The sequence below is a fragment of the Manis javanica genome, chromosome 10 (assembly GCF_040802235.1).
Source record: "Manis javanica isolate MJ-LG chromosome 10, MJ_LKY, whole genome shotgun sequence".
In the NCBI taxonomy this organism is placed as follows: domain Eukaryota; kingdom Metazoa; phylum Chordata; class Mammalia; order Pholidota; family Manidae; genus Manis; species Manis javanica.
This window is the reverse complement of record NC_133165.1, coordinates 46439771-46578503: the sequence shown is the minus strand read 5'-3', so window position 1 is coordinate 46578503 and position 138733 is coordinate 46439771. Positions and strand designations below refer to the sequence as shown.

General features: G+C 46.5%; 7 protein-coding genes and 2 long non-coding RNA genes across 65 annotated transcripts in view; 3 read left to right on the top strand and 6 right to left on the bottom strand.

The window, feature by feature from the left end:
• Nucleotides 1-6668, bottom strand: part of NFATC2IP (nuclear factor of activated T cells 2 interacting protein) — a 10688-nt gene extending 4020 nt beyond the window's left edge. The window contains exons 1-5 of one of the 2 annotated variants that reach the window (XM_073215360.1): nucleotides 6206-6668; nucleotides 5456-5528; nucleotides 1551-1668; nucleotides 822-902; nucleotides 546-732 (exon numbers count right to left, since the gene is read on the bottom strand). In XM_073215360.1, the coding sequence (XP_073071461.1) occupies nucleotides 546-732; nucleotides 822-902; nucleotides 1551-1668; nucleotides 5456-5528; nucleotides 6206-6601 (855 nt within the window). In that variant the 5' untranslated portion in view covers nucleotides 6602-6668. The remainder of the gene's footprint in view (nucleotides 1-545; nucleotides 733-821; nucleotides 903-1550; nucleotides 1669-5455; nucleotides 5529-6205) is intronic. The other variant, XM_017642978.3, reaches the window with a different exon arrangement.
• A 648-nt stretch (nucleotides 6669-7316) lies between these two features.
• Nucleotides 7317-13161, top strand: LOC140844075 (uncharacterized). Of its 2 annotated transcripts, none has more exons than XR_012122250.1 (2): nucleotides 7317-8199; nucleotides 10866-13161. It is a non-coding gene; the product is annotated as an uncharacterized lncRNA (long non-coding RNA). The 2 variants fall into 2 exon arrangements; XR_012122249.1 differs by having other exon boundaries at nucleotides 9414-13161.
• A 24598-nt stretch (nucleotides 13162-37759) lies between these two features.
• CD19 (CD19 molecule) lies at nucleotides 37760-44066 on the bottom strand. 5 transcript variants are annotated; one of them, XR_012122247.1, is made up of 16 exons: nucleotides 43683-44066; nucleotides 43371-43546; nucleotides 42898-43128; nucleotides 42387-42557; nucleotides 41965-42258; nucleotides 40880-40990; nucleotides 40550-40598; nucleotides 40144-40232; nucleotides 39651-39764; nucleotides 39424-39528; nucleotides 39279-39347; nucleotides 39117-39176; nucleotides 38960-39016; nucleotides 38286-38467; nucleotides 38087-38188; nucleotides 37760-37931 (listed from the first exon to the last, which is right to left on the bottom strand). XR_012122247.1 is itself a non-coding variant. In XM_017642956.3 (16 exons), exons 2-15 carry the CDS (start codon nucleotides 43483-43485, stop codon nucleotides 38097-38099), a joined length of 1647 nt encoding a protein of 548 aa, XP_017498445.1. In that variant the 5' UTR covers nucleotides 43486-43546; nucleotides 43683-43938; the 3' UTR covers nucleotides 37760-37931; nucleotides 38087-38096. The 5 variants fall into 5 exon arrangements, 4 of the variants coding, with proteins under 4 accessions (XP_017498445.1, XP_017498446.1, XP_017498443.1 ...); XM_017642956.3 differs by having other exon boundaries at nucleotides 38286-38378; nucleotides 39117-39173; nucleotides 43683-43938; XM_017642957.3 differs by having other exon boundaries at nucleotides 38286-38378; nucleotides 39117-39173; nucleotides 40880-40987; nucleotides 43683-43938.
• A 1943-nt stretch (nucleotides 44067-46009) lies between these two features.
• On the top strand, nucleotides 46010-57488 carry RABEP2 (rabaptin, RAB GTPase binding effector protein 2). Of its 6 annotated transcripts, XM_017642949.3 has the most exons (14): nucleotides 46408-46574; nucleotides 47006-47215; nucleotides 49675-49823; nucleotides 51867-51977; nucleotides 52065-52415; nucleotides 53308-53403; nucleotides 53494-53592; nucleotides 54404-54559; nucleotides 55365-55542; nucleotides 55685-55696; nucleotides 55784-55839; nucleotides 55934-55987; nucleotides 56099-56215; nucleotides 56838-57488. In XM_017642949.3, the coding sequence occupies exons 1-14, from the start codon at nucleotides 46514-46516 to the stop codon at nucleotides 56937-56939; spliced, it is 1752 nt and encodes a 583-aa protein (XP_017498438.1). In that variant the 5' UTR covers nucleotides 46408-46513; the 3' UTR covers nucleotides 56940-57488. The 6 variants fall into 6 exon arrangements, with proteins under 6 accessions (XP_017498440.1, XP_073071457.1, XP_073071458.1 ...); XM_017642951.3 differs by having other exon boundaries at nucleotides 46010-46574; nucleotides 55685-55839; XM_073215356.1 differs by having other exon boundaries at nucleotides 46406-46574; nucleotides 53314-53403; nucleotides 55685-55839.
• On the bottom strand, nucleotides 57442-72689 carry ATP2A1 (ATPase sarcoplasmic/endoplasmic reticulum Ca2+ transporting 1). 2 transcript variants are annotated; one of them, XM_036992267.2, is made up of 23 exons: nucleotides 72384-72689; nucleotides 72005-72022; nucleotides 71535-71617; nucleotides 70057-70161; nucleotides 69209-69347; nucleotides 67208-67288; nucleotides 66276-66361; nucleotides 65824-66121; nucleotides 65483-65649; nucleotides 63703-63791; nucleotides 63361-63463; nucleotides 62981-63112; nucleotides 61625-61747; nucleotides 61278-61496; nucleotides 60226-60561; nucleotides 59792-60012; nucleotides 59491-59693; nucleotides 59231-59316; nucleotides 59005-59138; nucleotides 58766-58883; nucleotides 58466-58583; nucleotides 58141-58184; nucleotides 57442-57738 (listed from the first exon to the last, which is right to left on the bottom strand). In XM_036992267.2, the coding sequence occupies exons 1-22, from the start codon at nucleotides 72499-72501 to the stop codon at nucleotides 58180-58182; spliced, it is 2982 nt and encodes a 993-aa protein (XP_036848162.1). In that variant the 5' UTR covers nucleotides 72502-72689; the 3' UTR covers nucleotides 57442-57738; nucleotides 58141-58179. The 2 variants fall into 2 exon arrangements, with proteins under 2 accessions (XP_036848162.1, XP_017498429.1); XM_017642940.3 differs by lacking the exon at nucleotides 58141-58184.
• Nucleotides 72690-76677: 3988 nt separating this feature from the next.
• On the bottom strand, nucleotides 76678-84726 carry SH2B1 (SH2B adaptor protein 1). Of its 6 annotated transcripts, none has more exons than XM_017642943.3 (9): nucleotides 84611-84726; nucleotides 81674-82701; nucleotides 81306-81407; nucleotides 80971-81062; nucleotides 80697-80860; nucleotides 78892-79104; nucleotides 78511-78722; nucleotides 78206-78377; nucleotides 76678-77463 (listed from the first exon to the last, which is right to left on the bottom strand). In XM_017642943.3, exons 2-9 carry the CDS (start codon nucleotides 82610-82612, stop codon nucleotides 77087-77089), a joined length of 2271 nt encoding a protein of 756 aa, XP_017498432.2. In that variant the 5' UTR covers nucleotides 82613-82701; nucleotides 84611-84726; the 3' UTR covers nucleotides 76678-77086. The 6 variants fall into 6 exon arrangements, with proteins under 6 accessions (XP_017498432.2, XP_017498431.2, XP_017498433.2 ...); XM_017642942.3 differs by lacking the exon at nucleotides 84611-84726 and adding an exon at nucleotides 84226-84604; XM_017642944.3 differs by lacking the exon at nucleotides 84611-84726 and adding an exon at nucleotides 84302-84604.
• A 5743-nt stretch (nucleotides 84727-90469) lies between these two features.
• LOC140844074 (uncharacterized) lies at nucleotides 90470-93520 on the bottom strand. Its single transcript, XR_012122248.1, has 2 exons — nucleotides 93217-93520; nucleotides 90470-91486 (listed from the first exon to the last, which is right to left on the bottom strand). It is a non-coding gene; the product is annotated as an uncharacterized lncRNA (long non-coding RNA).
• A 129-nt stretch (nucleotides 93521-93649) lies between these two features.
• Nucleotides 93650-97149, top strand: TUFM (Tu translation elongation factor, mitochondrial). Of its 2 annotated transcripts, XM_017642979.2 has the most exons (10): nucleotides 93650-93799; nucleotides 93903-94094; nucleotides 94547-94713; nucleotides 94970-95074; nucleotides 95164-95328; nucleotides 95458-95590; nucleotides 95674-95778; nucleotides 95891-96042; nucleotides 96152-96271; nucleotides 96805-97149. In XM_017642979.2, the coding sequence occupies exons 1-10, from the start codon at nucleotides 93757-93759 to the stop codon at nucleotides 96976-96978; spliced, it is 1356 nt and encodes a 451-aa protein (XP_017498468.1). In that variant the 5' UTR covers nucleotides 93650-93756; the 3' UTR covers nucleotides 96979-97149. The 2 variants fall into 2 exon arrangements, with proteins under 2 accessions (XP_017498468.1, XP_017498469.1); XM_017642980.3 differs by lacking the exon at nucleotides 95674-95778.
• Nucleotides 97150-99170: 2021 nt separating this feature from the next.
• On the bottom strand, nucleotides 99171-110796 carry ATXN2L (ataxin 2 like). Of its 39 annotated transcripts, none has more exons than XM_017642961.3 (24): nucleotides 110353-110796; nucleotides 108810-108846; nucleotides 108582-108638; nucleotides 108422-108493; nucleotides 107940-108090; nucleotides 107490-107614; nucleotides 106312-106403; nucleotides 105643-105843; nucleotides 104918-105093; nucleotides 104644-104754; nucleotides 103906-104118; nucleotides 103748-103819; nucleotides 103445-103515; nucleotides 102987-103276; nucleotides 102837-102906; nucleotides 102155-102301; nucleotides 101975-102047; nucleotides 101689-101879; nucleotides 101206-101335; nucleotides 100996-101117; nucleotides 100621-100833; nucleotides 100244-100487; nucleotides 99935-100094; nucleotides 99171-99690 (listed from the first exon to the last, which is right to left on the bottom strand). In XM_017642961.3, the coding sequence occupies exons 1-23, from the start codon at nucleotides 110652-110654 to the stop codon at nucleotides 99940-99942; spliced, it is 3315 nt and encodes a 1104-aa protein (XP_017498450.1). In that variant the 5' UTR covers nucleotides 110655-110796; the 3' UTR covers nucleotides 99171-99690; nucleotides 99935-99939. The 39 variants fall into 39 exon arrangements, with proteins under 39 accessions (XP_017498450.1, XP_017498451.1, XP_017498456.1 ...); XM_017642962.3 differs by having other exon boundaries at nucleotides 99171-99667; XM_017642967.3 differs by having other exon boundaries at nucleotides 99935-99971.
• Between the last annotated feature and the right edge of the window lie 27937 nt (nucleotides 110797-138733).

Genomic DNA, 138733 nt, shown 5'->3' with positions numbered 1-138733 from the left:
TCAAAAGCATGGCAAAAAAAAGCTGTACTGTTGTTTCTAAAGCCGTGAACTGCCAGTTTGCAACCTCAGGCTTAGCTGCTTGCCCAAGCATGGTTATAGCTCAATAAATGGTAATTGGTTATGAGTCTTGTTTTGGAATCGGGGTCATCCCCACAAAAACAGTAGTCTTCACCAGGAAGCTGGGGGAGCTAGGAACAACTGAGTGACATCTTTGTGTCTAAGGCGGTAAGAGCAAGCACAGGAGGGAAGCACAGGGTCTAAAAGAAGGGAAGAGGGAGGGGCTGCACCCCGGGGAGAGGGCCACTAGGTAAAGCTTCCTAGGATGCTTAAGAGGAGCCTTGAAAAATGGGTGGGAAGTTTTCCAGAAAGAGAAGAGAGAGTGAGGAAAAGACAATCCAGACAAAAACACCAGCAAATGCAAAGGTATGGCAGGCAGTCCCAGAGAACAGAGGGCAGAGAAGGCAGAGTCCCTTCCACCCCGACGCCACAGTCCCCCAACAGGCAGTTCCTGGGACCCGTCTCCCATAGGCCCTGCAGGCACTTACCATTCTGACGGGCAATCTGACCAGGTCAGCCCGGCACCGGATTTTGAGCTGGAAGAGTCGGGAGCTCTGTGGGAAGGTAGGCCCCTCCACCAAGACCACCTCATCCTCTTGTCTCAGGTGGTCCTGGTCCTGGTGCTGCTTGGGACTCAGGCAAGAACGGAGATCTTGGAGGCGCTTGTTCACCTCCCTGGAGTGCAGAAAGGACTTCAGGTCAGCCAGGGTTAGGCCACCCCAGCTGCCCCTCTCCATTCCAACCAGAGCCCCCACCCTTGGCACCTTAACTTCTGCAGTGCCCGGGTATGTTTTCTGCTTTTGGTCCTTCGCAGAGGTGGGGGCAAAGGAGAAGTATCCTGAGCCCTGCAGAGAGAAGAGAGGAGCAGGACGGAGGAAAAGGAGGGGCCCCAGCCCCACACCTGTCCTTGTGAGGGGAATTGGAGAAGCAAGATGGAGCAGCTTTCAGTCATCCATCTTATTAGAAGATGGGGAGTAAAGACAGGGAAACCTATGTCATCTTTTTATATTTACAGAACCCAAATATTAGGAAGGAAAATGCCTAACTTTTAATATAAGTCACTTCCTAGTGAATGTCTAACAACATCCAACAGACACCCAGCACCTACTAGATGCCACATTAACTCAACCTACTCACAAATTCTCCGACACTCTGTTCCCCATTTACGGAAGAGGAAGTGAGGCACAGAAAGAATAGTTAAGAGACAGCTGGCCAGATCTGAACCACAAGGGTGATCTCCAGAGTCGCACACCTGCACTACTACTGCCTCAAACACAGACAAAACACTCCACTTCCATAGGTGGGCACAAAGAGTCTGCTGTCATCCTCCGATGTGAGCCATCTCTTCTCCCATCATTCCTCACCTGAGCCTCAAGATCCTTCCATCCCTTCTCCTTAGCCTTTCAGGAGCCCCTCAAGGGTGGCACCTGCCTCAGCCTACCCCTCCAACTCCCTTTCTGCTCCTCGGGTCCCAGTGCCCTGCCCTCACTCACAGAAACACCTCTTTCTTCTCTTCTTCTGCTTCCTTACTCCTCAGCTTCTTCTTCCAGGGAGAATCTGGGCATGGGGGATCTTCAGCCTGGGGACTGCTAGAATCGGCCATATCCACCTCTGGGGAAGTGTTAGCCAAGAGAGGGCAGTGAGAGGCCAAGGAGAGACAAGGCAAGGGCTTCACAAGGTCCTGAGAAAGGAGACTACAGGGCCCTGACACACACACAACCAACAGTAATACTGGGGAAGTGCTCACTGGTGTGAGTCAGTAGGGAAGTGCCTAACACAGAGAAAAGGATGGGCTGGAGTGTGGCAGAACGGGAGAGTGACTGAGCCAAATGCCAAGACTCAAGACAGGGCAACCGGAAAATATGTTTACTTAATACACATATACTACTTACTAATGATGTACATACTATTATGTATGTTATAAAATGTACATTAAAACAGATGTTGTCAAAGGATAATTTTTTTTTTTAATGTTTCTCTTATTTTATTTCTGTACTTAAGTTGGTTGGCACAGAGAGACTTGAGAGTCTGGGATGGAATAGGTGGGGAAGGGAGGGGAATGAGGTAAAGATATAAAAGATCATCATTAGGAGGTCCTAGCCACGGCAATTAGACAAAACAAAGAAATACAAGGAATCCAGATTGGTAAAGAAGAAGTCAAACTGTGACTATTTGCAGATGACATGATTTTGTACATAAATAGCCCTAAAGGCTCCACTTCAAAACTCCTAGAACTGATATGGGAATACAAAGTTGCAGGATACAAAATTAACACACAGAAATCTGTGGCTTTCCTATACACTAACAATGAACTAATAGAAAGAGAAATCAGGAAAACAATTCCATTCACAATTTCATCAAATTTTAAAATACTTAGGAATAAACCTTACCAAGGAAGTGAAAGACCTATACCCTGAAAATTATAAGACACTCTTAAGAGAAATTAAAGAGGACACAACCAAATGGAAACTCATCCCATGCTCTTGGCTAAGAAGAATTAATATAGTCAAAACAGCCATCCTGCCCAAAGCAATATACAGATTTGATGCAATCCCTATCAAATTACCAACAACATTCTTCAACGAACTAGAAAAAATAGTTCAAAAATTCATATGGAAACACCAAAGACCCCGAATAGCCAAAGCAATCCTGAGAAGGAAAAATAAAGTTGGGGGGATCTCACTCCCCAACTTCAAGCTCTACTACAAAGCCACAGTAATCAAGACAATTTGGTACTGGCACAAGAACAGAGTCACAGAACAGCGAAGAGAATAGAGACCCCAGATATCAACCCAAACATATATGGTCAATTAATATATGATATAGGAGCCATGGACATACAATGGGGAAATGACAGTCTCTTCAACAGATGGTGCTGGCAAAACTGGACAGCTACATGTAAGAGAATGAAACTGGATCACTATCTAATCCCATACACAAAAGTAAATTCGAAGTGGATCAAAGACGTGAATGTAAGTCATGAAACCATAAAACTCTTAGAAAAAAACATAGGCAAAAATCTCTTGGACATAAACATGAGCAACTTCTTCATGAACATATCTCCCCCGGCAAGGGAAACAAGAGCAAAAATGAACAAGTGGGACTATATCAAGCTGAAAAGCTTCTGTACAGCAAAGGACACCATCAATAGAACAAAAAGGTATCCTACAGTATGGGAGAATATATTCATAAATGACAGATCCGATAAAGGGTTGACATCCAAAATACATAAAGAGCTCACGCATCTCAACAAACAAAAAGTGAACAATCTAATTAAAAAATGGGCAGAGGAGCTGAATAGACAGTTCTCCGAAGAAGAAATCCAGATGGCCAACAGGCACATGAAAAGATGCTCCACATCGCTTGTCGTCAGAGAAATGCAAATTAAGACCACAATGAGATATCACCTCACACCAGTAAGGATCACCACCATCCAAAAGACAAACAACAACAAATGTTGGTGAGGTTGCGGAGAAAGGGGAACCCTCCTACACTGCTGGTGGGAATATAAATTAGTTCAACCATTGTGGAAAGCAGTATGGAGGTTCCTCTAAAAGCTCAAAATAGAAATACCATTTGACCCAGGAATTCCACTCCCAGGAATTTACCCTAAGAATGCAGCACTCCAGTTTGAAAAAGATAGATGCACCCCTATGTTTATCGCAGCATTATTTACAATAGCCAAGAAATGGAAGCAACCTAAGTGTCCATCAATAGATGAATGGATAAAGATGTGGTACATATACATAATGGAATATTATTCAGCCATAAGAAAACAAATCCTACCATTTGCAACAACATGGATGTAGCTAGAGGGTATTATGCTCAGTGAAATAAGCCCGGTGGAGAGAGACAAGTACCAAATGATTTCACTCATATGTGGAGTATAAGAACAAAGAAAAACTGAAGGAACAAAACAGCAGCAGAATCACAGAACCCAAGAATGGACTAATGGTTACCAAAGGGAAAGGGACTGGACAGGAGGGGTGGGAAGTGAGGGATAAGGGCAGGGAAAAAGAAAGGGGGCCTTACAATTAGCATGTATAATGTGGGGGGGTATAGGGAGGGCTGTGCAACACAGAGAAGACAAGTAGTGAGTCTACAGCATCTTACTATGCTGATGGACAGTGACTGTAATGGGGTTTGTGGGGAGGGACTTGGTGAAGGGGGTAGTCTAGTAACCATAATGTTCTTCATGTAATTGTAGATTAATGATAATAAAATGAATTTTTAAAAAAATTTTTTTAAAAAGATCATCATTAACCACCAAAATTGAAAACAAAACAATGATAATAAATGCTAGATCAGTGCCTCTCCACTAGAGGCAATTTTGCCTCCCAGGGGGCAATATCTGGAGATAATTTCTGTTGCCACAGTGATGGAGAGAGGGGTTTGGGGGCTGATACTGGCATCTGGTTGGTAGAGATCAGGATGCTGCTAAACATCTCACAATGCACAGGACCAGTCCAAATGTCAGTAGTGCTGAGGTTGAGAAACCCTGTCCTGGCTAAATAAGGCAGTTGCAAGAGGCCTATGATTCTGTCCTTCAGATAAGTTCCCAGGGGATGACCAACGCCACTGGGCCATTTGTAGTAGTAAGGTCAGAGGTACCTTCACATTTTACATTCCAGGTACTGTACTAACACATATCCCGAGAGTGGGCTCTCTATATAGTCTCTTTAATTAATTCTCACCAAAATCCTTTGACATAGGTCCACTATGATCCCCATTTTCCTGATGAGGAACCTGAAGCATTGAGAGATTAACTTGTCCAAGGTCATACAGTTACCAACGGATAAAGCTAGGATTCAAGCCTAGGCCAGTTGTTTCCTAAATCAGCTCTTAATCACTCAGCTGCACCCTATCATGGTACAGACGTTTTGGTCCAAGGTCTGAACTTGCCCATTGTATCACTTCCTTATTAGACTTGATTCCTATTCACTGCCCTTTGGTGTTTTGCAAAAATCATATCACTTGGGAAGACAAAGGCTGGGCAGCCCTGGTAAGATTCAAAGAACACCCTACTGGCTCCAAAGTGTTTCCAACGAACTTGTTGTAAATATTAACAAGATGTTACAGATCTCAATGCCTTCCCCTCCCCTGTTTCCAAGATTACAGAATCAGAATCTCTGGGATGGCCTGGAAATCTGCAGATTAGCACACTCTGATGCCTATTATTAGAGTGGGGGACATATGGTTTGACAACAACACTTCCTGTACCTTCTGATTAACAATCCAGCTCTTTTCAGTGTGGAAGCTTTTTTCTAAGGATGCAGGAGTCACTCTTCCCATGCCCTGCCTCTGAGCTTGGGAAACAACCAACTACAGGGTTGCAAATTCCAAGGAGCCTCCTCAGAGACTCCAGCACTGGGCACCTTTCCCTGAATGCCTCCCTTACCTTCCTCAGCTCCTGGGGGACAGAGTTTCAAGAGGGACAGGTGATCCGGGATAAGGTGGAGGCTGTTCTTCACCTGCAAGGACAAAAGTGGGTCAGTCCGAAGTCCTCCTTCCACTGAAAGGGAAAACGGAATGATTCCTCCCTCATATCCAGGCCTCCTCCACCTCCGAAGTGTTCCCCAAGGATGTACACACCACTGCCCTCTCCTGGGGATTCAGAAGCCCAGCTTCCCCAGGATCCAAAATCGGAGTACCCTTCCTCCTACACCCCCAGCTCTCCTTTAGGCACTCTGAGGATGCAGGTTTAGTTTTCTTTTACTAGCCATCCTACTTAGAACCCTAGGAAATACTAGCTCCCTAGGTCCCACCACCACCACCCGGAGCTCCCCAGTCCTCCCTGGACTTTCATGCTCCTGCTTCATATGCCCTAGCTTCCTGGATCCTTAGCAATGAACCTCATCCTCAAAACCCAATATGCACCAAATCCCAGTCCCAGGTGCTGCCAGCCCCTCAGCTTCTCTATGGTGCCAACACTCCAGCTCCTTGGAATCCCAAACTCCCAACTCACTCCAAACCCCTGCAGAAACCCAATCTGCAGAAACCCAATCTGCAGAAACCCAACCGGCATCTCTCCTCCTCCAATGCCCTAGTACCTGCTTCTGTTTAGTACCCCAAGACTAACACAACCCTAACCTCAGCCCTCCCTAAACCCAGCGCTTCCGTGCTAGCCCCCCCGGGGACCTGGCTGCACCTTCCCGGAATACACAGGAACAACCGGCGCCTCCCCTGGATCCAACAGCAGCCGCCGCCGCCGCCTGACGAGGGCCCGCGGGGCTCCAGCAGGCTGTGCGCCCGCCCCTTCGCTCTCACTGTCGCTGTCGTCCTGGGGCGCGGCCAGCAGCGGCGTTACCGAGGGCCCCGAGAGCGGGACCTCGACAGGACCCACAGCTCCGCACTCAGTTGGGACCTCCAGGATATCCTCATCGCTGTCGCTGACCAAGTCCACAAGCACCGAGTCCGGGGTGCAACGGGCTGGAGACCGTTGGGCGCGAGAACGCCGGCCCCGGGCGCCCCGGGACCCCTGAGCCCCTCGGCCGACAGAGCCTCTTCCGGACGGCCTAGCCGGGTTCCTCACCGGCTCAGCCATGGCACACTCTGCACCTACAGTCGCCCGCCTCTTATCGACTCGGTCGACAGCTCCAGAGACTTCCACCCGTTATTGGGCAAACCGCCTGCTACTCAGCATCTCTCCCCGCCCACACTCTCTGGCGCCACCTTCCCGCCTCCTCACTGGCCATTCGATCCGCCTATCAAGGTCTCCGCCACTGAAACCAAGGCGCCAAAGATTCCAGTCAGCATCGGCGCAAACAGCGTCCGTTTCGATTGGGCTGGGGTCACACATTGGCCGGGCTGCCTCTCATCCTGACCAGCCTTGTCCCAGGCCAGCCTGTTGAAGAGATCCCTTTTCTTAGTTGGTGGGGGAGCGGGGCATCCTGGGAATTGTAGTCCTCCTGCCACAGAGACGAGGAAGGATGGCTGCAAACCGGATTTTCGAAATCGTGGAATTAGGCCTCATCGAAATCGTGGAATTAGGCCTCATCTCTTGGGCATCCCTTTTGTTGTTTTCCCCAACCAAGCTATGGGGCTGAGTCCGCTCAACGCCACTCCCTCGCACGCGGCGCTCCTCATCTGCACAATCCGAACAACACACACACACAGGACCAACGCTTCAAAGCCACTCAACTGCCCAAATAACCTCCAACAGCATAAACTCCCTCACACCCGGCATCTCGGACAGACCCATTTCACAAACAATGTCAATACAACACACAACCATGCAACACCCTCCCTCCCACTGTAAGAATAGAAATAGGTTAGCATAAGCATAGCCATCTTAAAAGACTAGAAGCCATTTTCTGAGTATGTGACTTAGAAAGAAAAACTGGAACTGGGTAAGGCCTTGAAAAACAAGCTAATCATGAACACCAGATGGTGGGCAGCTGTGGCCTTTAGTCAGCTAACCTTGGTCAGCTAATCCTACATACCAAGCTTATCGTGCAGAACCTCCCTGACAATTGAGGAGTGGTCTTATCTTGCTCCTGCCTAACCCCAGGATGTATGTCTTGCAAGAATAATGTGCAGCTGTGGAAAATTACCATGAGTTAAGTGTTTTGAAATTGCTATATAAACCCTTGGCTTTGAGTGCTCAGGGTCCTTGTTGAGACCGCTAGGGCTGACATTGGACCCCAGCTAGCTGGCTGAATAAAGACTTTGCTTGAATTTACATCTCTATGCCTGTGTAGTTTGTTCTCTGGAGAAGCCTCGGAAGCCTGGACCCTAACATTTGGGGGCTCGTCCAGGATACGAGCGGCTTCCCTGAGAACAAAGGACAGCTGGAGGCAAGGTCTAATTGTCCGGTCGGGGCAGTGTAATTCGAGGGTCGCCCCCTCGTGTCTGCATAAATCCATTATAAAGCAGGAGTCGCCATCCCGTGTATGGTCTCGGGTTAGTGGTCCCGAGTGAGGAAGTCCGGGCTGGTAGTCCCGGCCCCCAGGTTAGCGACCCTGGGTAAAAGCCCAGGTAACCAATCCCGGCCCTAGGGTCCAAGTGACTCGGCCTTAGGAAGGCAAATCCGATTGGCAGAAAACTGGCGCCCGAGGAGGAAAAGATCGAGCTCGTCACCCTGCGGCAGTCCGAGTGGACGCCCTTCAGGAGAATTGCGAGTTTCTGAGGACCCTGAAAGTGGTGAGTGTGGTGCGCACCAGAGTGAGAGAAGGACCGGTCCGAACGAGTGCGATCAGATGTGGTGTGTGTGCTTGGTGTTATTGTTTTACTGTGTTTTGGTTTCGGTTTATATTTTTTTTGCGCTTCTCATTTTAAGTTTCCTTGTTCTAAGGTTCTCCTGCTCTCTCCATTCCTCCTTTCTGCCACTACATCATTCACCGCGGGCACGGGTCGGGCAATTAAGAGCCATTAGGGCGCCCGCCGCTAAAAGACTCCCGTGACAGGATAAGGGGGTCACAGCCGCGAATCCCAGATAAATTCGCGTCCCCCGTGGAAGGAAAACTGTGCAACGACAGGCACTCGTTCACAAGCACATACAACTGTCATCTTGTTTGAAGTGGCATCTTCATCCTTCGCCTTTGTCTACCTCATATTCTTTTTCCTTCTTTCTCACCATGGGACAGACTCAGACGACCCCCTAAGTGTGTAAATGAACATATCTTTTTACCTCCGGATGGTATTAATGAAATTGATTTAAAGACAAGCGCTTGTGAAAATTAGGTATTCTAAAACTTCCAGAAAACCTGATAAAAAGTGTTAAGCGTTAATGCTAATTTGAGTTTGCCTGAGGTGGGTATGTCCTTGTGGATATCAGCTGCCTAAATTTACCTGAGGTCATTTAAGTCATGTTATCTGCTAAATCTTTTAAGAATAAAATGCTTAAAAGCTTGGCTTTGTCTAATATTCAGTAAAGGTCTTGTAAGTAATCTAGAATAGTTGTTACGAATGAGTGAACTAAATAAGTGTGGCAAGTGAACACCTTTTTAATTGTGTGTTACAGTGTGTTACCTACCTACTGCCTGAGAATCTTTGTAGTAACCTAAAACCTTAAAGTTTTGCTACGTTAAGAAGATATACTCTATGAGAGATTGTGCTGTAAAGCTCATGGTTACAGAAATTATAAAATGTGTTCATAAATTTGTCAATCTAAAGAATGTTAGTTTAACAATTTACTATGGCCTGCTTCTCAGTGTTCACTGGAAATTAAAGTTTCTAATGGTTTTAAGTTTTAATTAAAACTACTTAAAGTAATAAAGAAAACATTTCTCTATGCTAAAAGATGTATGTTTTAATAAGAAAAAGTATAAAGAATGAAAAGTCTTCTGCATGCTAAAGAATGTGTTTTGTGATAAAGGGAAGTAACTTTGTTCTAAAGTACAGCTATTTATTTAAAGAGAGAAAACAGCGTGTGGTGCCTTTTGTTGTGGAGGACCCGCTCAGCCTGTTGCTTTGGGGGGAAGGTCAGAATGTTTAGAGATAAGGTGAGATAAACCCAGTCAAGCCGCAGGCAAGCCCAGGCATAATTCTCACCGGCTTATGTGCTTGAGACCATGAGGCAAATAAAGAATAAAATTACTATATTCTTACAGATATAGTCGTGCCTAGTGAAATTAAAGCAAGTGAGTCTTGATATCAAGTGCACAGCAAAATTAGAATCTCGTTTCCAGTTAAACAGTTTTCTTTAACTGTTGGTCTGCTCTTAATGTTGAACGATCAAAGCGGTTTCTCATGCTTAAAGTCTCAGTGAGTTGCCAGAATATTAAAAAAAAAAAAAAATGAAATCGTAATGTTAAAGGGACTAAAAGCTAAAGTTTGTTAACAACTGTATAACCTTTATTTGCCTTTGAAATATTTTGTTATTGAAAATGATTGCATGGCCTGAGAAATTGAATTATTTATTCCATATATTTTTATAAGGGGAAAAATCTCTAACCAACAAATGATTAAAGTTGTTACTGATTATTTGTTTTCTTAATTTATCCTAAGCAGAATGGTAACAAAGCTTTTTTCAGCTGATTAAATGCACTTAGTTAACAAACCAAAATTTATTCTTAAAAATTAAACTTTGTAGAATCTGGACAAGATTATGTTTCTCCCAGAAAAACAGGTTTCACTGTAAAGGTTTAGATGGACGAACGTGTGACCACTTTTGAGAAAAGTTGTAATAGATTTTTTTTGAGAACCACCAGGTCTTCTTGTTTAATTTATATGCTGTGGATATGTTTGTATGTTTTAAAAAACATGGAGGACTCTCCATATTTTTTTAATGCAAATGATCTTATAAGCTGCTATGCAAATTCTATTAAAAGCTCTATCTACTATTAAAGAGTAAAACATTCTTGAAGCTTTCAGGGAAGACCTGTAGACTTAAGCACTTTCTCTGCTTTTTTGTATCTGGTCTTAGACACTTATGCTGAGTTATGTTCTTATTATTTTCACTGTTTGTAAGCTATTGATTGTATATAATCTTTAAACCATCCAAATATCCAGCATACATTTCCATGTCACCACCACCCACTATTGACGCCATGAATGAAATGGCTGGTTAGAAAGCCAAAGGTCATCATTTCTCAATCCCTAAATGAAGAGGTAAAATGCCTGATCTCTTTCATCTCAAAACATATTTCTGGTCAGATCTGAATATCAGTGTGAAGGAAAGAGACATTTAAATTTGAGATTCTGCTTAAACTTTTAAGTTGAATTTGACTATAGCCATATTCATTCTTTGTATGTATCTCTAACAGGTCTTTTGTATGCCTAGTGATATTATACTCTGTCTTGAGTTTAGACAGTTCTTCCAGCTAAATGTGAATTCTTATTGTAGCTTTTTTTTCCCCTTCCTGAAGATGAAAGCAGAGGAATCTACCATCTGCTACCATTCTCTCAAGAATGCTTGGTAACCTAGAATTATTTTGACTTTCTATATATTATCTTTTAAAACTGACAGCAGCAGTCTCCCCTGCTGCCCCATCTTTTTAAGGTATCTCGTTTACTGCGCTAGGTATATAGATAATAAATGTGTAATGATAGACAGTTCTAAAAGAATTAAATGCAAAAAAGTGCTTTTACCTCTAATTAACTCTGATATTTTCCAGAGGGCCCCTGGAACATGTCAGAAGATTTTTTTCTCATTAGAGAAAGTATTTGACTGATTTGGCTTATTATATATATATATATTTACCAGGAAAGCACTGTCAAAGAAAATGATGCTAAACTTTGTTACTGAATGTTTTGTATTACAGAAATATCAGAATTTCCTTATGTCAACTGTTTTACAGTAAGTTCTCATCAGATCTTTAACCATTGTCATTTGTAAGTCTTTTGTCATTTATAGTATTATCCCTAAACTGGTAAAGAACTAGATTTCAGCAGAACAGGTATTAGTTACATAAGATTACATAAACTAAAGAAAATGATTTTGTCTTTTTGTTTCAAATGTTGCTGATAAAGTGTTTTAACCTTGTTCCCTTAAACTGACAACAGTTTAGTAAATGACTATCTTTATGAGCAGAATTGAAACATCCTTCTCTCTACCTGATCCCTCCAGAGTTTAAAAACTTTCAGTGACTGTTTTTGTATTCCATGGCAGTATGTTTATTTGCACAAGTTCAATAAGAATCTGCTTTCCTTGTGAGAAGACTACTTAAGAACAGTGGTTATACTGCCAGGGCTTTGACTGGAATGTCATACCTGAGAGACATGTGCATGGACTCAGATGTGAACAACTTTAAGGAACTAAGATTGACTTTATAAAGCCAACAAAGCCCCTTGGAAGAACTGGCCTAGTACCTTGCTTACAGAGTTCCCAGCAGCCTTACCAGGTGAGTAAAGAAGGTCACTTCCTGGCAGGTGCAGAGACCTCGAGAAGAGAAGAATTCATCCAAATCTACAAGTACTGCAGGCAAAGCCTGATGGCAAGTCTAGCTTGGCTGTCTGGCCTCAAGAGGCCTTTAAAAGTTCAATCTGAAATTCCTTACAAAAAGTTCCAGCAAAGCATATTTAAAAGAGCCTGTGTAATCAATTGCTCTTCTTGCTGCACTTGTGCAAATGATCAAGCCAGCTATTAATTATTTTCTTAACCTGGTTACTTCTAATAAAAATGAGGGTGATTTTAGAGAAAAGTATTGTTTCAATAATGGCAGCCTCCTTCCCGAATAAAAAATCCAACTCCAGATGTTGCTACATAACCTAATAACACAATTTGTTTTATCTTGCCTAGAAGCCACAAAACTGCAAATAGTAATAGAAATGAAACCCAGAATAGAAGCGCCAGCCTTCTGAGGCCCTCTCAACTGACCAGTGATGGAGACCTAGCTGCACCCTTTACTGCGCCCCCTTCTCAGCACGAAGCAGCCAGAGCGGTCATCGCCCCTTTTCCCTAGCAGCAGCTAGAGTCCCTATCTGTAGAAGAGAGAATGAGACAAAGACCAAGACTCACTTTATCCTCTGTAAGTAGGCAAAGAACCTTCATTGAGAGAGTTCCTAAAACTTACACCTCCCTCTGCAACAGGACAGAAGTAATCAGCACCACCCCAGCTTATTCTAACAAGTAGTAAGCCCGCCAAACCAGAGTCACTCCATGTGTTACCTTTATCAAAGAACGCATTAGCACCATGTAAATCATAGTGTTAAGACAGAACTATCAGAGTGTTAACCAAACAGATGACCCCTAATTTCATGATTGAAATAGATACAAGAAGAAGAGGGGAATGTAAGAATAGAAATAGGTTAGCATAAGCATAGCCATCTTAAAAGACTAGAAGCCATTTTCTGAGTATGTGACTTAGAAAGAAAAACTGGAACTGGGTAAGGCCTTGAAAAACAAGCTAATCATGAACACCAGATGGTGGGCAGCTGTGGCCTTTAGTCAGCTAACCTTGGTCAGCTAATCCTACATACCAAGCTTATCGTGCAGAACCTCCCTGACAATTGAGGAGTGGTCTTATCTTGCTCCTGCCTAACCCCAGGATGTATGTCTTGCAAGAATAATGTGCAGCTGTGGAAAATTACTATGAGTTAAGTGTTTTGAAAATGCTATATAAACCCTTGGCTTTGAGTGCTCGGGGTCCTTGTTGAGACCGCTAGGGCTGACATTGGACCCCAGCTAGCTGGCTGAATAAAGACTGCTTGAATTTACATCTCTATGCCTGTGTAGTTTGTTCTCTGGAGAAGCCTCGGAAGCCCGGACCCTAACACCACAACACACACCTACGCCAACATGCCTCACAACACCTAGAAAGGCAAATGCAAATAAAAAGTACAAAGCTTAATTCCCCCAGTTGAAAATAAGGGACTTCCCCCACTCGCCTTTTATTTCCAGAATTTTTTCCGCAGGTCCTTTTGTATGTAAATCTTTTTTTTTTTAATCAAAATATATGTCACAGTGATTCAACAGTTCCCTTTCTCCCTACCTCACCCCCACACACATTCCCCTACCCCTTGGTAACCACTAGTCACTGCTCAGTGTCTGTGAGTCTGATGCTGTTTTGTTCCTTCTGTTTTGCTCTATTTTTGTATTCCACAAATGAGTGAAATCATATGGTATTTGTCTTTCTCTGCCTGGTTTATGTCAGTGAGCATAATACCCTCTAGATCCATTGCACATGACAGGATTTCTTTTATTTTTCTGGTTGAATAATACTCCATTATGTATGTACCACAACTTCTTTATCCAATCATCTATTGTTGGACACTTAGGTTGTTTCCTTATCTTGCCTATTGAAAACAGTGAGGCTATGAACATAGGGGTGAATGTATCTTTTTGAATCAGGGATCTTGTTTTCTTTGGGTAAATTCCTAGAAACAGAATTACTGAATCAAATGATATATTTATTTTTAGTTTTATTGAGGAGCCTCCATACTGCTTTTCACAGGGTTTGTACCAATTTGCAGTTCCACCAACAGTGTAGGAGGGCTCCTGTTTCCCCAGACCCTCACCGGCATTTGTTATTTCTTGTGTTTTGGATAGTGGCCATCCTAATTGGTGTGAGGTGATACCCCATTGTGGTTTTAATTTGCATTTCTCTGATGATTAGCAATGTGGAGCAACTTTTCATATGCCTGTTGGCCATTTGTATTTCTTCTTTGGAGAAGTGTCTGTTCAGGTCCTCCGCCCATTTTTTGATGGGGTTATTTATTTGTTCTTTGGGTGTTGAGACATATGAGTTCTTTATATACTTTGGATGTTAATCCTTTATCAGATGAGTCATTTATGAATATATTTTCTCACACTGTAGGATGCCTTTTTGTTCTGATGGTGTCCTTTGCTATACAGAAGTATTTTAGCTTGATGTAGTCACATTTATTCATTGTTTATTTTGTTTCCCTAGCCCGAGGACACAGGTTCAGGAAAAGTTGCTAATGTTCATATTCAAGATATTTTTGCCTATATTTTCTTTGCAGAGATTTATGGTTTCATGACTTACATTTAGGTCTTCAATCCATTTCAAATTTACTTTCACAAAATTCACGTTATAAGGGTGCCAGCAGAAGAGGAGAGAGAAAAGGGGATAGAAAGTGTCTTTGAAGAAATAAATTGTTGAAAACTTCCCCAATCTGGAGAAGGAATTAAGTCTCTCAGGCCATGGAAATACACAGATCTCCAAACACAAGGGACCCAAGGAAGACAACACCAAAACATATAATAATTAAAATAGCAAAGATCAAGGACAAAGACAGAGTATTAAAAGCAGCCAGAGAGAGGAAAAAAGATCACCTACAAAGGAAAACACATCAAGCTATCATCAGACTTCTCAGCAGAAATCTTACAGGCCAGAAGGGAGTGATATGATATATTCAATGCAATGAAACAGTAGGGCCTCAAACCAAGAACACTCTACCCAGCAAGATTATCATACAAATTTGAAGGAGGGATTAAACAATTTCCAGATAAGCAAAAGGTGAGGGAATTTACCTTCTACAAAACATATTTACAGTGCATTTTAAAGGGAATGCTCTAGATGGAAGTGCTCCTAAGGCTAAATAGGAGCCACCAGAGAAAATAAAACCACAGTAAAGGAAGTAAACCAATAAATTACTAACCAAATGCAAAATTAAATCAGCTACCCATAAAGTCAGTCAAGGAATACACAAAGAGTACACCTAACATATAAAGAGTGGAGGAGGAAGAAAAAGAAGGGAGAAAAAAGAATCTCTAGATTGTCTTTATAACAGCATAATAAGAAGTTAAGTTAGATGCTTAGATAATAAAGAAGCTGCCCTTGAACCTTTGGTAACCATGAACTCAAAGCCTGCAATGGCAATAAGCACATATCTTTCAATAATCACCAAATGTAAATGGACTGAATGCACTAATCAAAAGACATAGAGGTACAGAATGGACAAAAAAGCAAGACCCATCTATATGCTGCCTTCAAGAGACTCCCTTCAAACCCAAAGACATACACAGACTAAAAGTGAAGGGATGGAAAAAGATATTTCATGCAACTAATAGGGAGAAAAAAGCAGGAGTTGCAGTACTCGTTTCAGACAAAATAGACTTCAAAACAAAAAAACTAACAAGAGACAAAGAAGGACATTACATAATGATAAACTTGTCAGTCCAACAAGAGGATATAACCACTATATCTATGGACCCACCACAGGAGCACCTACATATGTCAAACAAATACTACTAGAATTAAAAGGGGAAATAGAATGCAATGCACTCATTTTAGGAGACTTCAACACACCACTCACTCCAAAGGACAGATCCACCAGACAGAAAATAAGTAAGGACACAGAGGCACTGAACAACACACTAGAACAGATGGACCTAACATACATCTACAGAACTCTACACCCAAAAGCAACAGGATACACATTCTGCTCAAGTGCACATGGAACATTTTCAAGAACAGATCTTATACTAGGCTACAAAAAGAACCTCAGTAAATTCAAAAAGATTGAAATTGTACCAACCAGCTTCTCAGATCACAAAGGAATGAAGGTAGAAATAAACTGTGCAAAGAAAACTAAAAGGCCCACAAACACGTGGAGGCTTAACAACATGCTCCTAAATAATCAATGGATCAATGACCAAATTAAAACAGAGATCAAGCAATATAAGGAGACAAATGAAAAAACAGCCCCAACTTTTGTGGGGTGCAGCAAAGGCGGTTCTAAGAGGAACATATATAGCAACTCAGGACTATCTCAAAGAAGAAGAAAAATCCCAAATGAACAGTCTAAATTTACAGTTAATGAAACTAGAAAAAGAAGAACAAAGGAGGCCCAAATTCAGAAGGAGGACATAATAAAGATCAGAGAAGAAAAAAATAAAATTGAGAATAATAAAACAATATAAAGAATTAATGAAACCAATAGCTGGCTCTTTGAGAAAATAAACTAAATAGATAAACCTCTAGCCAGACTTTTCAAGGAAAAAAGAGAGTCTGCACACATAAACAGAATCATAAATGAGAAAGGAAAAATCACTATGGGCACCACAGAAATACATAGAATTATTAGAGAATACTATGAAAAATTATATACTAACAAACTGGATAATCTAGAAGAAATGGACAACTTTCTAGAAAAATGCAATCTTCCAAGGCTGACTCAGGAAGAAACAGAAAATCTAAAAAGACCAATTACCAGCAATGAAATTGAATTTGTAATTTAAAAAACTATCCAAGAACAAAATCCCCAACCAGATGACTTCACCACTGAATTTTATCAGACATTTACAGAAGATGTAATACCCATCCTTCTTAAAGTTTTCCAAAAAGTAGAAGAGGAGGGAATACTTCCAAACTCATTCTACGAAGCCAGCATCATTCTAATGCCAAAACCAGGCAACGACCCAACAACAAAAAAAATTACATACCAATATCCCTGATGAATATACATGCAAAAATACTCAAAAAAATATTAGCAAACCAAATTGAAGACTACATCAAAAAGATCATACATCATGATCAAGAGGATTTATTCCAGGGATGCAAGGATGGTACAATATTTAAAAATCCATTAACATCATCCACTACATCAACAAAAAGAACAAAAACTACATGATGATCTCCATGAATGCTGAAAAAGCATTTAACAAAAATCAACATCCATTCATGATAATACCTTTCAACAAAATGGGCATAGAAGGTAACTACCTCAACACAATACACACCATATATAACAAACACACAGCCAACATCATACTTAACAGCAAAAAGCTGAAAGATTTGCCTCTAATATGGGGGACAAGACAAAGATGCCCATTCTCCCGACTTTTATTCAATATTTCACTAGAGGTCCTAGCCACAGGAGTCAGACAACACAAAGAAATAAAAAGCATCCAGATTAGCAAAGAAGAAGTTAAATTGTCACTGTTTGCATATGACATGATATTGTACATAAAAAAACCTAAAGAATCCACCCAAAACAACTAGAATAACTGAATTCAGCAAAGCTGCAGGATACAAAGGCAATACAACAGAAATCTGTTGCATTCCTATATACTAACAATGAACTAGAAGAAAGAGAAATCAGGAAAATTCCATTCACAACTGCATCAAAAATAGTGAAACACCTAGGAATAAACCTAACCAAGGAAGTGAAAGACCTATACCCTGAAAACAAGACACTCATGAGAGAAATTAAAGAAAATACCAATAAATGGAAACACATCCCATGCTTATGGATAGGAAAAATTAATATTGTCAAACGGCCATCCTGCCTAAAGCAATCTACAGATTCAGTGCAATCCCTACCAAAATACCAACAGCATTCTTCAATGAACTAGAGCAAACAGTTGTAAAATTCATATGGAACCACAAAAGACCATGAAGAGCCAAAGCAATCCTGAGAAGGAAGAATAAAGCAGGGGTGGAGGGGGATTAAGCTTCCTGACTTCAAGCTTTACTACAAAGTCACAGTAATCAAGACAGTTTGGTACTGGCACAAGAACAGACCCACAGACCAATGGAACAGACTAGAAAGCCCAGATATAAACACAAGCATACTTGGTCAATTAATATATTATAAAGGAGCCATGAATATACAGTGGGGAAATGACAGCCTCTTCAACAACTCGTGTTGGCAAAACTGGACAGCTACATGCATGAGAATGAAACTGGACTCATTTGTAATTAAATGAATTTTACCTGGGTCTTTACCTGGTTTTGGTATTAGGGTGATGTTGGCTTCATAGAATGAGTGGGAGTATTCCCTCCTCTTCTATTTTTTGGAAAACTTTAAGAAGAATGGGTATTATGTCTTCTCTGCATGTCTGATAAAATTCCGAGGTAAATCCATCTGGTCCAGGCATTTTGTTCTTGGGTAGCTTTTTGATTACCAATTCAATTTCTTTGCTGGTAATTGGTTTGTTTAGATTTTCTGTTTCTTCCTTGGTCAGTCTTGGAAGGTTGTATTTTTCTAGGAAGTTGTCCATTTATTCTAGGTTTTTCCAGCTTGTTAGCATATAGGTTTTCATAGTATTCTCTAATAATTCTTTGTATTTCTGTGGGGTCCTTTGTGATTTTTCCTTTCTCATTTCTGATTCTGTTGATGTGTGTTGATTCTCTTTTTCTCTTAATAAGTCTGGCCAGAGGTTTATCTATTTTGTTTATTTTCTCAAAGAACTAGCTCTTGGTTTCATTGATTTTTTCTATTGTTTTATTCTTCTCAATTTTATTTATTTCTTCTCTGATCTTTATTATGTCCCTCCTTATGCTGACTTTAGGCCTCATTTGTTTTTATTTTTCCAATTTTGATAATTGTGATGTTAGACTATTCATTTGGGATTGTTCTTCCTTCTTTAAATATGCCTGGATTGCTATATACTTTCCTTTTAAGACTGCTTTCACTGCATCCCACAGAAGTTGGGGCTTTGTGTTGTTGCTGTCATTTGTTTCCATATAATGCTGGATCTCCATTTTAATTTGGTCGTTGATCCATTGATTATTTAGGAGCATGTTGTTAAGCCTCCATGTGCTTGTGAGCCTTTTTGATTTCTTTGTAGAATTTATTTCTAGTTTTATACCTTTGTGGTCTGAAAAGTTGGTTGGTAGAATGTCTATCTTTTTTAATTTACTGAGGCTCTTTTTGTGGCCCAGTATGTGGTCTATTCTGGAGAATGTTCCATGTGCACTTGAGAAGAATGTGTATCCTGTTGCTTTTGGATATAGAGTTCTATAGATGTCTGTTAGGTCCATCTGTTCTAGTGTGTTGTTCAGTGCCTCTGTGTCCTTACTTATTTTCTGTCTAGTGGATCTGTCCTTTGGAGTGAGTGGTGTGTTGAAGTCTCCTAAAATGAGTGCATTGCATTCTATTTCCTCCTTTAATTCTGTTAGTATTTGTTTCACATATGCTGGTACTCCTGTGTTGGGTGCATATATATTTATAATGGTTATATCCTCTTGCTGGACTGACTCCCTTAGGATTATGTAATGTCCTTCTTCATCTCTTGTTACTTTCTTTGTTTTGAAGTTTATTTTCTCTGATACTAGTACTGCAACACCTGCTTTTTTCTTCCTGTTGTTTGCATGGAATATCTTTTTCCATTCCTTGAGTGTTAGTCTGTGCATGTCTTTGGGTTTGAGGTGAGTCTCTTGAAGGCAGCATATGGATGGGTCTTGCTTTTTTATCCATTCTATTACTCTGTGTCTTTTGATTGATGCATTCAGTCCATTTACATTTAGGATGATTATTGAAAGATATGTACTTATTGCCATTGCAGGCTTTAGATTTGTGGTTACCAAAGATTCAAGGTTAGCTTCTTTAATATCTTCCTGTCTAACTTAACTCACTTACTGAGCTATTATAAACACTGTCTGATGATTCTTTATTTCTCTCCCTTCTTATTCTTCCTCCTCCATTATTTATATGTTGGGTGTTTTATTCTGTGCTCTTTTGTGTTTTCTTTGACTGCTTTTGTGGGTAGTTGATTTGATTTTTTGTCTTTAGTTAGTATTTGGTTGGTCTGCTTTCTTTGCTGTGATTTTATTTTCTCTGGTGACATCTATTTAGCCTTAGGAGTACTCACATCTAGAGCAGTCCCTCTAACATATCCTATAGACGTGGTTTGTAGGAGGCAAATTCCCTCAACTTTTGCCTGTCTGGGAATTGTTTAATCCCTCCTTCATATTTAAATGATAATTGTGCTGGATACAGTATTCTTGGTTCAAGGCCCTTCTCTTTCATTGCATTAAATATATCATGTCATTCTCTTCTGGCCTGTAAGGTTTCTGTTGAGAAGTCTGATGATAGCCTGATGGGTTTTCCTTTGTAGGTGACCTTTTTCTTATCTCTAGCTGCCTTTAAAATTCTGTCCATGTCCTTGAGTTTTGCCATTTTAATTATTACGTGTCTTGGTGTTGTCCTCTTTGGGTCCCTTCTGTTGGAGGTTCTGCCTATTTCCGTGGTCTGAGTGACTATTTTCTCCCCCAGTTTAGGGAAGTTTTCAGCAATTATTTCTTCAAATACACTTTCTATCCCTTTTTCTCTCTCTTCTTCTTCTGGTATCCCTATTATGCAGATATTGCTCCTTTTGGATTGGTCACACAGTCCTCTTAATGCTGTTTCAATCCTGGAGATCCTTTTATCTCTGCATCAGCTTCTATCATTCCTGTTCTCTGGTTTCTAATCCATCAAAGGCCTCTTGCATCTCATCCATTCTGCTTTTAAATTCTTCCAGAGATTGTTTTATTTCTGTATTCTCCCTCCTTAGCTCTTGCATATTTCTCTGCAAGTCCATCAGCATTGTTATGACCTTGCTTTTAAATTCTTTTTCAGGAAGATTGGTTAGGTCTATCTCCCCAGATTCCTTTTCAGGGGAGACTGTCTGCATTAATCTGGTCTGTATCAAATTATTCCGCCTTTTCATGGCAATAGAGATAGTTGTGGGTAGTTGGCACGTGTCAGCTGGGAGAACATCCCTTATTGCTAGTTTGTGGCCTTCCTCTCCTGGAAGAACGGCGACTCTAGCGGCTTGTGCTGGGCAGCTGCACACAGATGGGGTCTCTGATTCTTGACTGGCCACTGTAAAGGAAGCTCCACGCATGGTTGCTGTGGGCTCCTCTATGGCAAGGTTGCCCTGGAGCGGGAATGGGCAGGAGGCTGTTTATCACCATGAGGGGCCTTGGAGCTGTGCTGCCACACAGGGGGTTAGGGCACCCGGAGTTCCCTGGGTTCCCAGCTGCTGAGCTGATTGTGCCGGGACACCTCCGTCCAGCTGTGGGGTCCCTGTCCCTTTAAGACTTTCAAAGGGCACTCACTTTTCTTTGTCCCAGGGGCACTGGCTGCAGGCACCCACTCACAGATTTTACTGCCCCATTTCCCTAGTATCCAGCACCCCACGCACTGTGTGTCTGCGCTCTGGTGCGGATGGCTAGGACTGAGTAGTAGTCCTGGGCTCCCTCTCCCTCCCCACTTCAACTCCTCTCCTCCTGCCAGGAGCTGGGGTGAGGGGTGCTCGGGTCCCGCTGGGCCGCGGCTTGTATCTTACCACCTTCAGAAGGCACTGAGTTCTCGCAGGTGTAGATGTAGTCTGGCTGTTGTCCTGTATCTTCTGGTCTCTCTTTCAGAATAGTTGTATTTGTTGTATTTTCAAAAATATGTATGTTTTTGGGAGGAAATTTCCTCTGCTCTATTCATGCCGCCATCTTGGCTCCACCTCTTGGCTAGAGTTTTATGTATTTTGTTTATTTCCTCAAAGAACCAGCTCCTGGTTTCATTGATTTTTTCCTGTTGTTTTATTCTCTATTTTATTTCTTCTCTGATCTTTATTATGTTCCTCCTTGTACTGACTTTGGGTTTCATTTGTTCTTCATTTTATAGTTTCTTTAATTTTGGTTTTAGACTGTTTATTTGGGATTTTTCTTGTCTTGAGGTAAGCCTATATTCTATGTACTTTCCTCTTAGAACTGCCTGTGCAGCATCCCACAGATTTGGGGCTGTTGTGTTTTTGTTTTTGTCTGCATATATTGCTTGATTTCTGTTTTAATTTGGTTATTGATCCACTGATTAGTTAAAAGCATGTTGTTTAACCTTCATGTGTTTGTAAGTCTTTTTGTTTTCTTTGTGTAGTTTATCTCTAGTTTCATACCATGTGGTCTGAGAGGCTGTTTGATACAATTTCAATCCTTTTTAATTTATTGAGGCTCTTCTTGTGTCCTAGAATGTGATCTATTCTGGAGAACGTTGCATATACACATAAGAAAAATGTGTATCCTGCTGCTTTTGGATGGAGTGTTCTGTAGATATCTGTTAAGTCAGCTTGATCTAATGTATTGTTCAGTGCCTCTGTTTCCTAATTTATTTTCTGCCTGATTGATCTGTCTATTGATGTGAGTGGTGTGTTAATGTCTCCTGAAATGAATGTGTTGCAATCTATTTCCTCATTTAATTTTGTTAGTATTTGTATTACATATTTAGGTACTCTTATTTTGGGTGGAGAAATATTTACAACGGTTATATCCTGTTGTTGAACTGATCCTTTTATCATTATCTAATGTCCTATGTCTCTTGTTACTCTCTTTGTTTTGAAATAAATTTTGTCTGATAAAAGTACCCCTACTTCTGTTTTTTTCTCCTTCCTTGTTATTTGCATCCAATATCTTTTTCCATCCCTTCAATTTTAGTCTGTGTATGTCTTTGGGTCTGAAATGAGTCTCTTGTAGGCAGCATATAGATGGGTCTTGTTTCCTTACCTATTCTACCACTCTATGTCTTTTTTTTTTATGACACATTCAGTCCACTTACATTTAAGGTGATTATTGATAGATATGTACTTATTGCCATTTTATTATGTTTTCTGCTGTTTTTATATCTCCTCTCTGATCTTTTCTTACTCTCTTATGTTCTTCTTTTGTTATTGATCATTTTCTTTAGTGTTGTAATTGGATTTCTCTCTCTTTTTAAAATGTGTGAGTGTGTGTGTATTTAGTGTAGGCTTTAGTTTTATGGTTACCAAAGATTCAAGGATTGCTCCTTAACTATATAATAGTCTATCTTAAATTGCTGATTATTCTATTTCAAACACAATCTAAAGGTACTTTTTCCCCTTTATTCTTCTTCCTCCACATTTTTTATATTAGATGTCGTAATCTGAGGCTTTTATGTATCCCTTGACTGATTTTGTATATAGTTGATTTTGCTTTGTTTTGTTTTAATTTCATACTTGCTTGGTAATTTGTTGACCTACTATCTTTACTGTGGGTTTATTTTCACCACTGAAATCTATTTAGCCTTAGGGTCATTTCCATCTAAAGCAATCCCTTTATCAGCCCCTATAATGTGAATATTGTTATGTAAAACTGGCTTAGTGGTGGCAAATTCCTTCAACTTTTATTTATCTGGAAAATGTTTAATGCCTACTTCAAATGTAAGTGATAATATCATCCACTAGAGGACTCTTGATTGGAGGCCCTTCTGTTTTAGTCCACTGAATATATTGTGCCACTCTCTTCTGGTCTAAAGAGTTTCTGTTGAGAACTCTGCTGATAACCTGATGGGATTTCCTTTATAAGCAATCGTTTTTTCTCTCTCTGGCTGCTTTCAACACTCTCTCCCTATCCTTGATTTTTGCCATTTTAGTTATTACATGTCTTGGTGTTGTCTTGCTGGCGTTCCTTTTGTCAGGGGATCTCTGAGCTTCCCTGGCCTAAGTGTCTATGTCCTTCCCTGGATTAGGGAAGTTTTCAATAATTATTTCCTTAAAGAGACTTTCTATCCTTTTGTCTTTCTCTTCTCCTTCTGGAGCCCCTATAATGTGAATATTGTTTTGTTTGGATTGGTCACATAGCTCTTTTATCATTCTTTCATTCCAAGAGATCCTTTTTTCTCTCTGTTCCTTAGCTTTTTTGTTTTCCACTTCTCCATTTGCTATTTCATTTGCCATCTCCTCTATGTAATTTAATCTGCTTTTATTTTTTATTTATTTTTATTTTTTTCAGATTCTAATACTATTCATCGTGTTTGAGGTTTTCTTTTCTTTTTTTTTGGTATCATTAATATACAATCACATGGGCAAAATTGTGGTTATTAGATTCCCCCCATTATCAAGTCCCCACCACATACCCCATTACAGTCACTGTCAATCAGCAAAGTAAGATGTTATGGAGTCACTACTTGTCTTCTCTGTGTTATACTGCCTTCCCGTGCCCCAACCCCTACATTATGTGTGCTGATCATCATGCCCCTTATTCCCCTTCTCCCTCCCTTCCTACCCACCCTCCCCAGTCCTTTTACCTTTGGCAACTGTTACTCCATTCTTGGATTCTGTGAGTCTGCTGCTGTTCTGTTCCTTCATATTTGCTTTGTTCTTACACTCCATGGATGAGTGAAATCATCTGATACTTTTCTTTCTCTTCCTGGCTATTACACTGAGCATAATACCCTCTAGCTCCATCAATGTTGTTACAAATGGTAGGATTTGTTTTCTTCTTATAGCTGAACAATATTCCATTGTGTATATGTACCACCTCTTCTTCATCCATACATCTACTGATGGACACTTAGGTTGCTTCCATTTCTTGGCTATTGTAAATAGTGCAGCGATAAACATAGGGGTGCATCTGTCTTTTGCAAACTGGGCTCCTGCATTCTTAGGGCAAATTCGTAGAAGTGGAATTCCTGGGTCAAATGTTATTTCTATTTTTAATTTTTTGAGGAACCTCCATACTCCTGTCAACAATGGTTGAACTATTTTACATTCCCACTAGCAGTGTAGGAGGGTTCCCCTTTCTCCACATCCTCACCACCATTTGTTGTTCCTAGTCTTTTCTATGTTGGCCATCCTACTGGGTCTAAGGTGATATCTCACTGTGGTTTTAATTTGCATTTCCCTGATAATTAGCAATGTGGAGCATTTTTTCATGTGCCTGTTGGCCATCTGAATTTCTTCTTTGGAGAAGTGTCTCTTCATATCCTCCAATCATCTTTTTTTTTTTTTTTTTGAGAGGGCATCTCTCATATTTATTGATCAAATGGTTGTTAACAACAATAAAATTCAGTATAGGGGGGTCAATGCTCAATGTACAATCATTAATCCATCTCAAGCCTAATTCTCGTCAGTCTCCAATCTTCTGAAGCATAACGAACAAGTTCTTACATGGTGAACGAATTCTTACAGAGTGAATAAATTCTTACATGGTGAACAGTACAAGGGCAGTCATCACAGAAACTTTCGGTTTGATCATGCAATATGACCTATAAACCATCAGGTCAAATATGAATATTCATTTGATTTTTGTACTTGATTTATATGTTGATCCCACATTTCTCCTATTATTATTATTATTTTTATTTTTAATAAAATGCTGAAGTGGTAGGTAGATGCAAGATAAAGGTAGAAAACATAGTTTAGTGCTGTAAGAAGGCAAATGTAGATGATCAGATGATCAGGTGTGTGCCTATGGACTAAGTATTAATCCAGGCTAGACAAGGGCAGCAAGACATCCACGGATGCAGAAGATTTCTCTCAAAGCAGGGGGGGTGAGGTTCTGAGCCTCACCTCTGTTGATCCCCAAATTCTCACCTGATGGCCCCCCTGCGACTGTGCCTGTCTTAGGTTGTTCCTCCCTTGAGGAATCTTACCCGTCTCTCGCTAACCAGTCATCTTCCGGGGCCATACAGGGAAATGTAAAGTTGGTAAGTGAGAGAGAAGCCATATTGTTTGCAAAGGTTAGCTTTTTACTTCTTTGCAGATTTATGCCCTGTGGCTTCTATGCCCAGCACTTGTCTCGAGGTATCTTTACCACCTGGAGGAATTATGATACTCGGTAAATTCTATATGAGGCACGAATTCTATTTAAGGTTTGTAATTAGGAAGGAAGAAGAAAAGCTATAGATGTAGCATATGAAGGAAACTTGGGAGGATTGATTATTTCTTTGACATATCTTCTTGTATAGTACCTTAAGTATGTATAGGTTTTAAACTACTAACTAATTTGCACACACATATTAACATAATAGGAATACGGTGACATAAACAAAGCAAATCTATAATTACCAGCCATCTCCAGTGAAGCCAAGAAAACCATTTAGGCACCCTAGGCATTTGTGAAAATTTATCTATGATATGATGGATATTTTCCAACTGTACTTGAACCATCAGACAAATTAAAGCAGCCCATTTCTGGGATCTGTTCACATCCCATATGTTCTTTTAACCATAGATAGTCTATAGTCATGAGATTTTGGGGTGCTACAACTTGCACCCCTCCCAACTCCTGGTTGAGTTCCAACAGTACAGATCCAGTCAAATTCGTTGTCTCACTGTATGCACATGCCAGCTTAGACATCTCCCTCCTCCTTCTTATGGCAAGTCCAGGAGACGGTGGGCTGGATGCAGCCACAACCGCAGCATCGTCCGGATCCCTGTGGAGGCTTTTTGATGATCATCCCCCGGCACGAGTCCTCCAGAGAGTGCTGATGCCGGAAGCTCCTCCTCATATCGTATCTTAGTTCATTTTCTGGGTATCCAAGCTAGGCCTTGATCTTCTGCGTAGAAACAAACAGACCCTTTGCCCACACTTTGACATGCCCTCTATACCACTGTGCAGAACTCATTGGAGGTCAGCACACAGTAACTGCTTTTTTTTTTTTTTTTAATTAAGAGAAAGGAATATTATCAGAAAAGAGTACCTCCATAGCTGATCATCTGACACCCTTTAAGTGATCAACATTAAGGATATTTAAAGCATGCGTTGATCTTTGATTTACCAATAGTTTTATCCTGTTAAGGAGTAATCCCCCTTTTCTTTCTTTCTTTCTTTTTTTTTTTAAATTTTTAATCTACACTTACCTGAAGAATACTATGTTTACTATGCTCTCCCCTATATCAGGACCCCCCTAACAACCACATTACGGTTACTGTCCATCAGCTTAGCAAAATGTGGTAGAGTCACTACTTGTCCTCTCTGTGTTGTGCAGCCCACCCTCCCCTTTCTCCCTCCCCCCCATGCATGCTAATCTTAATACCCCCCTTCTTCTTTCCCCCCCTTATCCCTCCCTGCCCACCCATCCTCCCCAGTTCCTTTCCCTTTGGTACCTGTTAGTCCATTTTTGGGTTCTGTAATTCTGCTGCTGTTTTGTTCCTTCAGTTTTTCCTTTGTTCCTATACTCCTCAGATGAGTGAAATCATTTGGTATTTCTCTTTCTCCGCTTGGCTTATTTCACTGAGCATAATACTCTCCAGCTCCATCCATGTTGCTGCAAATGGTTGGATTTTTCCACTTCTTATGGCTGAGTAGTATTCCATTGTGTATATGTACCACATCTTCTTTATCCATTCATCTACAGATGGACATTTAGGTTGCTTCCAATTCTTGGCTATTGTAAATAGTGCTGCGATAAACATAGGAGTGCATCTGTCTTTCTCAAACTTGATTGCTGCGTTCTTAGGGTAAATTCCTAGGAGTGGAATTCCTGGGTCAAATGGTAGGTCTGTTTTGAGCATTTTGATGCACCTCCATACTGCTTTCCACAATGGTTGAACTAATTTACATTCCAACCAGCAGTGTAGGAGGGTTCCCCTTTCTCCACAGCCTCGCCAACATTTGTTGTTGTTTGTCTTTTGGATGGCAGCTATCCTTACTGGTGTGAGGTGATACCTCATTGTAGTTTTAATTTGCATTTCTCTGATAATTAGCGATGCTCCAATCATCTTTTAATCAGGTTATTTGCTTTTGGGGTGTTGAGGCATGTGAGTTCTTTATATATTTTGTCAGATCTGTCATTTACAAATATATTCTCCCATACTGTAGGATGCCTTTTTGTTCTACTGATGGTGTCTTTTGCAGTAGAGAAACCCTTTAACTTGATGTAGTCCCATTTGTTAATTTTTTATTTTCTTTTCCTTGCCTGAGGAGAAGTGTTCAAGGAATAGTTGCTCATGCTTATAGTCAAGAGATTTTTGCCTATGTTTTCTTCTAAGAGCTTTATGGTTTCATAACTTACATTCATGTCTTTGATCCATTTGGAGTTTACTTTTGTGTGTGAGGTTAGACAATAATCCAGTTTCATTCTCTTGCATGTAGCTGTCCAGTTTTGCCAACACCAGTTGTTGAAGAGGCTGCCATTTCCCTATTGATATCCATGGCTCCTTTATCGTATATTAATTGACCACATTATGCTTGGATTTATATCTGGGCTCTCTAGTCTGCTCCATTGGTCTGTGGGTCTGCTCTTGTTCCAGTATCAAATTGTCATGATTACTGTGACTTTGTAATAGAGCTTGAAGTTGGGGAGCTTAATCCCCCTCCACCTCCACCCCCCCACCCCCTGCTTTATTCTTCCTTCTCAGGATTGCTTTGGCTGTCAGGGTCTTTTGTGGTTCCATATGAATTTTAGAACTATTTGCTCTGGTTTGTTGAAGAATGCTGTTGGCATTTTGATAGAGATTGCATTGAATCTATAGATTGCTTTAGGCAGGATGGTCATTTTGACAATATTAATTCTTCCTATCCATGAGCACAGGATGTGTGTCCATTTATTGGTATCTTCTTTAATTTCTCTTAAGAGTGTCTTATAGTTTTCAGGGTATAGGTCTTTCACTTCCTTGGTTAGGTTTATTTCCAGGTATTTTATTCTTTTTGATGCAATCGTGAATGGAATTGTTTTTCTGATTTCTATTTCTCCTAGTTCATCATTAGTGTATAGGAATGCTACAGATTTCTGTGTTTAGTTTTGTATCCTGCGACTTTGCTGAATTCAGATATTAGATCTAAGAGTTTTCAAGTGGATTCTTTGGGGTTTTTTTAATGTACAATATCATGTCACCTGCAAACAGGGACAGTTTAACTTCTTCCTTGCCAATCTGGATGCCTTTTATTTCTTTGTGCTGTCTGATTGCTGTGGCTAGGACCTCCAAAACTATGTTGAATAAAAGTGGGGAGAGTGGGCATCCTTGTCTTATATCCGATCTTAAAGGAAAAGCTTTTGGCTTTTCACTGTTAAGTATGATTTTGGCTGTTGTTTTGTCATATATGGCATTTATTATGTTGAGGTAGTTGCCATCTATACCCATCTTGTTGAGAGTTTTATCACGAATGGATGTGGATTTTGTCAAATGCTTTTTCAGCATCATTGGAGATGATCATGTGGTTTTTGTCCTTTTTGTTGATGTGGTATATGACCTTGATGGATTTTCGAATGTTGTACCCTCCTTGCATCACTGGAATAAATCCTACTTGATCATGGTTGATGATCTTTTTTATATATTTTTTATTCGATTTGCTAAGATTTTGTTGAGTATCTTTGCATCCATGTTTATCAGGGATGTTGGTCTTTAATTTTCTTTTTTTGTTGGGTCTTTGCTAGTTTTGGTATTAGAGTAATGCTGGCCTTGTAGAATGAGTTTGGGAGTAATCCGTCCTCTTCTGCTTTTTGGAAAACTTTAAGGAGGATGGGTATTAGGCCTTCACTAAATGTTTGATAAAATTCAGCAGTGAAACCATCTGGTCCAGGAGTTTTGTTCTTAGGTAGTTTTTTGATTACCAGTTCAATTTCCTTGCTGGTAATTGGTCCATTCAGATTTTCTGTTTCTTCCTGTGTCAGCCTTGGAAAGTTGTATTTTTCTAGAAAGTTGTCTATTTCTTCTACATTATCCAGTTTGTTAGCATATAATTTTTCATAGTATTCTCCAATAATTCTTTGTATTTGTGGTGTCCATAAGATTTTTCCTTTCTCATTTCTGATTCTGTTTATATGTGTAGACTCTCTTTTTTTCTTGATAAGTTTGGCTAGGGGGTTATCTATTTTGTTTATTTTCTCAAAGAACGAGCTTCTGCTTTCACTGATTCTTTCTGTTGTGTTATTCTCCTCAAGTTTATTTTTTCCTGCTCTAATTTGGGATTGTTCTTCTTTCCTGAGGTAGGCCTGTATTGCAATATACTTTTCTCTTAGAACAGCCTTTGCTGTGTCCCACAGCTTTTGCAGTATTGAATTATTGTTGTCATTAGTCTCCATGTATTGCTTGATCTCTGTTTTGAATTTGGTCATTGATCCATTGATTATTTAGGAGAATGTATTAAGCCTCCATGTGTTTGTGGGCTTTTTCATTTTTTTGTGTGTAGTTTATTTCTAGTTTCATACCTTTGTGGTCTGAGAGGCTGGTTGATACAGTTTCAATTTTTTTGAATTTACTGTGGCTCTTTTTGTGGCTTAGTATACAGTCCATTCTTGACAATGTTCCACGTGCACTTGAGAAGAATGTATACCCTGTTGCTTTTGGATGGAGTGTTCTGTAGATGTACATTAGGTACATCTGTTCTAATATGTTGTTCAGTGCCTCTGTATTCTTACTTATTTTCTGTCTGGTTGATCTGTCCTTTGGAGTGAGTGGTATGTTGAAGTCTCCCAAAATGAATACGTTGCAATCTAATCTACTTTTAAATCCCTCCATTGTATGTTTTATTTCGGATACTGTATTCTTCATCTCTTAGTGGCTCTTTTTCATGTTTTCTATATCTTTCTTGAAGTCCTCCCTGAGATCTTGAATACTTTTCTGCAAATCTGTGGGCATTACTACTTTTATTTTGAAATCTTTATCAAGAAAATTGGTGATGTTTTATTTATCCCTCTTTCTGTGGTTCTGTCTTATAATTTTGTTTGGATCAAATTCCTCTGCCTGCTCATTTTATCAGGGATTCTGTGTTCCTTCCTTTGTATTAGATATCTCTTCTATGCTTTCTGGTCTAAAGAGTAACAGCTTCATGAAGAATGTGTGCTATGGTGCCCAGAAGCTCTAGGTTTCTGTACTCTTTAGTGCCTGGTTCTATTTTGCAGGGACCCTAGTTGGTGGTGTGCTCTGGGTGGGGTGCCTTTCTATCTGTCTTCTGAGGCGGTCCAAGTCTGGGTCAGAAGTTTGCTTGAGCAGCTGCCTTTGTGATCAGCTCAGGAATTTCTGTTGAGTTTGCTGTGGGCAGGGAAGCCCTGTTCCTGGCCTGCATCAATGGTGAGGCTGCAAGGTTAATGTGGTGGGCAGACCAATGTGCTCCAATTGGACATACCAAACTGGGTTTGAACACCCACAGGGAGGAAGGAGCTCTTGTGACTGGCTCCTCCAGGCACCCCTCTGGTTGGGCTGAAATGGAGCCAAGCAAGCTGCCTCTACCTACCAGGCAGCAAAGTCTGATGCTGCTACTGGGCCAAGTGTGCTGTTTCCAGGAAGCATGCAGGGAAGTGGCTTGCGGCTGCATTGCCAGCAAGGGGGTGGAGCATCTGGAGCTCCCAAGAGTTCCCAATCTGTTGGGCTAAGGAAGGGCTAGGGAGGTGTCCTCCACCTGCCCTTTCTTCTGAGGAAAGAGTTCCATCCAACCGTCCTCACCTCTGGCACCCCTCCTACTGCTGGCAAGTCTTTCAAACTGCCATCTCTGCTTTGGGTCTCAGGACTGGTGGAGCATGCCTACCCTCCACACTAGCTGGAGTCTCAGCCTCCCAGAATGTTCTACCTTCCCCTGGTGTCCAGCCCCGATAATCACCAGAACCTAATGTAATATGGCCTCGTGCTCCTGGAGCAGATCTCCAGGGCTAGGTGTGCTGCACTTCTGGGCTCTTACCTCCTCCCTGCTGTTCCTCTTTCTCCTGTCTGTTCACTGGTGTGGGGGGAGGGCTTGGGTCCTGCTTGAAAATATGCCTCACCTTTTTCTGTGTAGTCCTCTCTTCTTCCTCAGATGTAGGAAGTCTGTTCTGGAGTCTTCAGGTTATTTTCAGGTTTAGTTCTCTGTATTTTCTTCTTTCATATGTTTTTGGGAGAAGATTTCATCTTGTCTTCCTATTCCACCATCTTTAATCCAATCTTTCCATAAATCTTTTTAATAGTCACATAAGCCTCATGCCAGTCTCTTAACTCCAGGAACTCCAGGAACTGGGGTCATCAATGCAGGCATCATGGGAGATAGCTTCCTATTTCCAAGTTCCTGGGGGAGAATAATAGCCTAACTTCAGTGGAGGCCTTGTTGCAATATATGAAGACAAGAGAAGTTTGTTTCTCCCCTGGATAAAAGCCAATTACCATGATAAAGTTAGGATAAAGCATGTGTTACTAAAGGTGTTGTCAAGTCTTCTTACTTGAGGTCTAGTTACTGTTTATCTTGAAAGATATTAGTTTTGAAATATTTTATTGAAAATAGGATAATTTGGCTTTACAAAAGAGTGAGATTTTTTCCTGCCTTTGCACCCTCTTAGCGGATTGTCTGTGTAAAACTGAATAAAAGAAATCTCATTTAAAATGGAATTGGGAGGCCAGAAGGGGGCCTCTCATACCCTAACACTCCTTGTAGCCCTTTGCACACCCAACAGGAAGAGGCATTCTTTGCATTCCTAGCAGGAAGAAGCCTACTTTACTATCCCAGCAGGAGAAGGGAAGATTTCTCTTTGCTCAGTGCAATGGGTGTTCTTAAGTCCTTTCAGGTTCCCAGACCCAATTCCATAGTGTGTGGAGGGCAGGGGGTGGAGGGGTCTTCACACACACACAGTACCGGGATTTGTTGGAGAATCCGGACAATTCTCTAACACCAGAAGGGTGTCCAAGAATCCAACTCAATTCTGATGCTGTCTGCCCAGAGACAGTACCAGATTTCCCAGGTTAAGGGTTCCATCGTGCAAGACTGCCCTCGACTATCCACTCCAGACACTGGTCACAAGCCCCAGGCTGTTCTGTGCTTCTGACCTATGCTTCTGACCTACCAGCTACAGATTGGAGGTTCCCACTGCCTCCCCCTTAGGTTCGGTTAATTTGCTGGAGAGGCTCACAGAACTCAGGACAACACTACTTTACCATTTCAATAAAGGATACAGTAAAGGATACAATTTAACAGCCAGGTTAAGAGATATATTGGGCAAGGTCCCAAATAAAGGAGCTTCTATCCTCGTAGAGCTTGGGGCCTGGCTTGGTTGCATGTGGAGGCATTCTGGTACCCCAAGAATTGAAGTTCTCTCTGACATAGAAGCAGGATCCAAGGGAGCAGATCATGATAAGCTCTTCTTAGGGATTTTTGTGAGGGTTTTATTGCATGGTCATGATTGACTAAATTATTGGCCATTGGCTGATTCAGCCTCCAGCCCCTGCCCTTGGGCAGGGGTCCAAAAATCTCTCATTAACATGACAAGACACCCATTTCAACTTTAAGAACCTGCAGTGTTTTCAGAAACTGTGGACAAAGACTAAACATACCTGAGAAATATATAATTGGTCATATGAATGACCAACTATGTATTTCTTATGACTCATTATATCACACCCAGGAATAGCCCAGCCAACGAGAGTGCCACAACTCAGCCAATTTAAAGCCATTACACTTTTGGCTCCCAGTTTACCCAATGGACTTCTTTGTTTATAACAGCCTCTCCCAACTGCCCCCATTCCTCTACATAGGAGTATTATTCTCATTTATTCTCCATATTTGCCTAAGGTTTTGCTATAGCTTGCATGTCCTGAATTGCAATTCTCTGCTATTCCTGAATAAACCCATTTTTGGTGCTAAAAAACTGACAGTTTTATTTTTAAGTTTAACATTACTTGGTGTCAGAAGTGGGATACAAGGACACCATCTCACACACACACACACACCTTCTCCTCCAACAAATTCAAGGCTGGTGAGCAAACAAGTGCTGATACACACAGAGTCAATTGAGCTCACTGCTTTCTTGCCAACTCTAGACAATGAGGGTAAGTTTTCTCCTGGATTTGAGCTCTGCTCTCATTGTGTTTTGAGCTCTCCAGGATTTATTCAAGATCTGTTTGAAGACTTTTCCCTTTCTGAGAGTACTCATTTGACCTTTGGTCCATATCCTTTCTTGCACTGGACTGTTCCTGTTGGAACTGTGCCTATTGGAACTCAGCTAGCCTTTGGTCCTACTACTGTTTGGAACTGGGCTGGTCCTACTATAACTGTCATGGCCTTTGGTCTGATTCCTTTTAGAAGGGGGTGCATTCCTGTTGAAACTGTACTGTTTATAAATTCTTTATTTTTCTCTAAGAAATTGGACCTCTGTCATCAGAATTTCTTGAGGGTGCCCCCCTTCTGGGACCCCAGCTAGTTCTATATTTAAAAATTGCACTACCTCCTGATGTGCACTTATATCTAAATGGACTGACTTAGCTAAAAGTAATTTAGAACTTCAGTGACCATTATTAGGAAATTTTGATCTCCCTAAACTTGTTTTACTCAAAATTAAATTATAAAGCCACACTCTAAAACAAAACAAAAAACAAACAAGCAAAAAACCTGAATGGGAAGCCAACTCCTGGAGTTTGGCCAAACTGTCAAATAAAATAACTGATAGTTTTATTTTTGAGGTTAACCCTTGTGATGTGAATCACATTCTGGTTTAATACTCATTCGATAATAAAACTGCTTGTCTCTACTCCCTCTGAGGAGAGAGTTCCTGTATTGGGAGAAGACCTTCCCTTTTCATTTTATCTCCCCAATACATTCACCAACATCACACACCTTATCCTCCACACCTCACAGCACCTGCACAACATGTACTTAACACAGCATAGACACGACCCTTCACACACCTCCCACATCACCTCCAGCTGCATGGCCCCTTATCCTACACACCATACCTCCCAACCTACACCTTCCACACAATACCCACACTGCATACACCCAATACCACCTGCCTCTCACACATCATGTTCACAAAACTTGCACTTCACACATTCATCAAGTAGAGTGTCTTTGACACCACTCACATCCCATTCCACCCCCCTCATCCACTAAACTGACATCCCCACACTTAGAATCCAACTCCATCAGCCCTCACCTGAAATCCTCCCTGCAGACTCAACCCAGGCCAAGACTGAAGGCGCACAACGCCAGCAGGTGGCGCTGTTTATCTTCAGGATCCTAGGCTCAGGCAGAGAGGATTTCACGTAACTTCCGGCTCTCGGAAACCTTCAGCTACTCCTTGTAGTCAGGCTGGAAGCAGAGTAATTGCACCAAAAGCTCTTCTGCCAGCCTTGGGACCTACGTGGAGGCCACTAGGGAAGCAGGGGGCAGCCTTGAGGGCCTGAAACTTGCCTCAAGCCTCCTCCTCTCTAAACCTTGTTCAAGAGCTCTAAGTGGTCTGCCAAAAAATTCGGTCATGGGTAGCAAGTTGAGAAGCTTCGGAGTGTAGCTTCTTCCTGGGCAGTGACCTTCTTCCTGGGGCAGAAGCCCTAATCCAGATGGTCTTGGTGCACTCTAGCTCCTGGCACACAGTAGGGCCTCATAAATGCCAAACAATAATAGTGACTTACGTTTGAGTGCTTACACCTCGTTTAAGACTCCCTAAAGTAACTGATTACTATCCCATCTTACTAGGAAGCTGAAGCCCAGAGAGCTTGAGTCACACAGCTAGAAAGGTGTGATCTGGCATTGAAACCCAGCTCATCTGATTCCAGAGCACTGGGCTGGAGTTACACACCTCTGTTCCTCTACTTCCTGAGACATCCCTCGATGGCAGAGCCCACAGGAGTGGCTCCAGCCTCTGCCCCACAAATTCCAGGACTTTTCCACAGCCCTTCATTCACTGCTCCTTCCCCTCCTATTTCCTGAGCTCCTGATCTTTGCCATTGCCTGACTGGGCATCAGGGCACAGAAAAGACCCAGACATGGATTTGCTCTCCAGAAAGCAGTATGTTTTCACCAGGAGTCACATGCTCAAATGCTGCAGCACAGGCAGGAAACCTGAATGAATAAAGCAAGCTGGGTGAAAGGTAATAGGAAATGGCTGGGATTATGGCAATATGGAGAGCTTATTTAGCTGAAGGATAATGTGTGGATGTGAATGCTGAACTAGATCTGGGATTTTAACTTTAATCTAATTTAATTTTTAATTTTTTGGCCACAGGGACTCTGCCCAAGATGAAAGCCCAAGGAAATGCTGGAGGTTCATAACCCACCTCTCACATACAAAAAGACACTATGCAAAATATAACAAGAAGTTACTGCTTGCTTTTTTTTTTTTAAATAGATACCTGAGCTCAAAAGCAACACAGAATCTTCCTAGTGCTAGAAATGAAAGAAATCAAAGCCACAATGGTGGGCTGAAGTCAAGCAGCCCACAGAAATGCTGTGATCCCTAGGATTGGAGTTTTAGCATCCACAGAGGGCAAGGCTGAGATCCCAGGAACAGCAGAGAGCTGAAACAGAGCACTATGCACAAAGCCAGAAGCTGAGAGAGGGCTGTCTCTTCTGGGCACGGGCCATCCACAGGTCCTGGGAAGCAAGCTACTCAACAGGCAGTGATGGAAAAAGTTGCCAAGGAAGTGAGAATCCCAAGGGTCACCAAAGTATATGGGCTTGGATTCAGGCCAAACTTCCGTTACAAACACCTGCTCTGAGAAACTCATGAATAAAATGGTCAGAAACCTGTGTAACCTGTAAGACTGTGGCAGAAACCCGAGCAAACTGGCCCCAGGGGGTGTCACTAGGGTCCAGGGAACTCATGGGACTTTTGCAGACAGAGAAACCCAAAGAAGCCACAGAAACCTTCCACAGTGACACCATCAGGGGGAGAACTCACCCCATTGTTCAGGTCATAATAACCACACCATGACTCCTTCTTTAATACTGTTTAATAATTGGGGAAACTGAGGCTTGCCTAAGGTCAGTAGCAATTGAAGTATTTCTGTGCCTCAGTCTTTTCAGCTATAAAATGGAAATAATTTTAGCATACCTTCTTTATAGGATTGCTGTAAAAATAAAATAGGAAAGTACCTGTTAAGTACTCTGTTAATACAGATAGAGTTAAAGGTTCAGAGATAAAGAAGGAATAGAGTCTCTAAAGCAAAAACAAGACATTATGAAGAGAGAACTGGTGCATTAAGAAAAGGAATTCTAGAAATAAAATTGTAGATATTGAAGAGGTCCAGTCAGTCTTCAGTGAGCACTGAGACTTCTGGAGCAGGAGAGGGACTGGGTTTCAGATGCTGGTCCTGGGATTCAGAAGAGCACTGGCACTCGCAGGACTGGCGGCAGGGAGACCAGGCAGAAGGCATCAGGAATATCAGTGACTGATTGCACCTTGGTCTCACACAAGAATTTTGGTGTGGTGGAGCCTGCTGGATAATGGTTTCCGGGTCTGGAGACTTCTGGCTCTGAAAGTCTTTGTATCATGGTTTTTATCAGAAGCAAGCAGTTTATCAGGTCATAGGCACAGTGGCTAGAACTGCAGATTTCTGGATTCACATCTGTGAAGTGCCAGCTGTGTGACCTTAGACATGTTACCTGGCCTCTCTGACACTCAGTGTCCTGTTTACAAAATTGTACCTACAAAGGGAGAGTGTCTAAATTGAGTCTAGACTCTAGAATTACACTGCCAGAGCTCAGGTCCTGACCCCAGCACTTACAAACTAGGCAAGCCTTGGGCATGTTATTTAGCTTCTCTGCCTCAGTCTTCTCATCTATGAAATACAGTTGTTGTTTGTGAAGACAAAATGGGCTAATATTCATAAATATACATATATACAATATATAGATAAAATACATAAAATACTTTGATATAATCCTGGCATATAAGTGCTCAATCACCTTGTGAGGTTACTTTAAGAATTCAATGAGGTAACTGATGTGAGAGCATAGAAGATGCTCACTCAGTAGCAGTGATGACTCAATTCCAGGGTTGCTTCCTCCTCACTGGGCACCCAGCTGGCGAGTGAACAATGACCAGCAAGTGAGGGAAATGGGTGTAGGCCAAGCCACAGGAGGGAAGAGGCCCTGTTGTACCCAGGGTACTGGATTCGAGAGGGGATGGGGGTGCACCCATCACCTTCCCTGCCCCTCCCACACAAAGGCACTAGTCACAGGACTGGAAGAGCTCATGAGTTTATTTGGAGATCACAAAGGGGGCCAGAGTTTCACTTCTGTACACACACACACATACACAAATCCTGTGCAACATCACTTCAGAGGTGGACACCATCTGCTGGGGGCCCCAGATTTCAGGGTTGGGTGTGGATCTCGGGCCTGAGGGGGCCCAGGCTATGTAGAAGAAATGGTGATGGGGAGGGGTCTGGGAGCCTACCCCCTGAGCACCAGGCCTTGGGGACCCTTTTTCCTCTCCCACCTGAGAGCCCCTGCCATCCCTACTCATCTCCCTCTTCCCCTCCTTCCTTAGAAGGCAGTTCCCAGCTTACCTGAAGGGAATCACCTAGGGCTCCAGGTCTCCATGTGGCCCCCTCCTCCCCATGCTGGTTCTGGCCCATCAGGATTATCCATGTTCTCATAAGAGTCTGCATCTGGTTAGGACAAGGAAGGAGTAAGATATAAGTAGTGCTGGAAGGAGGCTGGGAGGGGGTCAGCCTCAGAGAACAACAGAGCAGTAGAAACACGCACCTTCTTCATGACTGGGACCAGGCTGGCCCCGAAGGGAGCGGAGCTGGGGGGCTGCATACAGGATCCCTCTCATATCCTCATAGGACTGGGACCCTGCTTGGGCAGGGGATGGAAAGTTGGAGGCCTGGGAGCCATGCTGGGGGCTTGGAGAAGGAAAGTGCAGCCTAAGATACACAGGGAGTCTGAGGGGCAGAGAAAGGTGGAAGGCTTGACTCATGTTGTCCTCGGAAGGAACGATGAGGGTCAGCATCAGGTTCAGGGCCTGTGTTAGTTGTAGGGTCCAGGTAGGTGTGGGTTACATTATGATCATGTTAGAGAAAGGGTCAAGAACAGAACTAGAACAAATCAAAGTCAGAGTCATAAGGAGGTTGTAGAGGAGAGAGCTGGGGTCAAAGCTGAGGTCAGCACTGGGGCTGGGGTGAGGTGGAGGTCAAAGTCCAGGCTGGAATTAGACTGGGATCAGGGTTGATGTTCACAGTCAGGGATGGAGTAAATACTGGAGTTGTGATTGGGGGTGGGGTCTGTGTTGAAGTTAGGAGTTAGGAGTTAAATTAAAGATCAGGTTTGGGCTTGGGCTTGGGGTCAGAATCAAGGTCAAGGTTGGGCCTGGGGTCAGGGCTGAGGCCAAGTCAACCCAATCTGGGCAAAGCAAGCAGGTCCCAAGCACTTCTTACCAAGGGAGGTTGCTTCCCTGCTGGGGTCCCAGGCTGATCCATGAGGGCTCAGGAAGTCTGAAGAAGGAAGAGGGAAGTCACTATTCTTCCTGGCCTCCAGGTCACATGCACCACCCGCACCCCACCCCGACGGGAATGTGACCATCCTCACACACACCTCTTGTCCTGGTGACTGGCTGGGCCAGCTCTTCATCCTCATTCTCATAAGACTCAGCTGCTGCAGAAAAAGAAAACTCCAGAGACTGCTCCAGCCTCCACGGGGCTCCATAGCCCCGTGCGTCTCCCAAGTCTCTGAGGCCCCACAATGACCCCAAATTACCGTTGGAGAAGGAGTCTTCATCCTCAGGACCCAAGGCTTCATCCTCAGGGTTCTCATAGCCACTGCCATCTGGGGTAGAAGGAGGGTCCAGTGAGGGCCCACAGCCCCTGCGAAGGTAGGGGAACCATGCAGAGGATAGCCTTACCCAGAGACAATTGGTCCTGTCCAAGTTTGGAGTCATTCTCGTAGAATTCAGAGCCCTCCTCACTGTCTGGCTCCTCATAGGCCTCCCCTTCATCTTCTTCTGGGCCTGGATTTTGGAGATGGGAGTGGGAACTGAGTCACAGACCGCTCCTCCAGTCCCCAGTCCACGCTTCCTGCCACAAACTGCTTCAACACACCCCCATGTGAGTAACGACCCCGGCCAATCACCTGCTGTCGGCGGGCTCCGGGACCCCTCCGCTCTGGCCTCCTGGACGTTGCTGCGCGGGTTTCCGTAGGACGGGACAGCTGCCCCCAGGCCAGCAGCCCACCGCAGGGCGCGTCCTGGCGAGAGGGGCATTGTAGGGGATGGGTGAGAAGAGATGGGAGCGGTCAGATGTAAGGGTCTGTGCGGTGGCACAAGAGGAGAGGCTGCTGCAGGATCCGTGTGAGGCCAACTGGGAACACGGCCCAAAACCAAAGGGGCGGGATCTAAATCTAGGGGCGTGGCCTCAAGTCGGGCTAGGTTCTGCTCTTGCAACAGGACTTCAGGTTCTGAGTCTGGGGGAGGGGCTATGAGCCCTTGGTGGCGGGCTCAAGTCTGGGCTGGCTCTTTCCTGAAGGCGGAGCTCCGTACTCGGGAACGTCTGGCGTTCAGGGGATTGGAGAGGTAAGATGAATGGGGCTTTAGCGGTGGGTCAGAGACCTGGCCGGTGTATCCTACCCGTGCCAGCGGTGGGCGTGGAAAGGGAGAGCACGTTGCCGTACTGGTTCTGGGCTCCGCTTCCCGGGGCAGGTGTCACTTTGAAGAACCTGGCAGAGGAAGCGGAGTTGCACTGTGAGGAAAGGCCTGGAGGGGACTGGGAGACACATTTAACCAGGCCCTCAGAGGTTAAAATGTCACTTGTAATTAGCTCCGCTGTTCTGACACAGCCTACAGAGGAGTCTGGGGTCACTCCAAGGAGGTCTTCAAGGAGGAGGTAGCTTTAGAGCTGGGCTCTGAAGGTTGGGCAGTGTTTCAACCGTGCAGATGGAGAAATACACCCTGAGCAGTGGAAACAGTTAAGTGCAAAGCACAAAGTGAAAACGCGGGAATGGAAGACTGGGTTGGGAGGCACCCGCGTCATTACCTTCTGGTGGGATCAACCATTCGCTTTCTTTTCCTCCTCAGGATCAAGGCTGGTGGGAGTTAAGGGGAGTGGTCAGAGGAGGGCCTGTCTGGCAGAGTGAAGATCTGGGGGAGCTGGGGTGGTCATGTGGGTCAATGGAGGAGATAGGATTCCAAATTCCTAGGGACCTGGGAAGTTCGGAGGGTGCTTACAAGAGGAGTGGGGGCAGCATTCTGAGGTTTGTGGGGGAAGTATGGGAGGAGAGAAAGGGGGTTGTCAGTCTGGCCATTATGGGCTCTCCTGAAGAAGGTAGGGAGGGATTAGAGCAGACCAGTGGGGGCCATGACTCACCTCTTCGAAGATGAAGAAAGCCCACCACGGAACTCAGGCAGAAGATCAGATAAACTAAAGGCACAACAGGGACTTTCCAGCCACCGTTCTTCAGGAGCCAATACTTTACTGCTGAGGGAAGGAGCCATGAAATGAGGACCCTGGGCCGGCATCTTGCTTCCCAGCCTCAAGACCTCAAAGAGCCCTAAGTCTGGGAGAGAGGGACAAAACACAGATCCTGCAAGCCCCAGGCTACAGGGAGGGCTCTCTTCTCTCCCTCTCAGGTCAGGGACTATGCCACAGAGCCCAGTACAGGGCCTGGGGCAGCATCTATTGAACAAGCCATGAGTAAGCCATACTATAGTCAGGGGCAACGTTAGGATTAAACATGATGATCAGCTTCCTGCTGCAGTTAAGGATAGCCATGTTCAAAGTAAAGGGTGAGTCAAGTTCACAAGTTTAGGGGTGGGATGCGGCAATGTGCCAAGGTCAAACTCAGAATGAGTCGAGGTTGGAGTGAAAGTTGACAGAATGGGAAGAACATTGTGACCAATTTGATGGATCAGTGAAGAAAAGAAAGGCTGCCCAGGTTCCTGGCTTGGGCACATGGGCAGGTCAAAGTGTCATTTACACGGGGCCATCCAGAAGAGCATACTTCGGGAAGATGTGGAGTTTGATTTGGTATATATTGAGCCTATGGTGTCCATGGTACATCATATGGCAATTCCAGGGAATGACTGGGTGTGGGGAGAATGGAATCTGGAATCAATTCACCAAGGCATGGTGGCTCAAGGAGCCATGGGAGGAAAGGAGGTCAAACAGGAAAAGTGTGTAGACAAGGAGAGGGTGTAGACCGAGTCAGAAGAGGGCTCACGGGTTCCAACAGTGAGGGTGGGGAAGGGAGAAATACTCTATCAGAGCTGATGGGAAAGAACAAAAGACTCAGAAAAGTAGAGTCTTGGAAGCAAGGGGGAAAAGAGGTGGAGTCAGCGTTCAGTGTAGAGGTTGGGGTTTGGGATGGACTGGTAGTAGCCCTCAGGTTGGCTGCCTTCCAGTTTTTTCCCAGTAGCCCCACACAGATGCCCCACAATTAGGAGAAGCTCTACCTGACTGGGCAGTGACCTTCAGCCGCATCTTGATGGTTGTGTTGCCATGGTAACAGTGATAGGTTCCAGCATCATGAGCTGTGGCCTGGGGCAGCAACAGTACAGCCCCTCCCCTGAGGGTGCCCAGGACCCACATCTCTCTGACTGGGGCATCCTCCCTCAGGTTTAGGCCCAGCAATGAGATGTTAGACCTCTTGGGGTGCACATGGGTCCAGGAGATGGGGCCTCTGGCCACGGAGGCAGGGGGTACCGTACAGGGCAGCCAGAGTGTAGAGCCAGGGGCCACGGTGAGATCTGGGAGGAAGAGCCAAGGCTAGGAAAGCATAATCCTTGGAGTCTTCTCCCCCCAAACCCTCCAATTCCCCATCACCATCCCCTATCCCTCAGCCTCCCCACTTCTGGGTATCTTCCCAGCTCCTTACCTTCCTTGTGGCCCCTAGGTGGAGGACATGCAGGGTCTGTCTCCCAGATCTCAGGATGGTCTCTGCCCCACACATACAGCTGAGAGCTTAGGGGACGACCAGAAGAGGGCCTGTTTCCCAGGCCACAGTCTGGCTCACCTAGGTCTGAAGCATTCCACCGGAACAGCTCCCCTGGAAAAAGACCCAGAACCAGATACAGAGACATCCAGGAGAGGCAGAGAGATACAGAGACCCAGAAAGGCAAAGATAGAGGCAAAGATCCAGAAAGAAGCAGAGAAACGGCAACTTGGACCCAGAGAGAAGAAAGGGTAAGACAGAGAGACATGCAACAGCTCAGTGTTGAAGTCACAAAGACACAGAACTTTTTAGGACCCACCTAAAACTGGTTCCCTGCTTGTCCCTCAGACCTGCAGCCCGTCCCCCCAGACCCAGATTAGCTGCTGGACCTCTTCCATCCATGGTGGGCCTCCCTCTTCTCATCCAGCCCTCCTCGTCCCAGCCTGGACCTCACCACTGCCCTCCACGCTGACTGTCCAGCCAGACTGCCAGGCCTGCTCAGAAGGGGGCCCCAGTTCGCACAGGTAGAAGCCCCCCATCTGGTCAGTGACATTCAAGATGAGCAGCTGGATGCCCAGGTCTGGTAGCTCTCGGTCCAGCTTCGTGAAGGCTTCCGACTTGTTCTGAGACAAGGCCAGCACTTCACGGGTGACATCGGGGCACAGCAGCACTGCAGCGTCGCCTTCTGAGGATGGGGTGGAGATCGAGAGGAGCCCCTAGCCCCCTTCATTCGTCACACTGGGTTATAAACCCAGTGACCCCACCAGCAGGGAGTGGATGAGCCCTCAGAGTCCTTCCAACCCCTCCCTTATTTTACAAATAAGAAAATGGAGGCTCAGAGAGGATATGTTACTTGGCTAAGGGCACCCAGAGCCAGAACCCAGGTTTCCAGCCCCAATTCTTTCCATCTGTGCCCTTTGGACATACCTTTAACCTTCACCAGCAGCGGTTTCTGAGGCCTGACCCCCACAGGGGTAAGGAAGAGGAGGAAGAAGAGGAGGAGAGGCGGTGGCATGGTGGCCAGATTCCCTGGGGCACCCATCTTCGCCGCGCGGGGGATGCTGGGGCAGGCTGGAGCCTGGTGAGCACTGAACCATGGGCGTCTGCGGGGGCGGTTGGGCAGTCCCCCCAGGGAGGAAGGGGTGGTCACACCTCAGGCCCCTTCTCCATGCACCCCTTCAGACCCACAAAACTCATCTCCTCCCTGCTATGCTGTTTTATTTTCACCCCAATACTTACCACCATGTGAAATGATCTTATTTGTGAGTCTTCTTGTTCACCTCCTGTTTCTTCCCACTAGAACATAAGCCCCGTGAGGAAGACTTTGGCTTGCTCACCACTCTATGCATGGTGCCCTGAACAGTGCTTGACACATCGTAGGCACCCAATAAATATTTGCTGAGTGAGTGGCTCCAGGCTTAGGGGCCCCCTCCTTCCCCAAGCTTTCCTCTCCCCTCCCCTCCCCTCCCCTCCCCACCCTTCCCTTCCCCTCCCCTCCCCTCCCCTCCCCTCTTCTCTTCTCTCTTCCTCTTTCCAGCCCCAATGTGTGTCTTTCACTGCTGCAGTGAAAGGGTCCAGGGACCCAGGAGACCTGTTTTCTCAGTTGCCAGTTCCCAGGACTGTGTCACTGGGCTGTGGCTTCCTGTTTGCCTTGGGCAAACCCCAGGGGACCCTCCAGCTGGCAGGGCCCCCACTTCCCTTTGGTCAGGGTGGATGACTGGGAGGGGAGATGAGTGGGGGATCTGGGAATGGACAGGGGGAGGTGTCAGGACCCCATTTACCTTTCATTTAACAAAATCTCTCAAGTTCACCTCATTAGCATCCCAGCTGCCTCCCACAGTGTCTTTGCTAGAGCAATCGGTCCCCTGCTTAGCACATTTCGGTGGCTTTTCCTCTACCTAAAATAAACACTCCCAACCATGGCCTCCAAAGGACTGAGTGAGGCTGCCCCTTACCTATGTTCCCACCTCAACCCTCTACCACTCTGCCCCTCATGCGGGGCGGGGCCTTTGCTCTTGCTGCTCTTCTTCCTGGATCTGTATTCGGCTTTTCGCTCCACTGGCTCCTTTTCACATTCAGGTATCAGTTCCCATGTTAATTCTCTAGAGAGGCCTTCCCTGACCAGTAGCCCCCACCCCCCACCCTCCGCCCAGGTACTTTTGATCCCACACCCGTTTTATTTCCTTCCCACCGTTTGCCCCAATCCCCAAAAATACTTATGTTAGTCTTCTCATCATCTGCCTCCTGCTGCAGAATGTTCACTCTGTGACTGGGGGGATCTTTACTGTCTTGTTCACTGGCATCTATTAGGTGCTCAATAAATACTTGCTGTATGAAATGTGAAAACTAATAAAGGGAAACATCACTAAAAGGGAGCCAGGAAGCCAGAAAGGGGAGTTCTCACTTGTACCATGCCATGTCAATTATAGGAAGAATGGGGGAGAGATGTACATTTCATCTTCTACAAGAAATTGACTACCCCAACAACTCAGCCATTGAGAAATCTGAACTCTCTTCTCCAAAGAATTTTTGTTCAAAACAACCCCTCCCAACTATCACCTTCTCCATAAAATCATGTTCCTCTCCTGTGTTTGTTGGATTAGTCTTATGATTTTTGACATAGCTTAAATATCCTGAATGGTAATTCTCTGCTATTCCCAAATAAACCCATTTTTTTCTGGTGGAATAACTTTTATTTTTAAGGTCAACAAAAGGAGGTTAGGAAGAGTGGGCGAAACTTTCTTTTCTCTCCTCCCCTTGCACTCAAGTCACCAAGGCTGGTACATTTTCTATCCTAGCTATTTCTGGAGTCAACTTTCTCCTCTTTTCGGACTCTTCCTATACCAACCAGAACCATTTGGCATTTTCACTCTTTTATTTTAGCCATCCTGGTAGGTGTGCAGTGCTATCTCCCTGTGGCTTTCATTTGCATTTCCCTAACGGCTAATGGTGTTGAACATCTTTTCGTGCACATATTTGCCATGTGTGACATCAGTGAAATGACTATTTGTGTCCTTTGCCCATTTTCAAATTGGATTTAAGCAGGGATGAGACATTCTAGTTGCTTTGAGAATTAACTAAAGGCGCCCAAAGGCTGCATCGCCGGAAGTTAGGAGGTACTGTGAAAGTTGACGACAAACAAAGGGGACTGGGGCTGGGTCTTAGAGCTGGAGATGAAAAAGCGACTCATCCTGGAATTTCAGTCTTTTGGAGGTACTGCTTACAGGACTTGCAGGAGGACCCGAAACATCAAGGACTTCCAGGCTCCAAGAGTGTAATTCAGAGGGAGAAAAGGGTTTGGAAGAAGGGTTATTAAGGCTCTGGACTTGTTTCAGTTGCCGTCATTGTTCAAGGGGAAATGTCAGATGGCTGATGGAGGGAGAGGTCACGGATAATAAAGACTCGATTTAGATCAGTGGCCGGGGATTTATTTGATAGGCCCTGGGCGGTGTAGGGGTGTAGAAGCGGTGGTTGGTTGAATATCAAAGTGGAGGTGGGGAAATGGAAGTTTCTAACTTATACGACTGACTAGGGCGTCCAGAAAAGTGAAGCCGACCCAGCCCTCCCCAGAGAGACGCTCCACGAGGGTGGAGGTGCAAGGAGGCCGCCCACAATTCGCTGTAACGTGAGCCAGGCTTCTGCGGAAGGGCGGTCGGGGCTGATCAAAGAGCTGGCTCCGCGAGTCCGGGGAGACCTTGAGAGCTTCGCCCTCCTCAGGCTGAGGCCGGCGGACGTCCCGGAGGAGGTGTAATTTGAGCTGAGCTTCCAAGGTTACCCAGAGACGCCAAAAGACTTGATGAAAGAACTCGAGAGTCTGAGGGAAGGGCGTTCTAGAACGGCCCACCTCTGGAACGAAGGCAGAGAGGCGCGGGGTCTGGGGCGGTGGCCAGAAATAGATTCGGAAATCCTCGGCCGAGACTCCGAATTGGCAATTCCCCCAACTCCGGCCTTGGCCTCCAGCCCGGGGCCATCCGGAAAGAACCGAGCGGATCCGGAAACAGCCGAGAGGACCCGGAAGCGCTGAGCGCCGTCACCAGCGACTGCGGGGACCCGCCGTTTGCGCGGAGGCGATGGCAGCAGCTGCGCAGGCGGCCGCGGGCGAGAATGGCGGGCGACGGCGGACGGGGACCGGTACGTGAGGGTGCGTCCATGCACGCGAGGGGCGGTGAAGCCGAAGGCGGGGTTGAGCTCGGCAGCCGCGGGGATTAGGGGTCAAGAGGGGAGACTGGGGAAAGGGGTGTGGTCACGCCCCTGGGGGCCAGGGGGCGGGGCCTGGTGTTTCAAGGGGTAGATCAGTGGCAGGCGAGGGGCGGGGCCATTGGAAGGGAGGGGTAGTGGCAAAAGAAAGGGGATTGAGTGAACCCAGGGATTGGGAGGAGGCGGGACTATAGGCAACACGAGGCCGAGCTGGGGGGCGGGGCCATGTGGGCGGGGCGGGGCTAGGTGAGAGGGTCCGAGGACCTAGGCTGCAGTACTATGTTGCAGGAATTGTGGATTTGGTGTCTTGGTGTATTGGGGATCCGGGAGTAATGGGAAAGCAGGCTGATCCTTGTTCCCCCCAGCGCTGCACCCCCAGTCCCGGGAGGGTCAAAGGGTTGAGGCTGAGTCAGAGGAGCTCGGCCGGCTTCGAGCTGAGCTGGCAGGCGCCCTGGCAGAAATGGAGACCATGAAGGCTGTGGCGGAGGTGAGCGAGAGCACCAAGGCCGAGGCTGTGGCCGCAGTGCAGCGGCAATGCCAAGAGGAGGTAGCTTCGCTGCAGGCCATCCTGAAAGGTGAGGCAGGGACTTCTCCCAGACGACCCATTAGCCCCATAAGGGGAGTGCATAACAAGAAAGGGGTCAGGGGCACAGATAAGCTATGGGGTAGGTTAGCAGGGCTGCTTACCCCCAGGGTAGGTCTGTGGGCCCAGAGGAAGGGGCACCCTTTCTAATATGCATGGAGGCCTACAGCTCTGTCAGTTCCAGCTAAGTTTAGCTCTGAGCTTCTATTTGTTTCCTTGTCCCTTTTCATTTCTTGTCTCTCTCTGATGACTGATCCACCTTGAAATGAGCAACTTCTCAGTTCCCTCAACTACCCCTTTGAGCGTCTGAACTTCACAATCAGCCCTGGGCCCAGTTTCTGAGTCTAATCCTTTGGTTTCCTTTCTTCTGCAAGTGCCCCTACATCCACACACCTCCACACCAACTTTGCTCCCTCCCTCACATCCTCTGAATTTAGGAGGCACCAGCTCCCTTTGCCCCAGATCCCCCAGCTTGTTTTCCTCCAGTCAGGGGCCAGTCTCTGAAATAGCTTTCAGTCCTGCCCCACCCCTCTGCTTCCACTGCCACTGCTATAGTGAAGCTATCGTCAACTTTCTTGGACTCTTGCCCCAGCCTTCACCTAGGTCTCCCACTATTGGGTGTCCAGTCTTTACATTGAATTTCCAGAGTGAGCTTTCTGAAATTCCCTCCTGCCATGTCATTTCCCTTTCTAACAACCACTCTTGGCTCCACCCTCTGGGGCCATATTTCCCACATTTCAGGCATCCACATGCCACCTGTGCAACAGTGTTGTCTCCTTGTACAACTTACCCTGTTGTCTACTTAATATTTGTTCCTTAAATAAAGTTACTTTTGTAAAAACTTGTATACATTTATTTTAAAGGAAACTTCCTATCCCTATAGGAAGAACTAAGTGTGTCCTAAACAGTACTAATAATACAGTTTTCCCCCCACTATCCAAAAGTAGAGTGTTCTGTGAAAACTTTTGTAAGCTGAAATGCCATAAAGTAAAGAAGCAGTTATCAGTTCACATGGAAACATTTTTTTGAGCATTCCCAGACTGAAAAAATAACCTCACTTAGGTTTTCTGATAGCTTAGGACACCTCTTGCTATCAGATGGACAAAATAAATCGAGATAAAGCACAGATGGTTGCAGACACAGTTCACAGGTCTGGTGGCTTGATGCTGAGATGCTGAGCGTGGTTCCGGGGAAGGAGCTTGGCGGGGCTCACTGCCTGGGTTGCACGAGGCCTCTATAAGGCTTGCTGCAAATCAAATGCTGGATGTTGTTTCCACTTTTCGCCTTTTTTCATAAAAGTGAAAATCCTCTTCAGATTTCTTTTGGTTGACAAAAAGAGGTACCATTGTCCATCTTTTGTAAAAATGAAGTGCATGGTGCAAACTCAAAGAGCAAGGGCTACCTGCAGTAAAAATAATAATAGCTCACATTTATTTAGCACTTACTATATGCCAGGCACTGAGCTATGTGTTCTAGGAGTATTTGATGTTCATAAACTGTGAGGTAGCAATTACCCATCTTCATTTTATAGGGGAAGCTCTGAGGCCCAGAGAGGTTAGATAACTTGCCCAAGGTCAGCAGTGAAAAAGCAGCAGCAGATCTGAACCAGGCGGTCTGGCAACTGAACCTTTGCTTCTAATGTTAATACATGTTAAAATAAATAACTGTGCAGTTAAAAGATGACTGTTCCATCCATCATCACCTTCCCCTCCCACTGACCTGTAGGATAAATTATGGACTCTTGGCAGGCATCCAAGGCCTTAGGAGCCATCCACTGCCACCTTCCACCCTTTCCAGCATCTCTACTCATGCATCTTCATTTCAGCTCTTCAGCATGCCCTCCAGGCCCCTGACACAGCATCCTTTCCCACCTATGAGCTTTTTGCTCATGCTGGTCCTGGAACTTAATGTGTCCTTTCTTTCCTTCACCACTTGCTGGCAGGCAGAGTGAGGGGCTCCTTCCTCTGGGATCCACAAGCTAGCTCTTCTCACACTGCTTCTTAATTATTTCCATGGCTGCCTTCCCCATTGGACTGTGGGCTCCTGGTGTCAGGGTTTGTGTTTTGATTAATTTGTCTATTTCCAGAGCTTAGCTTGGAGTCTAGTGCTGAGTAAATATTTATTGCTATTATTAAATATTGTCATTGGCACATATTAATAGGCACACGTGTCATATCTTCAGCATTTGTTATATACCAGGAAGAGGACTGAGCACCTTCTAGATGTCATCTCATTTGATCCTGTAATGACCCAGTGGGGTAATCATTAGTGTCCCCATTTTGCAACTGAGGTCACTGATTGCCCAGGGCCAGCTCTCCACCAAGCCCGCTGTCTTAATCACAGTGGTAGATTGCCTGTCAGAGGGCATCAGTGGTGCAGAGCCCCCTGCTTGCCCACAGGTGAGGTCAGCACACTGACCCTCCCTCCCCTCTGCCCTTCCTGCCTTGCCAGACTCCATCAGCAGCTATGAGGCCCAGATCACTTCCCTGAAGCAGGAGCAACAGCAGGACTGCGAGGAGAAGGAGCGGGAGCTGGGGCGCCTGAAGCAGCTGCTGTCCCGGGCTCACCCCCTGGACTCCTTGGAGAAGCAGATGGAAAAGGTTGGGGTTGGGAGGGCCTCCCTTAGCCCCTGGGATTTGGAAACATGTTGAGGCAGCCAAAGGTGACCATGGGGCTGAGCAGTTGTTGGTGTCCCATTCCCACATCACTGGGAACAGGGCACCAGTAATGAGTCGAGCTACATACAGCACATACTAGCTCCATACTTGGCAAGGTCCTGGCTTGCTATTTGCTAGTAGGGCGGCAAGGCTCGTTGACCTCCAAAATTAGGGAAAGTTGTCATGGGGGAAGAGAGCTAACACTTCAGGCTGCCTCTCATGCACAAGGTGCTGTGGTAACTACTTGACAGATTCAGTCTCTCCAATCTGTCCCCTGAGATCCAGTTAGTTCATTTAGACCCACTTAACATGAGTAAGGTGAGGCTCAGAGAACTTCAGTAATTCTCCCTGGATTCTGGACACAGAAAGGAGCAAATTTGGGATCTAAAAATCTAGTCAGTCTGGTTCTAAAGTTCTTGTTCTTAATCCCTATGGTATATCGCCCCCTTTATTTTTGTTATGCAATGGTAGGAAGCAGATATCACTAAATCTTCATCATTCAAAGCAAGTTCACATCATTACCTCATTTGATCTTCACAGCAGACCTCTGAGGCAGGTCCTTACCTCGTTTTATGCATGAGGAAACTGAGGCTCAGGGAGAATGAGTAAATCTGGTTAGAAAGACAGATCAAAACAGGAACTGAAGAAAGGAAGGCTTGCACCCCACAGCTTTCCAGCAGTGGCTGCTACTTGCATTCAGTGTTCCTCAGGGAGCAGTTCCACAGTGGGGACGGCGAGGGCTCTCCTAAATTAAAGCTACCTGCAGAGCAGAGGGAGCAGCAGGCCTGGACTCGGGCAGCTCCAGGCCTGGCTCAAGTCCTGCGCTCAGCCATCATCCATCCATCCACCATGTGGGCATCTGCCGAGCATGTATTCCAAGGCTTCATGTGAATCAGAGGAGTTTTGGCCATACAGGCTTACCCTTCCTGATGCAGCTGTTCACGTAAGAGATTTGGAGGGTTGAGCTAGTCTGAGATAGATTTTTGAGTGACTTAGAGGTAGAAATGGCATGAATTAGAAGAGGATGGGTGACTGGCATATTTCTGCCTTGGACAGCTGGGTGGATAACAGCCATTCTCACTGACCTAGCACTGGCCAGAGGAGAAATGACATTGGGAGTTCATTCAGATTTGGCTGTACTGGGAGAGAGGAGTCTGTGTGACATCTAAGTGGAAATGTTCAGAGGCTGTTCACTATGCACACTCAGTAGGATCCCAAACCTGAAAAGTGACCAAAAAGAAGAGGCCAGCAATGTAGCAGCAATGGGAGTATAAGAGTACATAACAGTTAGAATGAGTGACAAAAGCCACAGATCAACAGTAGCTTAAATAAGTTTATTTTCTTCAAGTCCAGAGGTAGACATTCCAGGGCTGTTATGGCAGCTCAGCAACTCATTAGGAACCCAGCCTCCTCCTATGTTGCTGTTTTGCTATAGGTAACTTACTGCCTCATGGTCCAAGATGACTGCTTGTATGCCAGCCTTCATGTCTACACTCTAGCCAGCAAGAAGGATAAAAAGGAGTAAAGAAAAGCACATCCTGTCCTTTTAAGTAGTTGTCCTGAAAGTTGCAAAATGGCACATCAGCTTACATCTCTGTGGAACTTAGTCATATGGTCAAGCTTAGTTACAGGGAAGCAGGGAAATGTAGATGGTATCCTAGAATTTAGGCCATGTGCCTAATTAGAAATGTGAGTTCCATGATAAAAGAAATAAGAAAAAATGGATGTTAGGGTAGAAAAGTATGGTGAGCAAGTGGGCCACAGAAAGATAGTTGTGACTTTGGCCCCTTTACCTACCATGTGACCTGGGACAAGTCATGTAAACTCTCAGAGCCTTTGTATTCTTATCTCTAAAATGGGGGTGGATGAGTCCTTCTTGGGAGGGTTAGAAGAGCTGCTGTGCTTGAAAAGAAAGCTCTGAACAGACCTGAGGGGCCCTGCAGTTGGGAGCAGGGACTGTTGCTGCCCAACCACCCTTTCCTCCAGGCCCATGAGGACTCGGAGAAGCTGCGGGAGATCGTGCTGCCCATGGAGCAGGAGATTGAGGAGCTAAAAGCGAAACTGCTGAGGGCCGAGGAGCTGATTCAGGAGATCCAAGTGAGGGGGTGGCCCAGGGGCACTGAGGGAAGACGGGGCACTGCAGCACCCTGGCCCCCCAGCCTCTTCTTTGCCCTCTTTCCCTAGAGATGTCCCCGGCATCCCCCTTCCCTGCATGGCTCCACAGAGTTGCTGCCCCTGTCCCGGGATCCATCTCCCCCACTGGAGCCCCTAGAGGAGCTGAGTGGAGACGGGGGTGCAGCAGCCGAGGCCTTCGCCCACAACTGTGATGACAGCGCCTCCATCTCCTCCTTCTCCCTTGGTGGTGGGGCCAGCAGCAGTGCCTCCCTGCCCCGGGACCGCCAGGGCCTGAGCCCTGAGCAGGAAGAGACAGCCTCTCTGGTGTCCACGGGCACCCTGGTCCCTGAGGGCATCTACCTGCCCCCTCCTGGCTACCAGCTCGTGCCTGATAACCAGTGGGAGCAGCTGCAGACAGAGGTGAGTGGAGTGGGTAGAGCAGCCTGCTGCCATGCATGCATCTGTCTCTCCCTTCATCAAATACTTACAGAGCACCTACTGTGTCCAGGCCCTGAGCTAGAGCTGGGGAGTCCACAGTGAAGAAGAAACTCCCATCCTTTTGGCACTTCCTCCTAGTGAGGGAGCCAGCCCCAGACATGCCCCAGGGCACATGAGGAAGACTGTCACAGGGTGAGATGCCCAGAACAAACAGGGTAGGGTCATGGGGTAGAGACTGGCAGTGCAGGAGACTAAGACCTGGATGGTAAAAAAGAGGTACTCTTCAAAGATTGGGGTGGAAGGAACTGCAAGGTCAAAGTCCCTGAGGACAGACCGTGGTGTATCTGAGGAACAACAAGGCCACCAGGGAGGAGGAGCTAGTTGAGATCAGAAAGGAAGTCAGGGTCCATAGGTCAGCCTCAGGGACCTGCCATGGCATTTACATTCTAGGCAAGGAGCAGTGAGAAATCTCTACAGGGTTTAAGCCAGGAAGAGGCATGCTGTGCTTTAGGCTTTTAACAGATCACTTGGGCCTCTGAGTAGGAACAGACTTAGCTGGGGAGGGAACAACAGGAAAAATAGGATGGGAGATACTTGACATGGTTTAGAAGAAGGTAGTGACTGGGACCAGGAGATGACAGCAGAAATGGAGAGAAGTGGGTGGATTCGGAACCCATTTTGGAGGCAAACTGGTCAGTGCCCACTAGTGGGCTGGAAGTGGGGAGTAGAGGAGAGAAGAATCAGCATCAGTTCCTGGGCTCTTGGCTTGAGCCACTGCGTGGATGACGGTGTTGCCCCCTGAGATGTGAAAGGCAAGGCATGGGAGGGCAGGCCTCTTCTTGGAGGCTGGGACTGAGACCACTGTCTGCGGCAGGGACAGCAGCTGCAGAAGGACCTGGAGAGCATCAGCCGTGAGCGGGACGAGCTGCAAGAAGGCCTGAGACGCAGTAATGAGGACTGCACCAAGCAGGTGGGCCTGGCCTCTGCTTCATCCCTGGCTTAGCTTCTGGCCACCTGCCTCTTGTGCCCTGGCCTCACCCTCACTCCCTTCCACTCACAGATGCAGGTGCTCCTGGCCCAGGTCCAGAACTCTGAGCAGCTGCTGCGGACCCTGCAGGGGACTGTGAGCCAGGCCCAGGAGCGGGTTCAGCTGCAGATGGTGAGGGCTGAGGGCTGGGGTGGGAGGGGGAGGAGTGTGGTGGGAATTGGTTGAGGGATACACAGAAGGTTTAGGCACCTGTTCTGCCCTCCAGCTGCTCAGGCTTTGCCCTGGAGTTGATGCTGGGTGGGTAAAAGGGTTTCTAGGGCACCTGGCCTGCGGTCAGAGCCCCCCCGTGCATTCTCTCTGTGATCTTGAGCTGATCCCACAAGCTCAGAGCCTCAACTTTGCCACCTAGAAACTGAGATAATGGGACCTCGCTTGCCGAGTTGTAAGGATTAAAAGCAAGGAGTGCAAAATCTGATACTTCCCAAGACCAGACAGGATATATAAATGATTGAACTGGGCCAGGTGTGTGAGAGGAAAGGGAGCAGGGCAAACCAGGAGACCCACGCAAAGGGCACAGCTGCCCCTCAGCTCCAGTGAGCTGGCTGTATGGGGGTACAAGCACAATGCTGCCAGGCTTCCTGCTCTGTCAAGAGAAGCTAGAAATCTGGACATTTGTGTGTAGCTTCTCAGTTTTTAAAGTTAGCAACTAATTCAAGGTTTAAGAAAAAACATGTGGACCAAGTAAGACACCCAGTGTGACTGTGGCTGCCACTGTGTGACTCCTGCTGAGTCATCAAGGAGGGTGTATAAAGAGTTTGAGAGCTAAAGACACTTGAGGGCGTTTCTTCCTTTATCAGCAGAGGAGGAGGGCATGGATTTCTGGCTGTCAGCAATGGTGGGAGGAGGGTTCAGAGTTTGGCCTCACAGGGGACTGGAGACGCCCCATTCCCCTCATTGCCTCGCATGAACTGTCCATCTACAGGCAGAGCTGGCCACCTCTCACAAGTGCCTGAGCCATGAGGTGAAGCGACTGACTGTGGAAAACCAAGGGCTCCGGGCCGAGCAGCCACCAACTTCAGGCCTCCAGGGCCTGGAGCCCTACGAGTGCCAGGAGGAGCCACTTCCCAGCTTGGTACCGGTGAGGGGGTTGCAGGCACAGGACCTGGAGGGCCACCCGGTGGGGCCCTTCCTCTCTGCTAACAGCAAAGCATTGACCTGGGACCTGGGAACAGGCCCAAGCTGCTGTGTATGAACTGGGTCACCTAGGCCAGCTCGCTTGACTCAGTTTCCTCATCTGAAAAATGGAACCATACCCCATTCTCAGCATGAGCATGAAGAGAAAATGAGTTAACAGAATGCTTAATGCTTAGGAAGCAGTAATTTTGTTTGTTAATTTTAAGTGATGTGGGACCTACAAAATGGAATATATCGTAATTATTGGTTTATAACAAGCTGTCATTGATCTGTGCATGGCTTCATTGATTTAATTTAGTAAAAACATGAAGCTCAACCAGAACCCTTGCCCACCCTGAGGACTACAACTTAACATCTCCTACGTGCACCCCCCATATTCCTCGGTTCTGTTTCTGCTGTCCTGAACTTTATCATTCCCTTGCTCTTTCTTCAGTGTCCTTTTAATTACAAATACATGTCTGCCTAAACAGTGGAGTGCTAACACTAGTTGTTTCTGAGCTTTATAAAAGGGTACCTTGCTCTAGGTAATCAGGAACTTTGACTCAGCACCATTCCTGAGGGTCCTCCACCCTGGGGAGTGTGACTGCTGTAACATGTGCACTGTCCCCCTGGTGGCATTTGGGCTGTTTCCCCTTTTAAGTTTGCTTCCTTCCTCCCTTCCTTCCTTGCTTCCTTCCTCCCCAGGATCCCAATCTAGCAGGTGCCCCTGGGGCTGCCCCCTCCAACCCCGGGACTCGCATGCCTTCCAGGAGCTGCAGCAACTGGTACAGCGCACACGGCAGGAGGCGCGGGCCCATCAGCAGGCCCGGGAGCACGAGGCTGAGCGCCTGCGTATTGAGATTGTAACCCTGCGGGAGGCATTAGACGAGGCAGCAGCAGCCAGGGCCAGTCTGGAGGGGCAGCTGAGGGTGCAGCGGGAAGAGACAGGTGAGGGAAGAGGGAATGAGCCATCCCTGCCTTGCTTCCAGGGAGGCTGACCTCCCCACAGGCACCACCTGGGTGCCGGGAGGGGAGAGAGGAGGCTATGCGAGAATGAGCCTTGACCTCTCTTTCTTTCCTTTCCACACAGAGGTGTTAGAGGGTGAGTATATGCTGGAGCCCTCCCCAGGCAGGGTGGAAAAGGAGAGAGGGTGTGGGCCTGACATCTGGCTCCTGCCTGACTTTTCAGCCTCCCTGTGTAGCCTGAGGACAGAGATGGAGCGGATCCAGCAGGAGCAAAACAAGGTGAGGCAGAACTTGAGGGCCAGACTGGGATGACAGGTGAGTGGCGGCAGTGTGAAGACCCTAACCAGCCCCTCCTGCCTTTATATCTTCTCAGGCCAGACGGCAGGAAGCCCTGAGGCAGCCACCAGGCTCAGGCCACACAGAGGAGGTCAGAATAGGGGTAGTGTAGAAGGGGCTACCTCATCTAGACAGCCTGTTTCTTTGGTCACATGCTCTCCCACCTGATCCAAGGCCGTAGCTCTACATCTGGTCCCCCTAGGCCCAGGTCACAGACCTCCTCTCAGAGCAGAGGGCCAAGGTGCTGCGGCTGCAGGCTGAGTTGGAGACCAGTGAACAGGTGCAGAGGGATTTTGTACGACTGTCCCAGGCCCTGCAGGTATGGTGTGTTCCCTCCCCACTGGGCCGGCATGACTCCAGGTGACTTGTCCCAGCTCTTGCAAAGACAGTCCCTAAATCCGAGGAGTCCTCTCTTCTTCTGGGGCTGGCATGGTCCTGTCCTCTGAGCTGTTGCTCAAAACAAGTTGGAAGACATTCCGTGTCTGTTTTGCTGGTCACGCGAAGCCCTGGCCAGGGCCTAGTGCACAGAAGTGCAGTGTGCTCATTACATCACCCCACCTGCTCCTGCCCACACTTCCCCAGGACGTGCTCTGAGGCCCCTTTTCTTCCTTTGAACACGGTTTCACTGTGGGTTGGGGGAGGTGGGGCCCCTGGGTACACTGGTCCTAGGTCCTTGCCCCTCAAGGGGCTGGCAGGTAGGAGAGGAGCAGCACTTCCCCAGCTCACTTGACTCAGTTTCCTCATCTGAAAAATGGAACCATACCCCATTCTCAGCATGAGCATGAAGAGAAAATGAGTTAACAGAATGCTTAATGCATAAGACGCAGTAATTTTGTTTGTTAATTTTAAGTGATGTGGGACCTACAAAATTGAATATATCGTAATCGTTGGTTTATAACAAGCTGTTATAAACAACCTATTTGCTTCATTGGACCCCATAGGTGCGCCTGGAACGGATCCGCCAGGCAGAGAGTCTGGAGCAAGTGCACAGCATCGTGGACGAGGCACCCCTCAGGGATGTCAGGGACATCAAGGACACCTGAGGGGCCCAAACCCACCACCCCAGGGTTGACCGCCTTTCTCTGCTCCCAAACCATGAGGCCTGGGCCTTGGGGTCTCAGGATGTAGTCTTCACCCTCAAGCCTGGGGTTGAGGTGATGGGGCCGCCACTGCCCTGTCCCTCCAGTGCCTCCTCCCAGGGGTGGCTGGGACTTCTCTCAAAGACAGCTGGGTAAGGGTCCCTACCCCTCCAGGAACAAAGGTGCAGGCTCAGATCTGCAGCTTTCTGGAAGCCATGCTGCCTCCTGGGTCCTAATCCTCTGCCCCCACACTCCCAGCCAGACTAACAGCCATGCCTGTGACAGCCCATCTCCATCCCTGAGGCACAGCCAAGCTGTGAGGAGTGGCTCGGAGCCTCCAGCCCAAGTCAGCAGGTCCCTCCACACGTATATCCCGAAACAGGCAGCTACTTTCTGGATTGCATGACACTAAGATGCTTGTCCCCAGAGGCTGACCCAGGCCCTAGGATGAGCATGGAGGCAAGGCCAGACTTTTCTGTCATTTATTTTCAATAAATAAGCAGCTCAGCTCAATCAGTTTCCTTGTCCCTGCAAGCCCCACAGGGTTGGAGAGGGGAGGTTTTACAAGGGCAGAAGGCAGGGTTGCTGGGGGGCGGTGGTGGTGAGAACTGAAAGGGACATTGTGTTTATAAACAGAAAAATGTCGGGGAATAGAGGAACGTGGGGGTCTGTGCCACAGCTCTGGCTGAAGATGCATCACTGTGGGGGGGGTGGGGGGGAGGAGGTAAAGAGACGGGTTACTTCCTTCTTTCATCTTCTGGATCTAGAAGGGGAAAGAGAAGGCTGGAACTGGTGGCAGGGCAAGAGGGGAGAGGAAGAGGGCCCTGTCTGCTGGCACACTCATCTGGAGGGTCACCCAGCCCCCCACACTCACCTGAGTCCCCAGACCCCACTCCTCCCAAGCACTGTAGCCCAGCAGCAGACAGCTCAGGGCCCAGCCAGCGCAGAGCAGCGCAGGGCAGCCAGAACACAGGGTGCCAGAGGCGGGGCCAAGACTGGCCCCAGAGGAAGGGCAGCAGCGGACCCCAACCCCGATGGGAGGGAAGTGTGGCGGTGGCAGCAGTGGCTCCGGGGGAGTTGCGAGCAGAAGTGACCTCAAGGCCACTGAGGGGGAGGGGCAGGCGAGGGCACAGCGGCTGGGGTGAGGGCAAGAAGGGGATGATACCTGTGGCACGACTCAAAGAGATGGAAGAGGGGGAACAGGTTATCCTATGGCCAGAGAGGACAGAGAGATAGCTGTTACCCAGGGAGGGAGGTGGCGTGAGGGCCGGAGGGCTGAATTTATGGGGAACTGGGGAGGTTGCACCCCCACCAGGGCAGAGTAGGATGAGAGGAAGGGGCCTGGGCTGCCTCCCTGGTGGATGCTGGTCCTGCCAGGGCTGAGAACACACCCACCTGAAAAGGAAGAGGGGGCAGGCGCCTTCGCAGCGCAAAGGGAGGGGCTGTGCTCAGGGCCCAGGGGCTGATCTCAGAGGAGGGGCACGTCTTACCCTCCAGGTAGTTTCGAGCAACAAACTTGAGGATTTCATCAAGCCCAATGACTGGCAATGAGATCTTGAGGACCATAAACCACTGGTTGCAGTCTAGGGCCCGGAGCTTGAAGATCATCTGGGAGCAGGTAGCAGAGGCAGTGAGAGGGCCTCAGAGGAGACAGGACCAGGTGCCATCCCAGCCTGACCCTACCTTCCTCCCTTGGTCAGAGCCTCTAGTTGTAATGGCCACAGACACCTACACAGGCTCCTTTTAGGGTAGGGAACAGGTGGGTGGCCCCTGGTTGGAAGGAGGCTCACCGGCAGAGGGTCAACGTAGAGGATGAGGAAATGGAGGGACATGGACAGGCAGATGGAGCCCATCAGCCAGATATTCACCCATGGTGGCATCCGCAGGAGGGACTGGTTCTCAGACAGGCTGCATGGGGGAGGCCAGGCAGAGCCAAGGGTGGGAGACACAAGGAGAAAGCAGTGGTGAGGAGGGTGGAGGACAGGCTATGGCGTCCAGAAAGCACAGCGGGAGGGTGCACGGGCCCCACCTGTTGAGCGCATTGCACATCTCGATGGTAACCAGCACAGACAAGGCCATGGTCATGGGCTCTGGGGCCTCAAAGACCTCACAGTCCAGACCCTCAAAGTCAGGATTCTCTTCATTGCACTGCATGAAGTGAGTCTGTCGAGGGAGGGGTGAGGAAACAGGGTCCATAGAAGCATCCATGCTGCCCTCCTGCTTCCCACCCCTCCTCCTGCCTCTAGCTCCCCTACCAGCTGGCTGTAGGTGACCCGAGGCCCATCCTCCGCATACAGGAACCACCAGGCAGCTGCTCCCACAGTGGCTGCACCCACATAACCTGTGGTAAACAGAAGATGGGAGTTGGGGAATCAGGGCCGGGGAGATGGGAGGAGTTAAGAGGGCCTCATGGCCGTAACAGCTAGTTGAGGAAGGAGAACTGGGTAAGCTGGTGTCCCAGAGAGGGGGTCAGTTCTGAGGGTTGGGAAGGATTGGGGGATCACATCCTGTTCACCCCCAATTGCCATGTAGCGGAAGAAGAGCCATCCACTGATGAGGGGCTCCTTGGGAGTCCGGGGGGGCCGGTCCATGATGTCCAGATCTGGTGGGTTGAAGCCCAGGGCTGTGGCTGGGAGCCCATCAGTCACCAAGTTCACCCACAGCAGTTGCACAGGGATCAGGGCTTCAGGCAGCCCCAAGGCGGCTGTCAGGAAGATGCTGCCAGAAGACAGAAGTTATATGTCTGTCCTGCCTCCCAGACCTCTGGTCATCCCCCCACCCACCCATTCCACTAGGTGCCTGCCCTGGCTGCTCACCAGACCACCTCGCCCACGTTGGAGGAAATGAGGTAGCGGATGAACTGCTTCATGTTGTTGTAGATGGCGCGGCCCTCCTCCACAGCGGCCACGATGGTGGAGAAGTTATCATCAGCCAGCACCATCTCAGAGGCGGTCTTAGCCACGGCAGTGCCCGACCCCATGGCAATGCCGATCTCAGCCTTCTTCAGGGCAGGGGCGTCATTGACGCCATCTCCTGTCTGCAGGACGAAAGAAAAGGTGGGACCTTGTCCCTTCCACACACCCCTCCATGAGACTTTCCGATCAGGGTCTGAGTCCCTGCCTTCCATGCATCTCATGGGCCCCTGCTCAGCCCCCAGCCCCCTGGTACAGCCATCTCAATGGACACTCAGCAGACTGCCCCATGCCAGGCCCCAGTGTGTCCCAGTGAGGCCAGCCCACAGTGTTCTCACCATGGCTGTGATCTCATCAAAGGACTGCAGATACTCCACGATCTTGGACTTATGGGAGGGCTCCACACGGGCAAAGCAGCAAGCACGACGGCAAGCTTCCCGCTGCTCAGCCAGGGGCAGGTCGTCGAACTCCCGGCCAGTGTAGGCTCGGTCTCTCACCTCCTCATCCTCCCCAAAGATGCCAATTCGTCGGCAGATGGCAATGGCTGTGCCCTTGTTGTCCCCAGTGATCATGATCACCCGAATGCCAGCATCGCGGCACAGCTGGATAGAGCCCGTGACCTCCTTGCGGGGCGGGTCCAACATGCCCACCACACCAATGAATGTCAGGTCCGTCTGGGGAAGAGGGAGCAGAGAGTGGCAGGATCAAGGAGGGACTCCGAATATGAGGCAGGAAGGAAGTTCAGGGGCAGACAGGGAGAAAGGTCAGTGAACTGAGGGGAAGAGCAGCCCCTGGGCCTGGTCCAAACTTCAGCAATTTATGAGCTAAGTCAGGGGCAGAGACATTCCTTGGTCACAGATACCTGCAGGCCTGGCAGCAACAGTCCCATCAACAGATGGCAGACCATGTCTTTCTTAGAACTCTAGGTGGAAGTTAGGGCAGTGGTTTTTGGTCTCAGGAGGGCCACTCACTTGGTCTACAACTTTGAGCGAATCCATGTTACCTGCCAGGTCACAGTGTCCCCACTCTAAAATGAAGGGAGTGGACTTTGGTGCTCTTCAGCGAGTCAGTCCACCCAAGATACAGAGCTTACGCCAGCACGTAGGCCAATGCACTGCTTCCTGCATTGAGAAAATCTCACCACGGAAACATGTCAGCTGCACCTGTGTATGCCTGGCAACCTAGCTGATTTCTGTTCTGCTGCAAGTGCCTCACTTCATCTCAAACAGGTCCATGGATCGTATGCAAAGTAGTTCTGGACTAGATGATTCCTACGGCTCTTTCAAACTAACATCCTGTGATTCTAGGACCCGTGACAGAGTAGAAAGCGACAGGGTGGCAGGAGTAACATGGATGACTCTGGGGCAATGGGAAGCTTCCGTCTGCTCACCTCGTACTCCATGAACCTGGTAGCGTCATCCAGGGTCATCTCCTCTCGTCTCGGAGGGGTGTCCCGGGTGGCCAGGGCCAGGCAGCGTAGGGTGTCCCGGCCAGTGCCCCATTCCTTGATCACCGACATGATCTTGTCCTTCACTGGCCCTGTCATCGGCACGCGGGAGGTGCCAACTCTCACATAGTTACAGCGGTCAATAACCCCCTCAGGGGCACCCTAGGAGACCAGAGCAGCATTCAGAGGCTGCTGTCTTCCCTCCAGGGCATGGTGAGAGAGGCAGGGATGGGAGAGGGGTTTAGGATTAGGAAGAAGAGGGGGTGGTAAGGGGCGTTCTGATTTCTGACCTTGACGAACATCTTGTTGCCCACAGCAGCCCGGGATTTGGCTGGGGAGCAATAGACAGACATGGACTTTCTGTCTCGGGAGAACTCCAGGGTGAATTCCTTCTTCATTAGCTGGCGGATCACCTGGGAGAGAGGAGATAGGGAGACAGACATGAGATTGGTGGGAAGAGAGCAATGGTGCTGTGCCAGAAGGGAGGAGTCCAGACCACTTAAAACATAGTCAAAAGGACCTGGAGGTCAAAGCAGGCCCCAAGCTGAGTCTGAGACTAAAGCTGAGTCTGGTGCCTACAACAACACTGATGGAATTCCAAGGCTCATGCTGCCACTGACTTACAGCGTCCATTTTAAGGACAATAAACAGGATGGCACTGTGTGGCACTAACCAACAGAATTTTCAGTGGGATGGGAATGTCCTACACTCTGAACCACCCAACATGGTGCAATTGAGCAATGGCTACTGAGCTCAGAAATGTGGCCAATGCAACTGAAGAACTGAATTTTTACTTTAACTGAATTGCTTTAAATAAACACGTGTGTGCTTCTAGAGACACATGTTGGACAGCATGGACCTACTGCCTGGCATGCTGTTATATGCACTCCATAAAAATGAATGAGAGCCTTCTTTCAACAAATGCATCATGGATAATCTTCCACAAGATAAAGCAAGAATAAAAGTAACAAGAAATGAAATAAAACATAAGTTGATGTTTATATTATCATTTATAAGTTCTTAAAATGAATTAGATATTTAGGTTGTTTTCATTATTTCTGTCATATTGAGTAAAGCAGCAGTGAGCATCTATGAAAAACAGAAAAAAGAATGAGTAACACCCTAGAGGAATTCCATATAGACACTGAGTATATATGACTAGCAAGACCTTAGAGTGAGAGTAACAGAACTGGGCTTGTATATCTAGACAAGGGGACATGGAAAAATATTTAATAGTCATATTTCCTGAATCCTGATTCAAGTCTTGAGATCTATAACAACAAGTGTGCTTCTAGAGACAAAGGGATAATAGTTGAAATTAGAGCTGCCCCAGGATGGGTCCTGTGTTGTTTTTTTTGTCCAGCTCCATCCCTTTCAGCTAGGTACCCAACAGGAGGAAGTGACTAAATTCATCAAGGGGTATTGCAGCTAAGCAGCAGAAAGACTGGTTTAAGCCCAGGGGCTGTGGGCCAAAGTCACCCTGGCCAAGAAAAGCTGTAGAGAAGGCTGTGCTGACTGGGGTCCCAGCATGGGACACAAGGGCCTGCCCAGCCTAGCTGGGGGCCTCTGTCTCCTGAGATTCCTTGGGTCCTGGCTGAGCACTATGGCTGAAGAAGGACCCTGTGGGAGAGAGCACCCGGACTCACTGAGTTGCAGGCATTGGCCCTCTCCACCTTTGACAGGCTTCTCACATCAGTGTTGAATACATTCATCTTCTCCACCAGGGTGGTGAGTGCTGTCTCGGTGGCCTCACCCACCTTCTCATAAATACCTTTGGCCTGAGGGGGCAGAGGAGGAGGAGAAAGTAGGTGTCCTGGGCTCTTGACCCCTTGCTCCCACCTATCATACCCATCTTCCACTTAGAACGGGAAGGGAGCAAGCCCTTCTCTTCCCCTTACAGCCAAGAGAGGACTTGGTACAAGGGATCCCTTTCCCCCAACCCCTTCCTTGCAGCCTGTGGAAGGGGCCTGGACTCGGTTTCAGTTGGAAAGGGAAGGAGGGGTGTCCTCAGGAGTGGACAGGTTACCTCATTGAAGTCCAAGGAGGAGTCATTGCAGAGGGCACAGATGGTGGCCAGCTCCACCAGCCCATCATACTGCCCTGCCCGGACTGGCTTATCGTTCTTCAAGCTGGCAGCAGGGCAGGGAGGAAGGAAGGAAAAGACAGTAGAGAAGAATAGGAAATGAGATGCAGAGAGAGTGTGGGGAAAGCAACAAGGGACAGTCAGGCGGATGGCAACCAACTCAGAGAGATCAGGTGGGAGAGAACAGGTTGGGGAAGGCAGAGGAGAGAGAAATGAAGACAAAAATAGAGGGATGGCTCCAGGGAGATGGAGGCAGGGAGCTGGGAGAAAGTTTGGAGGACTTACACCTCTCCTTCTGGAGCATAAGTGGAGCCTGTGATAGAGAACTGATTCAGGTCGCAGGTGTGCCCATCCACCTTGTCAATGATGAACATCTGCAGGGGAGAAGGGCATGCACACAGATATCCAACTGTCTCCATGTCTACAGGGGCATTGAGGGAGGCTGGAGCTCCGTCCCTCCAGCCAGCCACCTGTGCAGACTAACCAGATTCCCCATCATTCCCCACTTGCCTTTCTCCTCCTTGCACCAACCCCTCCCCTCTCCCTCGCACTCATTCTCCAGGTTCTGTGTTAGTGTTCAAAAGGTACTGTGAGCCATGCTGGAGGCTCCTTGAAGTCAGTTGATAAAATTAGACATGCACAATAAGGTGTGGTAGGGACCACGGCTACCAGTCCACCTGGCAGTACATGGCCTGCTTATGGCCAGATCTTCCAGTTTTGCAGGAAGAGCTAGAAATTCAGGTTATTTTCCTATAAAATATCTTGACTCGCAAATGTGGGCAATTAATTCATTTTTATTCATTTTATTCAAAACCTACAGCCTGGCTTTGAAGCCCATGTTCTGGAGGGATGCAGAGAATGCAATGCTCAAAGGGGAGCAGCCCATCCTGAACCAGAACATGAAAGGGATGGGACTTATGATGGATTTACTCCAAAACAAAGTGGTCAAGTCATTTTAGGAAACTCTGGATGGAATCCCCCCACTTCATGGTCAGCCCTCTCTGAGGCTTTCAAATGCCAACAGGCATGTGGGCATCCCCAAGGGGATGAGGGTACAGCCTTTCTCACCCTAGTCTGGCCACATAGCCCTTGCTTCTCAGAACAGCAATTCACATTTTACAGACACTATTCCACAGAACTCTGTTTAGGGCAGGGGTTCTTTGCCTGGAGTCCACGACTTCCCCAGGTCCTAGACAAGGGGGTCTGTGAACTTTGATGGCAAACATACCAACGTCTTTTTTTCTCTTTAACTGACATTTAACATTTCCCTCCAATTATAAATGCAGACCACATTAGCATCAGCAAACCCTGCAGTTTTGCCCCAGTGTAATCACAGACACTTCCCCATCACACTGCAGTGCTGCAGCACTTTCAGAATCCCATTCCTGCTTGTCGTGGTGTCATCATTACAGTAGTTCTCACATCCACTGCTAAACTGGCTACTTAGTGCATTAACAAAGCATATGTGTTACCAAATCACAAATCTGTTTTTAAAATATTTTGATGACCATATTTTGATTATTGGTTTCCTCTGTGATCTGATGTACTTTTAAAACAGAATCCTATGTATTTTATTCTATATGTTACAATATTACACTGAGAAGAGGTCCAGACTGTCAAAGTCTGAGGCATGGAAAAGATTAAAAGCCCTGGTTTAGGAAATGCTGTTCAAGATCCATGCAGCCAAGCTCCCAGTCCTGCCATGGATGACCAGTCTGGGAGGCGGTCTGCTCCACAGGCAGCCCTGGGGCCAGACAGACTTGACCTTGAAACTAAATTCTTCTACCTATGAACTGCACTGAAGCTCCCAGAGCCTCAGTTTCCTTCTCTGGAAAAGGGGATAAACGAGACCTTTCGCTGATGGGGCCATTGTGGAGGATTAGAGAGAACACGTGATGGTGTCTGGCACACAGACAGTGGCTATAGGGAGCTATCTGGCCGGGGCAGAGGGGCCTCTCTGATCCTCTTCATATCTGCCCTTTGGCAGTTCTTTCTCAGGCCAAAATGAGAAGCTGCCAATGATAAAGGCAGTCTTCTGAGTGGGAGTTGCCTACACTTCCCTGACCTTGCAGACCGACATCTGGTTGGTGGTGAGGGTGCCTGTCTTGTCGGAACAGATGACAGAGGTGCAGCCCAAAGTCTCCACAGAAGGCAGGCTCCTCACAATTGCATTTTTCTTTGCCATCCGGCGGGTGCCCAAGGCCAGGCAGGTGGTGATGACTGCAGGAAGGCCTGGGGGTGGAAAGAGAGGAGGTGAGGGAAAAATAATGGGGGAGGAAGGGAAACCGAGCATGGTAGGCTGAATAATGGCCCCCAAAGATATCAGGTCCTGGAAACTGTAATTTGGAAAAAGGGTCTTTTGCTGGTGAGAGTAGCAAATGGGAGGAGAAAAAGAGGTTTCCATACCTTCCGGGATTGCAGCCACAGCCAGGGCCACAGCAATCTTAAAGTAGTAGATGGCACCCCGTATCCAAGAGCCCCCATGGACGGGATCATTGAAATGGCCAATGTTGATAAGCCAGACAGCCACACAGATGAGGGAGATGACCTTGGAGAGCTGCTCCCCAAACTCATCCAGCTTCTGCTGCAAAGGGGTCTTGTCCTGTTCTGTGGCGGCCATTTGGTCACGGATCTTCCCAATCTCGGTGCTCACACCAGTGGTGGCCACGATGCCTAAAGCCTTGCCGGCTGCAATGTTGGTGCCCTGGGAAGATGGATTACAGGCAAGGAATCAGGCAAGAAACAACCCTCATGCCGTGTTCCCCCAGCTGCTGGCCTCATCTCTTCTCATGCCATGATGTATCTCCCGACCAGGGCCTCTGGCTTGCATGTATGACAGCTGGCCCTGGATGCCTCACCGAGAAAAGCATGTTCTTCTTATCCTGGTTGACAGCTCGGGGGTCAGGAATAGGGTCTGTGTGCTTGATGACAGATACAGACTCACCTGTGGAGAAGAGGCCAAGGGGGTCTCAGATAATATCATGTCCTCCCAGACTTTCCACCCCAACTCCCTCCCTGCTCTGTAGAACAGGGCCTGGAAAGGACCAAGCAACAATCCTGGAGGAAGTCTGGACTCTGGAAGGAGCCACTGGAGGTAAGTGGGAAACCCATGGCCTGTAGAGTGAAGAGACCTTGACCCTCGCCCCAGCTCAAACACTTACAAGCTACAAGCCTTTGGATCACTTAGCTGTTTGCTTCTCTGTAAAATGGGGATAGTAATATGTACACTTCAGAACAAGGTCTTGCTGAGCGTCAGAGAAAGCTGATGTGTGCGCTGTTGACTCTGGAGTACATTCCAGGAGGGAGAGGCCCCCACCCCTGGGACCTGGCCTCCTTCACTCGAGTGGCAGGGGCTCTGACAGTCACCCTGGGCCAGCCAAGCCTCACCTCTGGGGGCCACCTAGACTGCTCGCTGGCCCCTCGCCCTCTCCCAGTGGGGAAACTACAACAGCCATGCTTTTAAGTGCGACGGACCCCTCTATTGTGTTCTAGAATCTATGATTCCCCACCTGAGGGCTTTTGAGGAGACAGGATGGTTCACTCGGTTGAGTGTGTCTGTAGGTCTGTGTAGGAGGTCATGGCTCAGGACCCCTTGTGTTTCAGGCTTGGGACAGTGAATGAGCTGAGCAGCACTGGCACTGCAGCCAGTCTGGAGCTAGGAGGGGCCCTGTTGCTGAATGTTCTCTCTGATCCGCCTGGAATTTCATCCCTGTCTGTCAGCCCAGCTTCTCCCTCACTGAATCCTCATCCCCACACCCCCTGAAGCATCCTCCCCCCCAGGCCACCAGACCTGTCAGAATGGACTGGTCCACCCGGAGGGTGGTGGATTTAATGGAAAGGATGCGGATGTCTGCAGGGACTTTGTCTCCCACTGTGGACAGAGAAGAGAATAGTGAAGTCAGTTGAGAAAGGACTTTTCTTTCTTCCTGAGAAAAACCCAATCCTTGTCTGATACATCACCTCATCCTTCAGGTTTCGAGGAGGTCACCTGGTCAGGGGCCCACCCCAGGCTGGGGTCAGGCCCTTAGCATGTGCTCCTGTAACTCCAGTAAGCATCTCCCCCTGAACCCTCATTCCAGTCATCCCCCTTGTTGAGTGCTTTCCCCAAACCTGGGACATGAGCCCTGAGGGGAGGATCTGGCACACTGCCTGGTATGTGCTCAGTAAATGCACACTGAGTGAGCAACTGGAAAAGTAGAACAATCCAGTTGTATAACAAGAAACTAAAACAGGATGGGGAGCCACCGAAGCAGAGAGAGAAATGAGGGAAAAGGTGAAGAGGGAGAGGCAAGAAAAGAACTAACAAAAACAGGGTGAGTCGGAGAGATGCGCTGGGGGAAGAGAACATGAGTGGAAGAGCTGGGAGGCAGGAAGAAACTGGAGAGAATACTGGAATTGAGAAAATCAATGCCAACCAAGACAAGAGGTGGAGCAAGAAGCAGGAGAATTAGAGAGGGACACGTGTGAGGACGGAAGAGGCAGGAGAGGGAGGCACAGAGAGCAGAGGGTGGGAATAGATCACACGGTTGGAAACCTGTAGGGCCCTGGTCTGAGTGTCTCAGGGAAGGCAGGAAGCCAGGGCATGAGCTGGGAGCCAGGCAGGAGAGAAGGGGAGGCTGCGGGAAACAAGGAAGGGGGAGAATGGGGAAAGCAACACACCAGAGAGCACACAAGGAGTGGGTCAGTGCAGGAACCTCTCTTGCAAGGAGGCCGGCAAGGCAGATGCCCTGCCTGACTGAGAGACCTTAGAGGAGGCTGGCCGCCTCCCAGCACCTCTGCCTGATCCCATCCTGTCCTGCAGATGGTTCTGGGGACAGAGTTGAACTGCTCTTCTTTCCCTGTTTCTAAGGTTCCTCCTCCTCTGCCAGAGGAAGCTGATGCAGGAGGGAGGAGGTCAGCAATGGAGTTGGGCTGGACACCGGTCACCCAAGCAGAAGTGGTATTTATAGACACTCATGGTGCTAACTCCAAGCTGTCATGGTGGCAGGCCAGCCCTGTGATGGGGCACTGGGGTCTTCAGCCCACCCTCTTCCCACTCCCCAAGTTTCCCATGTGGTAACATGGGTGTCTGGCGGAGGGAAGCAGGCTTAGAAAGATAGATTCTCTTGTGCCAGGGGCCTGGAGATGTGAAGGCCTGCACAGCGCAAATATAAAAACCGCTGAAGGGGGCAGAATCCCAGTAATCTTAGCCACCCAGCCCCCACCCCTCCCTGGCCAGGCATTAAGTGTCCCTCACCGGAGAGGCGGGGCCCTTCCTTGAGCTCCCCTCCTCCAGGTCCCGTGCTCTCTGCGGGGCCTGAGTTTCCCTTACATGGTTGGGGGCTTGAGACGTTGGCCCCCCTCCTCCCTTCTATCCTAGCTCCTTCCCCTTTGAAAGACCTCAAGGGCACCGAGAGGTCAAGATTTAAAGCTGACCAAGCTTGGGGGTGGGTGGAAGGAGAGGAAAGCCAGGCCTCAGGAGGTGGGTGGAGACGGAGTCGTTGGCAGGGACTGGGTTCCACCTGTTGCTTGCAAGTGCTGGGTGAGAAGAGGGGGAGCAGGGGGTCTGCCTGCAGCTTCAGGGACAGGACCGGCTGTTCCTGCTAAGACTCTGATGGGGAGGAGGTGCTGTGGACCCAGTGCCCTGGGATAACCTCCTGAGGAGTCTGGAGGAGAAGCAAAGACTCCACCATCCTGGTGACCTCCTGCACATGAGAATCAGGAGCTGGCCAGCCTCTACCTGCAACATACACATCTTGGTGGCCTCAAACTCAAGACCTCCCATCCTGGACCACTCACCCCTATCACTCACCAGCCACTTCCACAATGTCTCCAGGGACAATGTCCCTAGCCTTGATTCTTTGCACTGATTTGCGGTCAGCCCGGTAGACTTTCCCCATCTCAGGTTCATATTCCTTCAGAGCCTCGATAGCATTCTCTGCATTTCGCTCCTGGGCAGACAGGGTGGAGGAGAGGACGGACATCAGAGGGAGAAAGGTTGTGGAATGGGAAGGGACTGGCCAGGGAGGACTTGGGGTTGTGGTGGTATAGAAATGGAGGACTAGGGGCCAGAGTCCTAGGGGAAATAGGGGCATCACAGAGAAAGAGGTAAGTCATTCAGTCCTGACTCCTGTCATAGGGGAGCAGACAAACCCCATGAGGAGTAGGTGTGTGTATGTGTTAAGAAACTGGAAACTATCACTTATGGCTAAAAACGAGTAAGGGGGTCTTGAGGAAAAAAGAAAAGAAAATCAGAAAGCAGGGGACAGGAAAAGTAGACGGCGGTAAGGTAAGATAAAGAAGAGAATCAAACTAGCATTCACTCAACTCCTACTATATGCCAGGCACACGGCTGGGTGCTTACACTCATCATCTACTTAAGTTTCACCACAACTCTGTGGTATAGGATTATTAGCCCCATATTATGGATGAGGAAACTGAGGCTCAGAGAAATGGAGGAACTTGCACAGGGTTATACAACTAGCAAATGATGGCGGAACACCACTCCCACGTCTTTACAACATGCTGTCCCATTTCCAAACTGGGCAATGGGACCAGAGAACAAGGTAAGCCCAGGGGAAGTGATGGAGGAGGAGGGCGGGAGGCTGGCCTCACGTTCAGTGTCAGGATGTGAAGGAGTGAGGTGGAATCAAAGCTAACCTGCCAAACACCCACGATGGCATTGGCAATGAGGATCAAGAGGATGACAAAGGGCTCAACAAAGGCGGTAATGGTCTCTTCACCTTCCTCAAACCAGGCCAGCACCTGAGGAGCAGGGGAAGGGAGAACAACAGGTAACAAGGCACTCAAATGAGTAAAGAAGAGAATGAGGCGAGAACACGTGCAGGAACAAGAGGGCAGGGCATCATGGGGGTGCTGCAGCCCCACATGGCTTTGAGGGTCTACACCCTCCAAGGCCATATTCACACGAGCACTGCCACTGCTGTTAGTCAGCGGGAACAGGCGGGCATAGACAGGCACAACCAAGGGATTAACTGGAAATGCTTTCAGGTTTCCCTGACTGAATTGTTGGATTATACATGAAGCTCAGGGGACACCCAGGCCAACCACCCCCACAGCCACATCCATCCCATGGGAGCCAAAACTCAATAGGAAAACCCCCATGGTCCTCACAGGCACCTGGCCCCCCCACAATCCTCCCCCTACAGCTCAAGGCAAGGAAGCTCCAATTTCATTAGGGAGCAGGACGGGAGGATAGTGTTACAGAGCCTCTTGTACACACCCCACCCCAGCTGTTGCCACTGCCAGGCAACAGCCACAAGCAAATGTCAAGGAGCAAATCTGAGAAGAGAGACGTAAGGCCCTGCCAGCTAGTAGTCAGGGGCCCACAGGGCCTCCATCAGGCAGATAGGGAACAGGGACACTTCTGTCTCTTGATTGAATTCCAGTAGGACTAAGACGCTAAGGAAGAAATTCCAACATGCAGGATGGATTACTGGGATGGTAAGTGCTGAGGGGAGCCTCAGGGCAGGAGAGGTGGCAGGGCTTTGAGAAGGCAGTGGGGCTGTGAGGGACTGGGGAGGGCAGGGAAGGTCTGGCCAGGTGGATGAGGAGGGGATCCGAGGAGTTACAGCCATGATGGGGTCGGGGAGGCGAGGCTGGAGACAGGTGAGGGGGCTGGGCCTCCAGGTGCTCCTGGAGTCACCCTCACACTAGCAGCTCTTTCCAGCCTCCAGGAAGGAGTCTTTGCCTCGACCAATCAGCGTCAGGAGGGCGGGGCCGGGGCCTCAGAATGCTCTGGAATTGGTGGAGCAGCATGTGCACCACTGGGCATGCCGGGAGTAGTGGGTCTGTGCTGGGCTGCCCTTTGCTGGGGGTGGGTAACCCGAGCCCTCGAAGCCCTTGAAGCTGCGGGGGTGGTTTAGCTTCAGTGTTTTGGCTGAGAACACCCTTAAAGCTTAAAATAAAACCTGCCTACAGGGTGTGGGGGAGGACAGAGGAGTACACAAATTTGCGTTCTCCCACCTCCCTCAGTTCTGGTCTGTAGAATAGGATGCTGAAGGCTTGAACTAGAGGTGCCGATGATACCAAGCCCGCCCCCAGGCCCCGCCAGCAGACTCTCCAGATTCCCCCAACCGACACTCCCAGCCAGCTCCCAGATACCTTCCCACACTTACAAAGGAAATGCAGGCAGCCAGGAGGAGGATCCGCACCAGGAGGTCCTCAAACTGCTCTAACACCAGCTCCCACAGGGACTTCCCTGGGGGAAGAGGCAAGGGGAGGGGCTCCCGGTTAAGGTCTAGGAATGAATGGCTGGGACTCAAGGTACAGCCTGGGGACCAGGGACTGAATGCCCAGGCTTCCAGCTTGGAGCAGGAAGATTTTGGGGTGATGAGCAGACCACTTGGTATTGAGAGAAGGGCTGAGAGAGCCCGCCAGGAGTCCAAAAACAGGCTTCTCAAAGCAGTAGGTAGTTGTCCAAAGGCCAGATGCCTCTCAAGAGAGTGCCTGGAAACTTCCGCTCCCCAGCCTCTAACTTTGGGAGAAGGATTTTGCCCAGGAGTCAGTGGGGAGAAGGAAGGGAGAAAGGAGTGGCACACAGTGGAGGGGGTTCATTTATGAGAGCTCAGGGAATCCAGTAACTTACCTTCCTCAGCAGGGAGCTCTACCCAGAGAAAAAGAAAAAAAAAGACATATTCATATTCATTTAGGGTTCAGTCTAGTGCTCCCTACACCCAGGACTTTGTGGCTATAGTAAGAGAATCAACCCACCAAAAGGGTATCTAAGGTTCATCAAGATTGCCCCATCAAACCTCCCAAAACTATGGGTCTGAGGGACAGTTTTCTCAGTATCCTCATCCCCACTGCAGTCACTGAACTAAGGCCCAACCCTTCCCTAAGATACCCTAGAAGGAGAGGCTCGTGTGTGTGTGTGTGTGTGTGTGTGTGTGTGTGTGTGTGTGTGTGTGTGTGTGTTGTGGGGGTGCAAGAGGGCTTTGCCAGCTTTTCCTCCAGAGGACACTTACCATTGGGGCCATATTTCTCCAGATTCCGCTTAACTTGGTCCGGGGTCAGGCCTGTAGTCTCGCTCACCCCAAAATAGGCCAAACATTCTTCTGTGGTCTTGGAGTGTGAAGCCTCCATTGTGCACCCTTCCTGGGGACCAGGGGGTGGTGTATTTCTTCTGGGGGGTTCTCACGTGTGGGGGGCCTTCCTTAGTGTGTCCTCCTGCCTGTTTGGGTTTCTTCCTTTTTCTCTCCTGCCCCCCCCACAATTTTTCTTCCCTTCAAGAAGCTCTGACCCCCGTCCCACTTGCAGCAGCCAGCCACCCCCCCAGCCAGTCCTTATGAGGGAGTAAGGGAGGCCAGGCTCCCCCCTCACCCAGATCAGGGATTGGCTGGCTAAGACTCTGGCAGGAGGGGTCAGAAGAGAGAGATATTTCTGCTGACAGAGGGGGAACAGTGGGGCTGCAGCCTGAGATGTCACTCATGAAGGAAGCTAAGGTGGCCCAAGCCCCAGCAGGAAGGGGGGTGGTGAGGACAGACTTCACTTTCTGTCTTCTGCTTGTGACCACTCCCCCAATTGCCTTGACTTCCCAGTTGCACTGCATTTTCTAATACAAACTCACCCCCACCTCTTCCCTTAAGCCTTGGTCTACTCCCAGGCTCCACATTTCACTTTCTTCACACCCACAGTCCAGTCTCATCCAGTCTGAACCTGTTCTGTTGCCACAGTCTCCTTCTCCCTCACCTAGTTTGTTGAAAGACAGGAGATTCCAACCTTCAGAGGATTAAAGAGGGAGAGAACATCCTTGGGGGCCAGGGGAAGTGGCTCTAAAGGGACAAGGGGAAGTAGGAGGGGTGAGGGTCAAAGGGGCAGGGCAGTAGATGGTAACCCTACCCTAGGGAGGGGTTGCTGCAGCCATCAACAAGGGATTTAGTGTCCAGGCCCTGGTAAGCAAAGCCAGGACTGCCTGTCTCTTCCCTAAACTTCCCCTTCCCCATGGCTCTAACTCAGCCTCTGGTAACGTAGCCTTCAGAGCCCCCCATCCCTGACAGGGAATCTCCCACCCCCTCAAGAAAATGGGATACCCATGTAGCCAGGTAATCCAAGAGACTACAGAATGTGCTGATGGCAGAGGGGGAGAGATAAATGTTTTGGGATGGGGGTGGGAGTCACCCCAAGTCATGGAATGAAGGCCACCTCATCCCACACTATGCTCTCTTTAACACAAGGGGTTTACATGGCAGACCCCCAGATGGCATGTAGTCCACATGCCATCCTAGCCCTGAAGTATCTATTCTCAAGGGGAACGAGGGTCAGAGCTGTGTGCTCAGGTACTGTGTGTAGCCCACTGGAAGAACCATAAGAGAAAGGGTGTCAAGGAAAAGGGCCTGGGGAAGCTGGGTAAAACATAGGTTCCAGACCAGAGGAATGGAGAGGGGGCAGATTGATGGGACAGGTCTAGAGGAAATAAGGACAGGATAGAGCTGCGGAAGCAGAGACAGGGCTGCCAGGGTCAGAGGGAAGTCTGAGGAGCAATGGAGAAAAGGAACAGGAGGGAGCTGGCATCTGCAGCCAGGTTGGTGGGGGCCCAGGGGTGGATGCAAAGTCACAAGTTGTCGTTAAGTGGCTGGCCTTAGTGTTAGCTTCCTCAGAGAAGCAACTGCTCTGAGTCCCCCACCACTACCCCTGCTCTGGATGGGGGTACCTTTTAGTTGCTACCAGGGCAGCTGCTGAAGAAGCAGAAAGAGGGGAGCATGGGGCATCAACAGGGGAGGAAAGGAGGGCAGAGAGCACTTCAGTAAAAGTAACAGTGAAATGTCAGCGAGGGAACGGGCCTCACGACCCTGGCTTAAGTTCTCCCCTGCTAGGCCCATTTCCTGACTTAAACAGTGAGGAGTACAGGCCACTGAAAGGATTCTCAAGGCTTCTTTCCTCTCTGGTGCTCAAGTTCCTAAGCAGACAATGGCATGGGAGATGGCAGGACAAAGGAAAGGGGAGCCCCAGTTTTGGGGGAGTAGGTAGGCCATGACCTGGATTTAGCTCCCATACTCATCCCTTCCTCTGCCTGGACTTTGGGGAGGCAGCCTCCTGGGTGAGTTGAGGACACAGTGCTCCTTCCTGTTCTCTTTTCATGGTTCCAACAAAACCCTCCCTTGAAGCAGAATCCTGCTGTGATGGGGGCCCTCAGACAATGGGGCATGAGTTTTGGGGGTCTCATAGACAGGTACCTCCACCTGGCCCAGAACCCACCTTCTTAGGCCACAGCCAGGCTCAGCATGTGCCAAGCCTTTTGGTGTTGGCTGGCTTCTCTGCGCCACCACCTGGAGGAGTGACAGGGGCACTGTCTTAAAGGAGCAGGAGTGCCCAAACATGAAGAAGGGGCTGGAGTGATGCGGCTTCATGCGAGCTGAGAGTGAGAGTCCAAAGAAAGGAGGTAGGCTTTACAGAACACTGCTGCCAACAGAGCGCTTTAAGGTTATTCATTTCTACCTCCCCCAATCTCCCAGAGGAGGAAACTAAAGCCAGACAGGGGAAAGCTACCAGCCAAGAGCTGCAAAAGGATCACCATCAGGGAGGCTGGGTATGTAACTCAGGATGGAGGAAGACCCAGCGATAAGACACTGGCACCCTGGGATCCCCCGCACTGGGGTTCTCCAAGCCCAGAATTGGAAGGTGTTGGCCTCTTCCTGAAGATTGAAGCTGAGAATGGGAGAGGCCTACTTCTGAAGGACATGGAGACAGAGCCTAGCCAGTCCCTGACCAGTTCCAAACTTCAGCTGAGCTATCCACAAAGAAAGGCTTAGTGGGAAAGTCTCTTAGCTCCTCCAGCCAAGACATACATATCTTGGGGTGGGTGTGGTGATGCCCTTGTAACCCCCACCCCATCCATCTTCAGAAGGCAAGTCCCCAAAGGCTGGCAGGGTTTAGGGGAAAAGGGAGTCTCACAGCAACAGTTGCTGCTAGATTAGGAGAGGATCAGTGCCTGCTTACCATGGGGCACCAAAGCCTTCAGTGATCGTCTCATTTCGAGAACCCAGCACCCAGATCCCCAAACCATCCCCCCTTTACAAAGCCAATTCTATCTCCAGTCTCCTAAGGCCAAGGTTTGGGGGAGCCCCAAGGATTAGACAAAACTGGGAGAGCCAGCAGGCTTCTCCCAGCTAGCCCACTGTCTGGGTGGCCTATGAGCCCAGCTGTCTCCTGTCCATCTCCCAACAGGACACAAGGCCCAGAATAACAAGGTCATAAGCATGGGTAGGGCCTCCTGGAGGTGGCGACAGAAGCTGAGGGGCATGAGAATGTAGGCTCCATGCTGCCTGGGAGGACAAATGAGAGGCAGAATGGTAGGCAAAGCTGAATGGAGGTGAGTAGGGCAGAGCAGAGCAAAATATATGCGATTCTTCAGAACCTGGTCGCTCCTTGTTGGCACGCACCACTCACAGACCTGAGAAGCCCAGGGATGCCCTCCATTGGAGAAAGGCACAGTTCAGTTCAGAGGGCAGAGTGGGCTTAATAGAGGGAGGGGAGATACTCAGAGAAGGGGGAGATGTTGCAAAGTCAAATGTCCACAGGGCTAGGTGTGTCACGAGTGAAGTGAGCTGGTGGGATGGAGATGTGGAAGGTGGACCACGTGAGACTGTATCTTCTAATTTTCAAGGGAAGCCAGTAATCTGAACTTCCATGTGAAGTCCCAATGGAAACATCCAGGCCAAGAAAATCATGCCAGTAGTCCTGGTCTAGATAAAACTTTCCATTTTGGAGATGAGGATACTGAGGCCTGGAGAAGGCTACACCTTGCCCAGGCCACATAGCAAATGAGAGGCAAAGCCAGGAGTGGAAGCCAGCAGCACTCTTCGTCATCTATCCTCCAGATTCCCAGCCTGGCTCAGAGAAGAGGGGCGGGCATCTTGCCTTTGGGTCCCTCTGCAGACTCTGTGGCTGCCACATTAAATCTCTCCCAACATAGACATGTGCCCCCAGCCCTGCACCCATGATTTCTCTCTGCCTTTCTCCCTATGGTAGAGAAGCCTTAATTGAAAAATTCAGAATAAGAAAGCTCCTTGGAGATTTGTCAATCTTGCTGTTCACTGTTCTGTCCCATTAAGGGAACTTGGCTGGAGATCCTGAGAAGCAGTTTGACTCTGCACCTCCCGCTCAACAAACAGGACAGCCCACAGAGGAGTGATGGGCACAGGACTCGAGCTGACCCCAGTCCCGGCCTCTCAGCCCTGGAGAACACAACACTGAGGGGGCTGCCTTTCTGACCTGCCTGTCCCAACCCTGATGCAAACATTGGCCACAGCCACCACAGTGGAACTTAGACAAACCCTTTATTTATTTATGCTTTTCCATTTTGTTTAAAACCACCACCACCACCACCACCCTAATGTAACTGGCAGCCCTTTCCCCCTCACCCTTCCTTGGGCTCGGGGGTGGGTAATGGGGAAATGGCCCCCAGGACTGGGGCTGACCATAAGAGCCCCTCGGGGAGGTAATGGAGCCCAATCCCCTGCCCAGGGGATGGGGCACATGTAGTGTACAAACTGGGGAGTCACCAGGGCTCTTGAACCTCTTCTTGTACCAGTATATATGCCCTTGGCCAACAAGGGTCAGGAAGCATGTGGGGAGGATTCCTACTGCTCCTCTATGTCCCTGCCCAGCCCAAATCCTACCAGCTGAGGGCTGGGGAGCAAGAAGAGTGGAAAGGGGTGGGGAAGATGTCTCATACGAAGGAGTACTGGTTATTAATGGCTCTGGGATGGCCCCCTTCCTCTCCATCACCCCCTAGTGGTAACTGCTGAAGCTGCACCATTGGGGTGGCCCCGGGGTCCCTGTCAGATCCAGCGCCTCCCTGGGTCTCGGCGACTGGTGCTATGGCCTCTTCCAATTCAACCACGGGGACCAGCTCAACCACGGGGACCAGCTCTTCCTGGACCCCTCCACTGCCCGCTTTCTCTTTCTCTTCCCTCTCTTTGGCTGCTGCAGAGGTTGCTGCCACCACTTTTGGTGCCCCCGATGCCTCTTCTGCCCCAGGATATGGGGCATCTGTCCATGAAGGGGGTTCAGGGGGCTGGGGTGGGTCATGGGAGGTGTTCGGTTCTGGACAAGAATGGTAAAAAGATGGTCTGGTTGTGGAGGGAGGCAAGCTCTTGCAGTGGCCTCCCATTCACTCATCCCCCCAGGAGCCATGTGCTATCTCCCCCACATCCCCTCTCCTGAGCAACCCCCACCCATGGAAGATGAATCATGGGCGGCGGTGAGAGAAGGACCACACTTACACACAGTCACTCGCTCCGAAGGGCACGAGGGTGGAAGAGGCATCGGGATAGCATCGATCTCCCTCGCACACCCCTGCATGGCTCCCGGCCTGCTCCCGGCCTGGGGGTGGGGAGGGGCAACGTGGGGACAGATGGGACGTTGGGATTGGGAAGAGGGAGAGATCAGACAGCGACATCAGACACCAATGGACGAGGGAGGGGATCAGACTGAGCATCCCCAAGAAGGGCAGGCCCAAGGCAAGGTTGTGACAAAGGGCAAAGACAAGGCCAAGAAGATGGACCTAGGAGACAGACAAACGATGGAACAGAGGAGTCCAATGGAATGGGAATGCACCAACCCAATCTCAGCTTCTTCCCGAGCTCCAGCAAGGAGCCCTCTGACTTCCTACATTCTCTCAGTGTCCTTTTCCTCAAAACCCCAACACAAAGAAAGTTTCCCTACCCTATTCTCCCTGATAAAGCCTCTCCTCCTCAGCGCCCCCCTCCCCATCTTTCTGGCACACACACCTCCTCACTTCTTGGGTGCATGGGCACCTCCTCCCCTGCAGACCTGCTCTGCTCACCCTGCTGTCGCTGGGAGGATACAACATAGCTGACAAGGACAACATCACTGGAGCCTCCAGACTCCAGAGGGATGGGGTGCACCCGGAAGTGCTCGAGCATATCGAAAATGGACTGGAACCACAGGTGCTGGACCCGGCATTGACCCTCCTCATTCAGTGACAGACGCAGGTGCTGAGGGCAAGATGAGAAAGGTGAGGTGGTAGCCCAAGCTTCTGCCGACCACAGAGCCCTTCTCACTGGACAGCAGTGTTCTGAACTCCACCCACAAGCTCACTGTGCAGAACAGTCTTTTCCTGTCACTCACCTTGGCCTTGCCCTGGAAGTTGAAAGTGAGGACATATTCACCCCGCCTCGTCTCACTCTGACGTACCAGGAAAACACCATGGGAACCAGTGCCTCCAGCCAGCACTAGCTGGGCCGCCTTGAGTCGAGAGAGCATCCCGTGGAACCAAGGATACCCTGAGAGGGGTTGGTCCCCCTCACCTCCCTCCAACTCCCCCTGGAACAGGAATGAACCTTCAGGAGAGAGGGAGGGAAACCGGGGTGTCAGGGAGAAGAAAAGCCTTTCTTTCCCCTCACATCACTCCTCTCCACCCCTGCCCCCCAGGTCAGATCCCTCAGGATCCCAAGACAAAGGTTTCAGGAAGGTGGGCAACCAGGCCTGGAGGAGGACACAAATTCTCACCTCTGGTACCTGTGGCTGTTTCCGGAGTATCCAGGGGTGGGTAGGGTGCTGAGAGGGAATGAACTGTCCCTGTTGGGGGTCCCTCTTCAATGGGGATGCGGGGGGGTAACTCTGGGGGAAGCAGTTCCATTGAATCAAAATGGGAGGCAGCGATGGAGGCAGAACTGGGGGAGATGGAGGCCAACGGGCGGTCTGAAAGACCCCCATATGCCCCTGGAAAAAAAGGGAGGAGAGCAAGGTTGAAAATGCGAGAAGCTGCTCTTTGGCAGGACTGGTTGGCCTGGGTCCAGCTACCCATCCATCCATCCAGCCTACCCTGGTGTACTGGCAGTGTCAGCTGGTGGAAATGCTGGATCCTTCTTCAGGCAGTGACCCCGGTGGTTCTTACCAGCAGTTCCTATTTTATGCTTCAACACTGTTTAGGGATTGCAGTTATTACAAGTCCTACAATCCAAATGTACCTGTATCTTCTCTGAATTAACAAAATTACAGCCATTGTTGCACAGATGGGTGGTAGAATTCCTCAGATTGTTTCACATCAGAAAGGGTCTGTTTTTGGCCCATAGGACAAAGGCCCCAACTCTCAGTGGCATCAAAGATCTTTCTATTCATCCCCCAAACAAGCCAACCTGATCTTCACACTAACTTGAATTCATGTATCTCCCACTTTAGACCAATGACCACATCCTGTTTTTCCAGATATCCTGGCTTCTCCCCATCTCAGGCTCTGCTCTCGCCATTTACTTTCTCCAAGCCAGGTCTTTTCTCTCACCTTCTCTTCTTCCTCTGAGCTCCCACAGCCCTTCCTAGCTGTGCTGCTCAGAGGACACTAAGCACACGCTCTCCATCGAACAGATGGATGTCAACTCAGCTGGACTATGAGCACACAGAGGGCACAAAGCTCATCTCAGGCATCTCTGGGGTCCTCCCTCACTGCCCCAGAGCCTAGCACAGTGTCAGTTACGTACTGTGGTGCTCCTGAATATCTGCCGAGCCCACAGGGATGTTGTACATTGACAGTACTCAGAAGACAGGTGTATGTGTAGTACAAAGAGCAGTGGCTCAGGTACTGGTACAGCCCCTGTCTTTGTCGGCGACTCTCAGGTCACCTCAGAAAAGCCATTTCCCCTCCCTGGTCTTAGCTGTCTGAGAAAGGAGGGGATTGGAACTGTTGACTTGCAAGGTCTATTCTAGTTCTAAGATTCTTTAATTCATTGGTTTGCTTGTTGAATACAGCTTGTGTGCTAGACACTGTGAAACTGCAACTCAGAATGGGGCTCAGAAGGAAAGGGTGCAGTGGAGTCTAGAAAGGTTAGTGTGGCTAGGGAGATGCACGTCTTTGGGTGTTTTTGTGTGGGTAGGGTATATGCGTGTTCAGTCAAGCCAAGAAGTACAGAGGCACAAAAGAAAATCTGGTATCATCAGCATATGCAGAGATACAGAATAAGAGCAAAACAAAGATGTATATAAAGTGTTGTAGAAGCTGGGAGAACAGAACCATTATCTCCAGCTAGAGTGATGGTCTGCACATGGCTTATGGAACAGGTAACAAAGCTGGGCATAGGTTGTATAGGAGAATGCTTGGGGTTTGTGTGAGGTGGTAATTATGGTTCTAAATGGCAAACTGTGGTCTGGCATGTTCAGGGACAAAAGACAAACATTTGGTGGGTCTCAGTGGGCAGATGAGCAGCAGGAATGGGGTACACAGCAGAATCTGGAGAGAGAGCCTGGGCCTGATAGCAAAGGGTCTTGCATGGCCAGTTCTGAAGTTCACAGCTCTCTAAAGCTCCAAGCTCCACCCTTACCCTGTGACAGGCGGTCGTTGCTCTCACTGGGTCCCAGCAACAGATCCTGGCTGGGCAGACTCTCTGAGTGGTTCAGGCAGGGCAGCTCCAGGCTGTCTGTATGGAATGAGGTTCCAGGGGCCAGAGGGAGGGTCATGGGGCGGGGACTGGTAGCAGAGCAGGGTCTGCAGAGACAGGGAAAATGGTGCTGGGAGGAAAGTCACCAGGTAAGAGGCAAGTGGCTGCTCTCCATCCCCAACCCCAGTCCCTCAGTGACAGAAGTCAGGCTCCTCACCCTGGGCTCAGGCATTCCTGGATGTCAGACACCCAGGCCTTCACATGTAGAGCATCAGCTGCCTCCAGGATATACTCCGAGGGGCCTTCTACCTACATGGACAAGAGGAGGCACACAGGTCAATTCCAGGTCCTCAGGCCTTACTCCACCCCTAATGAGAACAAAAACATCCTTCTCCTCTCCCCTCCTCCCAGAAAAGTGTGGCCCCAGGGAAACACGCTCAAGGCCCTTGATGTACATGCACCTTCTTCCACCAGTGTCCCTTGTTTAATGTGCTAAGAGCTTCCTCCCCAGCACAGGTGCTCCATGGGGGCAGGGAAGCCCAGAGCTTCTACCTTAACCACAAACGTGTTCTCCCGGTCAGGCATCTCCAGGGCTGTGGTTGTCCGAACATCCATGATGGTAGAGCAGGGAATGCTGAGTCGAGGCCGAGATGCCTAGGTTGGGAGAAAGAACAAGAGCCAGATCTTTGGTGGGCAGAGACCATCCTTCCCTTCCCTCTAGAGAACATTTTTTCCTTCTATACCCTAAGGGAGTTAGACAAAAGATAACAACACTACTTTTCCAGTCGTGTTCACAGCTACTAACACAGTCAGGAGCTAGCTTTACAAACCAAAGAAAGCAAAGTTCTGCCTGTGGGCTGAGTTGCAGCTCTAGCTGCTCATGCCCTCCCTCCCAGCCTCCCCGCCTCCTCTGGGCTTACCTTGGGTGGTACAAAGAACTCCAGATGGCTTCCACCTCCTCCTTCTCCTTCACATCGAAGTAGTAAGCGACACTTCTGCCACTGAGGCTGCCCTCCTTCCCCTGAGGTAGGCCCAGCTGCCCCTCCTCCCCAGCCCACGCCAGCGGGGTCAGGGGCTGCCTCTTCAGCCCCCATGAAACTCAGCAGCTCTTCCCTCTGCACCATCCCTGCTCCATCCTTCATGGTCCCCCCTCCCCGACTGAGTCTCAGCCTCTCAAAACGATGAGTCCATCGGTCCCCCGGGGATGTTCCATCATTAGCCAGTCCCCTGCCAATGGTCCCAGCCCCACCAGACGAGTTGGAGTTGCTGTTTCCACCTAGGATTGGGGGGCCTGATGAGGTCTCTAGGGGCCCAGATGGGGAGGGAGGGTCAACAGTCCCCCGCCACTGTAGGATGCCACGGACTGAACCACGCACAGAGCGACCCACTGAGCGGAGGGAGAAGCGTTTCTTTAGCTTCGGCTTCGAGGAGGTCGTAGAGGAGGAAGAGACTGAGGAAGGGAGGGGGCCGGCCAGGCCCTCAGATGATTGAGAAGGGCCCAGCACAGCCAGGGGCCCGCCCACCCTGCAGCTCTCAAGGGACAGGTCATGGGACAGGATCTCCACACCGGGACTCAGAGGAGCCAGGATGGGTGGCGAGAGGGAACCGGAGGCTCGGGCCACTTCAGCTTCAAAGTGCTGCAGGAAGAGCTCAGCAAATCGGCGGGAGAAGGCAGCCTCAGCCCCGGGCCCTGCATATTGGGGGTGGGAGGCCAGGTAAAGGCGAAAACGGCGGGCAAAATCCAGGGCAGCAGCACGGGCATGGGACTCGCAGAACTCCCGCCAACTAGGTGGAGGGGGTGGTGGCAAGGGGGGAGGAGAAGGAGAGGCCCCATCCTCCGGGGAAGGGGCACCATTCATGATGGTCCCCAGGAGGTGGAGAGGGGGAGCCTGTGGGGAGGGGCAGCAAAGAGGGAAGCAGCCAGAAGACACGGGGTGAGCGGCAGCAGCTGCAGAAGGAAGAGAGGCACATACACCAAGTCACTGCTGAGGTGGGACTGGGGGCAGAGCCCCACCCCGAGTCTGACTCCCTACTCTGGTCTAGACCCCTCAGAGAGCAATGGGAAGAACACCAAACTGCCTCCCTTCCCTACCCCAGGCCCTTGCACCCACAGCCCCAGTCAACTGGCTCCCCAGCGTATAGCCTGCACCTGTCCCAACGCACTTTCCCTGACTTGGGCTCCAGGAGTGACAGCCGGCTGTGGAGTACCTTCCTCCCCAAAATAATCTTTTTTCACAGTGTCACCTCCCTTCCCTACAAGAGAGCCTTTGGTATTTATTACATGATTCCCACGTGCTGTTCTTACCTTTCCCTGTGAGAGGTTTTAGTAACCTCTATGAGATGAGAAAACCAAAGCTCAGAAAAGTCAGAACTCTGATTACTGTTTTTCCCACTGCAGGCCTTGCCCCCAGGGACTTGCTGGACCAGGCTTAGTCATAGCCCCTCACTGCCCCAACTCTCAGGGGAGCTAGGTCTGCAGAGCTTTCAGCCCTGCCTCAGGAATCCTGAGGTCCAGCTGAGGAGGGAGGTTGCTCATTAAGGATGGATAGATGGATGGACGACAGATTGTCTTGAAAGCTGACCCCAGGCCTAAGAACTGTATGAAGGAGGCTTGAAATGGCAACAGCCCACTTCTTTGGTGCACCTTGAGTCTGGTGCCCAGAGGCAGCAGCACCACATGGGGGAAGACTGCACTGGGTCAGGGCAGGTCTTTGCTGCCACAAAGTAAATAAAACAGGGAGCTGACGCCCTAGGATTTTTCACCTCCTTCTTCTCTCAGTGGGGAGTGTGCCCCAAAGGCTGGTTAGCCTGCTGGTTAAGGCTATGGGTTCTGCAGTCAGACTTGGGATGATCTTGAACAAATTATATATACTCTCTGAGCTTCAGTTTTTGTACCTATAGAACAGAGCTAATCATCTCTAACTTCTAGAACTGTTAGGAGAATTAAATGGAACATGTTAGTGCTTGATAGAAAGTAAGCACACAATGACTGCCATTATTACTATCTTTATGGGTTCCAATTTTCTAAAAGAGAAATTAGAGAATGGAAGAGAATTACCAAGGTCTTGCAGCTAGCGAGTAGCAGAACTGAGTATGTAATTTACAACCCATGGCTCTTTTGTTAGTGTTCCTCCCCCATATTATATTGGAAAATGACTGGCGCCAGGACTGGGGGAATGCAGCTCAGAAAAGTCTCCCCAAACCTCAGACTCCTGCTCTGACCCAGTCCCAGACCCCTCCCCTTCTTCCTTGGCCCAGGCCCTACACATTCAGATGGCTCCAACCACAGGGACAATTCCAAACCAACGAGAAGAAGCCAGGAGATGCAAGAGTCATGGAGCACAGGGGAACAGAGCCAAGAGGTGCAGACACAGCAGAGAACCCAATCTCCAGGCAGAGGCCACCTCAGCTCACACAGGCCCACCCAACCCTCTGCACCACCGGCAGACCAGCCCCCTTCAGGCCCGCTGACCCTGCGGCTCCTGAGCTGGTGTCTCAGTTTCTCTTCTGCCAAGCAGGACTCAGACACATTTTCCCGGTGCACCTGCCTCTTGGCTCAGTTGTGATACTTCCCGAAGGGCAGGTGGTGGAGGGTGCAGGCTCCGCTCTTGGCTCGGACCCTCCGGGCCCGGTGGTCAATCCACTCTGACCTGACCCTACTCCCTGCACACGCTCTACCCGCCCATTCCTTGGGGCCGCAGTCTCCTGGGGACCTGCTCTGTCTGCAGCACTCTCCGGGGCCAATCGTCCTCCTGCCTCTGGCCCCCGCCCCCACCCAGGGCTCCTCTCAGGCGCCGGGACCGAATCGCGGAGAGGGAAGAGGTACTTGAAGAGGAGGGTTCCGGTTCCGGTCCCACCTGCATCTCGGTCCCCACGGTTAGCTCCGGCGGCGGCGGCGGCGGCAGCTCCCGCTCCCCGCCCCCCTCTCCCCGCTCCCTCCGTGTCTAGCTCCCAGCGGATTCTGCGCAGGCGCCGGGACCCTTTTTCCCGTCACCGAAGGAAGCGACCATAGAGAAGAGTGGCGAGAGGGGAGGACACCTTCACCTCCACCCCCACCCCCGCCCGACTTCCGCCATCCTCCTAGTCCGCGCAACCTTTCTAGAGCTGCGCGGGTGTTACTTTTGGAGGGTTCAGGGACTTCTCCAGTTGCACCCAAAAGGGACCGCAGAAGCATGTGTAGGAAGGGGTTGGATCCCACCAGTGTTCTCCCAGAGGAAATTCGGAACAAAGCGTTTAAGTCAATCGTAGGGAGGCGTCTTAGGGGATAGAGTCCTGAGACCCTGTTGAATAGGCTAGAGTAGCCACCGGGTACCGGAAACCAGCGAGAAGAGAAAGCTCTGTGAAGGCCCGCTGCAGCCTAGAGAGCCTGGCCCTGCAGCCTAGGGGTTCGCGGACACTGCCCCCAAGGAGTTGGGTGCTGGAAGAAGCAGGGTGACCTTGGTACGGCCCCGCGAAGAGGCCGAGCTTGAATTTATGACCTTGACTTCTCTGAGGAATGGGACTGGAGAGCCGAGGAGGTTCCATCTTTGAGACACGAAATAAAGATGGGGCACAGAAATAATGATGTGCTTGTGGGACATCAGGAGCCAGGTGGACATGGAGTTCAAGAGAGACATGAAGGTCAGATACAGAAATTGAGAATCATTAATATACAGAGGGCAGTTGAAATCATGAGCACAATGAAATCCTCTATCGTTTGGGTTTCTTTCTGACCCAGCCCCAACTGGCCTGAGCAATATGGGAATATATTGAGTCTAGCCATTTAAAAGAATGGATCAAGCATCTTCAGGAACTGCTAAATTAAAGGGCCAAAAGATAACAGGAACCTGTCGTTCACCTTTTCTAGGCTCACTTTCCCTATGCATTTGGCTTCACAGGCACACTGTCCTCTCTTAGTGGTGAAATGGCTTTACATAGCTCCAAACTTAATAGCAACAAGAAGCATACCTCTTTTCTGAGACTTGAAATAAATTTTCCAAAACTGGAACACAAAGGCAAGTGACTGAAGAAATTGGAAATGGATAAATGCCCTGATTCTCACAAGAATGTTCGTTCAAGGCAGAGGCTGCTGGATGGAGTTGGAAAAATTCATTGTGAAAGGGGAAGTTCTGGTCTATTCTGCCTTAGTCCCCCAGGTCTACCCCTACACTAACCAAACTAACATCCGCTTACACATGGCCTTTGTTAAATTCTTCATCACCATCTTTACCAACCATGTTTCAGAGGAAGATGTCAATGAAAAGGACTGTAATTCTGTGGTCACCTTCCTCCTTACTGATATCCTTATACCTCCTTTTTCTGTAGTTGTCTAGGAGAAAGACAACAGTTGAGGAATACAGAAAGGCAAGGGCTTGTGATAATGTGTTATATTTGAAAATGTCGTGTTTAAGGTGTCCAATAAAACTTAACTGCAATAACTGGAATGTTCCATATTGGCACTGTCTAATGTGGTAGCCACTAGCCACATGCAGCTATTGAGTACTTGAAATGTGGCTAGTGGACTAAGGAACTGAAGTTTTAATTTTAATTAATTAAAACTGAAAGAGCCACATGTAGCTATTGACTCCTGAATTGGACAATGCTAGAGGTATCCATAGACAACTAAGTGGAGCTGTCCAGCAGCAATGGATGAACATTCTAAGCTGCACGATGCAGTTTGGTAGTGATCAGATATAAGTAGTGATTGAAGCCATGGACATCAATGAGATTGTCCAGGTAATATATGTAGAGAGAAGAGGACCCAGGACCTAATTCTGGGGAAAAGCTACATTTAACAGGTAGGCAAGGAAAGAGGAGTAGAAAGTGCTGAGATGATGTCTCAGGTCAGATTTCCAAGAAGACCCTGAGATGAGGATTTTGTGTGTGAGTGATTTATTTTAAAAGTGCTATCAGGAGAAGCAGGAGCAAGAAGGAGAGGAAACCAAGCAAATGTATGATTTTAGACAAGAGTAGTTCAGCTTGAACTCACAGGGGAGCTTTGGATGTTAGTTATGCCTCAGGTTTGTCTGGAAAGGAGCTGGCCCTTTCATATACCAACACCTCTCAGCTGTTGACTAAGGGCTACCCCTAGATGTCAATTCTGAGGCATTTCATCAAGGCATAGCCTCCAGTAGCCTGAGGAGATTCTTTTTAAAAAAGAAAGAATCTGGAAGTTCTAACTATTGGAAGAGTAACCACACACTAAAGACCGGGGGTTATGGGAGTTTAGTGTGTGGTGGGGGCAAAGTGGAGGAGTTGGGCAAACACACCACAAAAAACATGATAAAAAGGAATCTATGGCACTGCCACTGTCTCCTATAGAAAACACTGATAACTCAGTTTGCTTAGTGACTTTGCTGAGAGTAATTCTAAAGGAGTGGTGAAAGCAGAAGCCAAATGGTAGTGGACTGAGGGATGAACAGAAGATGAAGAGGTGGAAGGAGGAGAGTTGGGAGCCCTCCTGAGGGAGACCTGATTAAGTTGGAAGTCTAAGAGGAAGGGAGCCAGTAGAAATGATGGCAATGAAAAGAGTGAGGTTTGGGGAAGGTTGGAAGGATGGGATCCAGGGCCCGGGTATTAATATGAATGGGAAAAAAAATTCTTTGTCAGGAACAGGGGATGTAATACTCAGGATGCTTTCAGCTACAAGTAATAGAACCTCCCTCTTCCCCCAGTTTAAGGTAATTTAAACATGAAAGAAAGCTGGAGTTTATTGGTTCACAGAACTGAAAAATCAGAGGTAAAATGACTTCAGGTATGGCTGGAGCCAATGGTTCAAACAATGTGTCCATTTAAACTTGGTCTCATTCTCTTAGCTCTGTTTTCCTCTGGACTGTCTTCATTCCCAAACAGGTTGCCATTCATAGGTAGCAAGATGGCCACCAACAGCTCAGGCTTACATTCTACCAGCTTAACAATCCTAGCAGAAAAAAATAATAGCTGTCTCAATAGTTCCAGAAAATGCAATAGGATTGAGTCTCATTAGCTCAACTTGGGTCACCCAATGACTCTGTGTTGTATAATGAAGCTTTCTGGCCTTTGTCCCACGTTCCTGGCACTAAGACTTTAAATACTTGGACTTTACTGAATAACAAAAATGTGTTATTCATGAGCCCCTTAGATCACACTTGAATTTTTGCTAGGGGCGACTAAATGGCAAGCCCTTGGATAGCTTCAGGATGAGGGCTGGGCACCAGAAAGATTAACCTTGTGATAAGAGGGTTGAAATTTTGAGCCAGTTTGACTTCCAGGGAAAGGAGGGGGCCTGGAGATCCGGTTCAGTGACATGGCAAGGATTTAATCAACCATACCTACATAATGAGGCCCCAATAAAAACTCTGGACACTGAAGCTCAGTAGGCCTTCCTGGTTAAATACATTGATGTGCTGGGAGAGGGGTATGCCCTGATTCCATGGGGAGAGGGCATGGAAGCTCTCCATCTGGCCCCTCCCACATTTCAACCTATGTATATCTTCATTTGGCTGTTTCTGACTTGTATCCTTTATTATAAAACTGTAATAGTAAATATAGTGCTTTCCTGCATTCTGTGAGTTATTCTAGCAAGTTATCAAGTGTGAGGAGGATTATCCAACTCCCAGATTTGAAGCCAGCTAGTTAGAAGTGCAGATGGCTGGGGGAATCCCTCTTGCAGCTGGCATCTGAAGTGGGAGCACTCTTGTGGAGGAGTGAGCCCTTAACTTGTGGGGTCTAGGCTAACTCTGGGCAGTACACTACACTAGTTGGGGTTGAAACAGAATACTAGCTTTGAATTATGCCCATGAGGGATAGATTATGTGCCTGGAACTGGATCACGGACCTATTGTCTGAGATTAGGATGGATGGGATCCATACCATACAAATTCCATGGGCTGAGCATGGCAGAACTGAGCTTTTCAAAGGAAAACCAAGGTGTGTGACCAAATGGGAAGTCGTTGTTCATGGGATTCTTCTGGAGGTCATCTTGAGGTCACTCCACCTCCAAAGATGGAGATTTCACCCATTTTGTCTTTACTGGGATGTTCAATTCAGCATTGGTTCTTTGACCGGGACGTCCTGCTCCTCCAAATCATACTCTGCTTAGTCAGGTCATTTTGACAGCCTAAAATATTTCAACTTCACTTAGGATCTGCCTCTGAACCCACACACACCATTTCCCTTACTTCTGTCAATCTTTTCTTCCTCCAGTTTCAGGCTTCGAAGTGTGGCTTCCTCCAGGAAACCATGCATGGCCAACCCACCTAAGAAACCTCTCAAGTGCCTTTTATTTAGTAGCTTTTATGTGACATTCAAAAAGTATTTCCAATCAGAATGTCTCCAGTCACATCTGAGTGATAAGAGTATGATCAGCATGTTGTGTTTGGAAGGGCATCCAGGAGAGGAAGAGGGGACTGAAAGCAGAGAGGAGACTTGTCCAGGAGAGGGCTGATGTAGACCTGGCCAAGGCAGTACAACGGGTTTAGAACCAAGGAGAACTTTTAGAGAGATTTCTGGGGAGGCATTATCAGGTTGACTGGTGGGAAAAGATGAAAGATGACCTTGAGCTTTCAATAAATTGGTGCTTGAGCAGCACCAAGGACAAAGCTCTGGGTCCTTGCCTCCATTTGCCACTAAGTTGCTGGCCGGCCCAGTACTCATTTCAATTACATCAGGCCCCATACTCCACTTTGAAGTTACAGCTACAAGAAATCTTAGAAATAGTAAAATTTAACCTCTTCACCTCATCCCATTTTATAAATAATAAGGCAGAGATGACTCAAAAATTACAGTGACTCACCTTTATTTTTAAAATGAGTATGAATACAAAATTTGCTTTCTGTTGAAAACATCAGGAAATATAATAAGCCCAACACAAATGCTCAACAGAAATGATTCAACACATAATTCCTTCAACAAATACTCCTTTACCTAAACGTTAGGCACTGTTGTTTAGAGTAAAAAATAAACTCTTACTGTCATGAGCTGGTGAGACAGAAACAAAAACCAAACAACACACATGTAAACTATTAAGATAATTCTGCATATTTAGGTGCTAAGAGGAGAATCAAAGAGGTCCACTGATAAGAAGCTGACTTGGGGGCTACTTTAGATAGAAGAGATAACATTTGAGGTGAGACCTGAATAATGAGAAGGAACATGCCATGGGGAAAGCTACGGGGAAGAGCATTCCAGGGAGGAAGAGTATCTGCAATGACCCTGAAGTAGAAACAACTGTGGGATGTTTGCAGAACAGAAGGATGGACAGAGTGGTTGGGAGAGGATAAGAGAAAAACTGAACAAGATGGGGTCAAAGAGGTGAGGAGGGGCCAGATCATGTACCTTGTGGGCCACAGGGAGGAGTCTGAGTTATTTCATAACAGGTTTATTGAGATAGAACTCACCTGCCATGCAATTCACTCACTTAAAGTATGAGTTGGCTTTTATTCTTAGTGTAGCATAGAGTCATTGAGAGAGAATTAATATCTGATCCATATTTTAAATATGCCTGATCTCACTGCTCTGTGGATGGATCTGGCAAGGTATTGAGAATAAAAGCAGAAGCTGGGAGACCCATTGTATAAGTTGTGATTAGGTACCTGGATCAGAGATGATCACAGATTGAACCACAGTATCAAAAGTGGACAGAAGTGGTGACATATTTTGGAGAAGCAGCAGGGCTGGGTAACGGATTAGATGTAGGAGTGATGGGGGAGAAAGGTGTTGTTGTTTATTTAGATATGTAAGGAGAGCACGGGAAGAGTCCTATTTTAGAGATACTAAGTTTGTAGCACCACTGTGGCGGCACCCTTCATTTGGAAGGCTCATTAGTAGTTCAAGAGCAAACATTCAGAGGTCTACAGTGGCCAGGCACAGAGAACACAGAGATAAAGGAAGCCCAGTCCTGGCCATTCTCAAGGCACTCTGTCTAAGTGAAACCAAGAAATATGTCTTACAGTACCAAGTGCATCGAGACAGAGTATCCATTAGGATGTTAATAAGACAACTGCAACCTAGTCTGGCTTAACCAATGACATGTGTCATCACACCTCAAGGAGTCCAGTCATCTAACAACCTCTTTGCTTTGTCCTCTTCTGGATTTTGGCTTCACCATTGACTAGGAGCAAGATGGGCATAGTAGTTTCAGGCTTCCCATCCAAACCCAGGGACATCCAGAGTCAGAAGGAGTCCATGTCTTCAGTGTCTCCTTCTTAAAAGAGTGAGGGACCCTTTCCTGGAAGAGATTCCCCCACCACCATTGTCACCACCAAACAGATTTTCTCTTACCAGTCATTGGCCCCAAAGGAGTCACATACCCAACCCTAAACAAATCCCCTGAGAAGAAAAATAAGACCACCAGAACTGGACTAGACCTGTCAGGATTTATTCCTGGAACTGGGGAGAGAGCCACCCTGGACAAAACCAGGGGTCTGCCTGAAGATGGAAAGATGGTTGTTAAGCAGAACCTCAAGTGTCTGCCACAGAGTAGAATGAACGGACTGCTAGGGGGTCCAAGGAGGCCATTTGATTTCAAAAGCATCTTTTTTTTAAGAGTACAAGATGCTGCACAAAAAATGTCTCTACAACTCTGAGCCCACTTATTAATATATTATCTAGTGGCTATGTCAAATCCATGCTTACCATATCCACATTACTGGACATTTGTGTTCATTCCACTCTTTCAGTGTGATGTTGGTAGTCAGCATGGCTGGACGTTGGGGGAAATTCCCTGCTATTAGTCCTGCTCCCCAGCATCAAAATTAGGATACACCTCTCAGCCTCTGTGATACAAGAACACTGACAGATGATCTAGGCTTCTCCATGCAAGGCTTTGAATTTGGTGTGAGGAAAGGTCATTTTATGGATGCAGAAGTGGCTTTGGTGCCATGAGCAGTAACTGTTGTTCACAAGTCTAAGTCCTGGCATTTAGAATTTGGTGACAGTGGCAGTAGCAGCAGTTTTCTTATTAGGTGAGATCAGTTCTCTGACTGGAGCTATTTCTTCAGTACACCCTACAGTTCTGTAAGCTGCTTAACACCCTTAACCAAGTCCCTCTTCTGCTTAAACCAGCCACTCTGAATTCTGTTATCTGTAAACCAAGATTCCTATTACAAAGGATGCTATCATCAAGTTTTACCAAAAATTTTCTCCCTTTGGACTCTTTTCTGAGCACTGTGATTCTCAAATTTGTCATTCATATAACACCTTCCCCTGAATTTGCCATACCACCCATCATATTCTCTGCCAAATGTTTTTTTTAATTGATTCATTTTTTTAAAAACTCAGTATTTACAACACTTGTTTTTCAAGCTAATACACATTAGCATAAATACAGCACCACTGAAACACTAAGCACTAGTTCAAGTACCACCCAAAAAAGAATCTTACATCCCAGAAGTGGCCAATAGTGTCTCAGGATAAATGCCCAGGAGTGGAGTGACTGAGGAACAAGAGAGGGACAAAGAGAAGCCTTTCATAGAGTACTAGTTCTTCCTAAGTACCTGGGAGGCCAGAAGTCTAGCAAATTCCTCTCTGTATCTGAGCAGTAAAATGATATAGTACAGTGCAATGGTTTAGTGCACACTTTTTTGGAGTTCAGCTGTGTTGGTTTCCTTAATCATCTTGATGCTGTTTTTTCACCTGTAAAATGAAAAAAATGGCTCCTACCACACAGGGCAACTTTGGAAGAGCACTGAATGTGAACCAATATGAAGCATTTGCACAAATGCCTGATCCATAAAAATCTCTAGTTTTGAGTTTCCCAAACTCTTATGAATTTAAGTAGTGTGTGTGTGTTATAAGTATAGTTTCCTTGTCTGTGTGCTCAGACCCTACTGAATCATAATCTCCAAGGGAAGAATGAAGGAATCTATTAGCAACAAAAACCATTAATTGAGTTTTAGTATCTGATGAGTTTCAGAAACATCAATCAGGGTTAAGCAGCTGCTATTATCATCCCAGGGTGATGAGATGATGGATATGAAAGTTACAGGTCATTTACTATCCTTGCACTCATTCAGTCAAGACATTTATTTACTGAGCACTCACTGGGTGCCCAGCTCTGTGTTAGTTGCTGGAGACACAGCGGGACCAAGACAGACTCAGGCTGTCCTTAAAGGCACCTGACGCTGGTCCCTCAACCTCAGAAGTCGTCAATAAAACTGGGTGGGGCGACGATCAAGAGAATTATTCCCAGCACTGCTAAGGGGGCTACAAGGGTGGACGATAAAGCTTTGTCTGACACAGGCTGTGAGCTAGGAGGACGGGTATTTGAGAGTCAAGGACTGTGGGACAGGAGACCCCTGGATTCCATTCCTGCCTCCTACCTAACTCATTTCCTCTCATAGCCAGACGTCAGGATCTCCCCATGAAGTAGTTACTACTGCTCACACGTTACAGATAAGGGGGTGGGGGGGCAGGCCCAGCAGAGAGATGAGTCACACTTGAGCCCCACCCTCCGAAAGGCTCCCAGGACAATCTTCCTCAGCCTAATTGCAGGACTTGGTCCTACCTCCAGCTGCGGCACAAAATCCGCCAGATCTCTCGCCAGACCTGCGCAGTGATGGGTTGTGGGCCAGGGCGGTCCTGAGCAATCCGCGCCGAGGTCACCGCCTCGGCCTCCCCGAAGCTGGCACTCACCCTGTGGACCCCGCGGAGCCCTACCTAACTTCTATGCGAAGTGCAAACACAGCTTGCAGCCCTGAACTACAAGGCCCATGAGCCTTCGAGCGCTGGTGCATTAAGGGACGCTCCAAATCGCCCTCCGGCGCTTCCAGAGAGAACTGCGTTGCTTCCTCAGCCTGCAAATCCCAAGTGCGTCGTGGAAACCTACATACTAGCCCGGTCCTGTGACACGAGCATCTTCCTTGGCGTCTTCCGTCCCGCGCCCGGAAGTCAGTGGAGATGACCATAAAAACTGATGGCTAGAGGGGGCCCAGACTTGCCCTTCTGGCTCACTTCCGCCGGAAGTGACGTCTGATGTCTAGTGCCTTTTCCTTGCTGCACGCGAGGGTGTAGGGTACCCGGTATTCGGGGCGTGAATACGACCACAATGGCGGTCACCACTCTGCTGCGCGCGAGACCTCTTTTCAGCGGTGAGGGGACTAGGAAAGCGATGGCTGCCCGGGGACGCGTGGGGGTCGTCGGGAGTGGCTGGGCTCGGACCCGCGCCCTGACTCCAAGCCTCTGGGACGGCAGGTCTCTGTCCCGGCCCGACCCCACTATTGCAGGGTCTCTTGCGACAACTGAAGGTCCCAGCACAACCCTTGTGCCGCGGTTTAGTCGTGGAGGCCAAGAAGACTTATGTGCGCGACAAGCCCCATGTGAATGTTGGTACCATCGGCCATGTGGACCACGGCAAGACCACACTGACCGCGGCCATCACGAAAAGTAAGCGGGGTTGGGTTGGGCGTGTCCAGCAGCGCCTGCTCTGCTGGCGCGACCTGGAGCCGGGGAGATGGGGCCAGCGGACTGGCTGCTGAAGGTGTTTAATGTGGCCCTAGGAGCCAGAACTCGGGCTGGTGGTGGGTTGGAAGATGCAGGAGACACATAATCCCCTGATACATAAATTAGGGACCCCGAATGGCCTCCAGGTAGATGTGGCCAGTGCCCTGTGAGAGGCAACTTTAGACTACAGAAGCCATGGCTGGACCTTGAGGCGCTTTAACATTTCTTGCTGAACCGAAGTTACTTCTACTTGGAGGCGTTGAGACGGGGTGTCATGGAAGCATTATTCCCCAAGAATGACCTTTGTTTAGGTGGGAAAAACTCGGGCTGTGGCCTGAACCCTGCCTCTACCTCTGGAACTTTAGCTGAGAGGTGTGTTTTCTTCCCTTCACTAGTTTTAGCTGAGGGAGGTGGAGCCAAGTTTAAGAAATATGAGGAGATTGACAACGCTCCGGAGGAGCGAGCCCGTGGTATCACCATCAATGCAGCCCACGTGGAGTATAGCACCGCCGCCCGCCACTATGCCCACACAGACTGTCCAGGTCATGCAGATTATGTTAAGGTGAGAAAGTGGCTAGAAACAGGGCCAGGAGCTGCCTCCTGTGAGGAAAAATGCTGGGCTTGTGGGGAGGAGATTTAAGATATTCAAGAGGTATGGGTTTGAAATCATGAATTTGTGAGCATAGCCACTCAAAGTGGGTGGTAAGGAGACGGCAGAGAAAGGTGGACCTCAGTTCCTAACTGCTGTGCTTGGCTAGATGGATGTGGAACTGAGGAAGTTGTTGAACTAGGCTGTTTCCTTTCCTCCCCCTGCTCAGAATATGATCACTGGTACCGCCCCGCTCGACGGCTGCATCCTGGTGGTGGCAGCCAATGATGGCCCCATGCCCCAGACCCGAGAGCACTTACTGCTGGCCAAACAGGTACTCAGGAGTCTGGGTAGGGGTGGAAAGAGGAAGAGTGGGAAGTTGGGCCAGCCAGGACACCATCTCTCACTCTTTCCCATGTACAGATTGGAGTAGAGCACGTTGTGGTATATGTGAACAAGGCAGACGCTGTCCAGGATGCTGAAATGGTGGAGCTAGTTGAACTGGAGATCCGGGAACTGCTCACTGAGTTTGGCTACAAAGGGGAGGAGACCCCAGTCATCATAGGCTCTGCTCTCTGTGCACTTGAGGTGAAGGCAGGGTCAGGCAGGCAGAGGATCAGCCTGGTTGGGCAGCCAGAGCTCTGCTCTGTCTGGGGAGTGGTTATTGGTAAGAGGAGCAGAATGGAAATTTCAGAGTCCTGTCATATCCCCCCATAGCAACGTGACCCGGAGCTAGGCCTGAAGTCTGTGCAGAAGCTGTTGGATGCTGTGGACATGTACATCACAGTACCCACCCGGGACCTGGAGAAGCCTTTCCTGCTGCCTATAGAGTCAGTTTACTCTATCCCTGGTGAGCGCCATGCTCCATCAACTCTTCCTCCCCTGGCAGTAGCCTTGCCTGGGGTCCCTCCCTGATGTCCTGTTCCCTTCTAGGCCGGGGCACGGTGGTGACAGGTACACTAGAGCGTGGCATTTTGAAGAAGGGAGATGAGTGTGAGTTCCTGGGACATAGCAAGAACATTCGTACTGTGGTGACAGGTACAGGAAGGAACTCAACCCCACAGCCTAGCTCCAGGATAGCCTCTCTTGCAGATTCCTTGTGCCTTCCTTTTGCCCCCGATCCTCCTCCCTAATCTCTTCTCCCTCCTAGGCATTGAGATGTTCCATAAGAGCCTAGAGAGGGCAGAGGCAGGTGACAACCTTGGGGCCCTGGTCCGAGGCTTGAAGCGGGAGGATCTGAGGCGTGGCCTAGTCATGGCCAAGCCAGGATCCATCCAGCCCCACCAGAAGGTGGAGGCACAGGTGAGGGCAGCAGGTGATGGTGGGCAGCACTGAGCCAAAACTGTCCCCTGTGAAAAGGCAGTGCTTCCAGTCAAGCCTGGCTCCACTCTTACTGCTCTTTCATTTCCAGGTTTACATACTCAGCAAGGAGGAAGGTGGCCGCCACAAGCCTTTTGTATCCCACTTCATGCCTGTCATGTTCTCCCTGACTTGGGATATGGCCTGTCGTGTCATCTTGCCTCCAGGGAAGGTACAGTGGATGTAGAGAACATGGAAGGGGCACCCCTCATATCACCTCTGCCTCGCTCGCTGTTCCAGAGATGTGATAGTGTGGGTGACTTTTCCTTGGGTGAAGAGAAGGTTGGCTGATGTAGACGAAACTGGTGATGGAAGTCTGGACCAGTGGGCTTAGGAGTGAATCCTCATCCAGTATTTCCTAGGCTGAAGTAGACAAAAGCTTAGCTATGTCAGTATTTATCCAGAAAGATTTCCCAGAAAAGCATTCCTCTTGTTGAGGGTTTCACTATACATAAGGGTGCAGAGAAGTCCGGCAAATAAGAAACCCATAAAACTCCACAAATTCCCTCAACTTTCTTAAAAACATACCTAAGAAACACTGACCACTAGTCTTTTTCTGCTTTTGCACATGCCTGACAGCTAGGATGTCGTCCCCAGAAGGAATCATGCTGTTCCGTTTCCCGGTGACTTTTAACCCCTCTGGTAGCCAGCAAACAGAGTGAAGGCACCCCGAAGGCCATGCACGATCTGTCTCTGCCCTTCCAGGAGCTTGCCATGCCCGGGGAGGACCTGAGGCTCAGCCTAATCTTGCGGCAGCCAATGATCTTAGAAAAAGGCCAGCGCTTCACCCTTCGAGATGGCAACCGGACCATCGGTACTGGCCTTGTCACTGACGTACCAGCCATGACAGAGGAGGACAAGAATATCAAGTGGAGTTAAGTGTGATCCTCTGTTCAGACTGCATTCAGGGCTGCAAGGCCCATGTTCTCTCCTGTTTCTGGAGCCCCCTTCCCAGGACATAGACTGCAACCCAGCACACTTCTCCTGGTCAGAAGGGGCCATGTGGCCTACTGGGTGAGGTAGGTCAATAAACTGTTCTGTGAATAGTAAGCTAGCTTGTTGTGTCCTATGTTCTTTATAAAAGTCAGAGAGGATCGGTGGGTGGAGGTTATAAAAATGGAGCTGAGGCCCATGACTGTTGAGCTTGATAAACCCTGGGAGCTCATCTCTGGTGTGGTCTAGAAAACCTCCCATCTTTGTAAAGCTGTCTGCACTGCTTTGACAGCTTGAGAAAGGAAGGTAGCCAAAGGAGAAAACTAGTGAGCTTTGTATGATTGCCTAGCAAAATTCTCCAGGAGGAATGAATATTCATAGCTGCTATCCTACTAGGAGGTACTGGGAAAGTTATCACTTGGCTATTATCCCTTTATCACTTGCAGCAGGCTCAGGTGCCAGACCTACCTCATTTCCTGTTCAGGTAGTTATCAGGCTGTGAATGTCTAGCTACCCTTGTTTAAGGTCTGTGATAATGGGGGCCTGTATCTTACCTCTAGAACCAGTACTCAGCGTGTAAGAGGTACTTAATATGTAATCTGCATGCTTGATGTATTAGTAACACCACTATGTCACCAGTTCCAAATAGAATGTGTAAAATGGTTTCATTTTCAACATTTACTGAGATTGAAAATTGAGAAAGGCTGTTTTATCAAATATGCAGGGAGTAAAATGCAGAGTTAATTTTCACAAACTTGAACTGACCAAGATGCTGTCCCCAAACAAATGATAACCGGCAGGGATTAATGGACAACTCTTTCCACCTTGGATCCTGACAAACTAGTATATCCAGGACAGACAAGCCACTGACAAATAGCACCAAGGAGAGGCTCTTGGGCCAACCTGAGATCTGTTTTGAAAAACTCATAATCTGATCTGTGACTTCAGAAGCAAGTAAGTGGGCTTGAGGTAAAAAGGACATCAGAACTTAACAAGGTCTGTCTGATGACAGGGCAGGTTTACTTGTTTTACACTTATCAAGAGCTGAGGCACAAGTTTCACAGGAGGATGCCTTACTGGATGAAGGCCAACTTCCCTCCCAACTTTTGAGTTGCTGCTCAGAAAAAAGAGGATGAGGTATCAACCAACCTGCAGTCCTTCTGTGAAGCTTCAAGGGCCATGCCGTAATGGCTGCAGTCACAGCTCACTCACTACCGCAGAGGCCTGGCCCATCTGCACTGCCAACCAACGTCAGGAAGCTAAGGCTTTCTTGCTCTGCTTCTCCCATCCCTACCCTCAACTGGCATCCCCTAGAACTTCAGCTTGGGACCTAAGCCTGCCCATTTTTTACTTACCTCTTTCCATTCCTCCCTGCCCCCTGCCAACCTCATACTTACCAGTAACAGGTTTCAGATCCCTACAACCTGGACATTCCCCTGTATTTAACTTTCATTCTTCCTGCCCTGTCCCAATCTCCTGATTGGTCCAAGCTGAAACAGCCCTGCCCACTGAGCACCAGTCTCATCCTTACAGTCCTCTAAGGGCAAAATTATCTCCATTATACAAGAAAACCAAGGTTAGGTCACAGACTACAAATTCCAAACTGCCTTGTTCCCTTTAGCAGTATATATACTAAAACTGGAACAATACAGGTTACCTAGTATGGCCGCTGAGCAGGAATGACATGCAAATTCATGTTTCCGTGAAAAAAAAAATCCAAACTGCCTCCTTGGAAGAAACAAAACTCCACTTCCTCTGAAGCCTATTATTTCTCCTTTCACCACCTCCTGCTTGGCTCTAGTCCTGTCCGTTATCCTAGTTTAGCTCCTGCTCCCCTGAACCTGGCGCCTCATCACCCACACCCAAATACTGCAGCTAAGCACACCAGGCAAGCCTTTATTCCCAGTGGCCAGTAACACTACAGTGCTTTTCAGTGTAAAGACGTACACAATTCATGAGGTACTTACATTAGAAATGAAAACTTCAAATCATACCTCAAGATGTGGCTGATTTCCAGGTCATCGGCAGGGGGTGACCCATGTAGCAATTACACTGCCCCACCTTGGGAACCACAATATACCAAGAAAGACTGACAGCACCATCTTATTCTCTCCAAAAAGAGGGAAACGACAGGCAGATTAAGTTAGTTTAAAATTTTATTATTTTTTTAATATTTTTTAAAATATTTTTATGTAATAAAAAGTAAAAGTCCTTGTCCAACCATCCTTGTGGGGCATCTGTCTGTCTCTCACGCAGATGACTCAAGTTAATGGGGAAGAAACAACAGGGGGCCCAAGTCTGAGGTTATAAATAATAGAAAATAAAAGATCTTCCATCTCCAGTGGGGGAAAATGAGAGGATTGGGAGGGCAAGACAGTAGGGATTGGCAGGGGCAGAGAAGGAACCCCCCCCAAAACCTCCCACCCGGCTGGACCCTGGCCCTGCCCACTTGGAGGCCCCTCCCATTCAAGGTGCTTGGCAGGAATTCCCCAGCTCCCTCAGGGGAATGGGTTTGCGGGGCTGGGACTGGTCCGAGCTGCTGGGGGAAGAGACATAGATCACTCTTCCCTCCACTCATGGAGGTCTCAGGTCGCGGCCAGGACAATCTTCAGTTCCCCGGGGGGTGGAAGGGGAGCTGCTGGGAGGGATGAGATTGAACTGGTTGGAGGGGAAAGAGAAGAGAGCAGGAGCATTAGAACCCAAGCAGCTGTCCCTTTATCCAATGCCGTCCAGTGTGGGGTGTGGGGAGTGTTTGGGTGGGAGCGGCCTCCTCAAGGTGTCTCATGGGGCTGTTGGAAGCACAAATCAATTGCTGTTTTCCCAGTGAGCCAGAGCCCTTACTTGTGTGCCCAGCTCAGCCCCCCACACCCCAGCCTGGCCCTGTCTGCTGCGCTGACCTTACCTCGGCTAAGTCAGGAGACAGTCGGGGTCACTGAGAGCTGGGGAGGCAGTGGGGAGGGGGGCTGCTGGATCACAACTGAGCGAGGACGGAGGGAAGCAAAGGACAGAGCCAGGAGCAAGCCCCTGGCGGCGGCGACTGTGGCTTCTGCCCACCCTACATACTTCACAGACAGGTGCAGGTCGGCGGGCGCCCTGTGGGACAACCCTGCCTCCAAGACCCCTCACTCCCCACCCAGAACCCGTGCATCCTGCCCCACCTGCAGCCCATCAGCTCTTCCATGCCAAATTCCCCCAGCTAATGAGAACTCACGAATCCTGTCATCGGCTCCTCCTGGAAATCCAGGCGCCTGGCCAGGCTGCTCACCTTGGGGGTGTCCGATGTAGGGGTAGGGTGAGGGTGTGGAAGCTGAGAGTGCAGGCACCCCGCTCTGGGGCACCGCGCCTTGGGGGGGGCCCCCATGGCTCTGGGGTGGGTGCAGCAGCATCACCTGGGGCGGGTGGGGAGCCCCAGGGTGGGGGGGCGGGGCTGCCGTGATTCCCGTTTGGACATGGGCCTGCAGAGAACAAGGAGCAGCTGGGGGCGCCACAGCAGGCCAGCCCAAGAGTCCTGGCATCAGGCGCTGCGTCAGGCGGCACCAGGCACTCGGGACCCACAGTACCATAGCTCCAGGTCCCTCAGGCTCTTACCTGGGTAACGTGGGCCATGTTGGTGAAGCCGTGGGGCAGCTGCTGGTGGGCATGGATGGCATACACAGCAGCTGGCTGGGGAAAGCTGCTCTGAGGGGACTGGGCCGAAGGTCCCGGTGGCAGAGAAGGCGGCGTGCCTGTCAGGGCCCCTGGGTGGTACAGATTCTGCTGTGGCTGTCCACTGCCCAGGTGTGGGGCCTGCCCCGCCTGGTGCTGTCAGGGAGGGTAAGGGTGAGTGCCACCCTGTCCTCCTGCACCCATGCCTACCACCCATTGACTGGTCCTGACCTTGGGGAATGACACCTAGCTCTACCCCTTTCTTCTGGTCACCCTTTATTTACAGCCCCAACCACTTGGATCCCCCATGGCAGGCACCTGGACAGGACTGGGGGCCGCATGCTGGGACTGTGGCTGGCTCCCAGTAGGTGTGGTGGCTGGCTGCGGCTGGTGGGCATGGAGCTGCGTGGTATGGTGTGGATAGGACTGGTGAACAGTGGCTACAGCAGAAGAGGGAGAGAATCATTGCCAAGCACACGGGAGGGACTGAGAAGCACAGCCTTGGGGAGAAGGTACAGCAGAACTCACCATAAAGGGCTTGGGGAGTGGGCTGCTCTGCAGAAGGGTACTGAGGGGTGGACGATGACACAATGGCCTGGGGATGGCTCCCCGACGTCAGCATGCGTGGGTTGCTTTGAAGCATGGGGGCAAACACCGGCTGGAGGGACAAAGAAAACATCAGCATGACAGAGGACTTTGGGAAGCTTGTCCTGCTACCCCATAACCTGTGCCCAGCCCTACTCTGGCCTGGTCCTAACTACCTCTTTCAACATTCACAGTAATCCTCCTGAAGAAAAGCCTTTTTATCTGTACCATATAGGGGGAAAAACTAAGGTTCAGATGTTCAGCACCTTGCTACACAGGTCCTATCAGAGCCAACACTGAAACTTGAGTCCAACACCTCCATCCAGAATACTGCCTGCCTCTCTCACCCAGATCCTGAGGCTGCGAGGTGGAGATGGGGTCCCTCACACGGATTCTGTACCCCCATTTCCCTCTTGTGCCTGTCACCTGTGAAGGGTAGTGAGCCATGGGCTGCATCATGGCAGGCTGGCCTGGGAACTGCTGTGGGTTGTAGGGGATGTAGGAAGAGTAAGGTGTGGCAGCCACCAGAGGTGGGCCAGCAGCAGCAGCAGCAGCTTGCATCATTGGAGGGGCTGAGGCGGGCTGGTGTTGGTCCGAGCGCTGGGGAGGTAGGGAGCCTGTGGGTTGAGGCAAAATAGTGCCAAGTTCAAGCTCCATCTGCCAGCAGGAGATATGGGCATTCCCACCAACTGCCCTTCCTAACTCGGCTCACCTTTTGCTCCCCGATACTTGCCCTGCTGTCCAGGCACAGAGTTGGATACAGGATATGGATACATTTGAGGAGCCTAGGGACAAGAACACAGATGAGACAGAATGACTTGCTTACACAAATGCCCAGGACAGGCCTGACCTGGTCCTTACCAGCCCAGACCTCTTACCCTCCTCCTCTTACCTGAACAGCTGGTCCCATGTGAATTGGAGGTATGTAGGAAATGTACTGAGGGCTATAGAGCCCACTCTGGCCTGCTGTCAGCACCGGGATAGAGGGAGTTGAATGAGTCCGGGGCCCCGGAGAAGTTGGGGTACTGGTAGATTTATTCTTTAAGAGATATAGGAGAATATGTATAATGTTCAATTTTTGTGACCCCCAACCCATACCTGAAATGGCAATGCACTCAGAGTGCTGTGTGCTGAACACATTCTACACTTTATTTTAAGCCTCACACCCATCCCTATGACACAAGCATTCTCAAATTATAGGCAAAGAAACTGAGGCAGAGAGATTAAGTGGCTTGCTCAAGATCATCAAGCTTATACATACAGGGGTTCAAGCCTAGTCACTGGGCCTGAATGAAGCCATGCTCCTAATTACCTCACTAATCACATATTCCCTAAGCCAAATGCTAAGTTCCAGGAAGAAATATGTGACCACTTGTCAGACACATCAGGATCCGCCCCCCGCCTCAAACCTTAGGCCTGTTTTCCCCAAACCTGCCCAACTGCTACTGTCCCTACACATTTGCACAATGTCTCCTCTTCCTGTCCCTGGTCCCAAACTTCCCACAACTCTCTATTACCCCACTCCTACATCTGCCTCACAGAAACTAAGTCCATGTTCTCCCATCCCATCTCACCACAGACAGCAGAGGCTTTGTGGGGTTGAACTCCTTAGCATTGGGGTTCAGTGTTGACTTCTTCACTTGTCTATAAAAGGAAAATAAAGTAAGTCGTCATGGCTTGCCCCTCATCAACCCTGATTCACCACCCAGCTTCCCACAACTCACTCAGCAACAGGGCCCTCATCCTTGTCATCTCCCTTGATGAGGCCCACTGGGGGGCTGCCAGTTTGGCTTGGGCAAGGCAGTGGGGGCTGCTCTGGCCCCTCAGTGACTGATGGCAGGGGTGGTTTGTCCTCCTTATCCGATATGGACTCTGTCTTGGAGGAGACTGGGGACCCCATGGATTCTGAAGTCAACAGACCATCAACTTCCTTCTCCTTCCCTTTCACCTCCTCCTTCAAGATCCGGGGAGGAAAAGGATCCAGGCTGTTCTCAGGGGAACTACTGGGCTGAAGCTGAAAGGAGAGAAACATACAGTACTACCTGGTCCACACCCCAGGTTCTGCTTCTTTTATCCTTGCTTCTCTCATCTCTTCTGTCCCACCCAGTCCAATGTCTCTATAATACCATCCTCACCCCCATCATCCAACTAACATCCTAGCACATTCCCACACTTGTGTCACCTTAAACTGGGCTCCAAACTTCCTCAGTTCTTCCAGTTGAAAGCGCTTCTGTTCATTCTGAAGGCCAGGAACTAGGAGATAGTGAAAAAGGAGAGAATACACATTTCTTTTCTCAGAGGTAGCTATATAGTACCAGTAGCTCAAAGGAAAAGAGACCAAGGTTATAAGAGCTCTTGGGAATCCAGCAAGAGCAATAAGGACCACAGGGCTGATAGACAATGTTTCTGAATTCCAACAGCCTTCCTAACTGAAATGCTCTTAATCAAAGGGGCACAAGACCTCAGCAGATGAAATAATCCTTACCTTTCCCAGCTATCCGGGATAGCTCCTGGGACTCCAGAGTTCTCCCAGGTTCCTTAGCTGGAAGTTCTTTTACTAAGCAAGAAAAAGGATGCCTGAAGATCTTTCTGTCCAGACACACACTTCACATTTTCCATAGCCCTTGACCACATGGCTCTTACCATCTGTGGGGGCCAGTAAGATCTTTGGAGAAGCTGGGGAAACGCAGCCTACACCAGGTTCCACAACTGATGAAGTCACAGAGATGGAAGCAGAAGAAGTCGGTACTGCTGAGCCCATGGGAGTCTCTGGACAGGAAGCTGAGACTGGGGCAGGGGCAGCTGACTTGGGAGACCGTGGGGGGTACATCCGGCCCGCTGGAAGAAAAGGGAAAGCTGCACGATGGTTACCGCTGGTCAATAGGCAATGAGTATGGGGTACTTACTGGAAAAGATTTACCCATTTTTTATACGCAAGGTCACAACCTAAATGTCTAGAAAAACAAGGCAGACAACTTAAGCAGATAACATGGCCTCATGAGCACCATGAAAGACTGGAAGGCTTAAAGAGACAATCATGACTCAGTTCCAGCCAACTATGCAGCAGAACAGGTTCAGTATTGGCAGAACTTTCTGTATTTCAAAAGAAAGTGGCAATTATGATTTCTATGATTTTTGTTTTCTAAAATGTTGACAACTAATTTAAAAAAAAGACATCTCCCAGCCAGACACAACCCATGACTGCTACATCAGGATTTCTGCATGAGGAAAATTAACAAATTCTTTCCTAAAAATCATTAATTCAATCCCCCATAAAACATCTTTCATACCTTGAAATTATCTCCCATCCAGCATTCCAACAACTGACATATTTAGATCCTTCTACAAATTCCTATCCATGTAACACTCCTGAAATTTTACCTGCAGGAGGAGGTGCAACAGAAGCTTCTCCAGAAGGCCTATTGCTGGGTGAAGAGAGAGTCTTGGCACCTCTCAAAGGTCGCTGTGCCTTAGGGGACATGCGGGTAGGTCCTATTTTTTTTTTTTTTCAAAGGATGGGGGAAAAAAAGGCAGAGTACCTGCTATTACCACAAATGCCATCATCCTTCCAACCCATCTAAATCCTTTCCATGATCCTTCCCACTTCCCTGCCATCCCCTCCCATGCCCCCCACAAAAATTTGCTTCACACTCACCTCCATTGATACCACGGGTCTCGGAACCTGGGCCAGGGCTGCTGCTGTCAAGATGGTGAGGGCCCCGAGGTGGCAAAGAGCTAAGGCCAGGCCTGCCGCCCCGGGAACTACTGCATCGAACTCCTCCCCGAGGACCTTCCCGAACTCGTTGGGGTAGAGGGATATACTTTCCCTCCCTGAGGGAGAGAGTTCAAATAAAGTCAAGCAGCCATAGAACCCACACATTTTAGAAAGTGGAAACCCTTCCTTCTAAAGTATGTGTGCACGTGCATTCACACACACACACACACGTCCCTGGCTCCAGCTTTTTACATTATCCAACTTGATCATCTGTCCTGGTTAAATGTGTCACTAGTAAGTTTATGACCTTCTGTTGCATTAACTCTGATCTGACCAACTTGGCCAATGCCCTACCATTCTACCACTCCTGACCTAGGAGAAAAGTAGTGGTAGTGTCACACTGTAGTTCAAGGTGTAGTATTTATAAGACACAGAACATCATGTAGAGTTTGAGTTAATTTTCATAAAAGAAAGTAAGATATACATATGGATGAATAATATGCAGAGAAAAAGGAAAATATAGATCAGAAGTCTGGAAGTAAATTTTTTCCTAAAGCCATAAGCTTTAGCCTTGTAAGTCTTAAACAAGAGTTTACAAAAAGCTCTTGGCCCAAGTCCAGGCCCATACAGTGAGTCCCAAACAGACCAGCATGCCCCAGCATTACCTAGATGCCAAACTGGGGCTCTCCCGTCCTGAACCCTGCCGTTGGACCGCACTGTGTTTCTCCTCCTCAGTGCGCCCATCATCGTTCTCCATGGCGATCCGCAGGCGGTACTGGGGACTTGATTCAATCTCTCGAGCCAACTGGGCTGCACGCAGCTCCCTCTGACGAAACTCTTCTGAATTGTCCTTCTCTAAGGGCACCCTAAGAGGACCACCAAGGACCACAACCATCCCAGAGTCAGGCGACAACAAGGAAAAAAGGAAAAACATTCCTATCAGTCCTGTCACCAGCTCAGGTATGCGAGCACACCCTTTCAATAACTCAGCATATATTTACTGGGCATCTACTAGATCCCATACCTAAAAGCAAGGAACTATCTCTGAATCTGAGGGACACTTAAGATGCATATGTCTGTTTTAAATCTAGAGAAAAATTATGGATGGGTGGACAAGAAAGCAGTTATTTACTACCCATGAAATGGCCTGGAATCAAGATTAAGAGAAAAACCTGTGAAGGAACAATTCACAAAGCAGACCAGAGGTGAGGAGAGTGGACAACCTGGACATTGAGAACAGCATGAATAAATGCTATGTTCCACCTAAAGATCTGCCTTCTTTTGGTGATCCCATGACTCAAACCGCACCACCTGGGAAGTTCCAAGACACTCACGTGTAAGAAGAGAGACTGCTATCATAGGTTGTCTTTACACCATAATTCTCCTCATTGAATTTGAACATTTCGTTGGGATCCCATCCATTGGACTAGGGAGGGAAGAGGGAGAATGTTTTAAAACCCAGCAAGGAAAGCAACAATGACCTAGCATTTTCATCCATTTGGTTTGAAAACCTTAAAAATATACGACTACACCAAAAGTGGAAAAATGGGAACATGCTGGTGGGAACTGTAGCACAAACTGGCAGGAACTAGGAAAACAAATCGATTTCCAGGTTTACACTACAGGTAGATTCTGGCTTATGTGCATGGGGACACATGTTCTAAAAACTCTGAAAACTTTTTTTTTAAGTGGGGAGAAAGCTGTTCATTTCTTACAAGCAGTCGTCCACTTCTGCTCTCCAGTGTTGCGACCCAGCTGCAGAAGAGGCCCCACCCAACTTCTCTGGCCCAAATAAGCCCTCATCGGCCCATGTAATTACCTACTGATATGGAGATAAACTACTTCTCTCCACCCCTTGGAAACACCTACTGATGTGGAGATGCACAAAGGCCAGGGAAAATTCTGGAAATACTGCAATTTTACCCATACCTCCCCAGAGAGGCAGAGTAAGGCACTATTCTTAATAGAAAAATAATAGCAATGTAACACCAATCAGTAAGGGATAAATACAATTTGATGTCTTCATATACATATGTATGTAAGTAGAACAGTCAAAAGTTAAGAACGATAAACTAGATATATGTACCAATATGAAAAAATTCAAAACAACAGTCAGGAAAAGTCCATTCTCGTGCAAATTAAGCATAGCAAAATAATATGCATTTACTCATGAAAAATTTTAAATGATTTAAGGTAGTTGTTTTTGAGAAGGGAAATGGGCCTATATGGCACCCAATCTTTATACTTTTTTCTAAGTTGTTGGGTGGGGAAGGACTGGAAGCAAGTGCTTATAATTATCAATCACAGATGATGGGGAAACAGGTATTTTTGTTTTGTTATTTTCTGTACCTTTCCATTTGAAACCTGCCTGCCATTAACAAGCAATAGTAAAAGATTTCCCTCCCTCCACCCACAGAAGCAACTCCAGGTTCCAAGAATACATCATTGTCAACAACCCCACTGTCGCAGCACAGCCGTGCAGCTCTCAGGCTCTTGGGGAAGGAGACTATACCATGTCAGACTCGAGGTCGTAGTCATCGCTGTTGCTGTCACCCCCCTCCCAGCGCTGAAGCACCTTCTCTTTGTGCTCCCCATTCACCTTGGAGTTCATAGCAATGGCTGAATCTGTAAACTTGTCTGTAGGGGCAGAATTGAAAATCAGTAGTCAGGTGGTTATTTCATAGCCTTTCCAACACCCTCCAACCAAAGCCTCATCTTAATAATTCAAGAGGAGCAAGGAATTGAAAAAAAAGCAAGGAAAATATGAAGAACCACAACACAGGCCAGAATTCATCCCACGCATCTAACATGTTTTCAAGAAGAAAAATCCAGCCATCTTCCTCAAAAGAAAAAATGAAAAAAACTAAGACGGTAAAAGAGGGAGGAGAGAATCACATCATCTAAGTGCTCTCTGCCCTCTATTCACAAAGACCGGGTCTGACATAACAACCTGGCACAATACCTTTAGTAGCATAATTGAAGTCAATATTTCGGAAGTGGACAAGCATGACATCACTTGGTTTAAACACCATGGTATCCACAATGTCTTCCCGACGAGGGCCACCTGCTGGCTCAGATACTTTCCGGTGCACAGCGTCTACGGCTAGTTCAAACTATATAAAAGTCCCATTTCCCAATACCAAGCGTCAGAATAAAGAAATGTGAAGACAAAACCATGACAATTTTACCCTCACCCTTTCTAAACTTTCCCTACACCACATTCCCATGTGCAATGTCTTCTCAAAATCAGTCACAGGACTGAGTTCAACGTTAAAGTACCCAGCCCACAAACCACAGACCATGTCTTTTATTGTTTGCCACACATATCTAGCACAAATGATTAACAGCCACAATGTTTTCCAAGGCCACTCTTCTTCAGTGAGCCTATTTCATTCTCTTCATCCTCCTCTCATTCAACTCCAAAGCTAATTTAAGAACACTGACCTTTGAACTCAGAGTCTTGAAGATACCCTCATAGGTGGTACCATTCTTCACCTTTACATCGCAAGTAGAGCCCTGGGAGAGTGGGAAAAATTTTAAAAGTGTCTCTAGAAAACTCTAGCATTACATTCCTCCAACAACCCAGGGTTAGGCACCCACTTACCACAACAGCTGTAAGGAAATGCAGCATTCTGGAATTGGTGTAGACACCCTCCAACACCTATCAGTAACACAGGAGGGAGAAATAAAGAAATAGCCAGTCAACACCTTACTTCTAAATGCCCAAACTCCACTCACACCCACCTTGTATGTATCTATTTTTGCACTTAATCTGCCCCATATTCCCAGAGATACATCTCTATCTTAGGGGGGGTGGGGAGGAGGTACTCACCGGTGACTGTGGGGGTCCCTTTCCTGTGCTTTGTCCCCTATAAGAAAAGTAAACAAGAAACTAGTTACTTAAATGTATGCCCAATTCCTGTTTTACAATTAATTTCAAAAGACTGGGTATCCTAGAACCATATATGCTAATTAGGCCATGAACCAATTAATCACCAAGATTTTCAGACTCACCTTATAGAGCAAAAACAGCGTAGGCCTAAAAGCCAGTAAAACACATTCCCTCCAAATGCTAAGTAAACAGACTGCAATAAACAACGGTTGTCAACTGCTTTAAAAGCCAATTCAACATAACCTCCTCACTTTCTCCAAGGGGGCCAGTGCTACATGCTTCGAACAGACCAATGCTATAACCAATAATCCAGCCCAGACGTAAAGGTGAAAGTTCAGTAAGTGCTGATTTGGAACTCCCTAGCTCAGACACATTATCTTCCTAACAGAAAAGAATTATTTTTAGCAGCTTTATGCCCCAAACCGTGGGAGGAGGGTACTCCCTCTTCAACCCACCCCTTAGACCTCTTTATATTCATTCAGGCTGTTACCCACTCTGGGAGGGTTCACCCGGTAACCTGCTCCTTGCTGGCTGATGTAACCGGCGCTTGAGGAGGGCGACCAAGGGTCCGTTCGCGGGGCTGGGGGACAGCGCAGCCGCAAAAGACATCCACTGGGATGCCTCGCCCGGTCTGCGCCGGCGCACTAGTCAACGGGCCTCCACAATCGCCCCTCCCGTGATCAGAACTCACTGCGCCTGCGTCTACCGCTTACCCTCAATCCTATTAACCCACAGAAAGAAACCCACTGGGTGCCCACCATATTTCCACCAACACCAGGTGAACCTCTACACGCACATTCCTAGCTCTTGCCCAATGTTAGCCGGGGCTCGGCGAATGCCCGGGTCATAAGACAGAGCAACCGCGCGCCCTATGTTCCCGGCCCACCGTCCTCCCAGTTGTCCCTCCTTTCGTCCCCCCGCCCACCCTGCTCCCTTTCTACTGGCCAGACCGGGAAGAGGGAGGTTGTAACCAGGTCCTAAGTCCCTCCCTCCCCATTGGCCAAACTGTGGGCCGCGCGCCCCCCTCCATTGGCTACGGCCGGGGGTCCCCCTTCCCGCAGCTGACTCCCCATTGGCTGAAGCGGGGAACCGCGAGACCCTTCGTGGTAATGGAGCCGGGGACCCCATCACCTCTCAATACACACACCTCCCCCCAACTACTCGTTCCGAAGGTGCTGGCGAGCGCCCCGTTCGCCCTTAAGGCCCAGGCCCCGATCCCTGACTAGGCTCTGAAAGCTGAGCGCGGCCCCTACAACCCGCGGTGTTCGCCCGGGCACCCTTTACTTCCAACCTCAGGATCTGAGAGGGCCCACCCCCAGATTCACGGGGGGGTTTCCCACTCCCCCTGGCGCCTCTCAGAAGTGGCCAAACTGGGGGCCCACCTTGCGCGGTATACTCAGGTCCCCGCCGCCGGGCCGGAACCGAGCTGCCGCTGCCACACCGCAGCCTCGGCTCCAGTGCCCGGAAATCCATGTCTCCTCACCTGGCGCTGCCTGTGGCCGCTGCCCCTGGCCTCTCCTGATGTTGCTGCGGCGGCGGTGACGGCTGCGGTCCCAAGACGCCCTCGGCTCCCCGGCGGAGCCCACTCCCGGCAGCGGCTGCAGGCCCCAGGCAGGGAGAAGCGGCCGTAGGAGGCCCTGAGGGGGCCGAGGTTGAGGCCAGGGGACCCGGGAGGCCGCCGTTGGGGGGGCTGGTACCCCCGGGAGGCCGGCGGACCACGGCCTGTTGCGTAGCGGACGGCTGCTGGGGCTGAGAGGTCTGTTGTGGCGGCTGAGGCTTCAACATGATGGCAGCGTCCGGAAGGGGAATCAGGGGGAAGGGAGGGAGAGAGGAGGCCGGGGCTAGGCCCGTGCCGGAGAGCGCGGGAAGCGAGGGGGAATGGGAAGTGGAGGACCCGCCGTTGGCGGGCGGGGTAGCCCCGCGGTGTCGGGGGTGTGCAGAGAAGACGGCGGCGAGAGGGAGCGCCGCGAGGCGGAAGGGGAGGAGGGTCTCGCGGGCCAGAGGAAAGTGAGAGGGCGCGAGCCGGCCTGGCGCGCGTGCGCGTTACTGGGGAACGGAGAGGAGGAGGAGCGCGCAGGCGGGAGCTTCCGAAGGGGGAGGAGCGGAGCGAGATGTCCGCGCCCGCCAGGGCGGTTAGCTCCGGCGGGAAAGGAGAGAATAAAGATGAGTTTTGCGCCTTAGCCTTTGGAGTGGGGAAGGAGCAGCACGAGTGCTCACACACGGTAAAAATCTGCGGCCCCTAGGTCTCAAACAGTCCTAGACTTTGCCAGCCGCTATCGCTTCACAATGACCGTGTGAAGCTCTGGGGGAGGAGCCAAGGAAAGCACAGAGGAAGGAAGAACCGGCCACTCTACCTACGCCGGTGGCGTAGCGTCAGAATTCCTCCACATAGTGTGAAATGTCATCGCGTAGCGTGCAGTTCTTCCGCCATTTGGGGGTCGTGGGCGGAGTCTAAGTGCAAAAAAATCCCGAGTTTAGACTAGCGGCTGCTCTTAGGCGAGTGGTAGGGGTCATGAGGACTAACGACGTTATCTGCTATGAAAGGCTGATGGGCATTAAAGGTATTAGCTTGAGCATGCCGGATATTACAGATCTATATATGCCTAATCCTAAATTATTACTCAATAGTTTTAACCCTAAAGTGGTTTCTCCATGCCCTAGAATGAACTGTTAAACTGTAATAACAAACTCTCTGAAGGCCAAAATTACTAGGAGCTAATTCAAAATCCTCTACCCAACTCTGCAATGACGCCAAAATTCATTCACAATTAGTTGGACATTAAGACCTTAAGATGGACGCTTAAATCTTTCCCTCAAGGACTCAAGCCCGTTGCAGATGCAGGCGATTAGAAGAGAGCTCTTAAATGAAGCAGAGCACTATGAGCAGGTAGGGTTGACACCTTAATGCAGCATTTGGTGATGGATTTCTAGGCAAAGGGAATAGGATGTGACAAGTTTAGAAAACTTCAGCATGGCTGGAGCATAAAATTAAAGAGGGAGGAGGTTTTAAAAACTGAGACTAAAGAAGTAAGTAAACTGGGACCAGATTCTAAAGAGACTTTTTGACATTATCCTCAAAGCAGTGGGGAGACTTTTCTACAGAAAATCTGCATTTTTAAAGGATTACTCTTTGCAACGTGGAGAATGGAGTGAAGCTGCGTGGGTCCGTGGTCTCAACCCTGGGAAACAATATCTCAGTCTCTCTTGGCTCCAGACATTAGCATTGGAATTCCTGCCAACACATCTCCCCTAAAACCTAACTAAAGTCGGCTTTACTTTTTGGGAAGTTTTCTTTCATCCCTGCTTCACTCCTAGCATCCAGTGTGTTAGGCTCCCTTCCTGTGTGCAGGGAATTGCAATTTGGAAGTGATTGGATCCAAGTGGTATTTTATAGACCATGTCTCCTGGAAGCCTAAATAACAGTCCAGCTTTTCCCGGGTGTCACCTGCATCACTGCTCCAGCCTCATTATAAGCACTCCTATCTCCCCCACCCACATCTTGCGCCCACACTAAAATTTAAGTTTTAGCCCTGTTAAATTACCAGTTCCACAACATGCCTTGCCCTTAGCCAACTCTTCCTTTACACATGCTGTTCCTTCACCTATGTTTTCATTCTTCAGTCAGGTGTTGATCCTTTCCAACATCTTGTTATTGACATCTTCAGGCTTCCATAGCACTGTGGTTTTGTTTATATGGCTCTCCTTTTCACTGGAGTCTGAGGTCATAAAGGGCAGGGACTTTCTTTTACTCATTTCCCTATCCTTCATATCTACCTGAGTGGCTGATATAGTCACGCAATAAATTTTTTGGTAAACAAATGGAATGTTGTCTTATTAAATGCAATTTAGAAATTATATCACTGTGATTTTGATACGGAGTGATTTCCAGGATATATTGTTATGGGGAAGTTGGGGTTCCTATGGCCAGGATCCTCACTGAACTTAAACCACCTGATGATGTAACTGGCCTGTTGCTAGGCTACCACTTCCACACCTTTAGGCAATAAGCTATTGTGCTATACAGAGAGCTCGGCCCAGTGCTCTGCGAGGGGACAGACGTGCTACTGCTTGACCTACCGCCGCCGGGAGAACAAGCCGGGTAATAAACCCTTTCATCCCAAAGAACGTTTTGCTGTCAGTGTCTTTGGTCACACTGAATCCATAGTGAACTTGCCTGGGGCTGAAACCCATTGGCAAGACAATTGTTAAGTGAAGAAAGCAAAGTTCGAGTATAAACTATGCTACCTTTTGTGCAAGAAAGAAGGGGAAATAAGAAAACAAATGTATCTGCAAATTTTTGGAAAGAAAAACACAAGAAGGATAAACCAAAAACTAATAAAATTGGTTACCTATGAGGGGTAGGGGGAAATGAGTGTTCCTTGTCATTGGGTTGGTTACATTTTTCTTGTTGAAGGAAACAACAGAACTCAGGGAAGAGGGAGACACTTCATGACTACCTCTTCATACAGCTTTGACTTTTCAAATAATGTTAATGGTCAACATATTAAAAAAATTAACAGAAATGGAGGGTACCTAAAATCCGAAAACGTGTAAATAAATGAACCCAACGTTTTCAGATGAGTAAAAACAAAAACCACTGAAGGGAAGAAAATAGGACTAATTCAGGTAACTTTCAAGCACCCTCCATCTACAGAAAAATAACTGCAAGCAAATCTTGAACTCTTAATTTGCTGCAGTGGTAAATGGCAATTCTGAAACTATTTTGGGTGTATTGTATGAATGAGTATGTGAATAAACATGAAGACTTTGGGAGCTTTGGTTCTCATCGAGGAAGGGAGAAGCAAATAAGGCATAAGAGAAGTGAGCAAAAACTTTGTGAGGTTAGACTGGAATGAGAAATATCAGCATAAAATTTATTGAAAAGATAGATGATTGTTTGATTGATTGACTGACTGATTTATACATATCTAATTCCCAGATCTTGCTTTCTAAATATTCCACGGAAAGCCCTGTGGAGAAATAGCTCCTTGAAGAAATGGTTGATTCCAGCCAGTGCAGGAGCAAGTGAACTACCAGAGGAATTTGGAACATTTTTGTTGTACCAGAAAATAAGTACTTAAAAAAAAGTATAAAAGCATCAAAGAGACACAGAGGAGCCAGCTTGAAAAGGCCAAAACTGGTATAATAACCTGGGCATCAAAATAAGGATAGTAACAGATTAAACCCACTGAATAAAAGAAGAATCCATGCATCCATATTGTTAATAGATATAAACATACACATGCAAACATAAAAAGAAACGTACAGGAGAAAGAATTGGACTATATAAAAATGTCCACAGCATGAAAGACAAAGACTGAAGAATTGTTCCAGACTAAAGGAGACTAAAGTGACTGACAACTAAATGAAATACTCGATCCTGGCCTAGATCAGGAAAAATTGCTATAAAAGACATAGGGAAAATTGATAAATTTGAATATAACTTAAAAGGTCATGCATCCATGATAAATTTCCTGAATGTGCTCAACCTATTTTTGAGAGTTCAAATTACATATGTATTCTTTATGTGCACACAGAGAAACTGATGAATCAAATATGGCAAAATGTAAACAACTGGTGAATCTGGATAAACATACTAAAGTTCTTTGTAGTTGTCTTTCAACTTCTCCACTTCTCTGTAAGTTTGAAATTATTTTCAAAATAAGGAATTTACATATAAATAAATGAGTAAAAATTATTTGACACCCCTAGGTTAGGAAGGGGAGAGTAAACGCCCTAATTACATGTACTGAACACCCACACACTCCTTGATAAATTGGGTGAGCAGCTTTTAGCTCTCAGGAGTACCTCTGGGCAGTATTCCAATGTTTGCTGCATTTCATCCAAGTGTGTCTGAGAATCCCAGTCTGAGGCTCAAAAATGATAGCAGGATCCTGTTCATACAAAATGTACAAAACCATGAGGCCATATTCCTCACATAAGACATGTTAAGAGAGAGTGGCTTGGGCAGCAAGTTGAGCCATTCCTTCTGACGAAGGCCAACTTGACCACATCTACCTGACACACATCCTACAGGACGGTTTTCCTTTGTAAATGCCTAATGTTACCCAAGAGGAGGCAGCATCTGGTAGTAGAAAGAACACAGGGTGAGTCCCAGGAGACAAGAATTCTAGCTCCGCCTTTGTCTCTTATAGCTCTACTGACCCAGGCAGCAAGGATTGGATCTCTGCAGTCTCAAACGGTGAAAAAACAGGCTGGATTAGAGGACGAGTCCCAAATCCAAATGCCTCCAAGAGACAGGCAGGTACTAAAAAGGTGAAGCAAGGAGGTATCACGGCAAACTGGAGAACATGTGCCCCAAGAGGGGCGCCTGCTAAGAAGTGATTGGTGATTGCCACGGGGGGGCGGGTTTTGGCATGGGTGGGTGGGTAAAATAGGTGAAGGGGATTAAAAGGGATTCAAATCTCAACCATAATATAAATTAGTCACAGAGATCAAAGTATAGCAAAGAGAATATAGTCAACAGTTCTGTAATATCTTTCCATGTTGACAGTAACCACTAGTTGGGGTGAGCATCTAATAATATAGATAACTATCAAATCACTATGTTCTATACTTGAAATCAATATTGTATATCAACTGTACTTCAATAAAAAAATGAAATAAAAATAAATAAATGGGTGCTTGCTTCTCAGCTCCAACCAACTTCTGCCAGGTAGGGATGTGTCCTAGTGTTGCCAGAGACTTTGATTTTTTTTTTAAGAAGCCAGAAGTCTGGGTTTTTAAAATTGAAATCTCCCAACTCTTACTTCCCTTTCCTCCTTACTTTCTTTTTTCCTCCTTCTTCCCTCGTTCCTTCCTTCCTTCCAATATTTGTGTGCCAAACAATGCATGTCTGCAAGCTACCAGTGTGCAGTCACTGGGTTAGATGAATCCCAAGATCTGTTGTTCTTCACCAATTACAGTATAATCCTGCAACCAAGGTCTTTTCAATGTAGCTCATGCTGTGGTCCTTTCCACTGCTGACAAATATCTTGCCATTCAAATGTGGTATGGAGAACTGCTTCAGCCTTCATCAGAAGATGTGAGCACCCTAGCTATGCCTTTGCAATCAATTTGTTGAATGAGCTCCATTTCTGAGTGTATCTTCTATCTCCTTCCCAAAAGAAGTCTCTGGCTATCTCATTTCCCTTCCAATGGACATGCAGGCACAGGTCTCCATAATGGCATCCTTCAGGGGGAAAGTAAGGGAGGGAGCAGGAGATGACACATTGACAGATGCCCTTCCCACCATTTTCCACTCAATTCATTGATTTTTTTAATCTTCTTAGATCTCTCAGAAGTTCCACCACCTTTTGCTGGCACGTGCTCCTAAAACATTTCTTCACTTTATGCTCCTGAGATCTGGCTCTCATAAATATCTTCCTTGACCAGTGTCTCATGTTTATGTCTACCCACTTGAACATAGTCTCAAAGACTGATCTAATTTTTGTCCACAGATTCAAACTCACTCCTTCCATTTCCCTCCAGGAACCTCTTTATTTTTCAAAGTCCAGTTTACCCTCCTACTAATGTCTGGCCTCCATCCCTTTGCACCTTCCTGAACTTTACAGCTCAGCATTTACACACCTTGTTTTCATCTCTTTCCCATCTTCCAGTAATGCAGAGAACAGTGGCGTCCAGCACTCCTGTTCCAAAGAAGCTCCAGCCTACACAGTAGGGACTATGCTTCCAAGTTTCCCTCATGGACAGGTGCCCAGTGTTCTGTGGCACCTTTTCCCTATCCATCTACTGCTCTTCAGATATTGGAGCCTAGGAGGCTGCTAGAGAAATTCTTCCTTCAAAAGAAACAATTGTCTTATAGAACATTCATGGAAAGACAAAATTATAGATGTGCAGAATGGATTAGGGCTGCCAGGCCTTGAGGCTGGGGTAGTCATGTGTACAAGGGAAGCAGGTGTGGCTACAGAAGGGCAAAGTGAAGTGCTATGGTCTGAATGTGTCTCCCCAAAATGCATGTTGGTATACTAACCCCCAAAGATGATCACATTAAGAGGTGGGATATTTGGGAGGTGCTTAGGTCTTGAGAGTGAAGCCCTCATGAATGAATGGGATGACTTATAAAAGAGGCTCCAGAGGGACTCCTTGCCCTTTCCACCACTGAGGGTACTCTGAGAAGGTTGCCAGCTAGGAACCAGGAAGAGGCCCCTCACTGGAAGGTAATCCCAGTGGCAACCTGATCATGGACTTTCAGCATCCAGAACTGTGAGAAACAAATACGCGTGTGTTTAAGCCACACAGCATATGGTATTTCGTGATGGCAGCCTGAATGAACTAAGACACAAGGGATGCTTGGCTTGATGGAAATGTTCTGTATGACTATATCAATGTTCATGTCCTTGTTACAGTATTGTACTATGGTTCTGCAAGATGTTACCACTGAGAGAAATTGGGTAATGGATATATGGGATCTCTCTACATTATTTCTTACAACTGCATATGCATCTACAATGATCTCAAAGTTTAACCTTAGGTATTTGAAACTAGGTATAGTTAGCAATCAGATGACTAAGATCCATGATTTTTAGTATTCAAAGTTTGTATTTTATATGCACAGTCAACTAGAAAAGGCCATGATTAAGAAAACAAGTGAGAAGGTGGAATATATATGCACTGATGGCATTTCCCACAGAAACTAAATCCAGTGGCCCCCAAACTGTCTGATCATTAAAATCTTCCTGCTCCAGGAGAGGGTATTAAACATACACATTTCCAAGCCTTGCACCAGACTTGCTCAATCAGCATCTCTAAGCTAGAAACCTAGGAATTAAAAATTTTAATAGCTTCCCCAGGCAATTCTTACTAAAAGCACGCAGGAAATACAGACCTAGTCCAGCCTTCTGCTTATACCCACAGGGAGTAATGACGAAGTATAGACTAAATCATACCAAGAATGCTTGTGTGTTTTCCTCAGGTGCTCAGAGCTGTTTAGTATCTTTAGATGGCATGATTTAGGCATTACTCACAGTCACTACTTAACAAATGCTTAACAACAGAGCACTCAAAAAATTCTTGCTACTTAATTCAAATTTAAATAGGCTCTTTAGACAATAAGGCAAAATAAGCACTGTTAACCTGGTAACTAGATTTTAAAACAGATCTTATTACATGATCACTCACTTCCATTCTGTTTATTCAGCAAAGGTTGATGAAGTCCACATAGGCCAGAATTTCAGCCTCCTCCAGAATATGTTAAGGATGATATATTCAACAATAATATCCACTCAGCTATGGACCTGGCACCATGCTTAGTTGGTTTCATGTGGCGTTACAAATAAAAAGTTTAAAACTGAAAAAAAAAATTGCCTCATTTCCTCCTATATCCAAAATCCCAGGGTTTCCATATTGCTCTAGGAGGCAGCAAGATTCCTGCCCTTCTCAAGCTGCTACCAGTCCATGTCACCATGCTCTCATCTCTTTTCTTTTCTGTCCATCCAGATAACTCTATGCCTCTTTTGATGTAGAAAATTGCATAACCAGGTGATGGTGCCTGCCGTCAAAGTTGAACAGTCCTGAAGGGGAGGTGTGGAGCTGAATATATGTACAACTCACTCTGAGAGGACGCCCAGTCAAGCTGGAATGTAACATATAGGCCTTATTCTCCTCTTTTTATACACACTCAGGAAGGGCAGGTTAACCAGGGATCAAGAAACATGTGCTTGAGTATTGACATCCTTTTTAACAAAACAAGCATACTCTGTCCTCAGGATAGATCCTATCTCAGCACACTCAGACTCAACATCTAGGACTTGTTATTATTCTTAGTGAACTCCCTTATCCCTGACCGTTCTTTCACCCCAGTCTCTCAGCTGTCCTCTCTCAGTTCCCTTTGGGTTTCAACCATCTCCAACATCTCCCCCTTTTTTCTTTAATAAAACAACCAGCCCAACTCAGACTGGGTCAAGGTATGTGCCTGTGTTAGGTTGTACGGTTGCAGTAAATCCTCACCTGTCTTGGGGCTACAGTCTTCTGTCGACCACTCCCTGTCTTAGGTTGGTATTTACAATTCAACCATGTCTTACCCGTCATTGGCTACCATACTTGACTTTAGAACTTATGATTTACAAGTGCGGGGGGGGGGGGGCGTCTGCAATTTCAAATAATGCAGGTCTCTTAAAGCTTGCTGGATGAGTTTCCACATGCTGTGAAGGACGCAAGGCCCTAGTAACAGCAATAGAAGACATAAAATGCCTAGGGTTAAGAGAGGTGTGACAGCGTGCCAGAGACTATTCAGGGGTTCTTTGAACATGTCTTTTATCTGATTTAATATATCAGATGCAGTTTTGGCTGCAAATAAGATATGATTTAAATGGTTCTGTGGTGACCAGGGATATAACTCCCCCTTTTTTGTTTTTTTCCAATTGAGCTTTAAGGGTGCCATGGGCACGTTCCACAATGCCTTGGCCTTGTGGATTATATGGTATCCCAGTTTTGTGTGAAATATGCATTACATGGCTGAGATCGAACATGTCGAAAGACAGACATAACTTGAATATATATATATAGGTTTTAACAAACTACTAGTTAAATTGCATACACACATTAACAGAATAGGAATACAGATACATAACAAAGGCAGACTTACAATTACTAGTTATATCTAATGAAATTAAGAAAACTAGTTAGATAGCTTAGGCATTTGTAGAAACTTATTGACAATATGATGGATATCATCTAATTGATTTTGGGTAGTTTGAGAAAAATCAGACAAATTGAAACAGCACATTTTTGGAAATTGTTCACATCCTACATGTTCTTTTAACAGCAGATAGTTTATAGCAGAGCAATTCTGAAGCACTGCAGCTCGCACTTCTCCCAGTTCTTGGTTGAGTTCAGATAATACAGAAGCAGTCAAATTTGTTGTTTTGCTATATGCACAGGCCAGCTTAGATATCTCTTTCTGCATTCCAATGACAAGTCCAGGAACCGGCAGGAGGAACGCAGCTGCAACTGTAACAGCGGCAGGATCTCAAAGCTTCAAGTTTTCATCACAAGCAGATGGTAGAGCTCGGGGAAGTTTCTTAGGCTTATATCCAGATGGTCTATTAGAGCAGGAAGAATGCGTCCTTCCCCACAAACACCTCAATGGTGTGAAGAAAGGGCTTGATATATTTTGTCATTACACAAAAATACACAACCATTTGGAAGTCTATATCCAGAAGACCATTTTACATTGATTGTAGAATTACAGTAAGAGGGTACATGAGTATAATCAATACATACACAGTCAGTAATTATAGTAGTACTAACAGGTAAATTTAATTGGGCATCAGGAGTAAGCATCTTAGGGGGAAGAGTGATATTTCTGTAACATAAAACATTCAGTAATAAAGTTTGGCATTATTCCCTTTGACAGTGCTTTCCAGGTAAATATACATTGGGTAAATAAGCCAAATTAGTCAAATATTTTCCTTGATGAGGAGAAGAAATTCCTCTGACATGTTCCAGGGGCCCTCTGGAAAATATCAGAGTTAATTAGAGGTAAAAATACTTTTTTAAATTTGGTCTTGGGAAGTTGTCAAAAGTTTTTAAGGCACTTACCTAAATAGAATTATAGTTATTAAATAACACTTATTAAACCAGAATGATAATAAGAAAGTTTAAAAGTTAATGCGGAAGGTTACATAGTTGTTAACAACACTTAGCTTAGTCTGTTTAATATTGATCTTCTTCTTATTATTATTTTTAAATACACAATTTATTAAGTCTTTAAGCATAAGAAACTGTTTTAATAACTAATTAGAAAACTTTCTACAATCTTTCAACATTAAAGATAGAGTAATAAACTTTTGTTCTTTTAACAAGCAAAAATTCTAGTCTTGCTGTGTACTTGATATCAAGATTTATTTGCTTTTAATTTCACACAGCAAGACTATATCAATCTTTCACAAACTTTTTACAACTTTCCTCTTACATTCAGTGTTCACTGTCTTTAAACAAACAGCTGTACTTTTGAATAGTTATCTTCTTTTACTTTCAATACAATGCATTTCTATTCCTTATACCTTCTCTTATTAAAACATACATTCTCTAGCATACATAAATGTTTTCCTTATTATATTAAGTAGTTTTAATTAGAACTTAAAACCATTTGGTACCTTAACCTTTAGTGAACACTGAAAAATAGACTATTATAAACTGTTGCACTAGCATTTTTCAGATTGATACATTTATGAACATATTTTATCATTTTTGGAAGTGTGCCTTATAGCACAATTTCTCATTAAGTACAAAATATGTCTATATAACTTAGCAAAACTTTAAGAATTTTGGTTGCCACAAAAATTCTCAGGCTGTTTGTAGATATATACACTGTTATACATTAATACAGTATTATTATTTAAAAGTTTATTTGCTACACATGTTTACTTATTTTTAGCAACCATGCTAGATTACTTATAAAACTTCCACCACACATCAAAGTCAAGATTTTCTTTAAGCATTTTCTTGAAATATTTAACAGGTAACATCAACTTAAATGACTTTCAGTAAACTTTGGCAGCTGATAACTATAAGGACATGCCCATTTCAGTTAAGCTTAAATTAGCATTAATGCTTGATATTTTTTACTAGATTTTTCTTAAAGTTTTAGAATGCCCATTTTCAAAAGGACTTGTTTTTAAATCAATTTTTATTAATACCATCCGGAGGTAGAAAACATTTTTTGTTTACACACTTAGACACACAAACATACAGACTGAGACATAATGACTACAGTTAGCAACACTTTCCATATAAAAACATATATACAGACAGACAAACTGATATGAAGATTTGAGTTACTAATATTTAATTGCCGTCTTTCTTCTTAGTTTATTTGATTAAAAGTACTTCAGTTTTCAAGAATACACTCTAAGGGCAAGCAGTTTACATTACTGGGTTAAGGTTTAGACAGCCCCAGTCCAGGGGGCTGGAAATAAAATGCATGTACAATTCTAGCACAAGTTATTTAAAGCCAGGCTGTATTGCAAAAGATAAATTTCTTCTATCTCAGGGACTCTAGTTTAAAACTTCCCAATTTTCAAAGATAATGATGAACCTCGTAAGTAGAATAGATTTTCACTGAAAGAATTTAGAAAACTAGTTCCATATTGTAGTAGTTCACAGGAGTTTTGACTATTTTCCTTGTGGCAAAATATATTTATCTGCATAACATTATATTGCATACTTCTTTCAGGGGCCAAGCCTCTCTAATCAGAGTGTTTGTATTGAGGTTAGGTTTGTGTGCAGAAGACAAGACACTTCTTTTTTAGAGTTTAGGGATTGAATTACTCTGTTTTCCTAGTTTTTTCTGCCTGAGTTTTAGTCATTTCTTGAGAGCCCCCTGCCTGTCTAAGTGTAGGGACTGTGTGAGCTCTCACTGCTAGAGCCTTGATTTGGGTTACAAGCTTGTTTAGGACATACTTGTCCTATAAATTCTAAAAATTTTGCTGGTTGTTATTGTCCTACCTTTGCGCCACGCGTTCGCAGCATATGCTTAAGTATCTGTGCAAATAGGACTCGGCTGTTTCCGGCCCCCATGATACTCTCAGAGGTTAAATGATTCGCCACCCCTTACCTGCTTCGTGTGCACTGTTATCTCGCCGCGGCTCTCACGTTCTCCTCCGTACTTCGGGTCCCTGTTCGGGCGCCACTTGACGGTGCCTGCCGTCGAAGTCGAACAGTCCTGAAGGGGAGGTGTGGCGCTGAATAAATGTACAACTCACTCTGAGAGGACGCCCAGTCAAGCTGGAACGCAACATATAGCCTTTATTCTCCTCTTTTTATACACACTCAGGAAGGGCAGGTTAACCAGGGATCAAGAAACATGTGCTTGAGTATTGACATCCTTTTTAACAAAACAAGCATACTCTGTCCTCAGGATAGATCCTATTTCAGCACACTCAGACTCAACATCTAGGACTTGTTATTATTCTTAGTGAACTCCCTTATCCCTGACCGTTCTTTCACCCCAGTCTCTCAGCTGTCCTCTCTCAGTTCCCTTTGGGTTTCAACCGTCTCCAACAACCAGGGCAGTGATACTCATCAAAATGACCAAGATGGTTCATTGTCGCTCTGAAAGCCTGCTGCTTCTGCCAGTCTCCTGACCATGCAGGAAGGAAGAAATGGGAGTAAGGTTCCTGAATCCTCTGGAGCAGACTCTTCTCCCTTGAAACTTTTCAACTTATTCCAAGGAGATATATCCTCCCAGTATTCAAATTATTTAGAAATGACACCCTCTGAGTATCCCCCAAATCCCTGACCCAACTTGATAGTCCACATTAAGGAACTTTCCTTGTCCAACCCCATATCAACCCCAGATCTTTCTCCATGAACACTCTTCCTCCAGACCTGTGTTAATTCCCTCAATGCCTCCCGTTTCTCATGCCTAAAATACCATGCCCTGGTTTAGAGTTCACCTTTCATTCAGTTGCCCAGGTGTCCTCTGTTCTCCTCTTTTCTCCACCCAGTTCCTCTTTCTGGCTCCCTGCCAAGTTCTACCTTCTCCTCTCTTTCAACCTCTCCAATTCTCTTTTAGTTGGACATTTTGTACCCATGGTCCTTTCTCCTAACTTCCATTTTCCAGAATGACTTCTTCTTTCCATCAGTAACCTTCTAATCCATCCCATTCTCTAAATTCAGGGTTGAAATTCACTCATTCATTCACTCACTTATTCATCAGCATTAACAAAACATCTATTATGTGCCTGCACAAGTAGAACAATGAAGGGTAGATCTGGAGCTGAGAGGCAATAAATTGATAACTGTTATAGTTACCATGATAGCCATCTCTTTGGCTACTGAGCTTTTATATACACCCTTCTTTACAAGTTAGAACTCTTAATAGTAATGAGACAACTCTGTTTCCACCTAATAAGATACAACTTTGCTTCACACAGTGAAGTTCTTACCTTTTCCCTAAAATGAGGGAACCTCCATTCTATAAATCACTAATTATATTAATTACTCCTCAAATCCTCATGAGGAGTCTGTTACCTAAACACTAAATTGTAAAGTTAACCCCCAACAATTTGTATACTAAATAAAAATGAGAGAAAAAGTAAATGATTAGCATATACAAATAAACACATGGCTATATTAAACAAAGAGAAACTATGCCAAGCTCCTACAGTTCTCATTTCTATAATTGGTCATGAGGCCATAACTGATAACTATGATATATATGGTTCCTTCTTCAAATATACACACCCTATTTTCCCAGTACTCAACCAGGACCTCAGGTGGTTTTTACTTCGAGTGATGCAAAGTTTCATTCCTGAAGGGTTCTCAATTGTCCTGACTTCTCTTAGTTGCTGTAGTTTTCCATTAACATTTATTACTGGGCATGGAAGCAGTATGAGGCACACCAGAGTATCCCTGGGTTTCAGACACACCATTGTGTAGTAGCAACCAAGTTTCCCTTGATTACAAAGATCAAGAATCCAATCACTCCAGCCAGTCGAGTAAGCCCGTTTTCTGTCAGTTGGTTCTGTGGCATAAGAAGTCCAAAATAGTCCAGTGGCAGTCTCTTCTTTCAATTCAATGGAACCTTCCTTGTGTTCTTTAGTGGACGTATACCTTCCTTGAGGACTAAAACCTCTAAATCAGCAGAGTTCAAAATTACCAAGATGGGAAGGAAAGTGGGTTATTCATTGTAACAGTAGAACAGCAAGATCCATTTCTGCCTCTTGATTTTTCAGACCCATTAATTCTGGCTATAGGGGAGGGAGCACCATATAATGGTCTCTGACTAAAGTATACACTGCATCCTATAAAATGGAACCCCATTCTTCAAGGGTGTCATCTCCCAAGTGATACCATAATTGGGTTTTAGTGAACCATTCCACCATACCAGGGGCCATGTTGATTTGTTCCAATAAGGATAGTACATCTGAGACAGCAGCTTTAGTTGGAGTCACCAGCTGATTGTTTACAGTAGTCCACAGTCATTCTCCAAGATCCATCTGATTTCTGCACAAGTCAAACTCCTGCCCATTCAAACCTTTGAGGGTGATATTAATCTCTGCAGTTCCTGCAGGGATGTGATAATGTTTCTTTAACTATCCCAATAGGAAGTGGAAGTTCCAAGGCCTTTCACTTACCATTCCTACCATATTGTTCTTACTCCATAGATAAGAGAGCCAATCTGCGGATTCTTGCCATAGATGTCTACCCCAATTATACTTTCAGGAACTTGGAAATAATCACAGAGTGGGACTGTGGATCAGCTGAGACTTCTGTGAGTTGGGCTTGAGCTAAGACTTCATCTATTAACCGACTACCTTATGCCCCCACCTTGACTGGTGGGCCACAGTGGCATTTGGATCCCCATGACAATTAGACACAGTATCTAGTAATTCTCAAGTCTGAATATTTTCTTCTTTCTAATGCACAGTCTCTCTAGTAAACAGGCTACAGTCCCTTTCTCAAGGTAACCCAACTTTCCCTTCAATCAAGGAGCTCTGGAACTATGCTGAGTTACATCTAGAAACTGGAAGAGGGACCATGGCTTCCCATTGTGGTGACTCATTAGATTTTTGGCTATCAGAGCAAGAAATTTTTTCTCTGTTATTTAGATCAAGGAATTTTTCAGTAGGCTGTTCATCTATTTGTTCTTAGGAACATGGTAACCAATTAGCCACTGCCAAAAATTGCTGTGAGCCAAGGCACTCTGATTACTGGTGTGCCTGCTGCGCTTTACAGCAGATGCACCCATCATGTCTTTGGTAGTAATATACATTTGACCTCTGCTACCTCAGGTCCCTATTATCTTCATTGAAATCAAGGAGCCCTCTCAATGGTTACACTCTCTGTAGAGGTTTTCAATAAAGAGCTTTTCAATAGAGCTTATTGAAAAGAGAAGAAATTTTCAGTAAAGCAGGTGCCTTTGTCACTAATGTATCTCTCAATGCCTTAGTAAAGGAAGTGTCTTCTAGGCCTTCCTGTGGAATTGTAGTTAGGGAGTGAGTATGTTGATTACACATGCTAAATCTACTACAATATTCCTATTTCCCTAAGTCTTTGGATTCCCTACTTCATATCATAGAGGGAGTTTTGGAATCCCAAGTTTATTAAATGTAGACAGACCACTGTTAAGTTCAAGTTTCAGTCAACTTATCAAGTAAACTGTTGGAGCCACCTGCAGCTGCATTAACCAACAAATTAAATCCAGACACTCTAGTAAGTGTAATCATATCAATGAGTTTGACCCAACCCAATGCTATATTTTGTTCTGCTTGACCTAACACCATTAGGATTCCCTTCCACACATATTCCCCAGGTTTTTGCTAATATGTATTAGCAAAGTCTTGCAATTCTTCTGCTGTATAAGTTTTTTCCTCTTGGGCTCACTGAGATTTGGCCTTTGTTATAGGTCTAACAGCAATAGGAGGTGGTTGTGTTGTTTTTAAGGCAGATGAATATCCCCTTTCAAGAAATCTGTCCTAGGCAAGGTTATCACAGAGTTTTCAAGCAAGGAACATTAGTCTCCTCAGACATTGGAAGGCAAGATACTTGTATTGGCAAGCACTCAGGAATTTGGGTATCCAAGATTTTCTGTTTCATCATGGCTCAATGAGACATCCCTATTCCAAGCTTCAGGGTCCCATTCTTTCTCAATTAGTGCACAGAATTACACAGAAGAAATTTGTGTGACTGTGAATTTAACTGTTATTGTAAATCATTGGCTCACAGTATTCATTTTTAAAAACAGCTTACCTGAGGCATAATTAAAATACAATAAATTGTACATATTCAAAGTACAAAATTTGATATTTTGACATATATACACCCATGAAGCCATCACCAAAATCACAATAATGAGTACATTCATCACTCCAAAAGTTAATTGTGACCCTTTGTAATCACTACTACTTACCACTTTCCAAGGCCCCCACCCCAAGCAACCACTGATCTATTTTCTGTCACTGTAGATTGTTTGCATTTTCTAGAGAAGGTGTTGGCAGAAATTTTCTGTAAAGGGCCAAATAGTAAATATTTTAAGTGTTCTGGGACAACACACAGAAATTAGAATATTACATAGGTACTTGTAAAAGAGAGAAAAAATTTTTTTATGTCTTTAAAACAACACAACAACCTCCTATTGCCGTTAGACCCATAACAAGGGCCAAATTTCAGTGAGGCCATAAAAATTTTCTTTTCTCTCTTTTACAAGTACCTATGTAATATCAAGAGCCATAAAATATTATGTACAAATAATTGAGTACAATTTTTGTAATAAAAGTCTACTAATGAAAAGAGTGGAATTTTGTTTTGTATATCATTTTGCTTAATTGGAGCTCAAAGTTAGTGTCCCCTATCATCAAATATATCACAAACATTTATCTGTTAATTTGGATTTGCAATGAGATTTAAAAAAAATGTCTTTCATGCAAATAGGTACTGCCAAATACAGATACTGATCTTCAAGTGTGATTTTACTCGAGCATATTCATCAGTTGGAAAGCATTTATACAATTCTATAGGATTTTTCTCTTGATATCTGCCTTTTTGCATGCCACCACTTTGCAAATTGTTCACTTCCAATAGAAGATTAGGTGAGATTGCCTCAATTGCATAGCTAAATGGATTTTGAAATATTGAGATTTCCTTTGTACTTGTATTGAACTGCTAGAACTGTAGTTTGAGCTTAGAAAATATAACTACTACAAACTTATGTGGAAATGGAGATCTTGCTTCTTGTTTTAACTTTTGATATCGTGTATAAAGCAGCTTGACATTGTGATTTAAACAATGCTGTCATCAAAGTTACAGAAAGTTGAGTTATGTACATACGTGCTGTTTTGCATTGTGATTTTGGTTTAATTCATTAATAAATATTGTCAAGTCTGCAACAAGAGCTAGTTAACAAAGTCAATCACTGTTTGAGAGTAGTGGCTGATTATGGTTCTTCTGATTCAGAAAAATTTCAATCTAAGCCCTGAATTCAAAATGCCACAGTAAAACTTTAGCACCACTAAGACATCAAAATGCTATGGAGTAGGGTAAGTCAGGATATTCCACTTCTATTTCTAACAAACATTCATGATGACTAAGTCCACAACAGCAAATGAAATTCATGACTGACAGTACTGGTTCAGTAGCATATGAAAAATTCAAATAATTTCTGTAAAGTACCTGCTGATGAATAATACAATTAATAATTATAGACTTTAAACACATTTTCATATGCTCTGCAAAGTTGTCTCACTAAGGCTTTTTCTACTCCACATATATTTTTACCAACATCAGTTGTAATAATTAGCAAATTCCACTTCAGTTTGTGCTAAATTAGTGTTTTCTCAATTTCTTTAAAAATATTCTTGCCTGTAGTTATTCCACACAGACAATTCATAGAGGCTAATTCTTGAGTCATCTTGTTCCCTTATCCGTTCTGCCACTCTATATCTTTTGATTGGTGCATTCAGTCCACTTACATTTGAAGTGACTATTGATAGATGTGTACTTATTGCCATTTTATTAATTGTTTTCTGGCTGTTTTTTATAGTTCCTCTCTTTCCTTTCTTTCTCTCTTATACTGTTCTCTTGTTATTGATGGTTTTCTTCAGTGCTGTAATTGGGTTTCTCACTCTTTTTTAAATTATTTATTTTTGTGTGTATGTATTTATTGTAGGCTTTAGTTTTGTGGTTACCAAAGGTTCAAGGATAGCTTCTTTACTATATAATAAATAGTCTATCTCAAATTGCTGATTACTCTATTTCAAACACGAAAAAGGTACTTTTTTTCCTTCTTCCTCCTCCACATTTTTCATATTAGATTTCATAATCTGCACTTTTTGTGTATCCCTTGACTGATTTTGTGTATAGTTGATTTTACTTCTTTTGTTTTAATTTCATACTTGCTTGGTAATTAGTTGGTCTGCTACCTTTACTGTGGGTTTATTTTCACTGGTGAAAGCTATTTAGCCTTAGGGTCATTTCCATCTACAACACTCCCTTTAACATATCTGTAAAGGCAGTGATGGCAAATTCCTTCAACTTTTGTTTATCTGGAAATTGTTTAGTAACTGCTTCAAATTTAAATGATAATCTCACCAGATAGAGGATTCTTGGTTGGAGGTCCTTCTGTTTCAGTACATTAAATATATCATGCCACACCCTTCTGGCCTGAAGAATTTTTGTTGAGGAGTCTGCTGATAACCTGATGGGATTTCCTTTATAAGCAATCATTTTTTCTCTCTCTGACTGCTTTCAACACTCTCTCTTTATCCTTGGTCTTTGCCATTTTAATTATTATATGTCTTGGTGTTGTATTGCTGGGGTTACTTTTGTTAGGGGATCTCTGTACTTCCATGGCCTGAGTGTCTATTTCCTTTCCCAGATTAGGGAAGCTTTCAACAATTATTTCCTTAAAGAGACTTTCTATTCCTTTGTCTTTCTCTTCTCCTTCTGGAGCCCCTATTTTGTGAATATTGTTTCATTTGTATTGGTCACATAGCTCTCTTTCATTCCTAGACATCTTTTTTCTCTGTTTCTCAGCTTCTATGTTTTCCTCTTCTCTAATTTCTATTTTATTTACCATCTCCTCTACATGATCGAATCTACTTTTAAATCCCTCCATTGTATGTTTTCTTTCAGATACAGTATTCTTCATCTCTGAGTGGCTCTTTTTGAGGTTTTCTCTCTCTTTCTTGAAGTCCTCTTCTGTTAATCCATGAGCATGTTTATGACTTATATTTTGAAATCTTTATCAAGAAGATGGGTGATTTCTGTTTCATTTAGCCCTCTTTCTGGGGTCCTGTCTTATAGTTTTTATTGGATCAAATTCCTCTGCTTGCTCATTTTATCAGGGATTCTGTATTTCTTCCTTTGTATTAGATGTGTCTGCTATGCTTTCTGGTCTAAAGAGTAATAGCTTTGTGAAAAATGTGTGCTATGGTGCCCAGAAGCTCAAGATTCTTTATTCTCTAGTGTCTGTTTCTATTTTGCAGGGGCCCTGGCTGTTTGCATGCCATGGACAGGGCCGCCTTTCTGTCTGGCTTCTGTAGTGGTGTAAGTCTGGGTTGGCAGTTTGCTTGAGTCGCTGCCTTTGTAATCAGGTCATGAATCTCTGTTGAGCTCACTGTGGGCAGGGCTGCCCTCTGCCTGGCCCTTTTCTGAGTGGTCTTCTCTTCTTCCAGGTGTAGGTGGCTTGTTCTTCAGTCTTCAGGTCATTTTGAGGTCTAGTTGCATTTGCTGTATTTTCCTCTTTTATGTCAACTCTTGAAACACTTCAAACTCATCACCTATTCCTTAAATAAACAACACCAACTGAACAGTATTGGTAACATCCAAAAATCAAAATCCAAGATAGCCACTTAGTGACGTTGATCCCAAATCCCTCAACTCTTTGAGTAATTGTTCTCACTTAATGGCTAATAGTCTTAAACAAGTTTATTTTCTCTGAACACATTCTTTGGCTACTGAAGTCAAATATGATTTAATGAACTCACCATTGGTAAATAGCTTTCTTTGCGTGGCTAGAAAATGAGCAACTTGGAAACTGACTTTGTTGCAGTCTCTATTTTATATTATTATGAAGAAATCCTGCCACAGTGAAATACTCTAAATTTTCTAAATTTTCTGAATGTTGCTTTCCTGTGTTTTATGAACATTATAATGAGTGTTTAATCTGGTAATGTCAATGTATATTGTATTCTTCTATTACCCCTATACTGTTACTAAATAATAAATACAATGCTTTGCTTTCTAATTTGATAACAAAATAGCTTACACTTGAGTGCCACTTTTCTCTTATTTTGACATCATGGATTTGAACTGGTAATTTTTAAAAATGTCACAATTGGTTATACACATGGCACTTGAAATTGTCCCATGAAACTGTGTCACTGAGATCTTAGTGCCACTAGCAGCAGTTTGAACTGATGAGAGGGCCAGCACATATTGTCTCTATCCCAGCTATTTAATTCTGCTGCTGTAGCTCAACAGCAGCAAATGACAATACCAAACTAATGGGCATGTGTATATTCTTGATAGACACTGATAAAACTTAACAGACATTGAAATTTGAATTTCATATAATTTTCACATCATTTTTCTTTTGATTTTTTTCAATCAACTAAAATTGGAAAAACTACTCTTAGTTCATAGCCATACAAAAACAGGCAGTAGGCTAGATCTGGCCTGCAGGCTATAGTTTGCCAATCTCTTATCTAAACATTGATAACTCACAAATGTATTACCCAAGTCACAATCTGTACCCTGACCTTCATGCTTACAAATCCAACTGTCTGCTTGACACCTCCATTTGGATTCTATAGGTATCTCAAAAATAAGCCATTCATACACATAGACTTAGTCATTTTTCCCAAAATTTTATTATGAAAAATTTCAAAATTATAAAATCATTGAAAGAAATTTACAGTGAACAGAATTCTATCATTAACATTTTATTATACCTGTCTTATCACATAGTTATCCATCATACCTCTATTGATATATTAATCAATCACAGTTGTTTAATACATTTCAAAGTTAACTGAGTAAACTCAGTATACTTCACCCTAAATACCTCAGCATGTATATTTTTAAGTAGAGTCCTAAGTTTGTTTTACAATTTTTTTTCTTTCAAGGTGGAAGTCATATATGATATTCTAGAGTTCTATATAAATGGAATCATGCAGTTTGCATTCTTTTTTTGTCTGGCTTCCTTCACTCAACACAGTTATGTTGTGATTCATCCATGTTGTGAATATCAATAGCTCATTCCTTTATATAATGGGGTAGTATTCCATTTTATGGTCATACCACAATTTGTTTATCCATTTTCCTATTGATAGACACTGCATGTTTCCAGTTTTTTTTTACTATTACAAATCAAATTTTTATGAACATTCATGTGCAAATCTTTGTATGGACATATACTTCCTTTTTCCTTAAATATCTAAAATCATTGTAGCTGGATCATATGAGTTTGTGTATGTTTAACTTTTTAAGAAACTACCAAACTACTTCTGCCCACAGCATATGAGAGTTCCAGTTGCTCCACATCCATGCCAATGCTTGGTATGATCAATATTTAAATTTCAGTTATTCTGATAGGTATAGAGTGGTATCTCATTGTAGTTAGGCCATATTTTCATATGTTTTTTTCCATTCCTATATCTTCTTTGGTGAACTATCTGCTTGAATTTTTTGCCCATTTTTAAACTGGGTTGTTTGCTTTTTATTGTTGAGTTTTGAGAGTTTTTCATTCTAAATCTCCTATGTGCTTTGCAAAGACTTTTTCCAAGTAGATAGCTTATCTTTTCTTCCACTTGGAAGTCCAGGGAGAGGAAATCCTGGAGCAAAATACCTCAAAAAACTGAAATCAGTCAAAGGGAGAAATCTTTCCTGCTCCAGCAGAAGCAACACCAGCCCTCCTCCTCACCTCTCAGGTACAGATAAGCCCTCCATTGCCCAGGTGATTACTCACTGATATGGAGATGAACTTCTCTCCACCCTTGAGGAATGATGCAAAGGCCCTAAAGCCATACTTTCCTCCACCCATAAGCACCTGTTGATATGCAGATGTACTGAAGACAGGTGAGATATTCTGGAAATATTACAGTTTTACCCACACACTTAAGAGTGCCTTTTGAAGAGCATACATTTTTTCTTTTGATGAAGTCCAATTTATGTATTTGTTCTTTTATGGATTCTCCTTTTGGTGTTACATTAAGAAATCTTTGCCTAAGTATAGCACAGAGAAGACAAGTAGTGACTCAATAGCATCTTACTGCACTGATGGACAGTGACTGCAATGGGGTATGTAGGGGGGACTTGATAATATGGGTGGATGTAGTAACCACAATGTTGCTCATGCGAAACCTTCGTAAGATTATCAATGATACCTTAATAAAAAAAAGAAAACAAAATCTTTGCCTAATCCAAAGTCACAGAGATTTTCTCCTTTTTTCTCCCAGAAGTTTTGTAGTTTCAGATTTTACATTTAAGTTTGTGATCTATTTTGAATTACCTTTTGCACACAGTGTGAGTATGGATCAAAGGCTTTTTCTGCATATAGATATTTAATTATTTTAGCATGATTTGTTGAAAGGCTATCTATCTTTTCTCCATTACATCACTTTAGTGCCTTTGTCAAAAGTCAGTTGTTTATATATGTGTGGGTTTATTTCTGGAATTTCTATTCTGTTACACTGATCAATTTGTCTTTTCAATGAGACTATGCTTTATTATAATACTTGAACCTTTATAATAATATTTGAAATTACTATGTGATAGCCCTCCACTTAGTTTTTCTTTCTTGGGGTTGTTTTGCATATTACAGGTCATTGCATTTCCATGTACATTTTAGAAATAGCTTGTCAACTTCTACAAGAAAAGTCTGCTGGAATTTAGTTTGACTGCATTGAATTGGTGCAAAGATCAATTCTGGGAAGAATTACTATTTTAACATTATGGGGTCTTCCAATTCATGAATGAAGTATAGCTCTCAATTTATTAATATTATTTATCTTTAATTTATCTCAAACATTTTATAGTTTGTAGTATATGTGTTGTTCACATCTTTTGTTAGATTTAATTCTAAGCAGTTTATATTTTTGATGCTGTTGTAAATATTATTTTTAAAATTTAGTTTTCAATTGCTTGTGGCTAGAATACAGAAATACTATTGATTTTTGTACATTGGTATTGTATTCTACAACTATGTGAAACTCATTTATTAGTTCTAGTAGTATTTCTGCAGATTCCAGCAGACTTGGTATGTATATATGATCATGTACTCCGTGATAAAAAGAGTACTTCCTGGGAAGATAAATATGGTTCCTGTTATTCTATCTTGGATGGAAGCAGGAATCCTCCACACAATTAAGTTCTGTTTTTTATTTTAAGAAAAATCAGTACTGTGGCTATAATAAATAATAGGTGCTTTTAGAGCTATCATAGAAGTTCTCTGGTTCTAAGACCATGACAAGAGCTATGAGTTAAAGGATCTGAGTTTGTTATTTTCTCTCTGGAAGAAATCCAGTGCACTTAGAAGAATCTATCCCACACCAAAGTCCTTATAGTCATCATTACTTACATAACAGAAAAATGCAGCAGCCACTTGGGTTCCCAAAGCATGTGTTTCAGTTGGTACTTCATCAAAATAAGCCACAGGTGAGAGGCTGCTTAACTGTAATGCCATTGCAAGTCATGGATTACTAACATCCCATTTCCCATTGCCAAGGAGCTCAGCAGAGTGCTCAAACCCAATGGCACGATCAAACCAATTCCCAAACTCTATCTTTGTTGGTCTATCTACTGGCAACACTGTGGGAATAATTCTATAGTCAGGATACAATCATGAGGCAGAAAACACATAGCAATTTAAACAGGAACATTTAACATAATGAATGGACTAATTACAGGGGATTACTTGTAAGTGGGAATAAAAACTCTAAAAAAGGAGATTAAAGATGGCAGCATGAGAGGTGAGATAGAGAACTCTTCCCCAAACCACTTATAATACGAAAATATAGTTAATACAACTAATCTTAAAAGAGCAGCAGGAAAGAAGGTTAGGCCAGACTGCATATACCTGGAGAAAACAGCAGACCTCACGAAACAGGGTAACATACCAAAGCCTTGATCCAGTGGGACCCAAGCCCTTCCCCCACCCCAGCTCACTGGAGGGAGGAAGAGAAGTGGAGTTGGGAGGGGGTGGAAGCCTAGGACTGCTGAACACCCAGCCCTGGAGATCTGCTTTGGGAGCACAAATCTACATTGCATGGTACTCTGGAGATTAGTGGGGTTGGAGAGCTAAGACAGGCAGAAAACATGAAGAGACTGAGATTTCAGCCATTTGTGGAGGACAGGGATCCACATCTAGCTGCTCTGGGACAAAGGAAAGGCAGACAGTCTGAGAGGCTTCCTAGCAGCGAGAGGGCTGCTGAAGGGGTGGGGATTGCAAGGAGCTTGCTGCATGGGAGAAGGGATAGGTAGACAAGGTTGTCTGGGTGCACTCTGCCCAGCAGGTTGGGAACTTTCAGGAGCTTCAGGTGCTCCATGCCCCTGGTTGGCTACTCAGCTCTGAGGCCCCCTACTGTGATATGCTATGCAGTCTGCTGCACCTTCCTCCTAGCCTGCTGTCTGGCTCATAAAATGGCAGTCCCTGCTCTGGCATCAGGCCATCCAGAGGGGGGCCCCACTTATAGCAGCTACAAACACAAAGCACAGAGGCTTACACCTGTGTGCTCAGCCCACTGGTTCTGACAGTAGAGACAGGCACTGCAGCTGGGAAGCAGGAAACACCTCTTTCCTGCCTGCAGGCACCAGCGCCACTGCCTGTGATCCCCGACATCTCTCCAGGAGCTGAGCAGCTCAAGACACTAAAGGTTCTGGGCGCTAGAGGGAGCCACATACAAATATGAAACATCAATCAGTTCAAACCAAAATCTCACAAACACCAGAAAAAGGGCCAAGTGAAACTGAACTCATCAATCTTCCTGAAAGAGAGTTCAAAATAAATATAAACATGCTCATGGAGGCACAGAAAAATATTCAAGAACTCAGGGACGAATTTAGGTTGGAAATTCAATCATTAAGAAATTCCATATCTGAAATGAAACATGCAATGGAGTGATTTAAAAGCAGAGTAGTAGAAGAGACAGTTAATGGAATAGAAATTAGAGAAGAGGAATAAAAAGAAACTGAGGCACAGAGAGAAAAAAGATCTCAATGAGTGAAAGAATATTGAGAGAACAGTGTGACCAATTCAAATGGAACAAAATTCACATTATAGGGGTACCAGAAGAAGAAAAGAGAGAAAAAGGGATAGAAAGTGTCTTTGAGGAGGTAATTGCTGAAAACTTCCCTGATGTGGGGAAAGAAATAGTCTCTCAGATCTTTCTGAGATCTCCCAACACAAGGGACCCAAAGGAAGACAACCCCAAGACATAATAATTAAAATGGCAAAGATAAAGGATAAGGGCAGACTTTTAACAGTAGCTAGAGAGAGAAAAAAAGATCACATACAGGGGAGTGTTCAAGATGGCAGCATGAGTAAGGGGGCAGAAATCTCCTCCCAAAATCATATCTATTTTTGAAAATACAACAAATACAACTACTCCTAAAAGAGAGACCAGAAGATACAGTATAACAGCCAGGCTACATCTACATCTGCAAGAACACAGCATGTCATAAAAAGGGTAAGATACAAAACCATGATCCAGAGGGATCCGGGCACTCCCCCAACCCCAGCTCACCAGCAGGAGGAAAAGAATCAGAGTGGGTAGGGAGTGGAAGCACAGGACTACTAAATAACCAGCCCTTGTAATCTGCACTGGGAGCACAGACACATATTGCATGATGTACTGGATATTAGAGAAATGAAAAAGTAAAATCTGAGATGGAGACTGTGAGCAGGTCCCCACAGCTGGCTCCCCTGGGACAAAAGAAAAGCAGGTGCTTTTTAAAAGTCTTAAAGGGACAAGGGCTTAACAGCTGGCACACTCAGCCCAGAAGGCTGGGGATCTTAAGGAACTTCAGGATTCCTACCACCTGGTGGGTAACACACCCCCAAAGCCCCTCACGGTGATTAGCAGCCTTCCATTCATTCTCCGTGGCCAGCACTGCAAGCAAAGTGACTGACCTGCCACAGCTGTGGAGCAGCCAGAGAACAGTGCCACCCACAGAGTCTTCTCCCAATGAGCAGATAACCGGGACAGACCCAGAGGGTGCCACCAGTGCACAACTGCCCGGCACAGACAGAAAAAGCCAGGGCAAGTTCTAGAAGGCAGGAAGGGGCACCGTTTCTACAGGAGAACACAGCCTGCATGTCTGCGACCCCCTGCAGGGCTCTAGGCTATCCTGAGGGAAGCTTCTCCCACAGAAGCTCAGGAGATTATCCCAGAGACTGCTCTCTGTGTGCAGGTAACTGACACAGGCAGCAGAGAAGGGCAAGGTGACCAGCAAGCAGGAAGGGACATTGTTCTCCCAGCTGACAAACATGCCACCTGTCTGAAACCACTTCTATTGACATGAAAAGGCAGAAGAATATGGTCCAGTCAAAAATCACTCAGACAACCCCAGAGAGAGGGCCTGATGAGAAAGATATAACCAGTCTTCCAGAAAAAGAATTCAAAATAAAAGTCATAACCATGCTGATGGACCTGCAGAGAAATATGCAAGAGCTAAGGGATGAAGTTCAAAGGGAGATAACAGAAAGGAAACATAGATAGAAGGTGTTAAGAGCAGGCTGGACAAGATGCAAGAGACTGCTAATGGATTAGAAATCAGAGAACAGGAATACAGACAAGCTGAGGCAGAGAGAGATAAAAGGACCTCCAGAAATGAAAGAATATTAAGAGAATGATGTGACCAACCCAGTGGAACAGTATTCACATTATAGGGGTACCAGAAGAAGAGAGAGAGAAAGGAATAGAAAGAGCCTTTGAAGGAATAATTGCTGAAAATTTCCCCAAACTGGGGAAGGAAATAGTCTCTCAGACCATGGAAGCCCACAAATCTCCCAACACAAGGCACCCAAGGAGGACAACACCAAGACATATAAAAATTAAAATGACAAAAATCAAAGACAAGGACAGAGTATTACAGGCAGACAGAGAGAGAAAAAATACCACCTACAAAGGAAAACCCATCAGGCTATCATCAGACTTCTCAGCAGAAACCTTACAGGACAGAAAAGAATGGCATGATATATTTAATGCAATGAAGCAGAAGGGACTTGAAACAAGAAAACTGTATCCAGCATGATTATCATTTAAATTTGAAGGAGGGATTAAACAGTTTCCAGACAAGCAAAAGTTGAGGGAATTTGCCTCACACAAACCACCTCTACACGGTATTTTACAGGGACTGCTCTAGATGGAAGCACTCCTAACGCTAAATAGATGCCACCAGAGAAAAAAAAATCAGAGCAAAGAAAGCACACCAACCAAATACTAACTAAAGGCAAAAAATAAAATCAAACATCCAGAAAAGCAGTAAAAGGAAACACAAAAGTGCAGGTTGTTATTCATAGAACATCCTGTCTTTACAAGAATTGATTGCCTTCCTTGGAATCTGTGGTGTGTGCTGCAGCACACCTTATCTTAACTGAAATCTGGCTCCGTGACCTAGCTACCCCCTCATTGTTTGGCACCAGGGTCGTCTTGCCCCAGCGACCTGGAGGCAATTACATTCTTGGAGCAAAGTATGTTAATCATTGTGTCTAGAAACTTGTTAACCCACTCAAGAATGTGATTCTTGATCAATAAATATGAGAGGTGCTCTTTCAGCACCACTCTTGCACTGTTACACCTTGAGTCCCCTGGCTGGTCCTTTCAGATCTTCAATATGTCATCGTGTCTCCTCCCTTGTCTGCAGGTCAGAAGCAGGGAGGGGACTGACACAAAAGAGTACAGAATAAAATGCCTAGCATATAAAGAATGGAGGATGAAGAATAAGAAGGGAGGGAATAAAGAATAAACAGACTGTGTTTATAATAGTTTAATAAGCGACTTAAGTTAGATGGTTAGATGGTAAAGAAGCCACCCTTGAACCTTTGATAACCATGAATCCAAAGCCTGCAATGGGACTAAGTACATATCTATCAATAATCACCCTAAATGTAAATGGATTGAAAGCACCAATCAAAAGATACACAGTAACAAAACGGATAAAAAAGCAAGACCCATCTATATGCTGCCTACAAGATACTCACCTCAAACCCAAAAAAATACACAGACTAGAAGTGAAGTGATGGAAAAAGACATTACATGCAAATAAAAGGGGGAAAAAGTAGGCGTTGCAGAACTTGTATGAGACAAAATAGACTTCAAAACAAGGAAAGTAACAGGAGATAAAAAAGGATATTACATAATGATAAAGAGGTCAGACCAATAAGAGGATATAACTGT

Bases quoted from the DNA above. Each gene is read 5' to 3' on its own strand.
- ATXN2L (XM_017642960.3), bottom strand. From the start codon at position 110,654: ATGTTGAAGCCTCAGCCGCCACAACAGACCTCTCAGCCCCAGCAGCCG. The intron at 108,639-108,809 runs GTGAGTACCTCC...TGTTACTGATAG, and splicing joins AGGGACCCCCACAGTCACCG to GTGTTGGAGGGTGTCTACAC. The intron at 103,820-103,905 runs GTAAGAGCCATG...TTTCTTGCTTAG, and splicing joins CTTACTGGCCCCCACAGATG to TAAAAGAACTTCCAGCTAAG.
- RABEP2 (XM_017642951.3), top strand. From the start codon at position 46,514: ATGGCAGCAGCTGCGCAGGCGGCCGCGGGCGAGAATGGCGGGCGACGG. The intron at 53,593-54,403 runs GTGAGGGCTGAG...GTCCATCTACAG, and splicing joins AGCGGGTTCAGCTGCAGATG to GCAGAGCTGGCCACCTCTCA. The intron at 55,543-55,684 runs GTGAGGGAAGAG...CTTTCCACACAG, and splicing joins GGTGCAGCGGGAAGAGACAG to AGGTGTTAGAGGGTGAGTAT.
- ATP2A1 (XM_017642940.3), bottom strand. From the start codon at position 72,501: ATGGAGGCTTCACACTCCAAGACCACAGAAGAATGTTTGGCCTATTTT. The intron at 70,162-71,534 runs GTAAGTGTGGGA...CCTGCTCCTCAG, and splicing joins TGGCTGCCTGCATTTCCTTT to GTGCTGGCCTGGTTTGAGGA. The intron at 57,739-58,465 runs GTAAGACGTGCC...TTCCCCTTCTAG, and splicing joins TGCTCGAAACTACCTGGAGG to ATCCAGAAGATGAAAGAAGG.
- TUFM (XM_017642979.2), top strand. From the start codon at position 93,757: ATGGCGGTCACCACTCTGCTGCGCGCGAGACCTCTTTTCAGCG. The intron at 96,043-96,151 runs GTGAGGGCAGCA...TTTCATTTCCAG, and splicing joins ACCAGAAGGTGGAGGCACAG to GTTTACATACTCAGCAAGGA. The intron at 96,272-96,804 runs GTACAGTGGATG...CTGCCCTTCCAG, and splicing joins TCATCTTGCCTCCAGGGAAG to GAGCTTGCCATGCCCGGGGA.
- SH2B1 (XM_017642943.3), bottom strand. From the start codon at position 82,612: ATGAATGGTGCCCCTTCCCCGGAGGATGGGGCCTCTCCTTCTCCTCCC. The intron at 81,408-81,673 runs GTAAGCCCAGAG...CTCCCAACCTAG, and splicing joins AGTTCTTTGTACCACCCAAG to GCATCTCGGCCTCGACTCAG. The intron at 78,378-78,510 runs GTGAGTGACAGG...TCTTGCCCTCAG, and splicing joins ACTTCCAGGGCAAGGCCAAG to CACCTGCGTCTGTCACTGAA.
- CD19 (XM_017642954.3), bottom strand. From the start codon at position 43,485: ATGGGTGCCCCAGGGAATCTGGCCACCATGCCACCGCCTCTCCTCCTC. The intron at 42,558-42,897 runs GTGAGGTCCAGG...GTCTTTTTCCAG, and splicing joins AGTCAGCGTGGAGGGCAGTG to GGGAGCTGTTCCGGTGGAAT. The intron at 38,189-38,285 runs GTGCGTGTTTCT...TGTCCTAACCAG, and splicing joins TGGTCCCAGTCATGAAGAAG to ATGCAGACTCTTATGAGAAC.